Source organism: Triticum urartu, chromosome 7A (assembly GCF_056163025.1).
Source record: "Triticum urartu cultivar PI428250 chromosome 7A, HENAU_Tu73, whole genome shotgun sequence".
Taxonomy (NCBI): Eukaryota; Viridiplantae; Streptophyta; class Magnoliopsida; order Poales; family Poaceae; genus Triticum; species Triticum urartu.
Window position 1 is genome coordinate 409954221 of NC_141879.1, and position 144179 is coordinate 410098399.

At 45.9% G+C, this 144179-nt stretch overlaps 2 protein-coding genes and 1 pseudogene across 2 annotated transcripts; 1 reads left to right on the plus strand and 2 right to left on the minus strand.

Annotated features, from left to right (window-relative positions):
• Positions 1–54239: 54239 nt before the first annotated feature.
• On the minus strand, positions 54240–55494 carry LOC147959771 (uncharacterized). Its single transcript, XM_087532896.1, has 5 exons — positions 55132–55494; positions 54961–55035; positions 54817–54885; positions 54467–54703; positions 54240–54311 (listed from the first exon to the last, which is right to left on the minus strand). Exons 1-5 carry the CDS (start codon positions 55492–55494, stop codon positions 54240–54242), a joined length of 816 nt encoding a protein of 271 aa, XP_087389022.1.
• Positions 55495–72179: 16685 nt separating this feature from the next.
• On the plus strand, positions 72180–74212 carry LOC125522894 (phenolic glucoside malonyltransferase 2). The gene is made up of 2 exons (XM_048687938.2): positions 72180–73082; positions 73396–74212. The coding sequence occupies exons 1-2, from the start codon at positions 72402–72404 to the stop codon at positions 74077–74079; spliced, it is 1365 nt and encodes a 454-aa protein (XP_048543895.1). The 5' UTR covers positions 72180–72401; the 3' UTR covers positions 74080–74212.
• A 713-nt stretch (positions 74213–74925) lies between these two features.
• On the minus strand, positions 74926–87769 carry LOC147959772 (uncharacterized; annotated as a pseudogene).
• Positions 87770–144179: the final 56410 nt, after the last annotated feature.

Sequence of the window (144179 nt, forward strand, 5' to 3'; positions counted from 1 at the left end):
GTATATTCCTGCATTTACCCAAGCTGATTTTCCTTCCCTACCTAACCTGCCTACGGTTATCACCTGCTTGATGATCGCCTCCCACGGGGCCTCCTCACAGGCACGGCACTGGTGCATGGGTCTGTCCCTTCCACGTCGACAAATCTGAGCAATCGAGCTCTGGCTCGCGGCACGCCCCACGCACGTCACCTCACCAGGCCCTCAGTGCCTTCACTTCATCCAGACCAACCAGCAGCAGGCTGACGGCTGTAACGGCAAACCATGTTCTTCTTGTGCCTGTTCACAGGGACCACGCAGGGAGGATAGCAGGCGGCAAGGCGAGTCTCCTTTTCTCTCATGCAATTCACTTGCACGTTAAAAGGGGGTCCTGAGCATCACGACTCAGGAGCTCTTACTGGCTCTCCAGCCCTCACCCCCTGGCCTTGACCACGGCATCGCGACCTGGCATACCAGCGGCGGCTGAGCTCGCTCGAGGGCCGGGACCTGAGGACGCAGAGCACTAAGGAGAGCATGGGAGGAGGGAAACTTGTATGGGCCGGCCTGGCTATGCCGCACAAGTTGGCGCGCAGCCCCAGCGCAGCGTCAGGAATCGCCACGAAGTTCAGAAGATAAGTCTCGCCCTCGGATCAGCTAAATATCTGGTCCTTATGGACACTCACGCCTTGCCGCAATCCCGTTGCGGCCACATCAACTCCCTTTCTTCCCTTACCATGGCCGCTTGAGCGCTAAGGGGGACCTCCTAAGCATCGCGCCTCAGAGGCTCTTACTGGACCTCGGGCAACACACCTCCTGGCCTTGACCATGACACGTGACCTGGCATACTAGCGACGACTGTAGCCTGCCTGGGGACCGGGACCTGTCGGCGTAGAGCAATAAGCTATTGCGAGGAAAGAAAGAGGGGACCGAGCCTCAACGGGACCCGCGTTCATCAAATCTTCATAATAGGGAAGATAAGCACAAAAGACATTACAGACCCTTACATGCCCCCACGGGGCGCTTCATGATTCTTCGCAGGAAACAAAAGCTAAAACTAAGGAAGATCCTATCTACACCCCCCCCCCCCGTGGCAGACGCCATCATCAACAGTGGGCCACGGGAGGCCGGCGCCAACCCCATCCAGATCAGCGGCGGCGACGGCCGGACGTGGCAGCACCGCTCTGAGCGTGGCGAGAGCTCGGGGGCACGTAGCTGTCGTCGCTTGTCTCCGGAGTCTCGTAGAGCTCAGGAGAGTTGTTGGACTCCCAAGGGCTACTGCTGCTGGAGTGGTCGCAAGCGGAGCGCGCATCAGCCTCATGCTCCTCTCCGGAGCAGCACTCCAGACGGCGGCCCTCGGCATCAAAGACCTTGAAGAAGAGCATGGAGACGCCGTCGTACTAAAGGAGGATCGTGAGGGCGCCCCTCGCGCGGCAGACCCGCGCGATCTCGCCCCAGCCACGAGTCATGAAGATCTTGCCGGTGGGGACCGCTTCGATCTCCGCTCCAGTAGCTGGAGTGCCACAGTCGGCGTGCTGCAACCAGAGCTCGAGAGGCCCCCTCGGCGGCATCACATCGGAGAAGAACCGCGGGAAGCGGATCCAAGAGCTTGGGGGCATCGGCGCCCACAGCACCATCTCGCGCGAGGAGTCCGCGGCGTGGATTCCTGAAGCGACAGCGCGCGGCACTGGCGGCGCTGCTCGTCGCTCTGCCTTCCTGAGTCCTCGTCTTGGGCATACAGGTGTAGCGGATACCCTGGGGGAGGCCGCTCGCACCAAGGCCTCACCACTCACTGCACCGCCGCTTTGTCACGGCGGTGGATCGCCCTTTTCTTTGGTGGAAGTGGCTCCAGGTCATCTCGGTGGGCCTTCCCCTTTTCTTCGGTGGAGAACCTTCTGTATAGGTGCCATTGATGTTAGCAGCGGAGCAAGGAGGAAGAAGCAAGCGAGCAAGGAAGAGATGGGCAACGGGGGCTCAGCCCCCTCCCCATTTATAGCAAGAGAAGCCAACTGGCACCTCTCACGATCGCAGTTAATGATGGTTTCCCTTTCATGTCATAGGGACTCGTCAAATCGTGCAGTCGCCGAGGCAGCATGGGGAAGCAGAGATGCCCACGTCCAATCAACCGCCACACGTCAACCGAGGCCGCAGGCTTTTGGGGGTCCGCGGTGCTCCGTACTTGACCCTTGGCTTCGCCGCGAAGCCGAGCCAGAGTGCACCTTGGGCCCGGGGGCTACTGTCGGCGTTCTGGGAACGGGGGTCCCCAGACTTGCCTGCCTGCGGCCCGCGGCGTGGCTAAGCCAGCAGGCCGTATGACCCATCTTCATCAACAAGGCATCCAAGACCCTCGCGAGGGGCCAAGCCTCACGAGGCGGACGACACAAGCTTCTCTAGAGTGGCCTAATTAGGCAAGCTCACAAGGAGCAGAGATATCAAGCCGAGGCAAACCTCATGAGGCTCTCGTGACATGAGCCATGACAATCGACACCAGGCGGGCGCCAGCGCGCGCAGCGTCCTTATTTCCTCTTTGGTGCTAAGGAGGCCTGCGCAGGCGAAGAGTACCGAGGCATCAGGCAAAGGTTGCCATTTTGGTGCAACAAGACCAAGACCAGAAGGACGGCAAGACGGAGGTCATCGTGGAGCCCAAGTAAGCGTCACCACCAGAGCCTTTCGCAGGCGGAGACCGCCTTTGTCAGGATAGCTTGTACTAGCTGTCCCCCTTCAAATTTGCCCGCCGTTGTTGGCTCCCTTCCCGCTCAATATTTGGGAAGAGGACCAGGGCCTCTATAAATAGAGTTAGCCGCCACCATGGACGACCACGACAGGGAGACAGAGAGACAGAGAGATAGAGAGAAAGGGAGAGCCTGAAGATCATCCCCACACACACCAGTTAGCCAAGAACACCTCAACCTCAGGAGGCTGTTCTTCCCATTGTATTATTCATCATCAGCCCCAGAGGCAATCCACCACCACCACACTGGAGTAGGGTATTACACCACAACGGTGGCCCGAACCAGTATAAATCTTGTGTCTTTCTGTGTTGCGAGTTCGTCGAGTTCGTCCGCGAGATCTTAGCGAGCTAGGGCGTAGATCGGTGGGAGGAAAAGACTTCGTGTGCACCCCAATGTTCGAACCTTAAGGGTTTGCCGGAACCCAACATCCGACGGAAATAGGTCGGTGGAGCTGCGAGGGGCCCACGAGGGTGGGAGGCGCTCCCTCCTACCTTGTGGCTCCCTCGCTGCTTCCTTGATGTCCACTCCAAGTCTCTTGGATCAAGTTTGTTCCCAAAATATCCTTGTGAAGGTTTCATTCCGTTTGGATTTCGTTTGATATTCCTTTTCTGTGAAACACTAAAATAGGCAAAAAAACAACAACTTGCACTGGGCTTTCGGTTAATAGGTTAGTCCCATAAATAATATAAAAACGTATATTAAAGCCCGTTAAACATCCAAAACAGATAATATAATAGCATGGAACAATCAAAAATTACAGATACGTTGGAGACGTATCAAGGTTCCCAAGCTTAATTCCTGCTCATCCTCGACTAGGTAAATGATAAAAACAGAATTTTTGATGTGGAATGCTCCCTACCATAATTTTCAATGTAATTCTCTTTATTGTGGCATGAATATTCAGATCCGAAAGATTCAAGATAGAAGTTTAATATTGACATAAAAATAATAATACTTCAAGCAGACTAACAAAGCAATTATGTCCTCTGAGAATAACATGGCCAAAGAAAGCTATCCCTACAAAATCATATAGTCTGGCTATGCTCTATCTTTATCAGACAAAATATTTAAATCATGCACAACCCTGATGTCAAGCCAAGCAATTGTTTCATACTTCTGATGTTCTCAAACTTTTTCAATCTTCATGCAATACATGAGCGTGAGCCATGGATATAGCACTATAGGTGGAATACAATGGTGGTTGTGGAGAAGACAAAATGGAGAAGATAGTCTCACATCAACTAGGCGTATCAACGGGCTATGGAGATGCCCATCAATAGATATTAATGTGAGTGAGTAGGGATTGCCATGCAACGTATGCACTAGAGCTATAGATGTATGAAAGCTCAACAAAAGAAACTAAGTGTGTGTGCATCCAACATGCTTGCTCACGAAGACCTAGGGCATTTTGAGGAAGCCCATCATTGGAATATACAAGCCAAGTTCTATAATGAAAAATTCCCACTAGTATATTAATGTGATAACATAAGAGACTCTCTATCATGAAGATCATGGTGCTACTTTGAAGCACAAATGTGGAAAAAGGATAGTAGCATTGCCCCTTCTCTCTTTTTCTCTCATTTTTTTGGGCCTTTTCTTTTTATGGCCTCTTTTTTTTCCGTCCAGAGTCTCATATAGACCTGTGGGGGAATCATAGTCTCCATCATCCTTTCCTCACTAGGACAATGCTCTAATGATGATGATCATCACACTTTTATTTACTTACAACTCAAGAATTACAACTCGATACTTAGAACAAAATATGAATCTACGTGAATGCCTCCGGCGGTGTACCGAGATGTGCAATGAATCAAGAGTGACATGTATGGAAAATTATGAATGGTGGCTTTGTCACAAATATGATGTCAACTACATGAACATGGAAAGCAATATGACAATGATGGAGTGTGTCATAAAAAATGAAACGGTGGAAAGTTGCATGGCAATATATCTCGGAATGGCTACGGAAATGATATAATAGGTAGGTATGGTGGCTGTTTTGAGTAAGGTAAATGGTGGGTTCATGGTACCGGCGAAAGTTGCATGGTACTAGAGAGGCTAGCAATGGTGGAAGGGTGATAGTGCGTATAATCCATGGACTCAACATTAGTCATAAAGAACTCACATACTTATTGCAAAAATCTATTAGTTATCGAAACGAAGTATTACGCGCATGCTCCTAGGGGGATAGATTGGTAGGAAAAGACCACTGCTCTTCCCCAACCGCCACTCATAAGGAAGACAATCAAAAAATAAATCATGCTCCGACTTCATCACATAACGGTTCACCATACGTGCATGCTACAGGAATCACAAACTTTAACACAAGTATCTCTCAAATTCACAACTACTCAACTAGCATGACTCTAATATCACCATCTTCAATGCACTTTTTATGAAAGTTTTTTATCATACCCATCTTGAGTTCCTATCATATTAGGACTAATTTCATAACCAAAGAAAATTACCATGATTTTCTAAAAGACTCTAAAATAATATAAGTGAAGCATGAGAGATCAATAATTTCTACAAAATAAAACCACCATTGTGCTCTAAAAAGAAAATATAAGTGAAGCACTAGAGCAAAATTATCTAGCTCAAAGGATATAAGTGAAGCACATAGAGTATCCTAATAAATTCCAATTCATGTGTGTCTCTCCAAAAGGTGTGTACATCAAGGATGATTGTGGTAAACTAAAAAGCAAAGACTCAAATCATACAAGACGCTCCAAGCAAAACACATATCATGTGGTGACTAAAAATATAACCTCAAGTAAAGTTACCGATAGACGAAGACGAAAGAGGGGATGCCTTCCGGGACATCCCCAAGCTTAGGATTTTGGTTGTCCTTGGATTTTACCTTGGGGTGCCTTGGGAATCCCCAAGCTTAGGCTCTTGCCACTCCTTGTTCCAAAATCCATCAAATCTTTACCTAAAAACTTGAAAACTTCACAACACAAAACTCAACAGAAAATCTCATGAGCTCCGTTAGTATAAGAAAACAAATCACCACTTAAGGTACTGTATTAAACACATTCTTTATTTATATTGGTGTTAAACCTACTGTATTCCAACTTCTCTATGGTTCATATCCCCCGATGCTAGCCATAGATTCATCAAAATAAGCAAACAACGCACGAAAAACAGAAAAGTCTGTAGTAATATGTAGGTTTAGAATATTCTGTAACACCAAAAATTCTACCAAATTTGGAAGTACTAAATAATTTGTATATTGATCTACTGCAGTTGGAATTGGTATTTTATCTCTCCCTGGTTAAAAATGAAAATTATTCTCGTGAGTGCATACTTTCTGTTTTTTCAGCAAGATAAAACAACAATCATCCAAGAAGATCCTAAAGGCTTTACTGGGCACAAACACTAACTAAAACATAAAAAAACTCAATCATAACAGAGGATAGATGATTTATTTATTACTAAACAGGAACAAAAAGCAAGGAACAAAAATAAAATTGGGTTGCCTTCCAACAAGCACTATCGTTTAACGGCCCTAGCTAGGCATAAAATCAAGAATAGATCTAGGTATTACCATCTTTGGTGTTGGGAAAGAAAAGAGAAAATTTCTTATATATAGCATTTATCCTTCTATTTTGAGAAAGCACATGGCCATTAGTGGTGGAAGAAAGATTAAGCACACTACGGAAATTTGCATCTAAGCTAGCCTTCATCTCTTTGATAATTTCATTTTGATAAAAGCACAAAAGAGAGGTGAATTCAACCTTCTCACTCATGGGGTGGCCAAATATAGTTTTCATCTTTTCATAGGTATCTATGGCATCCCCCTCAAGAATACCTTCTTCGAAAATAGAATCCAAAACTTGCTTGAATGAAGAGGGTAAGCCAACATAAAAGCTTTTTAGTTATATCTCAATTTGATATTGGGGCACATAGCTAGCTCAGATCCTTAATAACCTATCCCAAGTGTCTTTCAAAGACTCATCATGCAAATAACCAAAGATTCCGGGATCATCTTCATCGAAATTATCCAAACTCTCATTGATAACCCCGGTAGGTCTTTCCATAGCATCATTATTTATGAGCTTAGAAAGGAAAGAGGGTCTATCCAAAGTGCTAGAACTCAGGAGAAAAGCCTTACCCCTTTTTGATTCGGCCATGGCGAAAGAAAGGCAAACGGGAAAAGGGTGAACGGAAAAGAGGCAAATAAAATGGCAAGGGTGAAGTGGGGGAGAGGAAAACGAGAGGCGAATGGCAAATAATGTAATGCGAGGGATAAGAGTTTTCGTATGTCTTGAATTGTGCGTAGATCTTCCCTGCAACGGCGCCAGAAATCCTTGTTGCTAGCTCTTGAGCATGCGTTGGTTTTCCCTTCAAGAGGAAAGGGTGATGCTGCAAAGTAGCATAAGTATTTCCCTCTGTTTTTGAGAACCAAGGTATCAATCCAGTAGGAGACTACACGCAAGTCGCCTTGTACCTACACAAACAAACAAGAACCTCGCAACCAAAGTGATAAAAGGGTTGTCAATCCCTTCACGGTCACTTACGAGAGTGAGATCTGATAGAGATAATAAGATAAATATTTTTGGTATTTTTGTGATATAGATTGGAAAATAAAGATTGCAAAATAAACAGCGACAGAAATGGCTAGTTGACAGGAAACTAATATGATGTACAGTAGACCCGGGGGCCATAGGTTTCACTAGTGGCTTCTCTCAAGATAGCAAGTATTACGGTGGGTAAACAAATTACTGCCGAGCAATTGATAGAAAAGCGCATAGTTATGATGATATCTAAGGCAATGATCATGAATATAGGCATCACGTCCGTGACAAGTAGACCGAAACAATTCTGCATCTACTACTATTACTCCACACATCGATCGCTATCTAGCATGCATCTAGAGTATTAAGTTCATACGAACGGAGTAACGCTTTAGGCAAGATGACATGATGTAGAGGGATAAACTCAAGCAATATGATATAAACCCCATCTTTTTATCCTCGATGGCAACAATACAATACGTGCCTTGCTGCCCCTGCTGTCACTGGGAAAGGACAACGCAAGATTGAACCCAAAGCTAAGCACTTCTCCCATTGCAAGAAAGATCAATCTAGTAGGCCAAACTAAACCGATAATTTGAAGAGACTTGCAAAGATATCAAATCATGCATATAAGAATTCGGAGAAGAATCAAATAATATTCATAGATAATCAAGTCATAAACCCACAATTCATTGCATCTCGGCAAACACACCGCAAAAAGAGTTACATCGAATATATCTCCAGGAAGATCGAGGAGAACTTTCTATTGAGATCCAAAGAGAGAGAAGAAGCCATCTAGCTAATAACTATGGACCCGAAGGTCTGTGGTAAACTACTCACACATCATCGGAGAGGCTATGGTGTTGATGTAGAAGACCTCTATGATCGAATCCCCCTCCGGCGGAGCGCTGGAAAAGGCCCCAAGATGGGATCTCATGGGTACAGAAGGTTGCAGCGGTGGAAAAGGTGTTTCATTGCTCTCCCCGAAGGTTTTTAAGGTATAAGAGTATATATATATAGGAGAAAGAAATAGGTCGGTGGAGCTGCAAGGGGCCCATGAGGGTGGGGTGCCCCCCTGGGGCGCGCCCTCCTGCCTCGTGGCTCCCTTGCTGCTTCCTTGATGTCCACTCCAAGTCTCCTGGATCACGTTTGTTCCAAAAAAGATCCCCACAAAGTTTTCATTCCGTTTGGAGTCCTTTTGATATACCTTTTCCGCAAAACACTGAAATAGGCAAAAAAAAACAGCAATTTGCACTGAGCTTTCGGTTAATAGGTTAGTCCCAAAAATAATATAAAAAGGTATATTAAAGTCCATTAAACATCCAAAACAGATAATATAATAGCATGGAACAATCAAAAATTATAGGTACATTGGAGACGTATCAAACCACTTCTCCTTAGGGAGATCAACATGAGTAGCAAAAGATTCACAGAAAGAAGCTACAATCTAAGACTCAAGTCCATATTTAGTTCTAAAATCAAGAAAAGCATCGGTATCCATAAAAGATTTGACACAATCAAACTTAAGGTTTATACCTGACTCTTTACCTTCATCGAGTTCCCAATCTTCAGAGTTTGGTTTAATTATTTCCAATAAATCCCATTTGAATTCAATATCCTTCTTCATATAGGAACCAGAACAAGAAGTATCGAGCATGGATCGATCATTATGAGAAAGCCGAGCATAATTTTTTTGAATAATAATTTCTATTAAGAGCTCATGATTGGGGCATGAATATAACATTGAATTAAGCCTCCCCCAAGAGTGAACAATACTTTCTCCGTCACAAGGGCAAAAATTATATATATAATTCCGATCATAATGAACCAGATGCATAGGATAAAACTTCTGATGAAATTCCAATTTCAATTGGTTGTAGTTCCATGATCCAATATCATCCAATAGCCTATACCAGGTCAATGCCTTTCCCTTCAAAGATAAAGGGAAGTCCTTCTTCTTGACAACATCCTTGGGCATACCTGCAAGCTTAAATAATCCACAAACTTCATCCACATAGACTAGGTGCATATCGAGGTGTAATGTTCCATCTCCTGCATAAGGATTAGCTAGCAGTTTCTCTATCATGCCCGAAGGAATTTCATAATAAATGTTTTCAGTAGGTGAAGTAGGTTGAGGAGCAACACTTTGCTCTTCCGGTCGAGGTGAAGATACCCCAAACAAGCCCCTCAAAGGATTATTTTCCATAGTAACAAGTGACAGTAAATTTCAGCACACCATATCAATGTTTCCTTACCAAATTCCACTTACCAAAGGCGCTTCACTCCCCGGCAACGGTGCCAGAAAAGAGTCTTGTTGACCCACAAGTATAGGGTATCTATCGTAGTCCTTTCGATAAGTAAGAGTGTCGAACCCGACAAGGACCAGAAGGAAATGACAAGTGGTTTTCACCAAGGTATTCTCTGCAAGCACTGAAATTATTGGTAACAGGTAGTTTTATGATAAGTCAAATCGTAACAGGTAACAAGTAATAAAAGTAAACAAGGTGCAGCAAGGTGGCCCAATCCTTTTTGTAGCAAAGGACAAGCCTGGACGGACTCTTGTATAATGCAAAGCGCTCCCGAGGACACATGGGTATTACTGTCAAGCTAGTTTTCATCATGCTCATATAATTCGTGTTCGTTACTTTGATAATTTGGTATGTTGGTGGACCGGTGCTTGGGTGCTGCCCTTCCTTGGACAAGCCTCCCACTTATGATTAACCCCTCTCGCAAGCATCCACAACTACGAAAGAAGAATTAAGGTAAACCTAACCATAGCATGAAACATATGGATCCAAATTAGCCCCTAACGAAGCAATGCATAAACTAGGGTTTAAGCTTATGTCACTCTAGCAACCCATCATCTACTTATTACTTCTCAGTGCCTTCCCATAGGCCAAAATAATGGTGAAGTGTCATGTAGTCGATGTTCACATAACACCACTAGAGTAGAGACAACATACATCTCATCAAAATATCAAACGAATACCAAATTCACATGATTACTTATAACAAGACTTCCCCATGTCCTCAGGAACTGTAGCGACCCGACCCGAATGGATCAAGTCTCTGTTCTTAAGTGTCATCCCCGGATCGGTATACTGACACACACAGTACTCGAGGATTTATAACAAAGGTAATCACATGTATAAAGTGATAACCCACAAATATAGGGGATCGCAACAGTTCTCGAGGGTAGTGTATTCAACCCAAATTTATTGATTCGACACAAGGGGAGACAAAGAATATTGTCAAGTATTAGCAGCTGAGTTGTCAATTCAATCACACCTGGAAACTTAATATCTGTAGCAAGGTATTTAGTAGCAAAGTAATATGATAGTAGCGGTAACAATGGCAAAAGTACTGGCAGCAGTTTTGTAGCAAGCATAATAGTGGCAACAGAAAAGTAACTAAGCAAAGATCAATATGTGAAAAGCTCGAAGGCAATGGATCAGTGATGGATGATTATGTCGGATGTGATTCCTGATGCAATAGTTATAACCTAGGGTGACACAGAACTAGCTCCAGTTCATCAATGTAATGTAGGCATGTATTCCGGATATAGTCATGCGTGCTTATGGAAAAGAACTTGCATGACATCTTTTGTCCTACCCTCCTGTGGCTGTAGGGTCTTATTGGAAACTAAGGGATATTAAGGCCTCCTTTTAATAGAGTACATGACCTAGAACTTCCAGAGGTGCTGGATGTTCCAGGCGTTCTGGATGGGTACCCCATCATGTGTCTCCAGGCACGCGGCGCCAGGCCTGGAGACATGGGCGACCTTGAACGGGCCCTCCCACATGGGTGAGAGCTTATGCAGCCCTTCCCTAGAGAGCACTCGCCTCAGGACGAGGTCACCCACCTCGAGCGTCCTAGAGCGGACGCTGCGACAGTGGTACCGCCACAGCGCCTGCTGGTATCTTGCCACCCATAGTGCAGCTTCGTGGTGGCGTTCCTCCCCCAGAACGAGGTCCATCCCCCGCGTGGCGTCCTGTTGCGTCTCATCAAACGTTAGGACCCGTGCGGAACGATGCTTGACCTCATGAGGGAGGACCTCTTCTGCTCCATAGACGAGGAAGAACAAGGTCTCGCCCGTGGGCTTGGTGCAGGTGGTGCGGATGGACCACATCATGGACTACAGCTCGTCGTGCCAGGCCCTGACGCAGGCTTCGAGCTTATTCTTGAAGTTCCTAGTCTTGAGGCCTCTCAGGAGCTCCGCGTTGGCGCATTCAGCCTAGCCATTGCTCCGGGGGTGCGCCACTGAAGCGTAGCAAATTTGCGTTCCAAGGTTAGTGTAGTATGTTTTGAAGAGATTACTGGTGAACTGCGAGCCATTATCGGTGATGATGCAGTTGGGGACTCCAAAACGGCTCACGAGGCCCTTGCTAAACTAGACCGCAGAACTAGTTGGGATGGTGCGGATAGCTTCCACCTCCGCCCACTTGGTGAACTTGTCGATGGCAACATAGAGGTATCGGTAGCCCCCGGGCGCTCGAGGGAATGGGCCCAGGATGTCCATTCCCCAGACTTCGAACGGCCACGAGAGTGGAATGGTCTGGAGGCCCTGAGCTAGCTGATGGATTTGATTGGCGTGGAATTGGCAGGCCTCGCAGGATCTCACCAGCTCAGCTGCGTCGTTGAGCGCCGTAGGCCAGTAGAATCCGCTACGGAATGCCTTGCCGACGAGGGTTCATGAGGACGCGTGGTGCCCGCAGTCCCCGCCATGTACGTCGTCTAGCAGCTCTTTCCCGTGTTCCCTAGATGTGCAATGCAATGAAACGTCATTTGGTCGCTTCCTGTATAACTCACCGTCGTAGATGCAGTATGTCGTGGCTTGCCAGGCCACACGCTCTGCGTCCTCCTCCTTTTCCGGCAGCGTCCCTTGCATCAGGTATTTCTTCAATTCCTTGGTCCAGCATCCCTCCTGGGGCTCGAGCACCAATAGTAGACGCGCTCCCAAAGACGGGCCACAGGCTGGGGCACCCCGTGGCAGGTGGCTGCGGGCGCTCCTCCCGAGGCTGCGCTGTCCTTGAAAGCGGTGGTGTCACCGATGGCTTGAAGAGCCGCTCCTCGAAGATGCCAGGCTATTGGGGCTGTCACTTGGATCCCTTCTAGCGATGTCGTCGGCTTGTCGGTTCCCTGGGGCACATGCTGCAACTCCAAGCCCAGGAACTGCTTCTCCATCTTACGCACTTCTGCAAGGTATGCCTCCATTTGTTTGTCCTTTGGCTCGTATGCCTTGTTGGAGAAGTTGACGAGGAGCTACGAGTCGCCCCTAATGGTGAGATGTTTCAACCCCAGTGTCGCCGCAGCCTTGAGGACAGCTATGAGGCCTTCGCACTCTGCAATGTTGTTGGATACCTTCTCGCCCTGCTGGAAGCAAAGCTGTATGGCATAGTAGAGCTTGTCCTGAGTGGGCGAGATGAGCACTGCTCCAGCCCCCGCGCCTTGGCGCGCGAATGCACCATTGAAATACATGACCCAACCATTGGGCGCCTCACTTCCAGGTGAGAGGGACCGGTCCTCGCCTATTTCAAGCGCCGGGGCGTCCATCCGTTCTGCCATGAAATCGGCGAGCGCGGCTCCCTTGACGACACTGGTGGTGCTAAACTCCAACTAGAATGCCTGCAGCTCGATGTTCCACTTGGCGACCATCCCGGCAGAGTTAGGGCTCCTGAGCACCCTCTCAAGTGGGTAGGCCGAGATGACCTTGATGGGGTGGCCTTGAAAGTAGTGCCGCAGCTTACGTGAGGCCACCAGGAGCACGAGTAGGAGCTTCTGAGGCATGGGGTACCGTGCTCTTGCATCCCGCCACACTGTGCTGACGAAGTATACCAGGTGCTCGACGAGGGCAGCTGCGCTGATGCGGCTTGCGCCTCCCGGGAGTTGGGGTGCCTCCTGAGGTGGTGGATCCCCCAATGCTTGATCGCTTATCGGGGCCTTTGCGGGTTCAGAGGCGTCGTCCTGCTGAGCTTGATCCTTTGATGTCGCTGCTGCAGCCCTTGCGGCGCCCTCCTGGTCTTGCGTCGTCTCTGCTGGGGACGTAGCTCGGCATGATGTGCCTTTGGCTTGGTGTTCTTCCCGAACCGCCACTAGAGCCGCGCTGGCGGAGTGGGGAGTGGCGGCAAGATAAAGCACTAGGGGCTCGAGAGGTCGTGGCACCGCCATCACTTGAGGGTTGGTCGGGTGTCTTTTGAGGTCTTGAAATGCTCGGTCGGCCTCCGGGGTCCCCTCGAATGGGCCCTTTTTCTTCATCATCTTGAAGAAGGGTAGGGCGCGCTCTCCCGGCTTGGAAATGAAGCATCCCAACGCAGTCACCCGTCCGGTAAGCTTCTGCATTTCCTTGAGGGTATGTGCTGGACTCATGTCTTCAGTGGCCTTGACCTTCTCTGGGTTGGCCTCGATCCCCCTGTGGGACACAAGGAAGGCTAGCAGCTTACCAGAAGTGACGCCAAACACGCACTTCTCCAGGTTGAGTCGCAAGTCCACCTGACGGAGGCTTTCAAAGGTCTCCTCCAGGTCTTGGATCAAGGTCCCCGCCTCCCGAGACTTCACCACGATGTTGTCGACGTAGGCTTCAGCGTTCTTCCTGAGCTACCGACCCAAGGCGATGTGCATGAGCCGCTGGAAGGTTGCGCCTGCGTTGCGCAGCCCGAAAGGCATGCAAGTGTACCAGTACACCCCACACGGGGTCAGGAAGGCTATCTTCTCCACATCTTCTACCGCCATCTTGATCTGGTGATATCCTGAGAACGCATCCGGGAAGCACAGCAAGTCACACTCGGCACTGGAGTCGACAATCTTGTCGATGCATGGAAGAGGGAACGGATCTTGAGGGCAGGCCTTGTTGAGGTTGGTGAAGTCAACGCACATTCTCTCCTTCCCGCCTTTTTTGGGCACGACAACGGGGTTTGCTAGCCACTCGGGGTACCGAACCTCGCGAATGACACCCACATCCTCCAATTTGCGGGTCTCTTGGACAATGAAAGCTTGCTTCTCCATGGACTGCCGCCTCTCCCTCTGCCTTACGAGGCATACATTGGGGCACACCTTCAGGTGGTGCTCTATCACCCCTCTTGGGACCCTTACCAGCTGATCGGCTCCCAAGCGAACACTTCCTTGTTTGCACGCAAGAACTTCACCAGCGCCTCCTCTTGATTAGGCTCGAGGTTGGCACCTATGGTAAAGGATGCCCCCGAGAACCCGTCCTCCTCGACTGGCACTTGCTTGGTTTCTGCCTTGTCTTGAGTGAAAAATTGATTCTTCTTGGTTGGTGCGGCTCCCTTGGCCTTGGAGGTATCCGCGTCGGCAGGCTGCGCTGTCGCGGCTGTCTTGAGGGCGAGCTTGAGCGTCATCAAGGCTTCCTTGGTGTACCCAACTACTGTGAGGACACCCTTGCTCCCGGGCATCTTCATGAGGTTGTAGGCCAGATGGGTCCGAACTAAGCCAGGGCCGGGTACCCGAGGATGGCGTTGTACGGGAGGCCGATGTGGGTGATGTCGAAGTCCATCAGCTTGGTGCGGTAGTTGTCGCACGTGCCGAAGGTCACGGGGAGGCAGATCCGCCCCAGGGAGTGGGCGGAGCCTCCACCAACCCCTAAGAAAGGCTTTCTAGGGAGGAGCCGCTCGAGCGGTACGTGAAGAAGGCTGAAGGCCTCGATGGAGAGCACGTTGAGGCCGGCGCCGCCGTCGATGAGCGTCTTGGTGACGGACACATTGCAGATGGTGGGCGTGCAAAGCATTGGGAGCACACCCGAGCCGACAGTGGAGACGGGATGATCCCCTGAGTCGAAGATGAGGTCGGCCTCGGGCGCGGCCCAGCCAGCGGAGCCCTCGGGCACTTGGAAGTGGCGCCGATCTGGCGAAAGAACGGCTTTACGTGACAATCCGAGGGTGGTGCTTGCGAGCCGACGAGGAGGGCTGCAACTGCGTGGTGCGCCGGCGCCGCGTAGCATGCAGCGAAGAGGCCACGCAACTCCTCCCAAGATGCCACCGTGGATCCGGGGAGGTTGAGCAGCAAGACGCGCGGTGCGCCAGTGAGGGCCATGGGAAGCCAGCTGGCCATGACCTTGTCGTCACCCCCGGCCTTAAGGACGACCTCCTCATACGCCAGGAGGAAAGCTGACGGGTCCGCCGTGTCGTCGTAGCACGGCGCCATCTCTGGCTTGAACTTGGGTGGCCCCTGCACCTACCGCAAGGCGGGAGAAAGGGCTCGGAGCCCCCAAGCGTCATTGTGGACACCCATAGATCCAGCCGGAAGGGCGGCGCCAACCATGGAGAATGGGCGTGAAGATGCTGGAGCGCGAATCGATGGAAGGAAAACTCCGGCGCACCCCTACCTAGCGTGCCAAATGTCGGATCTCGGGTTCCGGCAAAACCCTCAAGGTTCGAACACTGGGGTGCGTGAATATTTCCCCGTACCAACTCACACCCTCAACCTCGCCACGATCTCAAAGGCAAGCTCGACGAACTCGCAACATAAGAGACACAAGATTTATACTGGTTCCGGCCACCGTTGTGGTGTAATACCCTACTCCAGTGTGGTGTGGTGGATTGCCTCTCGAGGTGAGGATGAACAATGCAAGGGGAAGAACAACATCCTGAGGTGAGGTGTTCTTGTATTTGGTGGGTGTGAGGATGGGCTGGATCTAGTCCGAGATGAGATGGCTGAGGCTTAGTCCGCCTCCTACTGTGGTGTCTAGTCCTATTTATAGAGGCCCTGGTCCTCTCCCAAATATTGAGCGGGAAGGGAGCCAACAATGGGCAATTTGAAAGGGGACAACTAGTACAAGTTATCCTGACGAAAGCAGTCTTCGCCTGCCAAAGTCTCTGGTGGTGACGCCGCCTTGGGCTCCATGGTGACCTCTGTCTTGCCGTCCTGCTGGTCTTTGTCTCGTTGCACCGATATGGAAACCTTTGCTTGATGCCTCGGTACTCCTCGCCTGCCCTTGCCTCCTTAGCACCAAAGAGGAAACAAGGACACTGTGCGCACTGGCGCCGCTTGGCGCCCGCCTGGTCTCGATCGTCATGGCTCATGTCATTGGAACCTCGTGAGGTTTGCCTTGCCTTGATCTCTCTGCCCCTCGCGAGCCAGCCTGGTGAGGCCACTCCCGAGGAGGTCTTGTGTCGTCTGCCTCGCGAGGCTTGGCCCCTCGCGAGGATCTTGAATGCTTGTTGATGAAGATGGGTCGTACGAGCCCGCTTGCAGAGCCACGCCATGGGCCGCAGGCAGGCAAGTCTGGGCACCCCCGTTCCCAGAACGCCGACAAATGCTATGGTTAGGATTTATCCTTAATACTTTTCTCAAAGTTGCAGATGCTTGCGAGGGGGTTAATCACAAGTAGGAGGTTTGTTCAAGTAAGAACAACACCTAAGCACCGGTCCACCCACATATCAAATTATCAAAGTAGCAAAAACAAATTGAATCAACATGATGAAAGTGACTAAATGACATTCCCGTGTACCCTCAAGAACGCTTCGCCTATTATAAGAGATTTTTTTGGCCTGTCCTTTCCCTCAAAAGGATTGGGCTACCTTTCTGCACTTTTGCTATTATTATCGTTACTTGCTCGTTACAAATTATCTTGCTATCAAACTACTCTGTTACTTACAATTTCAGCACTTGCCGACATTACCTTATTGAAAACCACTTGTCATTTCCTTCTGCTCCTCGTTAGGTTTGAGACTCTTACTTATCGAAAAGACATACAATTGATCCCCTATACTTGTGGGTATCAAATATACCCCGAACAAGCCCCTCAAAGGATTATTTTTCATAGCGACAAGTGACAATAAATTTCAGCACGTAATATAAATGTTTCCTTACCAAATTTCACTCACCAAAGGCGCTTCACTCCCCGGCAACGGCGCTAGAAAAGAGTCTTGATGACCCACAAGTATAGGAGATCAATCGTAGTCCTTTAGATAAGCAAGAGTGTCGAACCCAATGAGGAGCAGAAGGAAATGAAAACAAGTTTTCTGCAAGCACTGACATTATCGGTAACAGATAGTTTGATGGCAACGTAATTCGTAATGAATAACAGGTAACAAGTGTAACAAAGGTGTAGCACGGTGGCCCATCCTTTTTATTGCAAAGGAGCCTGGACAAACTCTTATATAAAGCAAAACGCTCCCGAGGACACATGGAAATTATCGTCAAGTTAGTTCTCATCATGCTCATCTGATTCGTGCTCGCTACTTTGATAATTTGATATTTGGGAGGACTAGTTGTTGGGTGCTCTCCTTACTCTTGGAAAACCCTCCCACTTATGATTAACCCCTCTCTCAACCATCCGCAACTATGAAAGAATAATTAAGATAAATCTAACCATAGCATGAAATATGTGGATCCAAATCAGCCCCTTACGAAGCAATGCATAAACTAAGGTTTAAGCTTCTGTCACTCTAGCAACCCATCATCTACTTATTAATTCCCAATCCCTTCCCCTAGGCACAAATCATGGTGTAGTGTCATGTAGTCGAGGTTCACATGACACCCCTAGAGGAAAGACAACATACATCGCATGAAAATATCGAACGAATAGCAAATTCACATGACTACTTATGACAAGACTTCTCCCATGTCCTCAGGAACAAAAGTAACTACTCACAAAGCATGTTCATCTTCAAGATCAGAGGGGTAATAAATATCATTAAGGATCTGAACATATGATCTTCCGCCAAATAAACCAACTAGCATCAACTACGAAGAGTAATCAACACTACTAGCAACCCACGGCAAAGATTGAATACAAGAGATGAACTAGGATTTGAGAGGAGATGGTGCTGGTGAAGATGTTGATGAAGATTGGTCCTCCCATGATGAGAGGATCGTTTGTGATGATGATGGCTTCAATTTCCCCCTCCCAGTGGGAAGTTTCCCTGGCAGAATCGCTCCGCCGGAGCCCTAGATTGCTTCTACCCAGGTTCCGCCTTGAGACAGCGGCTCTTCGTCCTGTAAGCCATTTTATGATTTTTTTTTCTAGGTCAAAACCCTTCATATAGTAGAATATGGACACCGGGGGCTACCCAGGGGGCCCACAAGCTCAAGGGGCACGCCTTGGAGGGTAGGGCGCAACCCCCAGGCTTGTGGCCACCTGGTGGGTCCCCTTCTGATCTTTCTTTGCCCTATATTTTTATATATTCCAAAACAATTCTCCATAAAGTTTCAGGACATTTGGAGTTGTGCATAATTGGTATCTCAGATTTGCTCCTTTCTAGTCCAGAATTCCAGCTGTCGGCATTCTACCTCTTCATGTAAATCTTGTAAAATAAGAGAGAAAATGTATAAGAATTGTATCCTGAAGTGTAATAACAACCCATAATGCAATAAATATCAAGATGAAAGCATGATGCAAAATTGACATATTAGGACTACAACACAATCATGCCCAAAAAACATAAGAGAAATACAAAAAAACCACCTAGTGGTTGCCGACAAGCGGCCCTATGAGGACTACAGTCGACACGTTGTAGCCAAAATCATGTCCAGCATGAGGCCAAGTCGATCGCGGTCACGCTGCCTCAAGGGCGGGTGCCAATGCTGCAGAGAAGTAAGGAATTTGAAGGAGTCAGGCGTTTGCCTCAGAAAGACTCGCTCAATCACCATTTTATTACGTGTCGTCCGAAGAGTCCACCACATCATCGCAAAAATAAGCCAAAAAAAGGGGCGATGTCACGTACGGTGTGTATCCCTGGGTTGGAGGAACTCCGTGAGGTTCAGGGCCCCAGTGCCTCATGGACGAACGTCCATAGGACCCGCACCACCGTACAGGAGAATAGGATGTGGGTCCAAGTCTCTGATATCACGCATAAGGGACACAAGCCATCACCCGGGCCATGCCTCTTAAGTACCTTAGTCCCCGAAGGGATGCGGTCTCATAATAGTTGCCACACAAAAAATCCTAATCTTCAAGGGCAGAGGGGATTTCCACAAGGGGGAAGCCAGGGGTGGTTGGTGACTAACATAATGCCCGGTATGCCGTGTTCAACGGAAACTTAGTCATCGGTGAGATCCGCCACGACACAGTGTCCGGATAGTCCAGGAGCACCTGTGGTAGGGTTGCCCATAGTCTAGTCCATTCATCACTCTCTGCTTGCCCATAAGTATGACGGAACTGAATATTCCACTATCCAGATCGGAAGTTTGTGGAAACAATTAATAGCGGGTCCGCGTAGATCCAGAACAGGCCAGGGAAGCTAACTCTTAGTGGCTCTGTACCTAACCAGGGGTCCAGGTGAAATTAGGTCCCGTCCCCATTCCCTATCGAGAAGGAGATCCCTAGATGGATGTCGTCCTTGATCCTTTGGATGGAGCACCAGAATTGGGACCCTCCCGAGAGGGATCAGGCCAAAAGAGGCTCACCCCTAAGGTATTTTTACTTAAGGAGCTATAGCCACATGTCGTCCTCGCCTCATAGTATCCGCTGGACCCATCGCAACATGAGCGAAATGTTCATACGGGGGGACGCCATAGTGCCCAGGAGTTCCCGGTCCTTGGGCATACGAATGTACTCCCACTTGACCATGTGATACTTCTCGCGGCCACTGGCGGCCTGCCAGAAGAACCTATCGAGCTCCTTATCGAAAGAGCTATGAATGCACTCCGGTAGGATATACAACTCCATCATGTACATGGGGAGGCTCGCTAGGTTAGAGCTAATAAGGACCGATTTTCTAACCTTATAGGTACGCCGCCCACGCCAGGGCTCGGCCCAAGATGCCACTCGTCCCACCAGCGGGTCGAACGCATTCATGAGGATCTTCGAGTCGGCCATCGGCATTCCCAAGTATGTAATGGGGGAATGAGTCCAGTCTGTAGTTTAAGTTGTCTGCGATCTGTTATTATTCTCCCACTGGAAATCCCAGGACGATAACCTCACTCTTATCAAAGTTAATCTTCAGTCCTGATATAGCCTCAAAATAGAGTAGTAGGAACTTAAGATTCACGATGTCCAGGTCCGACCCCTCCACCATAATCATGGCGTCATTAGCATATTGTAAGTGACTGACCCCTCCACCAGGGATCAGGTGACCAACTACCCCCGAGAGGTGACCTGCCACCCTAGCTTTATCCAGGATGCCAACTAAAGCATCCACGACAAGGTTGAAGAGGAGTGGTGAGATCGGTTCCCCTTGCTTCACTCCCGCAGAGGATGTAAAGAATGGTCTCACCTCGCCAATAATATTAATCGTTGTATTAGCAGACCGAACCAACTGCATGGTCCAAGAGCACCATCTATCATCAAAGCCCTGCCGCTGAAGCACTAATCGCAAGATGGACCAATCTAGACGATCACAGGCCTTCTGGAAGTCCAACTTGAAGAAAACAACCTTATGTCCTCATGTCTTAACCTCATGGACAATATCATGAAGGACCAAGATCACGGAATGGATTCGTCGCCCCTTCAGAAATGTTGTTTGGAGAGGATGATCCAGCCACTCTGTGTTGTCTACTATGCAACTTTATTCTTGTAGACTCGTGTTGGGCCTCCAAGCGTAGAGTTTTGTAGGACAGTAGCAATTATCCCTCAAGTTAATGACCTAAGTTTTATCAATCCGTGGGAGGTGTAGCATGAAGATGGTCTCTCTCTAACAACGCCGCAACCAAATAAAAAAGAGTCTCTTGTGTCCCCAACACACCAAATACAATGGTAATTTGTATAGGTGCACTAGTTCGGTGAAGAGATGGTGATACAAGTGTAGTAATGATAGTAGATATTGATTTTTTTTATAGTGACAATAAAAAACAGCAAGGTAGCATGTAACAAAAGTGAGCACAAACGGTATTGCAATGCTTGAAAACAAGGCCTAGGGTCCGTACTTTCGCTAGTGCAATCTCTCGACAATGCTAATCTGATTGGATCATATAACCATCCCTCAAAGTGGGATGAAAAATCACTCCATAGTTCTTATCTAGCGGAGAACATAAGAAGAAGTTGTATGTAGCTATTCTTTCCGATCAATCTATCAAGAGTTCGTACTAAATAACACTGAGCTATTCTTTTCTATCGATCTATCAAGAGTTTGTACTAAAATAACACCAAAACAAATTCATAATTATAATACTCAATCCAACACAAAGAACCTCAAAGAGTGCCCCAAGATTTCTACCGGAGAAACAAAAGACGAGAACGTGCATCAACCCCTATGCATAGATTAACCCAATATCACCTCGGGAATCCGTGAGTTGAGTGCCAAAACATATCTCAAGTGAATCAATATAATACCCCATTGTCACCATGGGTATTCATATGCAAGAAATATATCAAGTGCTCTGAAATCCATAAAAGTATTCAATCCGATAAAACGAAATCTCAAAGGAAAAACTCAATTTACAACAAGATAGAGAGGGGAAAACACCATATGATCCGACTATATTAACAAAGCATGCGATATATCAAGATCGTGACATCTCAAGAACGCGCGCGCGAGAGAGAGAGAGATTAAACACATAGCTACTGGTACAAACCCTCAGCCCCAAGGATGCACTACTGCAGGATGGTCTAAACGCGACACTATGATCAGAGACCCTTTAATGAAACTATGTGCGATGCCATAATCGCAAACGGTGGTGTAAAAAACTGTCAAAAAGGTGCAAAATGTTTGCGATGACGGATGCATCAAACACGGTTTAGATTTTAGTTGCGTGTGCGATGCAGGGCATACGGTTCAGTTCAATTAACTGGTTGGGATGAGGAGGAACAAAAGAAACGGGCAGCAAAATGAAGGCGTGTATAGGATATAGTTCACTAGGATGAACTATGTGTGATTAGGCAACACAATGGAAATGGTTCAACTGAACAAGATGTGTGTGATACGTGGCAAATAGGTCTGTAATCAGAGATGTGTGCGAAGACCAATAATAACACAGATGATTGCTGCGAATAAGCTGTGTGATTTGCTCTGTCTATAGTAGAATAACATGTGTATATATATAACTGAAATAAACATCCAATTACATAAGTGACTGTACAAATCATTCTCACACACCTCAATAAACAATTGCATGCATTCTAAAGTAGGAGAAATGATCATCTAGTCATCTACTTCTTGTGACGCTCCCGCCACTGCTATGTGGCTCGATCCCTCGTCCGGGTCAGGAAGAAGACAGTTCCTCATGTCAACGATCCGCCTGTACATCTCGTAGCTTGTGTAGGCGTCCATGGTCGTGTACTTGACATGTTGTTCATCCAGTCTCTTATGCCACACACTGTGCTAGGCGTTCATGTCCTTATTGCTCTCATTCTTCATCTTCATGTAGTAGGGGTCGATGATGGCCGAGGCAAGGTCAACTAGGGAGTTCAGTTTGTTTTTCTCGCTGCCCCATACCTTGTAGTCACGCTGGATGTTGACAAGATTCAGGCATTTCAAGCCCGAAACCTTGAGCGCTTTTAGATCGTTGGTGGTATCCACCGCAGCGAAACTATAGTCGGAGGTGTTGATAAACCTGGAGAAACGCTCGCAAGGTGTTGTGGCCAGGTGGTAGTAGTAGATGAGGACGTCATGTCACACGCACAACTAGGCGACGGCAACCTTCTGATCGTGGCCGGCACGACCCATGGTGTACTCGAGGTCGAAGCCGACCACTTGGTACTTGTCCTCGGCAAGGAACTACTCCATACTTTGGATGGAGCTCTCCACCGAGACCGGATCGTTCGTGTACACCACCGAGAGAGCGATCCCCCTCACATGGGTGTCCACGACGTGTTGTGTGGTGAACTGCCCGCCATTGTCGTCGTTGGTCGCTGGGAGCGCCATTGGAGTCACGGGAAGCGCCATTGGAACCGTTGGATGTCCTCTCTGTATGTGTCCTCGTGGGTGTGCTTATTGTGTCATGTGAGACGAGAGATGAAGGTAAATGGCCATAGGAATAAAAGGGGGCCAGGCAGCATGGATTCTCGGCGCGTCCGCATGGCAGTTTTTGCAGTGGGTAACTCCATCGTCGTGCCGCGCCCGGCGCAAGCGCATGCACACGAACGTGTGGGATCGTGTGCTGGCCCCAAACACTGGCAGCGTGCATGGAGGGACGTGGGAAGAGCACCAGGAGGGACGCGAGACCAGAGCGCGTGCGGCGGGATGCGAGCAGAGCATGCTGCGGCCGCCTGAACCGCAAGCAACCACACGCATAGAGCACTTGAAGACGCAAGAAATGGTCGCCTACAAGCCGGCCGACAGTTGCGTCGCTGCGTAGAGAGCGTCCGTGTGCAACCACCTCCGTCTAGTCTATAGTCCCCTTCATATTATGTGTCATACTTTGCCCTCAAATTTAACCAAAAAAATGTTAATGCATGTTATAAAAATTATATAATTGGAAACTATGTTCAAATACGAATCCAACTATATAATCTTTGGCGACATGCATTCGTATTTTATGAGTTAAATCATACTTATAAACCAAGACGGGGGTATAGTAGGTAATTAAATGGCAAACGCTTTTTTATTAACCGTATGTGTACGTGGCCTTTCGTCCTCCTCTCGCAGGTCTTGTCGCCCCGCTGCCGCAGACGGCTTACAGCGCAGGCTTGCGCAGTGCGTGGGGGCGTTCTTTTGGCCAAACGATGGCGCCCATGAATCGTCGGTGAGCCCATTCCCACGCAACCTTACAGGTTCTCGCCCAAGCTTCCCTCCCAACTCAGTGAAATCCCCCAAAATCCCAATGCTTATTGGCCTGCTATAAAAGCCCTCATGGCCGACGAGTCCCGCGTCACATTTTCCCCTCCCTCCATGTAGCTTATCTCATCTGCTTCTCCCACAATTACCAATGGCACTGGTCTGTCGTTGTCGGTCAGCCACTCCGCTGTCATCAGAGGACAGCTCCAGTTGGGAGGCTACACCGCGAGGGCGGCGCAGTCCCCGGTGTAGTGTAGTGCGCGTGGCGTCCCTGTTGGGTGTGCGCGGAACACCCACTAGACGCTCTGCCGTCGGTGCCCGTCGGCAGCTGTTGCCGGTCACTGTTGCCGCCACACCACCGTCGAAAGCCAGGGCCATCACCCACTCCGCCGCCACCGCCAGAAGGCGGGGGGTGGCAGTCGTGGCCGCCACCCCACTGCCGGCCACCATGGCCATCACCCGCTCTGCCACCGCAGCCCGAAGGCGTGGCCGCCAGCCCACCATCGACCGCCAGGGTCATCACACACTTCGCCACCGCCGCCCAAAGGCGGGAGGCGGAGGTGGATGCCCACACGTGCATTAGCGACCTTGCGCGCTACACCGAGTTCCTGTGGCAGGAGGAGGATCGCCTCGTCGAGTACGCAAAGAGCCTTACCACCGCCGTGGCTGCGGCACACGCCGCCTTAGAGGCGAGGAATTAGGAGATCTACGAGGAGAACCACCGCTTCGAGAGGGGTCGTCTGGACCGGCAGAGGGCGTTCGAGGTGAGCGTCACTGAAGCAGCAACAGCGGGAGGCACCATATTGCGGTTGCCCAGCTCGTTGGTAGGCTCCTCCTCCTCCGCATCTTACTGAGCGCACTCGGCAGAGGAGAGGCAGTTGGAAGTAGTACAAAGCCCCTCCACAGTAGTTCAGTTCATCTAACTATAGATGTAGTGGAACTGTACAACGTACTTAAAATTAGCTTGTATATATAGTTCAACTCGCTATTTCAGTACATGGTTGGCAACAATTGGGGAAAAGTTTGGTTGGTTCAGCTGTCGAGTTGAACTATTTGTATAAATTAAGAACGACTGTTTAATCTATGAATGAAATATATGCTTAATTGCTGGATTTTAGTTGCAAAAATTAGATACTGCTAGTGATTTTTAGCTTAATATTTCGACAAATCGCAGTGTTACAAGGTTGACAAATGGCAATGTTACTAGACCAACAAATGTCAATCTTTCCATTTGACAAATGGTAACGTACCCAATATGACAGATGCAAATCGCACCAAATTGTTTGTAAGTGGTTGCACACGGGTCATCCAAAAGAACCATTTGCGTTGAATAGATGCACAAATCCTACTCTCACTTTGCATCATGTCATCCCGGGGTCGACGGGCGGGGGGGCGGGAGGACGGCAGCTAGCGGTGCTGAGAGGTAGCGTTCGACGGTGGCGTCCCATGCCGTTGAGGGGGGTGCGCACATGGAGAGGAAGGCAGGCGGCCATGGAAGTAAAAGGGCTCGCTTCCCGATGAGCCTCCTTAGCGTACAGGTTGCACACTTCCCGGTGAGCCTACGCATTCGAGGACAGCTTGCACGCCTCTTGGTAAGCCTGCGCACCGGACTGCGCTTGCATGCCTCCCATTCAGTCAAGGTCAAGTAGCTGTCCGCACGGCACCTCCTAAAGCCATTAAAACCAAGACATGTGGCGTCATGTGAATGGTTAATAGAACGCACATGGTTTGGATTATACAAACATTTGAGATATTACAGTGGCAGCTATTTTTCCAAAAATACCTTTGTTGGCTGTCATTATTCGAGTGCGCCTTCTCTCAAAATGGACATGAAAAATACCACAGCATGTCGGGTGCCATTCCATGATAGCATGCCAAGTTTCATGAATTTCAGACGATTTTTGGATTTACTAGAATTTAAAAATAAAGTATTTCAACATTTTGCCGGCAATCAACGGTGCCCTAGTGTTTGAAATTCATTCCCATTTGTTGCATGGGACCTAAGCATGCACCCAAGAACAAAGATTTGATTTTCAACCAATTTATATGCACTGGAGCATGTGCATGTAGTTCAAATTTGAATTATCCACATAAATGCATTGAAAACTCAGTTAATGCATAAAAATGTCCAAATGAACCCCGAAAAATCACAAAAATTGACACAACACTCCTGTTGTTCTATGTTGACACGAGAGAAAAAATTGGAAGCAATAAGAGGCAATGGATATCGTTTCGTCCCCAAAGGTGGGACATTCCCTACCGAAACCATCATGCTTGTTGTGAGAAGCTCTGGTTTGTGAGAAGCATATACCCAAACCTGCCCCAAATGGGACAAAAAAAATTACCACAACATGTTGATGCCGCTCCATGACAGCATGCCAAGTTTCATGAATTTCCGACGAGTTTTGGATTTACTAGAATTTTAAAAACCAAGCATCTCAATGTTTTGCCGGCAATCAACAGTGCCCTGGTGTTTGAAATTCATTCCCATTTCTTGAATGGGACCTAAGCATGCACCCAAGGACACAGATTTGATTTTTCAACGAATTTATATGCACTAGAGCATGTGCATGTAGTTCAAATTTGAATTATGCACATAAATGCATTGAAAACTCAGTTAATGCATAAAAATGTCCAAACGAACCCCGAAAAATCACAAAAATTGACACAACACTCTTGTTGCTCTATGTTGACAAGAGACAAAAAATTAAAGCAATAAGAGGCAATGGATATCGTTTCATCCCGAAAGGTGGGAAGTTCCCTACCGAAACCATCATGCTTGTTGTGAGAAGCTCTGGTTTGTGAGAAGCATATACCCAAACCTGCCCCAAATGGGACAAAAAATTTACCACAGCATGTTGATGCCGCTCCATGATAGCATGCCAAGTTTCATGAATTTTATACGAGGTTTGGGTTTACTAGAATTTAAAAACCATGCATCTCAATGTTTTGCCGACAATCAACGGTGCCCTAGTGTTTGAAATTCATTCCCATTTCTTGCATGGGACCTAAGCATGCACCCAAGGACACAGATTTGATTTTTCAACCAATTTATATGCACTGGAGCATGTGCATGTAGTTCAAATTTGAATTATGGACATAAATGCATTGAAAACTCAGTTAATGCATAAAAATGTCCAAACGAACCCCGGACAATCACAAAAATTGACACAACACTCCTGTTGTTCTATGTTGACAAGAGAAAAAAATTTGGAAGCAATAAGAGGCTATGGATATCGTTTCATCCCCAAAGGTGGGACGTTACCTATGGAAACCATCATGGTTGTTGTGAGAAGCATATACCCAAACCTGCCCCAAATGGGACAAAAAAATTACCATGGCATTTTGATGCCGCTCGATGATAGCATGCCAAGTTTCATGAATTTTAGACAATTTTTGGATTTACTAGAATTTAAAAACTAGGTATCTCAATGTTTGCAGCCGAGTGACGGTGGTAGGGTGTTTGACATTCATTCCCATTTCTTGCATTGGACCTAAGCGGGCGACCAAGGACACATATTTGAATTTTGAACTAATTTATATGCATTAGAGCATGTGCCTATAGTTCAAATTTGAATTATCCACATGAATGTAGAGAAATCTCAGTTAATGTATAAAAATGTCCAAGCGAAGCCCGAAAAATCCACAAAATTGACACAACACTCATGTTGTTCTATGTTGACACTAGGAAAAAAATTGAAATCAAGAAGAGCCAACGGAAATCATTTCGTCTAGAAAGGTGAAATGTTCCCTACCGAAACCATCACACTTGTTGTGAGAAGCTCTGGTTTATGAGAAGCTTATACCCAAACCTGCCCCCAATGGGACAAAAAATTTACCACAACATGTTGATGCCGCTCCATGATAGCATGCCAAGTTTCATGAATTTCAGATGAATTTTGGATTTACTAAAATTACAAAAGCAAGTACGTCGACGTTTGCTGGAGAGCCACGATGCCGTGGTGTTCGAATTTCATCCCCATTTCTTGCATGGGAGATAAGCATAAACCCATGCACACATATATGATTTTACAACCCATGTTGGTGCACCGGAGCATGTGCATGTAGTTTAATTTTGAATTGTGCACCTGAAATGGCTAGAAAACCAATTTAATGTATAAAATGTTCAAACAAACCCTGAATAATTCCAGTTCTTTTATGACACACATATAGTTGCATTTTTACTCCAGATAAAAGGTCTAGCAATTCAAACACCGTCCATTTCCACTGTGACCCCATTATGTAATTCAAATCAAGATGAAAAATCAAGTAGATCGCACACAGTTTATTATTACCAACCATGTGAGATGCAGCACAAAATATCCTGGAGCACCGTCGGTGTATTGTATGCCTATGGCTTACGCGAGAAGGTGCATCGGCTACAATCCACAGCCGGCGTCTCAAGCACACTAGCTCGCTTCCCAGATATCATTTCACTATTCAATCATTGTCGGTGAAAGATGGGCACGTGGACCCGCGTCGTGAGGGCAACTTCGGTGGCCCACTCCGGCGAGAGCGCGGCCGCAGCCGCCATGCTCATGCTAACAAGGTGCATGAGCGCGGCCACAATCTGCGACCGGGCGGCCATGGCAGCCCAAATGGCCGTTGTTGCTTCTTAGGTGGTGGCAGCAACATCTGGCTCAGGGATATCAACTGGCGAGAGCGGCATAGCAGCTGTCCGTTCCGCAGCAGTGGCCTTAGCCCTGATGGAGGCCACCCACGACCATGTCGAGGCTGCCCACGCCCAGCTCCCCGCGGTCACCGCACAAATTGAGCGAAGCTTCTCCGACAACGGTTGGCAACCCACGGTCGAAGAGCTGGCAATCGCCGAGAGCGTTCGAGAAGCCATCCGTTCCTCCGCCGCATACCTTGCGATGATGGAGCCTGTCCAAGCCCAGATCGCGTCCGCCCACGGCCAGCTCTTGGCAGCCTTTTCCAAAGAGATGGCAGACGCGCATGGTGAGATGCTTGCCAAGTATGGTGTGATGGATGCCATGGAGCCCCTTCCCAGGAGACTGTCGGGCGCGAGATAGACATGGAGGCGGCGGCGGAGATCGACAAGCACCGCCGTAGTAGTACTCTTTATTTTCTTTAATTAAGAACGCCGGTCTTTAATTTGTTAGAGTAATGTTTAGGTCAGCTAGCTCTGTTTAATTGTTGAACTTTCTCGATTAAGAAGTGTGGGTGTGATGTAGTCTCCTTCGTGTACCCAAATTATGCAATGACGTGGGTGACCACTATAACCATGGAAATTCGAACCAAATTTTTTGACATTCAAACTCATCACACACGGGTTAAGCTATCTGAATCATTTGTGATGTTCACATATCGTACACAGTTCTGAATAAGGGACCGTGTCTGATGACACTTTGCGCGCAAGTTTTTTCACTGAAGCGATTCCAAATTTCCGGCTTCCGCGGAAATATCTACCTCCCCGCACCCTACCCCTTACCAAAAGCCACATTTCCCCTGTTTTCGTCTTCCTTTCCAAGTTGAAACCTTCACTCCTTGCTTGAAGCGCCGCCTCCTCGTCGGTGACCCTCCTTCATGCTGCTCGGCCTCGTCTATCTAGACAGGTAATCCACACCCGACCCCGATCCACCTCCTCTGTCCACATCCCACATGCCTCGCCCGCCGGCGTGAGAGTGACACCTTCCAACCAAATCACCGGCCCCTCCACCAAATAAGCGCGGCCCTAAGCCATGGTGCACACACAGTATAGCCAGGATCTCAAGGAGCATTTGGTAGCGGAGAAGCAGATCATGGCCGCACGCGCGGATGAGGTCGCGATGGCTGCCATTCATGCCGACCCCCAGATCTTGGAGGAGCACCTTTCCTTTTGCTAGCTACGCCGGTTAAGCATGCTCAGTTTACCCATTGTGTGTGCTACTCCTGCCTTTCCTTCACAAATTCAAGTGAATTGTGCTATCTAATTTTACCATGCAATCTGTTGCTCTAGTGTATATGTTCTATATGTCGTGCAGTGTGGTGCTCACTTATTAACTGTTTTGTTAATTAGTTGTCGTCTTCAGTTAACTGTGTGGTTCAATTCTGCAAATGTGATGTTCAATTCTTCAGGCTACAATTTTGTATTGTCTTCCATGTGAGAAATAAATCGAATTTATCTTTACAAAATACATGAGAAACAAATACAATTACTATATTTCCAAGTTGTCAAGCATGCTTGGTTTGGTTATACATTGTGCAATGTGGTGCTCAGTTAACGTTTGGTTTTATTTGTGTTGTGGTCTTTAGTTAACTGTTTGGTTCAATTCTGTAGTGCGATGTTCAATAGTTGTGGGTGCATTCTATTATTGTATACCATGTGAGGAATAAGTTGAATTTGGCTATAGTAAATACTTAACCTGATGACTAACTACCTCATATGTGTTGCAGGAAAACAATGGGAAGCAGTGAGGTTTACAGTCGAGGTTAGCACGTGCATGGTCCCTTGTCTAATAGCACATTATTGTGCAATTGCAGGAACTATTTTAATATTTTGGTTTTTAACAATTTCGTCTTGCACATGTAGGTCCTGCTATCAGAGGTTTTGACCCACTGTTCGACCCTTTTTGCATATGGGGAAATGAGTTGTCCATGAATATGAATCAAAACAAGAAACTCAGAAAGATTGTGAGGATAAAGATATTAGCGACAAAAAACAACAAGATCTTTGTCTGCACAATGAAGAAGACATCAGTTCACTACAAGATGGTACTAACTATTATACCTTGCCTTTTTTATTCCTTTGCCCCATTTCGAATATAGAGAAGATATTTATGCACATCCTTGTTTTTAGGCTTTTCCAAAGCTGTTCACTAATGATTACCTCTCAACCCACCTCTATGGTCAGGAGGCGAGGTAGGTTTTCATACAACACCCACAATTCAATATTGAAATGTTCCTAGAGAGGGCGAAGGACGGACGGTCAATCATCCACAGGCACTGGCCTAAAGTTGCAAAGACCTTCAACATGAATGAAGGCTCAATATTCGCCTTCCGCTTCAGCAGTTTTCCAGATGAGATGCATCTGTCTATATACCGTCTATGATGCTAATTTCGAAAGGTTCTACACGTTGCATGTGAAACTTGGTGCTGGTGTAGTTGTGTAATGGGGTAGCTGAGTCCTGAAGCTATATCATGTTGTACTCTGATGTATTTCAATTATGAAATTTTGCTTCCTTAATAAGGAAATTAAATATATTATGTGCTTAATATGAATGTCAATTAGATTAATAAATGGATTATTAATAATAGGACAATTAGCCTGCTAATGGCGAATTAGCCTACTAATTGGGTTTTGCTATTGCAAACGGTTGTTGAAAAAATACCGTGGGCGATGACCTCAGGCAATGCACATAGTTTCTAGGAATAAAGCGTGTTGGATCAATGAACAATCACACACGACTTTCTCTTGAAAATAGTTTGCATTAGGCCACCTTGTGCAAACGTTTACCACATAAAAATTGTGTGTGGTGGACAACCTTTGCCACACAGTTTCTTCTACGGATCGTGTGTGATACATTCAATAACGCAAATGATTTAACGGGAAAAATTGTGTGTGATGTACCTGTGAACGGAAATGTTTTCCTTGGAGCGACTGTGTGGGATGTACATACGAACAAAACGTTCAGCAGGGACTGACTATGTGGGATGTACTTGCGACCGGAAACAATTTCGCTGTATAATTGTATTTTTTACCTCTATTGTACCTATTTCCGTATTTGAGCGCTTGTCAGTCACACACGACCTCATTTTGCCGAGCGTGTGTGCCAGGAGGGCATATCCTCGACGGTTTCTGGGCCGTGTGGGAAGGACCCCCCTATCGCCCACACTCACTAGGCGACGGTTCCAAATGTCATCGTGGAAAGGGGTTAAAAACCGTTTGTATAGGACCGACGCGTATCAGTGGTGGACTACTCCCTCATCAACATGTTGGCCGCCGGGATGATGAAGATAGCCACCGGTGATGATTTCCCCCTCTAGCAGGGTGACAGAACGGGGTCTAGATTAGTTTTTCATGGCTATAGAGGCTTGCGGTGGCAGAACATCTAATCTAGGGTTACCCACGGGGTTTTGGAATATTTGGGAATTTATAGGGCGAAGAGACGGTGCAGGAGGCCCCCTAGGTGGGCACAACCCACCAGGGCGCCCCTGGGCCTCCAAGCGTGCCCAGGTGGGTTGTGCCCCCCTCGGGGCACCCCTCTAGTACTTCTCTGCCCATCTTGGGTGTTCTGGTCCATAAAAATTCTCCAAAAATTTTCGCTGCGTTTGGACCCCGTTTGATATTGATTTCCCACGAAGTAAGAAACAAGCAAAAGATAGCAACTGGGACTAGGCACTATCTCAATAGGTTAGTCCCAAAAAATGATATAAATTTTCTATAAAATGACTATAAAACATCCAAGAATGATAATATAACAGCATGGAACAATAAAAAATTATAGATACGTCGGAGACGTATCAGCATCCCCAAGCTTAATTCTTGCTCGTCCTCGAGCAGATAAATGATAAAAACAGAATTTTTGATGTGGAATGTTGCCTAACATGTTCATCACGTATTCTTTTCTGTTCTAGCATGGACATTTGGACTTTTATATGGTTCAAAGCAATAGTCTAGTTTTGACATGAAGATTTTAATACCCAAGCATATGAACAAGCAACCATGTCTTTCAAAATATCAACACTAAAGCAAGTTATCCCTCCCCCATTATGCTCAATCATTGATCCATTCATGAAATGCACTCGCATATTAGCTACACCCAATGCTCAAGTACGATCATAGTGCCCCTTAGATGGTGCTTTATGAGAGAAAATGGAGACTAAAATAAAAATAAAAATTGCATAAAGTAAATAGAGAGGCCCTTTGTCGGTGTCAAAACCGGCGGATCTCGGGTAGTGGGTCCCGAACTGTGCGTCAAGGCCGGATGGTAACAGGAGACAAGGGACATGATGTTTTTTACCCAGGTTTGGGCCCTCTCGATGGAGGTAATACCCTACTCCTGCTTGATTAATATCGATGATATCGGTAGTACAAGAGTAGATCTACCACGAGATCAAGGAGGCTAAACCCTAGAAGCTAGCCTATGGTATGATTGTTGTGTATGGAGTTGATTGCCTACGGACTACAACCCTCTGGTTTATATAGACACCGGATAGGGTTAGGGTTACACAGAGTCGGTTACAATGGTAGGAGATCTTGAATATCCGCATCACCAAGCTTGCCTTCCACGCCAAGGAAAGTCCCATCCGGACACGAGACGAAGTCTTCAATCTTGTATGTTCATAGTCCAGGAGTCCGGCTAAAGGTATAGTACGGCTACCCGAACACCCCCTAATCCAGGACTCCCTCAGTAGCTCCCGAACCAGGCTTCAATGACGACGAGTCCGGTGCGCAGATTGTTCGGCATTGCAAGGCGGGTTCTTCTCCAAATCTTGTGTACCTATAGGAATAATGTCCGATTTTTGTAATGTAGTGTTCCTCGGCTTCCACCCCCAATAATGGCCGTCTTCCACGTGTTAAACGAATGCGAAAAGCTGGGGCATTTTTACATCCACACCCCTAGCCGTATAAACGAGCCGCCTATTTAACGGGATGGGGATTTAGGTCCAAACCACATCTTCTCCTTTCCGCGAGTTATCATCAGAGCGCTTCCAGCAAAGGTCCATTCCAACATGACCAGCCGTCGCAGCTCCTCCCCTCGCCCCTCCGGTCCCAAGCCCGGGGACTAGGAGAGTTGCACAATCCCGCATAGCGAGTTAGTGTCGCTTCAGGCCAAGGGATTTCTCCCTCAGGCATACATGGTCCCGGTCCGAGCCGGTCTCGCCACCTACAATGGCGGAAAACAAGCGGAGAGCACCCCCAATCCTTTTAAAGGAGAGCGGGTGTGCCTGGTGCCCCGTTCTCAAAAGGGTTCTATATACCAAGTGGGCAGAGCCGAAGTATGGCGCATCGCCGGGACCGGATACCTATCCGGAACCCCAAAGAAGGCGTCCGAGGACTGGCCTTCGGAATGGTTTTATATAGATGACGTCCCGCTACCGGACCCTATCCGGGTCGGTCTCCCTGAGTTCAACAGTGCTCCATTGAAGAAACGCTTGAGCTGGCGTCCGTGGAGCTCTCAGAGAGAAAGTGACAGAGACGTCCTTTACCTAATGGGCCGGATAAGACTGTTGGCTCATTCCGGACTAACCATGATTGGAGTCATGGCCGCATGCATTATGCGGGGGGTGCAGTCGCTTCAATATAGAGGCCACCCCATGTGGGATTTCAACGGGGAGGATGACGCCACACGTTATGGTCGTAAGGGGCCGGCCTCAGCCGCCGCCTTAGTAAAGATCTTATCCTCTTTGTACAAGGGAGAAAAGGAGGAATTCCTCCCCGTCAACCCGCGGGCCGGATTCAGTATGTATGATCCTGCAAGTTGGGTAAGTGAACAATTGCGCTTGCCCGTTTGTTTTATACTCCTGTAGTTAGAAAGGTAGTCTAACGACTTCGATGTAGGAACTGCGACAGGAGGTAAAGGATATAAGCAGCCGCCCTCCACAGCCCGAGGACCCAGAACGGTCCCTCAATCCGGACTCCGAAGAGGATCCGGACATATCGGTGGAGCTTATCGACGGAGTGTTCCATCAGCTAAGCAAGGACAATACCTTGGTAGCCATTACGGTGGATTACCCAGGGTTAATCCCGGCCTCCCAGGTGACAGAAACCAGAGTCTCATTCCCTTGAGAGATATTCCACTCTCACGTATTCCGGTGTTTCTGATGACAACCGTGTTTTGCAGGGGAGATTTCCGAGGCAGGAGGCCGAACCTCCGGCAGCTAGCCAACGAGGGGCCGCAGGATCCCGTGGGGCAAAAAGGAATGCAGTCCAGACTAAGATGCCGGCGCAAAGGTATAGCGCGCCCTCTGTTTCCCTGGTGTTATTCTGTTAGGGCATATTAATGTTCGTGCTATCTTCAGAACGAAGAGACCTCGCCGGACTACATCCGGAGAGGTTGCCAATCACGCCCCCACCAACCAGGCTCCAACGTCTGGCCAGGAAGCGGAGGCGAGCACAAGGCGCGCACCGGACGCTCCTCCGACAGAGGATGCAGACAGGCTGTCTGCCACAAATTCTAAAGTGGAGAGTGCCATGAACCACAGGCGTCGTCGGACAGTTCTACGCGGCGCTTGTTTCTCCCTAGAGGCTTTAGATGCCTTTAATTCGGGAGATGCGTACCTCCATGCCGCTCAAAATGGTTTAGCCAGAGCCACGGAGCAGTATGTAAAAGACATACGGGTAAGAAAATTTTGGTCAAATATAGGTATACCAGTAGCCCCCGAGACTTGAAACAGTTAGAACAACTGATTTAAGGATCATTTAATAAGCAGGTTCTTACAGAGAAGAATACCGTACTGTCCCAGGAGCTGGAAAAGTGCAAGGCCCAACTAGAGGCCGCACTAGCCGCAGCAGGGGAGCCCAAAGAGACCCCCCCAGGTAAGATACGCTTCGAAAGATTAGTATTGTGCGGTGTGGGTGCAAATCTGACAAATCATGTTGCAGATGGCGCCGGACTCGATCTGGAAAAGCAACAACTCTTACGCCGGCTAAAGGATGGTGAGAGTATGTTGACAAAGGTGAGGCGAGAGAAGAATGATCTTCGGGATGCCAACACCAGGCTGGACGTCGAACTTAAAGATGTTTGTGGCCAGTTGTCGGACTCCACGAGGGAGAATCAACGGCTTCGACGCGGCATATTCAGTAAGTGCTTGAACGAACATTGAAAAAAAAAGAGTTCGGCAAGGAAGTCGACTAACAGAGTAATGTTTGTAGGTATGCTCATAGGTCGTCCTGCAGAGGAAATGCCCGGTTCTACGGGTGACCTTCTTCCCGAACTCATGCAACTGCACGAGCGAATTCGGCAGGCGATGCGAGGTGTTGCCCAAGCCTTATGGCCTGCCCACTCCATGCCCGAGGGCCTTGGAGAGATTGCAGAGAAGCTGAAGGGAGCTCGGCGGCGCTTCAGGTTGTGGAAGATATCGGCCTGCCGACAAGGCGCTAGGGAAGCCTGGGCCATGGTGAAGACCCGTTTTACGAAGTCTGACCCAAACCACATGGCCGAGGTCGGACCAGTGGGGCCTGACGGGAAGGAGATCCCTGTGAGCTTAGTGTACGGCCAAGTAGAGTTGGCCGCGAAGTATTCCCAGCAGGACTGTAAATTAGACAGCCTGTTAGATGGTATAGAAGAGGAATACAATCAGTCAGAATGACTATATAATTTTGAATTGACATGTGTAATGCCTTCTAGCCGGATTGTAGATCGTTTGTCGTTGCCGACCTTTTCGCTTCAACCTCGGGACCTGACGGTCCGGAGTGTGTCCAAATACCATAGCGGTTATATAAGAATCTTGGTATGCCTGGAGACCAGGCGTAGGGTTCATTAATGCTTTATCAGACAAGTGCCCAACTAGTTATGTTATATTACATGGTTAGTAAGAAACATCTTCCAGAGAGAATAGTTCCGTTAGGGGTTCCTTTCGCTGGGAGGCATGCCCTAAAGTGCATGGTTAGTAAAAAGACGCAGAAAAAGCATCTGGGGGCGCATAAAATGAGTAAAAAGATCATCTTTTATCTCACCAACCGAATATTCCCTTAAGAACGCTAGCTTTCGGCTTCACCTAGTCTGAGGTACACATTCGGCTGACCCGGTAGTAACAATCGCAGAGGTGCTCCCTTTACCGCCTAGACGAACAATTGGGAACCTAGGGGTAAGCACAGGAGCCAGGCAACCCAGCTTGGCCAAAACTTAAGTCATATCGATGCATATAATGGTGAAGAAAAAGGTACATGCGGAAGTTTGACGCATGTGTTGGGCGTGAAGCCCGTATAAATAAGCTTCTGTTAAAGAAGCCCCCAGGTTTAATGAGCGCGAGTGGCGCATCACTAGATGAGCCTTTAAGGGCTATAAAATAAAAGAGGGGAAGGAGAGAAATGTAAGACAGAAAAATGCAAAAAATGGACAGAGGAAGGAGACGAACACAGAGTCCGGCGCTAGGCATAGAATCTTCGGAGACGGGTGGCGTTCCACGGGTTCGGCTCGAGTCGGTTATCCGACGCATCTCGCAGGCGGTACGCCCCGCCAGTCAGGACTTGGTCGATTATGAATGGACCTTCCCACTTGGGCTTGAGTTTGTCCTTTTTCTTATCCGGCAGGCGTAGAACTAGTTCGCCAACATTGTAATTTTTGGCCCGTACTTCTCTGCTTTGATATCTTCGGGCCTGCTGTTGATAAAATGCGGAATGGGCTTTTTCCACGTCACGCTCCTCCTCCAGGGCGTCCAAGTTGTCCTGCCGATCGAGCTCGGCTTCTCTTTCTTCGTACATGCGGACTCTAGGTGAGTCATGAATTATGTCGCAGGGCAGAACTGCCTCTGCGCCGTACACCATAAAAAATGGTGTGTATCCGGTGGTGCGATTTGGCGTGGTCCGCAGCCCCCATAGCACGGAGTTGAGCTCCTCTACCCAGTGCGTGTTAGATTCCTTGAGGGACCGCACCAGTCTGGGTTTAATGCCGCTCATGATAAGACCATTTGCACGTTCGACCTGGCCGTTGGTTTGTGGGTGATAGACGGAAGCATAATCGAGCTTGATGCCCATGTTTTTGCACCAGAGTTTTACCTCGTCGGTGGTAAAGTTTGTACCGTTATCGGTTATGATGCTGTGGGGGACGCCATAACGGTGTACAACCCCGGATATGAAGTCTATCACAGGTCCGGATTCGGCCGTTTTAACAGGCTTGGCTTCTATCCATTTGGTGAATTTATCCACCATGACCAGTAAGTATTTTTTCCTATCGGTCCCACCTTTAAGGGGTCCGACCATGTCAAGCCCCCAGACCGCAAAAGGCCAGGTGATGGGTATAGTTTGGAGTGTGGTGGGTGGCATATGGCTTTGGTTGGCAAAAAGTTGGCAACCAGCGCATCGTTGGACTAGGTCCTGAGCGTCTGCCCAGGCCGTCGGCCAATAAAAGCTTGTACGGAAAGCCTTGCTAACAAGGGACCGAGTAGCGGCGTGGTGACCACCGAGTCTGGCATGAATTTCAGCCAGAAGGTTCCGCCCTTCCTCTTCGGAGATGCACCTTTGAAGGACTCCGGTAGTGCTTTTCTTATAAAGCTCTCCCTCATGGACTCTATATGCTTTAGATCGCCGCACTATGCAGCGGGCCTCGTTTTGGTCCTCCGAGAGTTCCTGCCTAGTAAGATAGGCTAGGAATGGTTCTGTCCATGGGGCGATGACCGCCATTATTAGGTGGGCGGAAGGTGTAATTTCATTGGCAGAGCCTCCAATTGTGTCAGATTGTTCGGCGTCGAGTGGTGCGGCTGGGTTTGGGCTGTTATTTGCGGGTTCCCCCTCCCATGCTACGGATGGCTTGAACAATCTTTCCAAAAAGATGTTGGGGGGGACTGCATTGCGTTTTGCTCCGATGCGTGCCAGGACGTCCGCTGCTTGATTGTTTTCTCAGGCTATATGGTGAAACTCCAGCCCTTCGAACCGAGCTGACATTTTTAGGATGGCGTTGCGGTAAGCTGCCATTTTTGGGTCCTTGGCGTTGAAGTCTCCATTTATTTGGGATATCGCGAGGTTTGAATCCCCGTGTACCTCTAGGCGCTGGATACCCATGGATACTGCTATCCGGAGACCATGTAGGAGGGCCTCATATTCGGCTGCATTGTTGGAATCCATGTACATGATTTGGAGCACATATTGGACTGTGTCTCCTGTGGGGGACGTCAGGACGACGCCAGCCCCCAGTCCGGCCAACATTTTGGAGCCGTCGAAATGCATAATCCAGTTTGAATATGTGTCGTACTCTTTAGGGAGCTCGGCCTCCGTCCATTCTGTGACAAAGTCGGCCAAAACTTGCGATTTAATAGCTTGCCATGGCTTATAGGTTATATCGAACGGGAGAAGCTCGATGGCCCATTTTGCAATCCGGCCCGTTGCGTCGCGGTTGTTGATAATATCGTTGAGTGGTACTTTCGAGGCTACTGTTATGGAACACTCTTGAAAGTAGTGTCGTAGCTTCTGGGATGCCATGAATACCGCGTATGCAATCTTTTGATAATGCAGGTACCGTGATTCGCATGGAGTGTGGACAGTGGATACGTAGTAGACCGGCCTTTGAAGGGGGAATTTGTGTCCATCTGTTTCCCGCTCGACAACGAGCACTGCGCTGACAACTTGATGTGTTGCTGCAATGTACAATAACATTGGTTCGCCGGTGTTCGGCGCGGCCAGGACTGGGTTTGTTGCCAATATGGCTTTTATTTCATCAAGTCCGGCCGTGGCGGCCTCCGTCCACTCGAAGTGTTCGGTGCGCCGAAGGAGGCGATAGAGGGGTAGTGCCTTTTCTCCCAAGCGGGAGATGAAGCGGCTTAAAGCCGCCACGCATCCGGTTAATTTTTGTATTTGTTTGAGGTCCTTTGGGATATCCAATTGTGACAAAGCTCGGATCTTGGCTGGATTTGCTTCAATTCCTCTACCGGATACAATGAAGCCCAAGAGCTTTCCGGCTGGAACGCCGAAGACGCATTTTTCCGGGTTGAGCTTGATGTCATATTTTCGGAGGTTATCGAATGTAAGCCTCAAGTCGTCTACTAGAGATTCGACATGTCTTGATTTGACGACCACATCATCAACATACGCCTCCACTGTTTTGCCGATCTGATTTGCCAGACATATCTGGATCATGCGCTGATATGTTGCGCCGGCGTTTTTCAGCCCAAAGGGCATTGTGTTGAAGCAGAATGGGCCGTATGGTGTGATGAATGCTGTTGCGGCTTGGTCTGATTCTGCCATCTTGATTTGATGGTATCCGGAGTATGCGTCGAGGAAACACAACGAGTCGTGTCCTGTAGTGGCATCTATAATTTGATCGATACGGGGGAGGGGGAAGGGATCCTTTGGGCAAGCCTTGTTGAGGTCTTTAAAATCGACACACAGGCGCCAGGATTTGTCCTTCTTTGGTACCATCACCAAGTTTGCTAGCCAGTCCGGATGTTTTATGTCTCTAATGAATCCGGCCTCCAATAGCTTGGCTAGCTCCTCTCCCATAGCCTGTCTCTTGGGTTCAGAAAAACGCCGAAGGGTTTGTTTGACAGGTTTGAATCCTTTTAGGGTATTTAAGCTGTGTTCGGCCATCCTGCGTGGGATCCCTGGCATGTCTGAAGGGTGCCAGGCGAAAATGTCCCAGTTCTCTCGTAGGAACTCTTGCAGTGCGGTGTCTACATCAGGGTTCAGTCGTGCCCCAATGGAAGCTGTTTTATTGGGGTCCGTTGGATGGACCTGGAATTTGACTATTTCGTCAGCTGGCTTGAAGGATGTGGATTTGGATCTCTTATCGAGTATCACATCATGCCTATTAACCACGGAGCGCAGCGCAGTCAGTTCCTCGGCCGCTAAGGCTTCGGATAGTGCCTCAAGGGCCAATGCGGCCGTCTTGTTTTCGGCGCGGAGTGCTACGTCAGGATCACTAGCTAGAGTGATAATTCTGTTCGGCCCGGGCATCTTAAGCTTCATGTACCCGTAATGGGGTATTGCTTGGAAGATTGAGAATGCTTCCCGTCCCAGTAAAGCGTGATATCCTCTTTTGAACGGGGCCACCTGAAACGTGACTTCTTCAGACCTGTAATTATCCGGCGTGCCGAACACCACATCTAGTGCGATTTTTCCTGTGCAGCGCGCTTCCCGACTGGGATTGCGTCTCCCTCGCGGCAATCCTTTATCCTGTTCATAACCAGGAGGAATCTGGCCTAGTAATGATGTACTGTTTCCTCGGGCCTCTGCCTGATTTGGGAGAGATCGCTTATGTTCGGGTGGGAGGGTGCCGTTGAATCTGAAACCTCACCCAATCCAAGATTCGGAGGCCGAAGAGTTTCCGAACTCTAAAGTTCGGGTTCTTGGATGTTGTCCAACGAATCTAGCCCGTTGCCTGATCCTAAGCTCAGGTCTTGAGTTACATCCTCCTCTCCGCGGGTATCCGGCTTGGAGGAGTCGGGAATTCGGACGTAGCTAGTCCTTAAAATAGATGAAGGGTCGCCGCACTGCGCCTCTACCACGGCAACGTGGTGGGTGACTTGGGGAGAGTTAATTTCTCTTAGGTCGGGTTTAAGCCCAACCTGGTCGTAATCCGTAGCGACCCCTAGGGCGGGATGCGATCCAAGAGCTCGTTTATAGAAGAGAGCTCCATTGGATCTAGCTGCTCGACGAGCTCCGAGCTGACGTGTAGGTTGCTTTTGATGACCCGAGAGGTCACCCTCGGCGCAATAGCCGAACAGGCGGTCATGAGGAAACCACCTAGCCGGAGGGTTTGGCCGACAGCCAAGGCTCCCTTAGCAACGGCGCCATCTTTAAAGACGGGAGGAGGCATCCTTCCTGATTGTGACGGCACAGAGGAACTCTCAATGAAAGCACCAATGTCGGTGTCAAAACCGGCGGATCTCGGGTAGTGGGTCCCGAACTATGCGTCAAGGCCGGATGGTAATAGGAGACAAGGGACACGATGTTTTTTACCCAGGTTCGGGCCCTCTCAATGGAGGTAATACCCTACTCCTGCTTGATTAATATCGATGATATCGGTAGTACAAGAGTAGATCTACCACGAGATCAAGGAGGCTAAACCCTAGAAGCTAGCCTATGGTATGATTGTTGTGTATGGAGTTGATTGCCTATGGACTACAACCCTCCGGTTTATATAGACACCGGATAGGGTTAGGGTTACACAGAGTCGGTTACAATGGTAGGAGATCTTGAATATCCGCATCGCCAAGCTTGCCTTCCACGCCAAGGAAAGTCCCATCCGGACACGAGATGAAGTCTTCAATCTTGTATCTTCATAGTCCAGGAGTCTGGCTGAAGGTATAGTCCGGCTACCCGAACACCCCCTAATCCAGGACTCCCTCACCCTTCATAGAGGGGGGTAGGGAATTTTAGAGGTGCCAAAGCTCAAAGAGGAAATTGAGAGATGTTTTTTTTGGGTGGCATGCCTTTCCTGTCAACAAAAACGATCAAGTAGTTCTCAATACTTTCCATGCTAGATATATCATAGGCGGTTCCCAAATAGAAAATAAAGTTTATTCATTTTTCCACCATACTTTCACAATCCACGGCTAACCGAATCCACAGGTGTCGTCCATACCAACACTTTCCTAGGAATTTATTATTTGACAACATAAAGTAAATTCATTTTTCATTTCAGGACTGGGCATCCCTAATACCTATGTCGTACTCTCATGCAATGACAAGTGAATAAACACTCATCTTGAGAATAACACATCTAGCATGGAAAAATATCAGCCACCACCTACTGTTTCATGAGCGGTACGAGCACACAAAAAGGAAATTTATTTTGAAGATTAGAGATGACACATACAAATTTGCTTAGAATGACACGAAAATACCGCATATAGGTAGGTATAGTGGACTCATATGGAAAAACTGGTTTAAGGATTTTGGATGCACAAGTAGTATTCCTACTTAGTACAAGCGAACGCTAGCAAAAAGATTGAGAAGCATCCAACCAAGAAACTCATAAGCGAGCATTAAGCATAACTGACACCGATATTGACTTTCGTGCTTGCATAGGGAATCACAAACCTTAACACCAATATTCTTACTAAAGAACAATTACTATTAACATGAGTCACATATTATATCATCATATCGCAAAACTATTACAAAGAATCAAGTTTATTATGTCCAATGATCTTCATGAAAGTTTTTATTATATCCCTCTTGAATATCTATCACTTTGGGACTAGTTTCATATGATGCCATTTCTTTTGACAAGCTCAAATAAATTTAAGTGAAGAACATGAGCATAAAAAATTTCATCTCTCAAAGTAATCTAACTAAAGCATGAGAGTGAATGACAAACTACTCCAGAAAGATATAAGTGAAGATCAAACGAGTAGTTAAGTAAATGGGTAGCTATTTGAGGACTCTCTCTTATTTAAAAACTTTTAGATCTAAGTATTTTATTAAAAAAGCAAGCAAAACAAAACAAAATGACATTCGAAGAATAGCACAACTTATGTGAAGAAGCAAAAACTTAGTCTCAACCGATACTAATTAATAATTGTTGAAGAAGAAAGGTGGGATGCCTACTGGGGCATCCCCAGGCTTAGATGCTTGAGAATTCTTGAAATGTTGATTTAGGATGCCTTGGGCATCCCCAAGCTTGAGCTTTTTTGTCTCCTTAATTCCTCTCATATCATGGTTTTCCCTCAATCTCAAAAACTTCACCCATACAAAACTCAACAAGAACTCGTGAGATAAGTTAGTATAAATCAATGCACAACCTTATCATTCTCTACTGTAGAAAATTACTAAAATTATTATTTAACATTGCATACTAAATGCCACTGAATTTTTAATACTCCTATCCTCAAATAGAATCATTAAACAAGCAAACATATGCAAACCATGCAAACATAACAGCAATCTGTCTAAACAGGACAGTTTGTAAAGGATTCACGAGGAACCATACTTCCCTAACTCAAAACATTTATGAACAATTACCACATTGTAGAAACTTTATTACAGCTTATTGTGCAAAAAGTTTCAAAATTTTATCACATTCTGAATTTTCTGGAGAATTTTTGCAACAGCGATAAACTTTCTGTTTTCAAACAGCCACAGATAGACTTGTAAAATAAGCATGGCAGAGGCGATACTTGACATTTTTATTGAAATGAAAGACGCAAAACATTATTATAAATAACAGCAAGCAAACCCTAACAAAATAAAATGACTCTCTGAGCAAAACTCATATCATGCGACGAATGAAAATATAGCTCCAAGTATGGTTACCGATAATGTTGGAGACGAAAGAGGGGATGCCTTCCGAGGCATCCCCAAGCTTAGTTGCTTGGATCTTCCTTGAATATTACCTTGGGGGTGCCTTGGGCATCCCCAAGATTAGGGTCTTGTCACTCCTTATTCTCCTCATATCGATATCTCACCCAAAACTTGAAAACTTCAATGGCACAAAACTTAACGGAACTTCGTGAGATAGGTTAGTATGATAAAGAAAAATCGTTCACTTTGGTACTGTCAAATACAAGATTCATAATTGTTCTCACACAATTACTACAATACCTTATCATTTCCACAATTTATATTGAGCAATATAAGCCATAGAAACTAGGAAACAAGCAAACTATGCATTGAAAAAAGAATTTGTCAAAAACAGAACAGTCTGTAATAATCTGGAAAACAACCATACTTCTGCTACTCCAAAAATTCTGAAAATTAGGAAAACATAGGGAATTTGTATATGTAACTTTTAAAAAATTCAGATCAAAAAGTACCTTCCAGTGAATTTTCAAAATTCCTGGACTGAGCACAAAAGTTTCTGTTTTTGCACAGATTCAAGTCAACTATCATCCACACTATCCAAAAGGCTTTACTTGGCACTTTATTGAAACAAAAGCAGTAAAACATGATTACTATAGTACCATAATCATGTTAACACACAAAAACTGTAGGTAAAAGTGTTGGGTTGTCTCCCAACAAGCGCTTTTCTTTAATACCTTTTATCTAGGCATGATGATTTCAATGATGCTCGCATAAAAGATAAGAATTGAAACATGAAGAGAGCATCACGAAGAAAATGACTAGAACATTTAAGTCTAATCCACTTCCTATGCATTGATATTTTTGTGAGCAAACAACTTATGGGAACAAGAATCAACTAGCATAGGAAGGCAAAACAAGTGTAACTTCAAGATTTTCAACACATAGAGAGGAAACTTGATATTATTGAGATATGTAGAATCACATGTTCCTCTCCCATAATAATTTTCAGTGGCATCATGAATGAATTCAACAATATAACTATCACATAAAGCAATCTTTTCATGATCCACAGGCATAGAAATTTTCTTATGCTCCACATACGCAAATTTGTTCCCATCAATAGTGGTGGGAGAAAACTCAACAAAATAACTATCATGAGATTAAAAATTAAAAATCATGACGAGAAGTTTCATGATTATCATTATTCTTTATAGCAAACATGTCATCACCATAATCATCATAGATAGCAACTTTATTCTCATAATCAATTGAAATCTCTTCCAAAATAGTGGATTCATCACTAAATAAAGTCATGACCTCTCCAAATCCACTTTCATCATTGTGATAAGATTCAACACCCTCCAAACTAGTGGGATCATTACCTAGAGTTGACACTCTTCCAAACCCACATTCATCATTGTAATCAACATAAATAGGAGCATTCTACCATTATAACAAATTTGCACATCAAAACATGGGGGAATAAAAATATCATCTTAATCAAACATAGCATCCCCAAGCTTATGGCTTTGCATATCACTAGCATCATGGATGTTAAATGAATTCATACTAGCAACATTGCAATCATGCTCATCATTCATGGATTCTATGCCAAACATTTCATAGCATTCTTCTTCTAACAATTGAGCACAATTTTCCTTTCCATCATTTTCATGAAAGACATTATAAAGACAAATAATATGAGGCAACCTCAATTCCATTTTTTGTAATTTTCTTTTTATAAACCAAACTAGTGATAAAACAAGAAACTAAAAGATTCGATAGCAAGATCTAAAGATATACCTTCAAGCACTCACCTCCCCGACAACGGCGCCAGAAAAGATCTTGATGTCTACTACACAACTTTATTCTTGTAGACTCGTGTTGGGCCTCCAAGCGCAGAGTTTTGTAGGACAATAGCAATTTTCCCTCAAGTGGATGACCTAAGGTTTATCAATCCATGGGAGGTGTAGGATGAAGATGGTCTCTCTCAAACAACCCTGCAATGAAATAACAAAGAGTCTCTTCTGTCCCCAACACACCAAATACAATGGTAATTTCTATAGGTGCACTAGTTCGGCGAAGAGATGGTGATACAAGTGTAGTAATGATAGTAGATATTGATTTTGTGATAGTGACAATGAAAAACAGCAAGGTAGCATGTAACAAAAGTGAGCACAAACGGTATTGCAATGCTTGAAAACAAGGCCTAGGGTCCATACTTTCGCTAGTGCAATCTCTCGACAATGCTAATCTAATTGCATCATATAACCATCCCTCAAAGTGAGATGAAGAATCGCTCCAAAGTTCTTATCTAGCGGAGAACATAAGAAGAAGTTGTTTGTAGCTATTCTTTCCAATTGATCTATCCAATAGTTCGTACTAAAATAACACCAAGTTATTCTTTTCGATCGATCTATCAAGAGTTTGTCCTAAAATAACACTGATCTATTCTTTCCAATCGATCTATCAAGAGTTCGTACTAAAATAACACCAAAACAAATTGAGCATTATAATACTCAATCCAATAGAAAGAACCTCAAAGAGTGCCCCAAGATTTCTACCAGAGAAACAAAAGACGAGAACGTGCATCAACCCATATGCATAGATTACCCCAATGTCACCTCAGGAATCCGCGTGTTAAGTGACAAAACATATCTCAAGTGAATCAATATAATACCCCATTGTCACCATGAGTATTCATATGCAAGACATATATCAAGTGCTTTAAAATCCATAAAAGTATTAAATCCTATAAAATGAAATTTCAAAGGGAAAACACCATATGATCCGACTATATTAACAAAGCCCATGATACATCAAGATTGTGACATCTCAAGAACACAAGAGAGAGAGAGTTTAAACACATAGCTACTAGTACAAACCCTCATCCCCGAGGGTGGACTACTCCCTCATCATCATCGTGGCCGCCGGGATGATGAAGATGGCCACCGGTGATGATTTCCCCCTCCGGCAGGGTGCCGGAACGGGGTCTAGATTGGTTTTTCGTGGCTACAAAGGCTTGCGGCGGTGGAACTTCTAATCTAAGGTTACCCTCGGGGTTTTTGGAATATTTGGGAATTTATAGGGTGAAGAGGCGGTGTGGGAGGCCACCGAGGTGGGCACAACCCACCAGGGCGCGCCTGGGCCTCCAGGGCACCCAGGTGAGTTGTGCCCCCCTCGGGGCACCCCTCTGGTACTTCTGTAACCCATTGATACGTCCATTTTGCATCATGCTTTTATATCGATATTTATTGCATTATGGGCTATTATTACACATTATGTCACAATACTTATGCCTATTCTCTCTTATTTTACAAGGTTTACATAAAGAGGGAGAATGCCGGCAGCTGGAATTCTAGGCTGGAAAAGGAGCAAATATTAGAGACCTATTCTTCACATCTCCAAAAGTCCTGCAACTTCGTGGAAGTTATTTCCAGAATATATGAAAAATACTGAGCGCAAGAAGTACCAGAGGGGGGCCACCCACCAGCCACGAGGGTGGAGGGCGCGCCCTACCCCCTGGGTGCGCCCCCTACCTCATGGGCCCCCTGGTGGCCCTCCGATGCCCATCTTCTGCTATATGGAGTCTTTCGTCGAGGAAAAAATCATAAGCAAACTTTCGGGACGAGACTTCGCCACCACAAGGCGGAACCTTGGCAGAACCAATCTAGGGCTCCGGCGGAGCTGTTCTGCCGGGGACACTTCCCTCCGGGAGGGGGAAATCATCACCATCGTCATCACCAACGACCCTCTCATCAGGAGGGGTTCAATCTCCATCAACATCTTCACCAGCACCATCTCATCTCAAACCCTAGTTCATCTCTTGTATCCAATCTTTGTATCCAAACCTCAGATTGGTACCTGTGGGTTGCTAGTAGTGTTGATTACTCCTTGTAGTTGATGCTAGTTGGTTTACTTGGTGGAAGATCATATGTTCAGATCCATTATGTATATTAATACCCCTCTGATTATGAACATGAATATGCTTTGTGAGTAGTTACGTTTGTTCCTGAGGACATGGGAGAAGTCTTGCTATTAGTAGTCATGTGAATTTGGTACTCGTTTGATATTTTGATGAGATGTATGTTGTCATCCCTCTAGTGGTGTCATGTGAACATCGACTACATGAAACTTCACCATTGATTGGGCCCAGAGGGAGGCATTGGGAAGTAATAAGTAGATGATGGGTTGCTAGAGTGACAGAAGCTTAAACCCTAGTTTATGCGTTGCTTCGTAAGGGGCTGATTTGGATCCATATGTTTCATGCTATGGTTAGGTTTACCTTAATACTTCTGTTGTAGTTGCAGATGCTTGCAATGGGGGTTAATCATAAGTGGCATGCTTATCCAAGTAAGGACAGCACCCAAGCACCAGTCCACCCACATATAAAATTATCAAAGTGCCGAACGCGAATCATATGAACGTGATGAAAACTAGCTTGACGATAATTCCCATGTGTCCTCGGGAGCGCTTTCCTTCATATAAGAGTTTGTCCAGGCTTTTCCTTTGCTAAAAAAAGGATTGGGTCATCTTTCTACATCTTATTTACTATTACTTGCTACTCGTTACCAATTACCTTATCACAAAACTATCTGTTACCGATAATTTCAGTACTTGTAGAGAATACCTTACTGAAACTGCTTATCATTTCCTTCTGCTCCTTGTTGGGTACGACACTCTTACTTATCGAAAGGACTACTATAGATCCCCTATACTTGTGGGTCATCAAGACTCTTTTATAGCGCCGTTGCCGGGGAGTGAAGCGCCTTTGGTAGGTTCAATTTGGTATGGAAAAATTTATATACTGTGCTGAAATTTAGTGTGACTTGTTACTATGGAAAGTAATCCTTTGAGGGGCTTGTTCAGGGTATCTTCACCCCGACCGGTAGAGCAAATAGTTTCTCCTCAACCTACTGGACCTACTGAAAATGAAAATGTTTACTTCGAAATTCCTTCGGGTATGATAGAGAAACTTCTAGCTAATCCTTTTGTAGGAGATGGAACATTACATCCCGACTTACACTTAATCTATGTGGATGAAGTTTGTGGTTATTTAAGCTTGCATGTATGCCCGATGATGTTATCAAGAAGAAGGTTTTCGCTTTATCTTTAAAGGGAGATGCATTGAGATGGTATAGGCTATGTGATGATATGGGATCATGGTACTAAAGCGATTGAAATTGGAATTTCACCAGAAGTTTTATCCTATGCATCTTGTTCATCGTGATCGTAATTATATATATATGGATATATTTTTTGGCCTCACGAAGGAGAAAGCATCGCTCAAGCTTGGGGGGGGGCTTAAGTCAATGTTATATTCATGCCCCAATCATGAGCTCTCAAGAGAAATGATTATTCAAAAATTTTATGCTCGGCTTTCTGACAACAATCGCTCCATGCTCGATACTTCTTGTACTGGTTCCTTTACGATGAAGACTATTGAATTCAAATGGAATTTATTGGAGAGAATTAAACACAACTCTGAAGATTGGGATCTCGATGAAGGTAAGGAGTCAGGTATAACACCTAAGTTTGATTGTGTTAAATCTTTTATGAATACCGATGTTTTCCGTAAATTTAGCACTAAATATGGACTTGACTCTGAGATAGTAGCTTCTTTCCATGAATCCTTTGCTACTCATGTTGATCTCCCTAAGGAGAAGTGGTTCAAATATAATCCTCCCATTGAAACGAAAGTAGTTGCACCTATTAAAGTTAAAGAAAAAGTTATCACTTATGATGATCCTATTGTTCCCACTGCTTATGTTGAGAAACCACCTTTCCGTGTTAGAATAAATGATCATGCTAAAGCTTCAACTGTGGTTCGTAAAAGTAATATTAGAACTTATACACCTCCTGAGCAAGTTAAAGTTGAACCTAATATTGCTACTATTAAATATCTCTTCGCTGATAATATTGATGGGCATGTTATTTATTTCTGTGATGAGACTGCTAGAATGTCTAAACCTGGTGCTAAAGATAAACATAGACATGTGGTAGGCATGCATGTTATTTCTGTTAAAATAGGAGATCATTGTTATCATGGCTTGTGTGATATGGGTGCTAGTGCTAGTGAAATACCTATTTCCTTATACAAAGAAATTATGCATGATATTGTACCAGCTGAGATAGAAGATATCGATGTTACCATTAAGCTTGCTAATAGAGATACTATTTCACCAATTGGGATTGTTAGAGACGTTGAAGTCTTGTGTGGGAAGGCTAAATATCCTGTTGATTTCCTTGTTCTTGGTTCCCCTCCAGATAGCTTTTGTCCCATTATATTTGGCAGACCCTTCTTGAATACTGTTAATGCTAAGATAGATTGCAAGAAGGATGTTGTTACTACTGGTTTGGGTGATATGTCTCATGAGTTTAATTTTTCTAAATTTCATAGACAACCCCGTGATGAAGAATTGCCTAGCAAAGAGGAAATTATTGGTCTTGCTTCTATTGTTGTGCCTCCTGATCATCCTTTAGAACAATATTTGCTAGACCATGAGAATGATATGTTTATGAACGAAAGAAGGGAAATAGATGAAGTATTCTTTAAATAGGGACCTATTCTGAAACACAATTTGCCTGTTGAAATCCTAGGGGATCCTCCTCCACCCAAGGGTGATCCCGTGTTTGAGCTTAAACCATTACCTGATTCTCTTAAATATGCTTATCTTAATGAAAAGAAGATATATACTGTTATTATTAGTGCTAACCTTTCAGAGCATGAAGAAGAAAAATTATTGAAAACTCTAAAGAAGCACCGTGCTGCTATTGGATATACTCTTGATGTTCTTAAGGGCATTAGTCCCACTCTATGTCAACACAAAATAAATTTGGAGAAAGACGCCAAACCAGTTATTGATCACCAACGACGGCTGAATCCCAAGATGAAAGAAGTGGTAAGAAAGGAAATATTAAAGCTCCTTGAGGCAGGTACAATCTATCCCATTGCTGATAGTCAGCGGGCAAGTCTTGTCCGTTGTGTCCCTAGGAAGGGAGGTATTACTGTTGTTCCTAAAGATAAAGATGAATTGATTCCGTAAATAATTATTATAGGTTATAGGATAGTAATTGATTTCCGCAAATTAAATAAGGCTACTAAAAAAGATCATTACCCCTTACCTTTCATTGATCAAATGCTAGAAAGATTATCCAAACACACACATTTTTGCTTTCTAGATGGTTACTGTGGTTTCTCTCAAATACCTGTGTCAGCTGATGATCAAGCAAAGACCATTACTTGCCCTTTCGGTATTTTTGCTTATAGACGTATGCCTTTTGGTTTATTTAATGCACCTGCTACCTTTCAAAGATGCATGATGGCTATATTTTCTGACTTTTGTGAAAAGATATGTGAGGTTTTCATGGACGATTTCTCCGTTTATGGATCCTCTTTTAATGATTGCTTGAGCAACCTTGATCGAGTTTTGCAGAGATATGAAGAAACTAATCTTGTTCTGAATTGGGAGAAATGCCACTTTATGGTTAATGAAGGTATTGTCTTGGGGCATAAAATTTCTGAAAGAGGCATTGAAGTTGATAAATCTAAAGTTGATGCTATTGAAAAGATGCCATGTCCCAAGGACATTAAAGGTATAAGAAGCTTCCTCAGTCACACCGATTTTTATAGGAGGTTCATTAAGGACCTCTCAAAAATTTCTCGGCCTCTGACTAACCTATTACAAAAAGATATTCCTTTTGTCTTTGATGATGATTGTGTAGAAGCATTTGAAATACTTAAGTAAGCATTAATTTCTGCACCTATTGTTCAGCCACCTGATTGGAATTTACCCTTTAAAATTATGTGTGATGCTAGTGATTATGTTGTAGGTGTTGTTCTCGGACAAAGAGTTGATAAGAAATTGAATGTTATACAGTATGCTAGTAAAACTCTAGAGAATGCCCAGAGTAATTATGCTACCACTGAAAAGGAATTCTTAGCAGTTGTATTTGCTTGTGATAAGTTCAGACCTTATATTGTTGATTCTAAAGTAACTATTCACACTGATCATGCTACTATTAAATACCTTATGGAAAAGAAAGATGCTAAACCTAGACTTATTAGATGGGTTCTCCTACTACAAGAATTTGACTTGCATATTATTGATAGAAAGGGAGCTGAGAACCCCGTTGCAGACAACTTGTCTAGGTTATAAAATGTTCTTGATGACCCACTACCTATTGATGATAGCTTTCCTGATGAACAATTAAATGTCATAAATGCTTCTCGGACTGCTCCATGGTATGTTGATTATGCTAATTATATTGTTGCTAAATTTATACCACCTAGTTTCACATACCAGCAAAAGAAAAGGTTCTTGTATGATTTAAGGCATTACTTTTGGGATGACCCACATCTTTATAAAGAAGGAGTAGATGGTGTTATTAGACACTGTGTACCTGAGCATGAACAGGAATAGATCCTATGCAAGTGTCACTCTGAAGCTTATGGAGGACACCATGCTGGAGATAGAACTGCACATAAGGTATTGCAATCCGGTTTTTATTGGCCTACTCTCTTCAAGCCTGCCCGTAAGTTTGTCTTGTCTTGTGATAAATGTCAAAGAATCAGTAATATTAGTAGACATTAAGAAATTCCTATGAATTATTCACTTGTTATTGAACCATTTGATGTTTGGGGCTTTGATTATATGGAACCATTTCCTTCCTCTAATGGGTATACACATATTTTAGTTGTTGTTGATTACGTTACTAAGTGGGTAGAAGCTATTCCAACTGGTAGTGCTGATCATAACACCTCTATTAAGATGCTTAAAGAAGTTATTTTACCGAGGTTTGGAGTCCCTAGATATTTAATGACTGATGGTGGTTCACACTTTATTCATGGTGCCTTTCGTAAAATGCTTGCTAAGTATGATGTTAATCATAGAATTGCATCTCCTTATCACCCACAGTCTAGGGGTCAAGTAGAATTAGGTAATAGAGAGCTCAAATTAACTTTGCAAAAGACTGTTAATAGATCTAGAAAGAATTGCTCCAAGAAACTTGATGATGCATTATGGGCTTATAGAACTACATATAAAAATCCTATGGGTATGTCTTTGTATAAAATGGTTTATGGTAAAGCATGTCACTTACCTCTTGAATTAGAACATAAGGCATATTGGGCTATTAAAGAGCTCAACTATGACTTCAAACTTGCTGGTGAGAAGAGGCTTTTTGACATTAGCTCACTTGATGAATGGAGAACCCGGGCTTATGAAACTGCCAAGTTGTTTAAAGAAAAAGTTAAAAGATGGCATGATAAAAGGATACAAAGCGTGAGTTTAATGTAGGTGATTATGTATTGTTATACAACTCTCGTTTAAGATTTTTTGCAGAAAACTTCTCTCTAAATGGGAAGGTCCTTACGTTTTTTTGACTCGGAACTGTAGGGAAAAGCCCCCACAGCATATTAAAACTTTATAAAAGAGAGTGCAAGTACAAGTGCAAAGGGGGATTACAAGAGGTAATCAAGCTATTCTAAGGGAAGAAGGAGAAGAAACAAGTTAAAATTACAGGCCTCAAGGTGGCAGAAATGAGATCCATCTAAGGAGATCATCCTTATAGGCAGATTTCACCCTATATTGCATTAAGGTAATATCATGGATGAATGCACTTCTCCATTTATTGAATCCAGCTCTCTCATGCCTGAAGACCTTAGCATTCCTGACAATCCAGATATTCCAGCATGCTATAAAGACAACTTCAGTGAAGAAGGGTTTCCTGAAGCTCCTGCTAGCATTGATAACCAACTCAGCCATAGAGTCACCAGATGACCAATCAATTTGCAAGTAGTTCCAAGTAAAGAACACAATTTACTCCATCCTCCAAATGCCAATGTCTCCTTTCCACCATGTCCTTGGTGTTTAACCTATCCATAATAAGCATCCAAGCAAATACTTTTATTTTCATTGTACATGAGGACTTCCAGATCCAAGCTGTCAAATGGTTGAAGGACTCTAACACAAAAGTATGTGAGTAAAACAAATTTGGTGAGTATCCCTTGGCAGTGCCACTCCAAAACCAAATATCCTTGGACCCAGGTTCTCTATTGTGGCCATCCAACAAAGACTGAAGAGTGTTCAGGTCATCAAAAGCCTGGCTGGACAAAGGAAGGTGGAAGTGCTGGAACATGTCCTGAGAGTCCAAAAACTCTTTAACAGTGATCCAGGGGTCCTTAACATAAGAAAAGAGCCTGGGAAATCTGGATTGGAGACTAGAAACCTGTTCATCAAGCTGCCACTTGTCTGACCACATGAGGGCAGTGTCTCCTTCATGTATCTGAACCCAAGCACACTCCCTAAAGTTTTGCATGACCTTGCATATATCCTTCCACCAGAAAGAGCCACAATCAGAAGTTCCTTGGGGTACTCTGCCATGATAGTAGGAATCCCAAATTAAAGACACCCATGGGAGATCCTTTTTATTAAGGAAGTTATTTGCATGTTTGAGCAGAAGTGCCACATTCTGAACACCCAGATTAAGAATACCAAGGCCTCCCTTGTTTTTTGGTCTGCAAATAAGGTCCCAAGCAGCAAGTGAGGGGGTAGACTCACCCCTATTCTTCCTCCAGAGGCATTGTCTCTGTATTCTCTCCAATTTCTTTAGAATTCCAGTAGGAACAGCCAAGCTGCAAAGGAAGAAAATGGGCATAGAAGACAAGGCAGAGTTCAGAAACTGTAATCTTTCCCCCTGATTTAAAAAAGAGGAGCTAGCTGTCATTCTCCTCTCCATGCAGTCCACCAAAGGCATAAAATCCACCATTTTGGGCCTTGTAGTTCCTACTGGCAACCCAAGGTAGGTAAATGGCATTTTCCCAATCTGGCATCCAAAAGCAGCAGCTAATTCTGTCATGACAGCAGTGTCCACATTGATGGGAATAATAAAAGATTTGTGGTAATTCACATCAAGACCAGTTGACATAGAGAAAACCTTAAGCATGTCTTTCAGAGCTATAAGTTGGTCCTTGTCAGCAGGCAAGATAATCAAAGTGTCATCAGCATACTGAATCACAGGGTAATCCTGGTCATGACAAGGTATAGGAAGATGAAGAATGCCCCTTCTGAGCATGTCATTGATTACAGTCTGCAGTAGGTCAGCAGCTAGGACAAAAAGGAGGGGAGAGACTGGATCACCCTGTCTGACACCCTTTTTACATATGAACTTCCTACCAGGAACTCCATTAAGCAGAACAGATGAGGTACCTGTGGACAAAAGCTGCTTCATCCAAAGAATCCACTTCTCATTGAAGCCCAATATCTCAATATTTGCATAATTGCCTCATGCTCAAGGGAATCAAAAGCCTTCTCAAAATCCAATTTAAGAATCACTATTGGTCTCTTGGACTGGTGACACTGGTGTAAATACTCAAAAGTCCACCCAATACAGTCTTGAATTGTTCTGCTTTTTATGAACCCATACTGGTTCTTGTGAACACACTGCATAATCACCTGTTGAAACCTATTGGCTGCCATCTTGGATAGGAACTTAAGACCCATTCTTGTTAAAGAGATAGGCCTAAAATCACCCACCTCTTTAGGTGAAGGCTTCTTAGGCACCAGAGTGATATATGAATCATTGATATTTTCCAGATGAGCAGTGCCATCAAAGAAAGCCTGGGCCAGTTCATAAAAATCTTGAGAAATAATGTGCGAGCACCTTTTGAAGAAGAGACCATTAAAACCATCTGGGCCTGGAGCTTTATCAACTAGCATATGCTTGACAATCTTGTCCATTTCCTCCTTCTCAAAAGGCTTAGTGAGAATATCTAAACCCTCCACTGGTTCAATGAGGGAAGAAAGATCAAAACCCATGGTAATTCCCCTAGAAGAACCCATTCTGTTTTTTAAAACAATTCCACATAATGCCCTCCATTTGTGAGTGATCATTCACCACAGAACCATCAGGTAATTTTAAGCTATCTAAACCCTCAATTGGTTCAATGAGGGAAGAAAGATCAAAACCCATGGTAATTCCCCTGGAAGGTCCTTACGTTATCGAGGAGGTCTATCATTCCAGTGCCATAAAAATCAACAACTTCGAAGGCACAAATCCAAAGGTGGTGAACGGTCAAAGAATCAAACATTTTATCTCGGGTAATCCCATAAATGTTGAAACCAATATTATTGAAACCGTAACCCGGAGGAACACATAAGGGACACTTTCCAGAACATTTCAGATTCCGAAAAGGAATAGGTATGTGGTATGGTAAGTAAACCGACTCCAAAACAGTTCTAATGGCAATTTTCTCTATTTTGGAATATTTAAGAAAATAGGAAAATAAGGAGCAGACCGGAAAGGACACGAGGCTTCCACGAGGGTGGAGGGCACGCCCCCTCCCTCGTGGGCACCTCGTGCGCCTTCCGGACTCCGTTTTCTTGCACGATACTTCTTTTGGTCGGTAAAAAATCATTATACAATCTCCCGAAGGTTTTGACCACCGTATCACGCAAATATCCTCTGTCTTTGTTTCTAGCTATTCCTGCTGCAGATTAGAGCAATATGTCGTCCCAGGATTCGGAAGGACAAAGCTATGTGGCTGATTACCTCGCAGCTCCTAAGGTCTATGGGGACGTGGAGCATTGTGGTTGGACTAGGGAAGAAAAAGAGGACTATGAACCCAAGGGAAAAGAGGAGACGAGCTCAGATGAAGATGAAGTCCCATTACCTCAACCTGGGACATGCATGTGGAGTTCAAAAAGTCAAGCCTCCCTGATAGAGCAAAGAAACCTAAGATCGAGTTTATCCCTTTTCGCCTCTTGCAGGAAAACAAACAGGAATTATGCAAGAAGATATTAAGCCTTGAGCAGGAGATCGATGATCTAAGGGATCAAAATTTTGTCCTCAAGCGCAAATTAAGGAAGAAGCCTATGCCATCAAAAAAAAACCCACGCCTTCTTCATCAACAAAGGACACATAATCACACGGGTATGGGCACTCCCCTAGGCAACTGCCAAGCTTGGGGGAGTGCCCCGGTATCGTATCACCATCACTTTTATCTTTACCATTTTTCTTAGTTCGATCCTTTTGATAATATCTTGATCTAGTAGAATAAAGTTTTAGTATGATCTAGTTGTGAGTTTTGCTTTATGATCCCTCTATGTAATCGAGTCCATGAGCTATATAATAAAGATTAGTGTTGAGTCAAGGGCTTGATTATTTTGCTATGATCTTGAGGGAATTAAATAAAATAAAAAAGAAGAAATAAAAAGAAATAAAGAGATCATATGGATCTTATGGAGAGTAATGAGCTCACATATAAGGAGTATGATGAATAAAAGTTGTTGAGAGTTTACAAACATAGTTTTGGTCATTGTTGCAATTAATAGGAAGTAATAATGAAAGAGAGGTTCACATATAAATATACTATCTTGGACATCTTTTATGATTGTGAGCACTCATTAAAGTATGACATGCTAAGAGTTGATGTTGGACAAGGAAGACAACATAATGGGTTATATTTTCTTACATCTGAGATGAATTATATTGTCATGGATCATCCAACATGTTGAGCTTGTCTTTCCCTCTCATGCTAGCCAATTTCTTTGCACCAAGTAGAGATACTACTTGTACTTCCAAATATCCCTAAACCCAGTTTTGTCGTGAGAGTCCACCATATCTACCTATATACTAAACCCTGTTTTGCCCCAAGTAGGTCTCTAATATATGTTGTTGTTATAAGAATGATCATGATGCCCTCATGTCTATATTTTATTTTTATCGGCACCTCTATCTCTAAACATGTGGACATATTTTTCGACTTCGGCTTTTGCTTGAGGACAAGCGAGGTCTAAGCTTGGGGGAGTTGATACATCCATTTTGCATCATGCTTTTATATCGATATTTATTGCATTATGGTCTGTTATTACACATTATGTCACAATACTAATGCCTATTCTCTCTTATTTTACAAGGTTTACATAAAGAGGGAGAATGCCGGCAGCTCGAATTCTGGGCTAGAAAAGGAGCAAATATTAGAGACCTATTCTGCACAGCTCCAAAAGTCCTGAAATTTCATGGAAGTTATTTCCAAAATATATAAAAAATACTGAGTGCAAGAAGTACCAGAGGGGGGCCACCCACCAGCCATGAGGGTGGGGGAGCGCCCTACCCCCCTGGGCGCGCCACCTGCCTCGTGGGCCCCCTGGTGGCCCTCCAATGCCCATCTTCTGCTATATGGAGTCTTAAGTCGAGGAAAAAATCATAAGCAAGCTTTCGGGATGAGACTCCGCCGCCACGAGGCGGAACCTTGGCGGAACCAATCTAGGACTCCGGCGGAGCTGTTCTGCCGAGGACACTTACCTCCAGGAGGGGGAAACCATCACCATCATCATCACCAACGATCCTCTCATCGGGAGGGGTCAATCTCCATCAACATCTTCACCAGCACCATCTCATCTCAAAACCTAGTTCATCTCTTGTATCCAATCTTTGTATCCAAACCTCAGATTGGTACCTGTGGGTTGCTAGTAGTGTTGATTACTCCTTGTAGTTGATGCTAGTTGGTTTACTTGGTGGAAGATCATATGTTTAGATCCATTATGCATATTAATACCCCTCTGATTATGAACATGAATATGCTTTGTGAGTAGTTACGTTTGTTCCTGAGGACATGGGAGAAGTCTTGCTATTAGTAGTCATCTGAATTTGGTATTTGTTCAATATTTTGATGAGACGTATGTTGTCATCCCTCTAGTGGTGTCATGTGAACATCGACTACATGACACTTCGCCATTGTTTGGGCCTAGAGGGAGGCATTAGGAAGTAATAAGTAGATGATGGGTTGCTAGAGTGACAGAAGCTTAAACCCTAGTTTATGCGTTGCTTCCTAAGGGGCTGATTTGGATCCATATGTTTCATGCTATGGTTAGGTTTACCTTAATACTTCTATTGTAGTTGCGGATTCTTGCAATGGGGGTTAATCATAAGTGGCATGCTTATCCAAGTAAGGACAGCACCCAAGCACCGGTCCACCCACATATAAAATTATCAAAATGCCGAACGCGAATCATATGAACGTGATGAAAACTAGCTTGACGATAATTCTCATGTTTCCTCGGGTGCGCTTTCCTTCATATAAGAGTTTGTCCAGGCTCATCCTTTGCTACAAAAAGGATTGGGCCATCTTGCTGCACCTTATTTACTTTTATTACTTGCTACTCGCTACCAATTACCTTATCACAAAACTATCTGTTACCGATAATTTCAGTGCTTGCAGAGAATACCTTACTAAAAACTGCCTATCATTTCCTTCTGCTCCTCGTTGGGTTCGACACTCTTACTTATTGAAAGGACTATGATAGATCCCCTATACTTGTGGGTCATCACCCATCCTGGGTGTTCTGGTCCATAAAAATTCTCCAAAAAGTTTCACTGCGTTTGGACTCCGTTTGATATTGATTTCCTGTGAAGTAAAAACAAGCAAAAAACAGCAACTGGCACTAGGCACTATGTCAATAGGTTAGTCCCAAAAAATGATATAAAGTTGCAATAAAATGATTGTAAAACATCCAAGAATGATAATATAACAATGTAGAACAATCAAAATTATAGATACATTGGAGACGTATCACTCCGCTATAGGGGCTAGTCATGTCGCGCAGACTTTGGAGAAGATGTGTTCAAGTACATTAATCATCATGCTAGGTCTTAACTGTCTAATGTCCGTAGCCCGAACTACCCTTCGGGGATCAGGGTAATGACGCCAAAATTTATTTGAGACATGTCGGAAGTCCCAATATAGAATTCATGGAACATCGGCATGATCACATGTTTCAGGACATTCCAGAATTTCTGAAGAAGGCCACCAGCAAGCCATTTGGCCCTGATGCTGACCCCACCTTCATAGAGGCAATAGCCCTGCGAACCTCTTCAGGCGAGAATGCAAGAGTTTTACTTCCGCATTCTCAATGTCAGAGACCCTATCCGTGAGCGGCCAGAAGTTCTCCACCAAATAAACCCCACCATGGGGTTTCGCCGTAAAGATCCCCTTAAAGTAGGAGTGAATGTGAGATCTAATATCGTTCGGGTGTTCCAGGAAGGTGTCTTCCTCCCAGAGACATGGGATAGATCACTTCCGGCGTCGCCCATTGGCAATCGCCTGGAAGTATGTTGTATTGGCATCACCTTGGAGGAGCCACTTCTATCCCCCATGGCCTTGCGAGAACAATCCCTCTCCCTTGACGACTCCATCAATGAGGACTGAAGGGAGTACCGCCTAAGCCAATCATCAGTTAATAGGCCAACCACATCAGCAACCACATCCAGTGCCTTAGTCTGGTCCATCAGAGCCCCTTTGCGGGCCCTAAGGCCAGCTCCTAGAAATTATTTCTGCTACTTGTGATCTGCGTTGGGATTTCCCCCTAAGAGAATGGGTGAAGCAATATACTAGCTGATAAGTATTTCCCTTGGTGAGAACCAAGGTTATCGAACCAATAGGAGAACCACACAAATCCTAGTCAAACAACACCTGCACACACAAGAGCAAATACATGCAGCCAACACGGGAGAGGGTTGTCAATCCCCTTGAACTTGTTACTTACAAGGATTAAATCTGGTAATGGTAGATATATAAATTGCAAAGTAAAATAAAAGTAAATAAATTGTAGTAAGGTATTTTTGTCTTAGTACGATGATAGAAGTAGGCCCGGGGGCCATAGTTTTCACTAGAGGCTTCTATCTCCAAACATAGCATATGGTGGGTAGACAAATTACTGTTGGAAAATTGATAGAAAAGTACATAGTTATGATGTTATTTATGGCAATGATCATATATGTAGGTATCACGTCCATGACAAGTAGACCAACTCCTGCCTGCATCTACTCCTATTACTCCACCAATCAACCAACTCCTGCATGCATCTATGGTATTAAGTTAATGACAAATAGAGTAACGCTTTAAGCAAGATGAAATGATTTAGATAGAATAAAACCAAGCAATATGATTAAAATCCGCCGTTTTCCATAATGAAAACAATACAAATACGTGCCTTGCTACCCCAACTATCACTGTGTGTAGACACCGCAAGATTGAACCCATTACAAAGCACCTCTCCCACTGAAGATAAATCAATCTAGTTGGCCAAATCAAACAGATAGATCAGAGAGAAATACAAAGCTATAAAAATCATGCATAATAAAGTTTAGAAAAGACTCAATTACTTTGAATGAATAATCTGAGCATAAACCCACAATTCAACGGATCCCAAAAACACACCGCAAAAGAAGATTACATCGAATAGAAATCCATGGAGATCATGGAGAACATGGTATTGAAGATTAAAAAGAAAAAAGAAGATATCTAGCTAATAGCTATTGATACGTCTCCAACATATCTATAATTTTTGATTGCTCCATGCTATATTATCTACTATTTTGGACTATATTGGGCTTTATTTTCCACTTTTATATTATTTTTGGGACTAACCTATTAACCGGAGGCCCAACCCAGAATTGTTGTTTTTTGCCTATTTCAGTGTTTCGAAGAAACAGAATATCAAACGGAGTCCAAACGGAATAAAATCTTCGGGAATGTGATTTTCTCACCGAACATGTTCTAGGAGACTTGGGCCCTGCCCAAGGAACAAAAGAGGCAGTCACGAGGGTGGGGGCTCCCCCCCCCAAGGGCGCGCCCCCCTGCCTCGTGGGCCCCTCGTTGCTCCTCCGGCGTACTTCTTCCTCCTATATATACACACGTACCCCCAAACGATCAGAAGAAGAGCCAAAAACATAATTCCACCATCGCAACGTTCTGTATCCACGAGATCCCATCTTGGGGCCTGTTCCGGAGCTCCGCCGGAAGAGGGCCGTCATCACGGAGGGCTTCTACATCATCCTAGCCTCTCCGATGAAGTGTGAGTAGTTTACCTCAGACCTTCGGGTCCATAGTTAGTAGCTAGATGGCTTCTTCTCTCGTTGAATCTCAATACAAAGTTCTCCCCCTCTCTTGTGGAGATCTATTCGATGTAATCTTTTTGCGGTGTGTTTGTTGAGACCGATGAATTGTGGGTTTATGATCAAGTCTATCTATGAATAATATTTGAATCTTCTCTGAATTCTTTTATGTATGATTGGTTATCTTTGAAAGTCTCTTCGAATTATCCGTTTGGTTTGGCCAACTAGATTGGTAGTTCTTGCCATGGGAGAAGTGCTTAGCTTTGGGTTCGATCTTGCGGTGTCCTTACCCAGTGACAGAAGGGGCGGCAAGGCCCGTATTGTATCGTTGCCATCGAGGATAACAAGATGGGGTTTATTTCATATTGCATGAATTTATCTCTCTACATCATGTCATCTTGCTTAAGGCGTTACTCTGTTTTTAACTTAATACTCTAGATGCATGCTGGATAGCGGTCGATGAGTGGAGTAATAGTAGTAGATGCAGAATCGTTTTGATCTACTTGTCACGGACGTGATGCCTATATACATGATCATGCCTAGATATTCTCATAACTATGCTCAATTCTGTCAATTGCTCAACAGTAATTTGTCCACCCACCGTAGAATACTTATGCTCTTGAGAGAAGCCACTAGTGAAACCTATGGCCCCCGGGTCTATTCTCATCATATCAATCTCCATCGCTTTAATCTTGCTTTGCTTTTTACTTTGCTTTTACTTTTTAGTTTGCATCTTTATACCAAAAATACCAAAAATAGTATATCTATCATATCTCACTCTCGTAAGTGACCGTGAAGGTATTGACAACCCCTAATCGCGTTGGTTGCGAGTAGCTATCGCTTTGTGCATGTACGAGGGACTTGAGCGTGGGCTCCTACTGGATTGATACCTTGGTTCTCAAAAACTGAGGGAAATACTTACGCTACTCTGCTGCATCATCCCTTCCTCTTCAGGGAAAACCAACGCAAGCTCAAGACATAGCAAGAAGGATTTCTGGCGCCGTTGCCGGGGAGTCTACGCAAAAAGTCAACATACCAAGTACCCATCACAATCCCTATCTCTCGCATTACATTATTTGCCATTTGCCTCTCGTTTTCCTCGCCCCCCAATTCACCCTTGCCATTTTATTCACCCTCTCTCTCTATCCTCCCTCTCTATTTGCCTCTTTTTGCTCGTTTGCCTCTTGTTTGCTCGTGTGCTAGTTTGCTCGCTTGTCGTTATGTCTGAAATTGGGGAAGTTATCACCAATATGGGCGATAAAAATATCATGGAAAATTCTGATGCTCCTGCTAAAGAACCTACCATCTTTCATACAAAAAAATTCCGTGTTGCTAGTGGTAATATTATTGGAAAAGGAGTTATTCAAGATTTCTTTACTTGTGCCGGTGCTTTAACTTCTATGGGTAGTTCTATCCTTCACAGAACTAGTAGTCTTGTGGACGCTATTGCCATGCTTGTAGTTGAACTTGAAAGACAATTCATGCACATGCATCCTTCCATACAAAGGATTTTTCTGGAATTTTCTAATATTGAGCATTCCTCTGTTAAGCGTGCCGCTACTATCTTTTTAGCTCATGAGTTTAGATTCATAATAAGAGAAGCCAAAAAAATCTTTGCGCATTATAGGGTGGATGCTTGCCATCCTCCCATAGAAACTATCCTCTTTGATCAAGAAGAAATAATGCGTTTTCAATCTCTAGATTATGTTGCTTTCAATGAAAATCTTAGAAGAAGGGTCCCTACCAATGTTTTAGTTGATAGAATTTCTGAACTTAATGAAGATTTGGCTATTCGAAATAATGATCTAGGATATTCTATTGAATATAGTCTTACAAAGTTCTGTCAAAAGAATGCTTATAATGATGAATTGGTTGTGCATTACGAAGGACCAAAGGAGGAACCTATACCTCCCAAGGTTGATCTTGGGGACTTTTGTCCCGTTAAATTTAGTCCTTTTGATTACTTTTGCTTGCCTCAAAGAAATCTTGCTGCCGAACGTAGAGAATATGAAATGAGTTTTAATAATCTATCTTACTATTATGGCAATACCTAGATCTATCCTCGCTTTTATGCCTAGCTAGGGGCGTTAAACGATAGCGCTTGTTGGGAGGCAACCCAATTTTATTTTTATTCCTTGATTTTAGCTCCTGTTTAGTAATAAATAAATTGGCCTCTGTTTTGGTTGTGTTTTTTGTGTTTAATTAGTGTTTGTGCCAAGTAGAACCGTTGGGGAGACTTGGGGAAAGTCTTGTTGAACTTGCTGTAAAAAACAGAAACTTTAGCGCTCACGAGAACTGCTTTCATTTTTATTTTAAGAGTGCTATTTAGTTAATTCTTTTTGAAGATGATTAATAGATAAATTCCTCACGTACAGAAATTTATTTTAGAATTTTTGGGGTTCCAGATCTTGCGCTAGCTACAGATTACTACAGACTGTTCTGTTTTTGACAGATTCTATTTTTCGTGTGTTGTTTGCTTATTTTGATGAATCTATGGCTAGTAAAATAGTTTATAATCCATAGATAAGTTGGAATACAGTAGGTTTAACACAAATATAAATAAATAATGAGTTCATTACAGTACCTTGAAGTGGTCTTTTGTTTTCTTTCACTAACAGAGCTCACGAGTCTTCTATTTTGAGTTTTGTGTTGTGAAGTTTTCAAGTTTTGGGTGAATTCTTTTGATGGATCATGGAACAAGGAGTGGCAAGAGCCTAAGCTTGGGGATGCCCATGGCACCCCCAAGATAATCCAAGGAGACCAAAAAGTCAAAGCTTGGGGATGCCCCGGAAGGCATCCCCTCTTTCGCCCACTTCCATCGGTAATTTACTTGGAGCTATATTTTTGTTCACCAACATGATATGTGTTCTGCTTGGAGCGTCTTTTATTATTTGTGTCTTTGTGTCTTAGTATGCCACAATCATCCTTTCTGTACACACCTTTTGAGAGAGTCATACATGAATTAAAATTTGATAGAATACTCTATGTGCTTCACTTATAACTTTTGAGCTAGATAATTTTGCTCTAGGTGCTTCACTTATATCTTTTGAGCGTTATAATTTTGCTCTATGTGCTTCACTTATATCTTTTGAGCTAAGTAGTTTTACTCTGTGTGCTTTACTTATATCTTTTGAGTGTTATAATTTTGCTCTATGTGCTTCACTTAGATCTTTTAGAGCACGGTGGTGGATTTGTTTTAAAGAAACTATTGATCTCTCATGCTTCACTTAAATTATTTTGAGAGTCTCTTAATAGCATGGTAATTTGCTTAATAATAATATGCTTGGTATTCAAGATTTGTGAAACTTTCTTTTGAGTGTGTTGAATACTAAGAAAAGATTGAAGCATGATAATTGTTTTGAGATATGGAGGTGATAATATTAAAGTCATGCTAGTTGAGTAGTTGTGAATTTAAAGAATACTTGTGTTAAGGTTTGTGATTCCCGTAGCATGCACGTATGGTGAACCGTTATGTGACAAAGTCAGAGCATGATTTGTTTATTGATTGTCTTCCTTATGAGTGGTGGTCGGGGACGAGCGATGGTCTTTTCCTACCAATCTATCCCCCTAGGAGCATGCGCGTAATACTTTGCTTTGATAACTTCTATATTTTTGCAATAAGTATATGAGTTCTTTATGACTAATGTTGAGTCCATGGATTATACGCACTCTCACCCTTCCACCTTTGCTAGCCTCTCTAATACCGCCCACCTTTCGCCGGTATCATACACCTACCATATACCTTCCTCAAAACAGCCACCATACCTACCTATTATGACATTTCCATAGCCATTCCGAGATATATTGCCATGAAACTTTCCACCATCTAGTTCATCATGACACATTCATCATTGTCATATTTCTTAGCATGATCATGTAGTTGACATAGTATTTGTGGCAAAGCCACCGTTCATAATTTCTTCATACTTGTCACTCTTGATTCATTGCATATCCCGGTACACCGCCGGAGGCATCCATATAGAGTCATACTTTGTTTTAGAATCGAGTTGTAATCATTGAGTTGTAAATAAATAAAAGTGTGATGATCATCATTCAATAGAGCATTATCCCAACAAAAAAAGAGAGAAAGGCCAAAGAAAAAAAAGAAGGCCCAAAAAAAGAAAATAAATAAAAAGGGGCAATGCTACTATCTTTTTTTCCACACTTGTGCTTCAAAGTAGCACCATGATATAGCGAGTCTCATATATTGTGCTTCAAAGTAGCACCATGTTCTTCATATAGAGAGTCTCATATGTTGTCACTTTCATATACTAGTGGGAATTTTATATTATAGAACTTGGCTTGTATATTCCAATGATGGGCTTCCTCAAAAATTTCCCTAGGTCTTCGTGAGCAAGCAAGTTGGATGCACACCCACTAGTTTCTTTTGTTGAGCTTTCATACATTTATAGCTCTAGTGCATCCGTTGCATGGCAATCCCTACTCACTCACATTGATATCTATTGATGGGCATCTCCATAGCCCGTTGATACGCCTAGTTGATGTGAGACTATCTTCCCCTTCCTTTTGTCTTCTTCACAACCACCATTCTATTCCACCTATAGTGTTATATCCATGGCTCACGCTCATGTATTGCGTGAAGATTGAAAAGGTTTTGAAAAAGTTAGAGTATGAAACAATTGCTTGGCTTGTCATCGGAGTTGTGCATGATTTGAATACTTTGTGTGGTGAAGATGGAGCATAGCCAGACTATATGATTTTGTAGGGATAACTTTCTTTGGCCATGTTATTTTGAGAAGACATAATTGCTTTGTTAGTATGCTTGAAGTATTATTATTTTTTATGTCAATATATACTTTTGTCTTGAATCTTTCAAATCTGAATATTCATACCACAATTAATAAGATTTGCATTGAAATTATGCCAAGTAGCACTCCGCATCAAAAATTCTCTTTTTATCATTTACATACTCGAGGACGAGCAGGAATTAAGCTTGGGGATGCCTGATACGTCTCCAACGTATCTATAATTTTTGATTGCTCCATGCTATATTATCTACTGTTTTGGACTATATTGGGCTTTATTTTCCACTTTTATATTATTTTTGGGACTAACCTATTAACCAGAGGCCCAACCCAGAATTGCTGTTTTTTGCCTATTTCAGTGTTTCGAAGAAACGGAATATCAAACGGAGTCCAAATGGAATAAAATCTTCGGGAACGTGATTTTCTCACCGAACGTGATCCAGGAGAATTGGACCCTGCTCCAAGGAACAAAAGAGGCAGTCACGAGGGTGGGGGGGCGCGCCCCTGCCTCGTGGGCCCCTCATTGCTCCTCCGGCGTACTTCTTCCTCCTATATATACACACGTACCCCCAAACGATCAGAAGAAGAGCCAAAAACCTAATTCCACCGCCGCAACTTTCTGTATCCACGAGATGCCATCTTGGGGCCTGTTCCGGAGCTCCGCCGGAAGAGGGCCATCATCATGAAGGGCTTCTACATCATCCTAGCCTCTCCGATGAAGTGTGAGTAGTTTACCTCAGACCTTCAGGTCCATAGTTAGTAGCTAGATGGCTTCTTCTCTCTCTTTGAATCTCAATACAAAGTTCTCCCCCTCTCTTGTGGAGATCTATTCGATGTAATCTTCTTTTTGCGGTGTGTTTGTTGAGACCGATGAATTGTGGGTTTATGATCAAGTCTATCTATGAATAATATTTGAATCTTCTCTGAATTCTTTTATGTATGATTGGTTATCTTTGAAAGTCTCTTCGAATTATTCGTTTGGTTTGGCCAACTAGATTGGTAGTTCTTGCCATGGGAGAAGTGCTTAGCTTTGGATTCGATCTTGCGGTGTCCTTACCCAGTGACAGAAGGGGCGGCAAGGCACATATTGTATCGTTGCCATCGAGGATAACAAGATGGGGTTTATTTCACATTGCATGAATTTATCTCTCTACATCATGTCATCTTGCTTAAGGCGTTACTCTGTTTTTAACTTAATACTCTAGATGCATGCTGGATAGCGGTCGATGAGTGGAGTAATAGTAGTAGATGCAAAATCGTTTCGATCTACTTGTCACGGACGTGATGCCTATATACATGATCATGCCTAGATATTCTCATAACTATGCTCAATTCTGTCAATTGCTCAACAGTAATTTGTCCACCCACCATAGAATACTTATGCTCTTGAGAGAAGCCACTAGTGAAACCTATGGCCCCCGGGTCTATTCTTATCATATCAATCTCCATCACTTTAATCTTGCTTTGCTTTTTCCTTTGCTTTTACTTTTTACTTTGCATCTTTATACCAAAAATACCAAAAATAGTATATCTATCATATCTCACTCTCGTAAGTGACCGTGAAGGTATTGACAACCCCTAATCGCGTTGGTTGCGAGTAGCTATCGCTTTGTGCATGTACGAGGGACTTGAGCATGGGCTCCTACTGGATTGATACCTTGGTTCTCAAAAACTAAGGGAAATACTTACGCTACTCTGCTGCATCATCCCTTCCTCTTCGGGGAAAACCAACGCAAGCTCAAGACGTAGCAGCTATGCACTCGTCGATCTGTGGTGAACTACTCACAAATCATCGGAAGGGCGGAAAGGGTGATGTAGAAGTCTTCCGTGATCGATCTGGCAGAGTATCGGAAAAGGCCTCCATATGGGATCGCAGAAGAACAGAAGGTTGCGGCGGTGGAAAGATTGTTTTGGGTGGCTCTCTAGGGTTTTCCCAACATTTGAGAATTTATAGAAGTGGAATTAGGTCAGACGGAGCCACATGGAGCCCACAAGGCATCAAGGCATTCCTACCCCCTAAGGCGCACCCTGTTGCCCTGTCATCTCCCCGTTTCGCATCTAGTCTCCTCCCAAAGCTTCAAGGGTCACTTATGTCTAGAAAAAATCATCAAAAGTTTCATAGCGGCTGGACCTTGTTTGGTACAGATTTTCTGGAAAACCAAAAACAAGCAGAAAACAACAACAGGCACTAGGCAATAGGTTAATAGGTTAGTTCCCAAAAATGATATAAAGTGCATAAAAAGAATCTAATATTAGTAATATAATAACATAAAACAATAAAAAATTATAGATAAGTTGGAGACGTATCAGGCGCCCCACCACTCATAAACTGGCCGGTGCGTGATTTTAGAGCAATGGTGCCAGATATCCATAGCAGAGAAGGTCCATGGCGGATTGGCCAAAGCTTATACCCATCGGCGTCAGACCATCTCAAAAAAACCCGGTTGTAGCAGCCATGATGGTTCAAAGTGGAAGCGCCTCGACCACGGTGGAGACCCTTCCCTGGACGAAAACAACAGGGGGACGTGGTCGGAGCCAATCCGAGTGACCACCCTAGGCGATCACATTGGGAACATAATCTTCCGCTAGGTAGACACCAAGACCCTATCCAGCATGCTCCAGGTAGGGTCCACCTGTTTACTAGTCCACGTGAATCTAGCCCTACACGGGCTATCTCAGGTAGAGCCATATCAGTGATGTAGTTGTTGAACAGGCACATACGCACCCAGTCGACACTAGGGGAGCTTTTGTCAGCCTCTTGTTGAATAAGGTTGAAATCGTGGGCCACTAAAACCAGAGTAGTGCATCGCTCCACCTTAGACTTTAGCTCGGCCAAGAAGTCCGTTGACCGCCCATGGTCAACCGGGCCATAGACGATGATCACCTCCCAACTGAGGTCCACACGTCGGTCAGTGATGGGCATACTAGGAAAGAATCCCCCCTCAGTCCATAGCCTCAATCGAGAAGAAGTCCACCCTGACCCCTAGCAGGATTCCCAGAGAGGTCGGCCGCAAGTAGCCAGCCACGCGAACGGGTGTCAAAACAGCCCTTGAAGTTCCTGGATTGAAAAGTCCTGCCAGATGTAGTCGATCAACTAGCGCCTCCGGCCCAAGTTGTCAAAGCGCCTAATGTTTCAATATAGGAGCTTCACACGGGATCCGCGGTTGTACTAATAGGCCCCTCTGGTGAGGCCAAACTAGCCCAACCGCCATTTACTGGACAGGGTAGCTGCTTTATCGGGCGGCTGTGGCGCCCCCTATTAATGGGGGCATCAGCAGCCATGTCTTCCCCAGAGGGGAGTCCGACACTAGCCCCACACACCACCATATGCTGCTTAGTGGGGTGGAGGCGCAGAGGTGGCCTTCCCCTTAGACCCTTCCTACTGGAGGATAAAATCTCTAGTACCTAAAAGAAACATAATGTTCCCTCTCTCGTCTTACGTCAATTTTTCGTCCAACCCCTTCGTTCATCCCTCCCCACCCCTCCACTGGTTTTCCACCCAATCCCCAATTTCTAGTTCACATGATTTCTATTTTACCGGCCATATCACAGTAGTCTTTTGATCAATCTTTGATAACCTAATAAATATTCTTTGGTAACCCAATAAATTCTGATCAATCTCCTATAATCAAGGGCCAATCTACCTCACATAGCCGACCTCCCAATCATTCGTTGGAAAATAAATCACAGTCAATAGTTATGGAAAATATCTCTTTCCCTGACAGTACTCCCGCAATCTGTCTCACGTCACGCGTAAATATCTCTCTCCAGCGAAATTATCTGTCTCCCGATTTTCTAGCATCTCTTCCTCTCTCAACCTATGGAACCTCTCTCTCCCAGCTGACCCTCTCTCCAAGAAAAACAACATGATCCAAAAAATCGCAGGTGGTGCCCTCTCTCTTCCAATGCATGGATGATTCAAGCAAAAGAGTAGGAGGTGCTACGCAAAAATCAATATGCATGACATCCTTCTTTGGGGATGCCAATAGAATAAGAGATCATGTACGCCCTTGCAATTCCCATCATGCGGGCCAGCAAATCAACTTGCTCTCGTTGGACCAGGTTCCAGCTTGCGTTTTCGTTTTTCTAATCTCTCCACCGAAGGATTAGCTAGGAGAACATATCATGTACGGGTAATTTCTTTTATTTCCAAAACTTCATGCTTAACTTCGAAACAGGGGCTAATTGATTCCACAAAGTGACATGAGAAAAGAAACCTGGTGGACTGGTGGACATGAGAGACGGCTTGCATGCCACAACACGATAGTAACCTGGTGGACTGATGGACATCTCTGGACCCATAAAGGGACATGAGAAAAGAAATATGGACAGTCATCGCTTTGGTAGCATGGACACTCTGGAGGCGTAGGAACGACATTGTTTTCAATGGTGCGGCACCGTCGGCGGACGTGATGCTGAAAAATATTGAAACAAAGGAACAAAACTGGTGGACAGCGGCTCTGTTGAGGAAAGATAACTCCTTACCGATGAGGGTGGATAGGTTGGCTAGTGGCGAGTAGAACCTATAGGATTCGTGGGGTGGCTCCTTAGCAGTGGTTGAGTTGTAAAAATCTTCGCTGTGGGCATTTTCTATCTATGATCTTGATACGTCATTCCTGACGTATCCTTGAAAAAGAGCTAATTGATTCTACTTGATAGGAAATGTCAGATTATTTCCAGCATCACTTGCCTACCACCGTGCATGCACACCATCTACAAGCACCCGCACATTTGTTGCAGCAAGCCGTCTTGCGCACAATACACAACTTTCTATTTTTGTTATGGATGCAGCTACTAGCTGGCAAGGCATGAGGTGTGGCAGTACTACGGTAAGTCCACGACGGGTGAAAACACATCAATTTATTCTTTGTATACGAGTCTAACTCCTTTTTTGTGTGTGATGAACGTGAGTCTTGGTCTTAGCTTGCTCGATTTGTTTGTTTCTTCAAAGGCAGGGAATCCATGTTTTGTTAGCTAAGGAAGTAAATTTTTCTCTTTCTTAATCATGAGTTTCAGGCTATTCTAAGTTAATTTAGTACATAGAATGTGCGCTCTATATAAAAGGTCCACACGGTCTTGTATTAGATAGACACAAATGGGTTTTTGGTACTTCTTGTAAAAGAACTGCTCAATCTATTTCTAAAACCATTTTATTATATAGCATGTTGAGTTTAATTGATATTATGGCGATGTCATCACTGGCAGCACCGACAGCAAAAATGATGGCCAACTCATGAAGCGAAGAAGAACAACAACAATGACTTTTTTTTCGGGGTAACAACAACAGTAATTTGTCAGTTAGAAAATGTATATAGTATTTATGTCCTATAAAAATATATGTTATACATATCATTAGAATTTATATGACCCGTTGCAACGCACAAGCAATTACCTAGTCTATCGAAAACATTACATGAGGCGAAATGTTGGACTATTCTCTGTCGGGTCTGCATGACTGTGATCCCTGACGGAAGCACCGTATCAGTAACCCATCTCCGGCGTTGTTGGGTCTTTTCGAGAAGCGCACACACACACATTTGTCCGCCGCAGGGCAGGGTTCAGCCACGCTAGCTGTCGTTTTTATCCTCCAAAATGAAAATGAATAAAAAAAAGGTTGTCCCTTTGGAGCAAACCTTGTACTACTCTCCGGCGATGAACCAGCTGGTAGCTTCCAAAGTAAATAAGCAATGAGCAGAGCTGAATGAGTGGTTATGTCAGGATGTCTCCAGGTATAAAAAGGAGAGTGTGTACGTACACCAGAAACCAGAAGAGCATCTCACTTCAGTTCTGCTCTGGTATCGTGCGTGCGCGCTTCTTTCTGCGCAGCGAGACGTACATCCATCAAGGCAGCATACATATATATCGGACCGTATTATTAGTTTTGTTCTGATCGTAGGCCCAGCAGCTTCCATCTTCCTTCCTTCCTGCGCAAGAAGACGTCCACCACCGCTGCCGCGATTTAAGCTGGACGCAGTTGGAAGTGGAACCCCATAAGCGCCCATCCATCGGTCATCTCACACCACCCTAGCTCTCCGGCGAACGACCGATAAGTACCCGTCGGGATGGGCGAGGCAAGCTCCGACGCCGCCGCCAAGGCTGCGGCCGTGCGGGCTGTCGCAGTCTCCCGGGTGGCGCCGTCGGTGCAGCGCGGGGAGCACGTGAAACTTTCCTTCTTCGATTCGCCGTGGGTCGTGCTGCCGCCGATCCAGCGGGTGTTCCTGTACGAGCTTGGGGAAGCGGACGGCTTCCCGGCGGTGGTGGAGCGGCTCAAGCGCGCTCTCGCGGACACCCTGGCGCACTACCTGCCCCTGGCGGGGATGCTCAAGTACGCGGTGGAGACCGGGGACGCCTTCGTGGACTGCACCGACGCCGGGGTCGCCTTCCTGGAGGCCGAGGGCGATATGGACGTGCGGCGTCTAGCCGGCGACGAGGCGCACGACATCGTGGCATTCCTGAGCCTGGTGCCGGAGCTGGATGCCCGGGTGCTCCCGGCGCCCGTGCTGTCAGTGCAGGCCACTCGTCTAAGCGGCGGCCTGGCGGTGGGCCTGTCCGTGCACCACGTAGTCGCGGACGGACGCGCCGTTTGGCGATTCATGGAAGCCTGGTCCTCCGCTTCCCGCGAGGGCTCCCCGGTCACCAAGGTCCTCGGCCCGCCGCACTACGCCCGGGAGGTCATCCAGCACCCCAACGGCGACGAGCTCGCCCGCGACATGCTAAAGACCGTCGCGCCCAATCTCCCTGTGGTAAATTCATCTTTTTTCCCCTTTTTTCCACGTTCGTGAATCTATGTAGGAGTACTTGTAGCTCCGTGTACGTTGGTAGCTTTGTCAACTTTTGCTTGCTACGTCAACTAAACTGTAGTTGGTTCGTCGGTTGCACCATGCTAACCGTATGCCTGCCACCTCCAAGATAGATGACACACGGAACAATTTTCAGTTCCATGGCCGTGCATAGTCGTGGGCAAGGAAGCAATGCCTGCCATGAATGAGCTTATTCATCGTGAATTCGTCACCATGGCGCCTTGTGATTTACCCGTATTTGATTTACCACTCGCAGGTGAGGGGGCAGTACGACTTCAGCCAGCGGTTCCTGCGGGCGCGCCGGACGTTCTACCTCGGGGCCGACGACATCCGGTCGCTCAGGCGGCGGATCGACGACCTCGCCTCGGCCGAGTCTGCTGCCGGTGGCGACGCGCCCAAGCCGAAACCGGTGTCGACGTTCGTGGCGCTGGCGGCACTGAGCTGGACGGCGTTCGTTCGTTCCAAGGGGCTCGGCGCAGGGGACGACACGTACCTCATGTTCCTCGCCGACCTGCGCTCCCGCCTCGACCCGCCTGTCAGTGAGGCTTACCTGGGCAACTGCGTGCGCGCGTGCCTGGCCAGCTGCGCCGACGCGGCGGACCTCCTCGGCCAGTCCGGCATCCTCCGCGCGGCGCGGGCCGTGCAGGCGGCTGTGGCGGAGATGGAGGCGGCGCCGCTGTCCGGGACGGACAAGGGGTGGATGCAGATGCTGATGCGGCTGCCGTTTCAGCGGATGACCAACGTGGCGGCGAGCCCTCGGTTCCGGGCCTACGAGGCGGCCGACTTCGGGTTTGGGAAGCCCGCGCGCGTGGAGCTGGTCTCCATGAACCACGACGGTGAGATGGTGCTGGTCGGTGGCCGGCGCGACGGCGAGGTGCAAGCCTCCGTGTCCATTGACCCGGCGCACATGGAGGCATTCAAGGCCTGCATCCTCGGCTAGACAACCTCAAAAAATTAGCTAGTAGCCACGTCCGTACGCCGTCCAACTTGCATAGATCCAATAAATACAACAAGTAGCATGAGTCATGCACCAATTCTGTTTCCATTCCTGTAATGATCAGTCGTTTATCGTCGTTTCGACTATTTGGATTCTAGTTCACCGGATGAATTGTCACAAGAAAGTAACCCATTCATTTCCTTGATCTGCAATAGTATGAGTAGAGCTGATCTCGGCTTCTAATTTTATCAATGCTGGTTTACTAGTCCTGTCTAATTTTGGGTCATATTTAGGATGTGTAAAACTGATAGTGTTTCTTTCTCAAATGAGGTACAGAACACAAGAGGGAGTACATATAGAGGTGCCGCATGACCTGCAGCTAGATCATGGGTGGATCGTGCATGTATCCGTGAGTAAACCAACTCTGACCGAGTCCTCTGTCTAACACCCCCCGCAGTGTCAACGGCGGCCTCGGCGACGTTGAGGCTGGAGCGAATGTCGATGAAGGGTGTCGCCAGCAAGCCTTTGGTGAAGATGTCGGCGAATTGAGCGCTGGTGGGAACATGAAGAACGCGAACCTCACCTAATGCTACTTTCTGCCTAACAAAGTGGGTGTCTATCTCTATATGCTTAGTGCGACGATGCTGTACAGGATTACATGATAAGTACACAGCAGATATGTTGTCACAATAGACAATTGTCGCGCGATGAAGAGGGCGGTGAAGCTCGTGAAGAAGCTGACGGAGCCACACAGTTTCGGCGACAGTATGAGCCACCGAGCGGTACTCAGCCTCCGCAGACGACCTGGAAACAGTGAGCTGCCGTTTCGACGACCATGAAATCAAGTTATCACCCAAGTACACACAGTATCCCGAAGTGGATCGACGAGTGTCCAGACATCCTGCCCAGTCTGCATCACAGTACGGTGTGAGAGTAGTTGGAGAAGAAACAGTGATACAAAGACCGTGGTCGAGGGTTCCTTTGAGGTAGCGTAGAACACGTTTGACATGACTCATGTGCGGGAGACGAGGGTCGTGCATATACAAGCAGGCTTGTTGGACGGCATAGGTGATTTCCGGGCGAGTGAGGGTAAGGTATTGGAGTGCGCCGGTGAGGCTGCGGAAGAGTGTGGCGTCCGAGAGTGAGAGCTGCTCGCCATAAGATGAGAGTTTGGGTCCCGTTTCAGCAGGTGTTCTGCAGGTGTGACAGTCTGTCATGCCGGCCTTGGAAAGGAGATCAAGAATGTACTGGCGCTGAGATAGAAAGAGATCCGAGGAGGAGCGAGAGACGGCAATGCCAAGGAAGTGGTGGAGGTGACCAAGATCAGTCATGCAGAATTATGTACGTAAGGAAGAGATTATGTGGGTCAGAAAAGAGTAAGAAGAGGCAGTGAGAACAATATTGTCGACGTAAAGGAGAAGGTAGGCAATGTGCTCTGATGAGTGAAAGATGAATAAAGAGGAATCTGAGCGAGAAGGAGAGAAGCCGAGACGTTGGATAAAGGAAGCAAAACGCTGAAACCAGGCTCGGGGCACTTGTTTGAGGCCATAGAGAGACTTCTGAAGGTGGCACACATGATCGGGAAGAGTGGGGTGAGCAAAGCCAAGAGGTTGACGGCAGTAGACAGTTTCGGAGAGAGAACCATGGAGGAAGGCGTTTTTCACATCTAACTGGTGGATGGGCCACGAAGACGAGACCGCTAAGCTCAAGACCACGTGGATGGTACTAGGTTTGACGACAGGAGAGAACGTCTCGTCATAGTCTATTCCAGGCTGCTGAGAATCGCCACGGCAGACCCAACGAGCCTTGTAGCGAGAAAGGGTGCCGTTGGAGTTGAACTTATGGCGAAAAACCCACTTGCCAGATACAACATTGGCGCCGGGAGGACATGGAACGAGAGACCAGGTGTTGTTGAGGAGGAGAGCGTCATACTCGTCTTTCATGGCACGGAACCAGTGCGGATCGAGAAGGGCAGCCTTGTAGGAACGTGGGATAGGAGAAATGGGCTCAGAAATGGCGGTAAGGTTGAGTCGATCGGTGGGAAGATGAAAACCAGCCTTGCCGCGCGTGCGCATGTTGTGTGCATTTTGAGGGATCGGGACGGGGACGGCAGTGCGGGGTAGTGGCCGTAAGGGAGGAGGTGGTGTGGGCGGAGTAGTAGCAGAAGGCGAAGATGGCGAGAGAGAAGGAGAAAGAGGTTGCATGGGAGATGCATGCGAATCATCGGAATACGAGCGTAGAGGAGTAGTGGCGGGCCCGGGCGAATCTGCATGGATGCTTGCGGTGGGGCCAGGAGCAGCTTGGTTGGTGGGCGGGCGATCCGAGAGATCCGGAGCGGCCCGTGTGTCTGGGGCGGGACCAGGAGCAATGGGGCCGGTGGGTGTTTGATCCGAGGAATCTGGAGCAGCGTGGTTGGCTGGTGCGGAACGGGAGGTGGGGGTTGGTGGGGAGACATGCAGAGGTGGGGCGGGATTGGTGGGAGCGGTGGGTAGTGGAGGAGCGGGGCCCAGGTCAACAGGGCCATGCAGCCCATGCACGTCGATCGCAGGAACGCGCGGAGCGGGTACGTGAGTACCGGAAATGGGGGCGAACTGATTAGGCTCGGTGCGGTGAGCGAAAGGAAATTGTGTTTCATCGAAAGTGACATGGCGCGAAAGGATAATGTGGCTAGTGGGGAGGTGAAGGCAATGATAGCCTTTGTGAGAATTAGAGTACCCGAGAAAAATGCAGGGAAAAGACCGCGGGGAGAGCTTGTTAGAAGAGGTGGCGGCCATATGTTTGGGTAACATAGACATTCAAAAGTTTTGAGATCGTGATAGGCGGGAGGGGCTAGGAAGAGGGATTCGTAGGGAGAGAAACGAGGGCTCATCTTGGTGGGACGGATGTTCAGAAGAAAAGTAGCGTGGCGCAACGCCTCGACCCAATACGAGGATGGCATGGAAGACTGAATAAGAAGAGTGCGGAGGATGTCGTTGATTGTACGAAGAGAGCACTTGGCCTTGCTGTTCTGGGGAGAGGTGTAGGGGCAGGAGAACTAGAGAAGAATGCCATGAGTAAGGAAGAAAGAGCGATTGCGAGAGTTATCAAACTCCCGGCCATTGTCACATTGCAAAAATCATATGGGAAGAGAGAAATCGGTAGAGACATAGCGCTTGTCGGCGTTCTGGGAATGGGGGTCCCTAGACTTGCCTGCCTGCGGCCTGCGGCGTGGCTCAAAGGGGGGCCCAGCACGGCCCATCTTCACCAACACAAACCCAAGACCCTCGCGAGGGGCCAAGCCTCGCAGGGCGGACGACGCGGAGCTTCCTCAGGCACAGCCTCGTCAGGCTGGCTCACGAGGAGGCGGAGAGATCAAGGCGGGGTACCTCACGAGGTGCCCATGACGCAAGCCATGATAACTCAGGGCGCCAGGCGGGTGCCAGCCTGCGCAGTGTCCTCCTTTCCTCTTTGGTGCAAAGGGGGCAAGCGCAGCCGCGGAGTGCCGACGCATCAGGCAAAGGTTGCCGTTTCGGTGCAACGAGACCACGACCAGGAGGACTACGAGGCGGAGGTCACCGTGGAGCCCAAGACGGCGTCATCACCAGAGCTTTGCGCAGGCGAAGACTACTTTTGTCAGGATAGCTGATACTTGCTGTCCCCCTTCAAATTAGCCCGCCATTGTTGGCTCCCTTCCCGCTCAATATTTGGGGAGAGGACCAGGGCCTCTATAAATAGGACCAGCCACCCACATAGAGGGGGACGGAGAGGACGACCAAGAGGAGGAAGGAAGAGGCTCGTTAGAAGGGTCGGTCAGAGGAGAGCAGAGAGAGAGAGAGAGAGAGAGAGAAAGGTGACTGAACTCCTCCGAGCAGTTCATCGCCCCCAGCCAAGAACAGACCCTCGCGAGGCTGTTCTTCCTTGTATTGTTTATCATCATCAGCCCAAGAGGCAATCCACACGCCACACACTGGAGTAGGGTATTACACCACAATGGTGGCCCGAACCAGTATAAACCCTGTGTCTCTTGTGTTGTCCTTTTCTTAGTTTAGATCCAAGCATGGCGGAGGGGTGCAGGTAGGTAGGAGGCGAAATCTCCGCGCGCACCCCAATGTTCGAACCTCAAGGGTCTTCCGGAACCCGAAATCCGACATTTGGCGCGCCAGGTAGGGGTGCGCCGAAATTCGTCTTCCACCACTCCGTGCCTCGTTGCATCATCATCACCATGCCCGGCGACCAGGAGGGCAACCCAGACCCATGGGCGGCATGGCCCGCTCGCGCAGAGCCGCTCGCCTCAGGTGACCCCATGCCCCAGGCAGCTCGCGGTCCGCAGGGCGCTGCGGGCCACGGGCAACGCGGACAGGCTTCGACAGCTCTCACACCGCGGCAGACGCGGTTGGCAGCAAGGGCCTCCAATCACGCCGCGACCACGACACCATACACCCGCCGGGAGCAAGCGAACTCGAGGGCCGCGCTCACGGTGGCTCGAGAGCTGTTGCAGTGCAGACTGCTGGAGGGAGGCCGCGACGTGCTGCTGGAGCGGGTGGCAGAGCTCCTGGGCTTCGCCGCCTCGGGGGCTCACCCCTTCTGCACCCAGCTCCCATCTCCAACCCAGGGCGGCCCGCGCGGGGGCCCCGCGCGCGCCCGCGGGCTCCAAGGCTACACCAACACCAGCGAGGCTGTCGGCACCGGACCGGCGGCGGTGCAGCCCTCACTCCTGGTCCGCGAAGAAGAAGGGCTCGACGCGACCCGCGGCCCCAGTGGACAGCCGGGCTGCCACCCCACGATAGGCGCATCAGGCATGACCGCGTGGCGTGCAGAACACTACGGCGTGGCCTTTGGGGTGGCGGCGCCAGAGGAATACGTGCCCCTCATGATGGATCAAGGACACTCACACGAGGGCGAGCCAGACTCGCTCCTCAGCCCGAGCCGGGGGGACGAGGCGCCAGAAGCTGAGCCCTTCCAGGAGTCTTGGGACGGTCCCACTGGGCACGCTGGAAGCGGCGATTATCGGGTACCGCTAATTCTTCAGCAGGCATACGCTAACCATGGATCGTAGGAGGTGCAGGTTGCCGCAGCGGGCAGCTGCCCCCACAGCCTCCTACCCCTCGAGAGGAGGACGCAGGGGGCTGCAGGAGAGGGGCAGGGATTCGACATCACCACCGCGACGTTCGGAGCAAGGTGTTCTCAGGAGGTAGGCCCTCCGCTGGGGAGGTGCCCCAGGGCCTGCCCCCGGCGGAGGACCCGTGGTCGTCGGGGGAACCGCTGGCGACCGCTTTACCCCATCGGCGGCGTCCTGGTTTCCGGTCGTCGTTGATGGCACTAGAGTGTGGCACAAGGCGGGGCCCTCATCTGGCGATATGAAGCAAGGCCAGTACCTGTGAAGAAGGCCCAGTGCCTGTGAAGCTCGCCGCCCCGTGACACTCTCAGGTAATAATGAGTGGGGCTGTACACGCCCCGGAGTCTCAGGGGTGCCGGCCTCAGGCCCTGGGGCTCCCTCCCACGCCCAGTGGCAGCACTTAGCTCCGCGCTGATGAGAAGACGTCCAAGACTAGACTAGGTGCCGGACGCGGCCTTTTGTTTGCTTTCGTTGCTCTTCCCCTTGGTTGTCGCTTTTCTCCGCTGGATTCAAGTTGGATTCGAATTTGAGATTTGCGTGTGTTCGGGGAGGGGTGCTTAGTCTCGTCCGAGCAATTTCTCACGTTTTGGTTACCACTTCGCCTCAGCCGCCTGCCCTCACGAGCCCCTCGCGAGCTGGGTCAGGCCTAGCTTGCGCGCAGCCCAGACTGCCGTCGCCGCGTCCTCTCAGGAGGGTGTTTTACTGCAGATCCTACGGATTCAATCAGGGGACACTCAGGACACCACAACCCCCGCGGGCTGCCTCAGGGCCAGCGCAGAACAAAGGTAAACTAGCCGACCAGCGCGTCGCTTGAGCCAGCCACTTGGCGTGGGCGCACGGGCGATGTGGCTTCTACTGATACGATAAACACAAGTTTTACATGAGGGGCCCTCCTCCAAAATGCTCTCATAGTCATCAAGCCAAAACCTGAGTTCTACTCATGCAGGGTAAGGAAGCAGGAACGATGTACAGTCAGTCGGACGAATCCCCCAATGCGTCCTCAGGAGCACCACCTGGGCCGTTGCTGGCGCCGCTGAACTCGCCATCGCTGTCCGCGTCGCCGCCGGCGGCGTCAGGGCCGCCCATCGCGCCGCCCTCGTCTGCCGCCACGATCGCATCATCGTTGTCTGAGGCAAAGGCCCTGATAAGAGCGTCCACATTGTCCTCCACCCAGTGCGCCAGGTCGCCTCGGACAGCCTGGGGGACTGGGGCGATGGCGGCATCAAAATCAAAATGGGGATCCATGTTCCGGAGGTGACTGAAGACGCGGGAAAAGGCGCGCCTGAGCAGGGCGCGGCTCCTCTCCTCCACCAACCTGTCAGCCCTGGTCGACCGTGCCTCCAGCTGCGTCACCACATCAGTGAAGAACTGGAGATTGCCCGCGTAGTTGATTGCGTGCGGCCTACCGACGGCCTCCTCGCAGATGTTGCCCAAGGCCGCGTTGGCTCTCTCCCGGAGAGTGGTGAGCATGGGGCCGTGCTCATGCTCCAAGATCCGCCGCTGACGTATCTCGTCCGCATTCTGACGCGCGACGGCCTCAGCCTCCTCCACCCGCTGGTGAAGAAGGAGCACCTCAGCCTGGGAGGTGGTTAACTCACCTCGCGCCACCTCAAGGGCGGCCCGGGAAGCATCGGCCCGCCGCACCGCCTCCTCCAGCTTGGCCCTCAAAGCGGCAGTCCTGCCTCCAGCTTCGGCCCGGATTAACCCCAGCTTCTCTTCGAACTCGTGCTCGAGGTTCAAATGTGCCATCGCCACTCGACGTCCGACCTCCTCCAGGACGCGGGCTTCCTGTGCAGCAACATCATCCTCCGCCTGCGTCACCAAGCGCTCCCTCGTCTCCAGACGCTCGTACTCACGGGTACGTTCGGCGGCTTCCAGTGTCAGCGCCTCCTCACGCCTCTGGAGCTCTGCTGAGTCACCAGAGGCCATCTTCATCGACGCGAGGGCTGCCTCGCGCAGCTCCACCTGCTCCTCCAGCGAGTGGCACCAGGCCAGAAGCTCCCGAGCCCGCTCCTCCGCAGCCGTTCGCCGCCGGTCAGCCTCCCGAGTCTCCTCAGCGGCCCGAGACCGGGCCTCCCGAGAGGCCACCAACGATGCCTTGGCCTCTGCTTCATCAAGATCACGCTCGCGACGCGCAAGGGTGATGACGCCCTCCAGCTCGCGCCTCTCTGCAGTCAGGCGCAGGCCCTCGGCCTCAAGGCGCGCGTCTTCATCAGCAAGCTCCTCACCAAGCAGGCTCACTGCGTCAGTCGCCCTTTGAAGGAATCCTTGGCGGAGAGCGCGACGCTCCCGAGCGCGCTCGAGCACGTCTTCCACACCATCATCCGCCCCAAGCAAGCGCCGGGGGCTGCGAGTCAGCACTCCCCCTCCGGGCTGGGGGCTGGCACCCTCGCGACGGCCGGGCACGCCGCGTTAGAAGCCCGGCCTGGGGCCAGCCCGTCCTCAGGAGAAGAGCGCAGGAAGCGCCTCAGCCAATCGCAATTCATGACCAGGCGAGAGGCCCATGGCAGGCTGGCTATGCCACGAGAAGGCCCGCGAGGGAGGATCACGAGGTGCGCGGGGCCGCAGTGCTCCTTGGGATGGTTCGCCTCTTTGATCGCCCTCACCACAAGGGCTCCGCTGCTCGGGGCGCTCGAGGACGGTGGAGGGGGCGAAGCCAAGGGGGACGGCTCCTCAGCCGTCACCGCAAGCTCGGCTGGAAGGGGCCTGCGGAGCAAGGGTCAGTACAAGTAACAGAAGGATCGGGAGCCGGGAAAGGAAAAGGCTTACTCATCGGTGGAGAAGTACTTCCTGCGCTTCAGCAGGCGACAGGGGTAATCATCGCCTAGGGCCTCCCTTCTCTTCCGGAGAGCCTCGAAGTTCATGCGGAAGCAGCCTAATGTTGGAAATATGCCCTAGAGGCAATAATAAAAGCATTATTATTATATTTCCTTGTTCATGATAATTGTCTTTATTCATGCTATAATTGTATTATCCGGAAATCATAATACATGTGTGAATAACAGACACCAACATGTCCCTAGTAAGCCTCTAGTTGACTAGCTCGTTGATCAACAGATAGTCATGGTTTCCTGACTATGGACATTAGATGTCATTGATAACGAGATCACATCATTAGGAGAATGATGTGATGGACGAGACCCAATCCTAAACATAGCACAAGATCGTATAGTTCGTTTGCTAGAGTTTTCCAATGTCAAAGTATCTTTTCCTTAGACCATGAGATCATGTAACTCCCGGATACCGTAGGAGTGCTTTGGGTATACCAAACATCACAACGTAACTGGGTGACTATAAAGGTAGACTACGGGTATCTCCGAAAGTGTCTGTTGGGTTGACATGGATCAAGACTGGGATTTGTCACTCTGTATGACGGAGAGGTATTACTGGGCCCACTCGGTAATGCATCATCATAATGAGCTCAAAGTGACCAAGTGTCTGGTCACGGGATCATGCATTACGGTACGAGTAAAGTGACTTGCCGGTAACGAGATTGAACGAGGTATTGGGATACCGACGATCGAATCTCGGGCAAGTAACATATCGATTGACAAAGGGAATTGCATACGGGGTTGATTGAATCCTCGACATCGTGGTTCATCCGATGAGATCATCGTGGAGCATGTGGGAGCCAACATGGGTATCCAGATCCCGCTGTTGGTTATTGACCGGAGAGTCGTCTCGGTCATGTCTGCTTGTCTCCCGAACCCGTAGGGTCTACACACTTAAGGTTCGGTGACGCTAGGGTTGTGAAGATATGTATATGCAGTAACCCGAATGTTGTTCGGAGTCCCGGATGAGATCCCGGACGTCACGAGGAGTTCCGGAATGGTCCGCAGGTAAAGAATTATATATAGGAAGTGCTGTTTTGGCCATCGGGACAAGTTTCGGGGTTATCGGTATTGTACCGGGACCACCGGAGGGGTCCCGCGGGCCCACCGGGTGGAGCCACCTGTCCCGGAGGCCACATGGGCTGTAGGGGGTGCGCCTTGGCCTAGATGGGCCAAGGGCACCAGCCCCAAAGGCCCATGCGCCTAGGGTTCCACTTAAAGGAAGAGTCCAAGTGGTGGAAGGCACCTCTAGGTGCCTTGGGGCGGAGGGAAACCTCCCCATGGCAGCCGCACCTAGGAGATTGGATCTCCTAGGCTGCGCACCACCCCCCCTTGGCCCTCCTATATATAGTGGGGGAGAGGAGGGACTTGATACACCAGCCCCTGGCGCCTCCCTCTCTCCCCGTTACGTCTCTCTTTCGTAGTATAGGCGAAGCCCTGCTACTGTGACGCCCTGCATCCACCACCACGCCGTCGTGCTGCTGGATCTTCATCAACCTCTCCTTCCCCCTTGCTGGATCAAGAAGGAGGAGACGTCTCCCGTCCCATACGTGTGTTGAACGCGGAGGTGCCGTCCGTTCGGCGCTTGGTCATCGGTGATTTGGATCACGTCGTGTACGACGACATCATCATCGTTCTTTGAACGCTTCCGCACGCGATCTACAAAGGTATGTAGATGCATCCGATGGCTCGTTGCTAGTTGAACTCCTAGATGGATCTTGGTGAAACGAGTAGGAAATTTTTGTTTTCTGCAACGTTCCCCAACACCTAAGAGTTGGGCGCATGGATCAACCTTCGACGAAGATGGAGCGGCAAGGCGATCTGCGGCAGAGGCGCCTGCCCGATGTTCGCTGCCAATCGCCTCCCCAAGAGGCGCAACTGGAGCCTCAGGGGCCCCAGTCGTAGGCATTGAGAGCAGCTGCTCGCCACCCTCAGCCTCAGCGGCACGGGCCCCGAGAGCTGCTCCTCATGAGCCTCGCCCGGTGCTGTCACCGCGCCAGGAGCCCCCTCGGCCTCTAGCGCCTCGTGCCTCCCTGCTCCGCCACTCGAGGATGAGTCGCCTTGGCCGACTGGTGGGGCAGTCACCACCACTGGGTTCTCGCGAGGCCCCTGAAGGCTGGCGGGGCGCGGCCTCCACTCATCAAAGACAGGCATCTACTTCACAAAGTCGCCCCTGCTCTGGCAGAGGTACAACAAGGCCCCTCCCTGCCGGACGCTACCGGGGTTGGGGTCCCCAGCCAGGGTCAGGAGCGCCATCCTCAGCACCTCAGGAGTCAGGTCCTCTTCCTGGAGCCTCATATGATCCTCGCGCCCACGGAAGGCCCACATCCAGCGAGAGTGGCGTTGAAGAGGAGCAACGCGGCATAGCAGGAACTCCTTCACCACCTTGGGCGCTGTCACGCCAAGCGACCTCAGGAGCGCGAAGCGGCGCCAGACGAAGACGAGCTGGGGGCTCTCAAGCGTCTCCTGGCCCCAGCCCGAATTGGGGACGGCAGGCGAGGTTGGCTCCAATAGCAGGGGGCTGGGCACCCCTGCGTCCACATACAGCCACCGCTCGCGGAACTCGACTGCGGGCAGGGGGAGCTTGAAGTCAATCCCAGAGGCCGCCGTCTCAGGCGCGGCAATGAAGCTCACACAAGCCCAGCATTGGGTAGGGTCAACAAGATGCAATGAGAAGAAGTGACGCAGCAGGGCAACCGAAGGAGGGATGCCCACCATAGCTTCGCAAACAAAGGCGAAGACCGAAAGGAGGGTGATGGATTCAGGACCCAGATGCATCACGTGGATCTGATAGTGGGAAAGCACGGCGTTGAAGAAATCAGAAAAGGGGGGGAACCAGACCCGCCCACAGGGCGTCGGCAAGATACGGGACCTCGGTGGCTGTCCTGTTGATGGAGAAGTGGGACGCGGGTCAGGCCGTCGTCCTCCCGCATTCATTGAAGATGGTGGCCAGAGCCAAGCTGACCTTGCCCAAGCCCTCAGCGGGGGCCGCCGGTGGCGGCGGGCAAGGCGGAGACACGGGTTTCTTCCCTCTCCCCTTCTTCGTCGAAGCCATGGCGCTGGGAAGGGGGGGGAGGCTCGAGATTGAGTTGAAAACAGAAACCGGAGTTCGAGCGGAGGAAGGACAGAGGGCACTCGAGCGATAAAAGGGGAATGACTGTGTATGACTACGGGTCTGCCTAGCACGGTGCAAGATAAGGAGGGCGTGGGGGAACAGTGCCGCCCACGTCCAATCAACCGCCACGCGGTGCCCAAGGCCGCAGGCTGTTAGGGCCTGCGGCGCTTCGCTCTTGCCCTTCCGCCTCCCTGCACGGCCAAGTCCGGGCGCGCCTTGGGCCCGGGGGCTACTGTCGGCGTTCTGGGAACGGGGGTCCCCAGACTTGCCTGCCTGCGGCGTGGCTCAAAGGGGGGCCCAGCACGGCCCATCTTCACCAACACAAACCCAAGACCCTCGCGAGGGGCCAAGCCTCGCGGGGCGGACGACGCGGAGCTTCCTCAGGCACGGCCTCGTTAGGCTGGCTCATGAGGAGGCGGAGAGATCAAAGCGGGGTACCTCACGAGGTGCCCATGACGCAGGCCATGACAACTCAGGGCGCCAGGCGGGTGCCAGCCCGCGCAGCGTCCTCCTTTCCTCTTTGGTGCAAAGGGGGCAAGCGCAGCCGCGGAGTACCGAGGCATCAGGCAAAGGTTGCCGTTTCGGTGCAACGAGACCAAGACCAGGAGGACTACGAGACGGAGGTCACCGTGGAGCCCAAGACGGCGTCATCACCAGAGCTTTGCGCAGGCGAAGACTACTTTTGTCAGGATAGCTGATACTTGCTGTCCCCCTTCAAATTAGCCCGCCATTGTTGGCTCCCTTCCCGCTCAATATTTGGGGAGAGGACCAGGGCCTCTATAAATAGGACCAGCCACCCACATAGAGGGGGACGGAGAGGACGACCATGAGGAGGAAGGAAGAGGCTCGTTAGAAGGGTCGGTCAGAGGAGAGCAGAGAGAGAGAGAGAGAGAAAGGTGACTGCCAAGAACAGACCCTCGCGAGGCTGTTCTTCCTTGTATTGTTCATCATCATCAGCCCAAGAGGCAATCCACACACCACACAACTGAGTAGGGTATTACACCACAACGGTGGCCCGAACCAATATAAACCCTGTGTCTCTTGTGTTGTCCTTTCCTTAGTTTAGATCCAAGCATGGCGGAGGGGTGCAGGTAGGTAGGAGGCGAAATCTCCGCGTGCACCCCAGTGTTCGAACCTCAAGGGTCTGCCGGAATCCGAAATCCGACAGCGCTGAAAATTGATGAACAAAGCATGCACATCAGATTTTGCACGAAGAGGAAAGGTCCAAACAAAGTGCGAGCAATCATCTAAGAGTACAAGATAGTACTTAAATCCAGAGACACTAGGGGTAGGCGACGTCCACAAGTCGCAATGTAATAACTCAAAAGGAAAAGTGCTATGGGAAGTAGACGTGCCAAAAGGCAGGCGAACATCCTTGCCCATCTAACATGCATGACACAAAGAGGAGTCGTGACTGTCACGCTCATGCGGGAGCTGAAATTCTTGAAGGAGTGTGGTCGTCGTGCTGCGCTGAGGATGGCCGAGGCGACGATGCCACAAGGTGACGGAGGCGAGCATCGCATGCGACGAGGGAGAGGAGGCATCGTGGATCGTGTACAAGTCACCAGAGCTATTGGACCGTGTGATCTCCATCTTGGTTTGAAGGTCCTTCACAGATAACCCAAAAGGATTAAATTCAACAGAGACTTGATTATCGATGGTGAAACGACAAACATAAATGAGGTTCTTGATAAGAGCAGGCGCAACAAGAATGTCACGAAGTAAAAGAGGAGAGCGGGAAGAAGAAAGAGCAGCAGTGCCTAGGCATGTGACAGGAGTTGAAGAACCATCTCCTAAGGTAATGGAAGGAAATAAAACAGAAGGGTGAAGAGAGGACATCGTACTAGCAGATGCGGACATGTGTAAGGAAGCCCCCGAATCAAAAATCCATTCGTTACCTACGTCTTGAGTGGTAAGCGAGTTCATGGCAGCGATGAAGGCGGCCTGATCCCAGGCCGGAGCGGTAGCAGCCGTAGTTGGAGCAGCAGTCTACGACGGCGGAGCAGTAGTGGATGCAGAGGACGATGCTGCGTGATCCCAGCCAGGAGGAGGAGCGCCGTAGGGGTACATGGAGTAGGCCGTTGGAGCAGCGGCGGCTTGGTACAGGGGCGCATAGGCGGCGTAAGCCGCCGGAGGAGGGCGCGAGCCGAGGAGGCCGGGCGCGCCGACGGCGGGGCGAAGTCCGGGCGCCCAAGCACCACTGTAGGCCGGGGGGGCACCGTACGGGGAGGGCGCCGACCAGGGCATCGGCCAGGTCTGCACCAAACCCGTCCAGGGATCATGTGAAGGGCGCCATGTGGAGGGATCCGAGTTGGAGGGCGCCGCCGGAGGAGCGGGAGCTGATGGAGGAGGACTCGGCGTCGGCGTGGAAGAAGAAGACGCGCCGCTGTTCCTGGGTGGCCGGTACACCGGATTCTTGCCCTTGTAGTTCGGGCTAGGGCGCCAGCCCGGCGGCGGCTGAGCTGGAGGCAGCGCTGTCGGAGCCGGAGCGGGACGAGCCGTGGTGTGGAAGAGGCGCGTAGTGCTGGCTTTGCGCTGCTGGTTGTGCTCCTCCATCTGCAGCATCGAACGGGCCTCCGCCAGCATTGGCAGCGGGCGGAGGAGGGGGATGAGCGTCGCCTGCTGAGCGAAGCGTTCGTCGAGGCCGCCCATCAACGCGTGAAGGAGGGAGCGATCGGCGACAACTTCGCCAAGCTCGCGCAGCTCGTCGCCGATGGCCTTGATGCGCTGACAGAACACGCCGACGGACGATCTCCCTGCGTGATGGTGCGCAACTCCGTGTTGAGAGCGGAGACGCGGGAGTCACGGTTGTCCTGGAACAGCCGGTGAAGCTCGAGCCAAACATCGCGAGCAGTTGCGCCGTCGGTGACGACAAGGTTGAAGAGCTCCGTGGAGATGCGGGTGTAGAGCCATTAGATGATGGCAAGGCCGTCCTTCTTCCAGCACGGGTCATGAGGGGCCGGCGGGACGTCGCCGGAGATGTGGTGTAGAAGGGAGCAGCGGCCGAGGTGGATCTCGAGTAGATGACGCCAGTGATAGTAGTTATGGCTGTGGAGATCAAGGACGATGGGGATGAACGGGGTGATATCTGTAATGGTGTCACTAAAGGAGAGGGAAGGCGGAGGAAGCTGGCCGCCGGGGAGAGGTAGCAGTGGCTGGCTGCCAGGGAGAGGAGGGGGGAGAGGTGGCTGACCGCCGGGGAGGAGAGTAGTTTGGTGGCCGCCGGAGGTGATGGGATTGGGGGGTTGCCCCTCTGGTTGCGTCATGGGGAGAGTGGATCGAAGGAGTTGTCTGATACCATGTAAAACTGATAGTGTTTCTTTCTCAAATGAGGTACATAACATAGGAGGGAGTACATATAGAGGTGCTGCATGACTTGCAGCTAGATCGTGGGTGGATCGTGCATGTAGCCGTGAGTAAACCAACTCTGACCGAGTCCTCTGTCTAACAGGATGCACCAATTCTGTTTCCATTCCTGTAATGATCCGTCATTTCTTTTTATCTTTTGCGGGTCATGATCCATCGTTTGTCCTCGTTTCGACTATTCCGATCTTTGTTGACGGATGAATTGTGAGAAGAAAGTGTTGGAAGCGGTCTCCTACGGCACGATCAGTTTAGCTAGTGCATAGGAGTTGTTACCGCATGTACAGCTGAGGTAGTTGGCTAGGCCGGCACTTGTGCAAACCCTGTCCATGTATATTACTCTACCAAAGGATCAATCCATTCAGTCATTCCTTTGGGGTGGCCGGTAGCCTCACGGGATACGGTGACCAGGCTGCGCCGGTGAGGCATGGCAGGGCTGACCGGCACATCAGCCCAAGCCGTGGAGGCGCTTGGGGCTGTGAAGGTGGCATTCGTCCGGTGCACACGCTGGTGGACGAAGATTCGTGGAGCAGATCCGAGTAAAAACCTGCTTTCGGCTATTGCTAAAGCTGACGATGGCGGCGCTTCCTGTGACATCTCTTGAAGACATCGTTGAGGAGATGCTCCATACTCCCTCCGCTATCTCCAAGGGAAACCCTAGATCATACGATCGGATGACGGCGGCGCTCTTGTGTCATTCCCTCCTTGGGGCGTCATCCTTGGATGTGTGCATTGGCTTGAGGGACCAGTGGACGATTTCAGCGGTTGAGCAGAGCTTCATGTGACGCATCGACGTCGTGGAGTCTCGGTAGCATGGTGCTGCAAGGTCTCGGCGACAGATGTGTAATGATGGACGCGCGTAGGGAGGAGGCGTAGTCTGGTGCTATGGGGGTGTCGAAGGCAGGCCCGGCAAGGTCAATGCGCCAGTACCTTCTCTGAAGATGGATCGGTGGAAGGCGGCGACGACTTCTGTGAGTGTGTCGGACCTGTGTGTGCCCCAGACCCGGGCAATGGCTTGTTTGGGGCCTCCGGCTTTAGATGTTAGGCTTTGGTGTGAGGTACGTTTGGTATTCGGCTTGGACTTACGGCACCGCTTTATCAAGCGGATATGAGTTGTGACATATGGTGGCTTCAGACTTACTATTGTATTACTTTGTAAGGTCTTTTCGAATAATTAATAAAATGGATGCATGCATCGCCCAGATGCAGAGACCGGAGATCATCCTCCTTTCCAAAAAAATTTCCTCACCTCTAGTTCTACATGGTATCAATTTTCTATACAACCGTCCCCGTATTCTCACTTCCACTCCTCCGATGGACATCTGCTTCGACGTTTCCATCGGCGGCTCCGATCCCTTCGCCGTCGATCTCCTCAATCTTAACGTCCACTCCCAAATCCCCGTCACCCTCAAGCTCTCGCCACCCAACTTCACTCTTTGGTTGACGTTCTTCGATGCCCTGTTCAACTCCTATGGCCTTGCTGGCCATCTGGACGACTACATCAACGCCCGACAACATCTCTCTGACGTCACCAGGACCCAACTCGACTAGTGCATCGTGTGTTTGGTATAAGACACAATCTCGGAGGACATCGTCAAAACCATCCGCATTGACTGCCCCAACACCTACGTCCTCTTCAAGGTGATCCACACTCTCTTCCAAGGCAACCGACATCAACAGGGCGTCCAGGTGCTCGAGGAGTCTCATGGGCTCTTCCAAGGGCACTCCTCCGTCCAGGAGTACTGCACATGAATCAAGACCCTCGTCGACACTCTCATCGATTGCTGGATCCCGAAGTCCGATCGGGCCACCATCTCCAACAGATTTACCGGCTCAGCCGCAAGTTTGACCACGCCGTCGCCAACCTCACGTACGATGAGACGCGTCTGTCGTCCTTCATCCAGGCCCGCTCATATCTCCCGCATGAGGAGAACCTCCTCGCCCTTCTCGCGGCGCATGACTCGGCCACGACGCTCTATGTCGGCTGTGCACCCCAGGCTCTGGCGTCCCCTGCTCCCGCACCCACGCCACCGGCACCCCAGCAGCCGGCCTCCTCGAGTGGCAACCGTGGCCACAAACACCGCAATGGCCCCAACAACGGCGCGCCACCAGGTCCTACCAGTGCACTGTCGTCCCGTGTCAGCGCCCTTACTGCCCTTCAACCCGTGGATGGGTACCTTCCTGGCTTGGCTTGTGCAGCCGCCACCCACGAGTGCTGGCGTCCTTGGCGCGTTGCTACTTCTTGAGCTTGTGTTGGTTTTTCCCTTGAAGAGGAAATGGTGATGCAGCAAAGTAGAGATAAGTATTTCCCTCAGTTAAGAACCAAGGTATCAATCTAGTAGGAGGTATATGCAAGTCTCCAATGATTGCACCTACACAAACAAACAAATACTTGCACCCAACGCGATAAAGGGGTTGTCAATCCGTTCACGGTTACTTGCAAGGACGAGATCTGATAGAGATAGGTTTAAAAGATAAATAAAAGTGCAAAAGTAAATAAATTGTAGCAAGGTATTTTTGGGTTTTTGGTTTTATAGATATGAAAATAATATGATAAAAATAGACCCGGGGCCATAGTTTTCACTAGAGGCTTCTGATAACCCACAAGTATAGAGGATCGCAACAGTTTTCGAGGGTAGAGTATTCAACCCAAATTTGTAGATTCGACACAAGGGGAGCCAAAGAATCCAATGATTTCACCTACACAAACAAACAAATACTTGCACCCAGCGCGATAAAGGGGTTGTCAATCCGTTCACGGTTACTTGCAAGGACGAGATCTGATAGAGATAGGTTTAAAAGATAAATAAAAGTGCAAAAGTAAATAAATTGCAGCAAGGTATTTTTGGGTTTTTGGTTTTATAGACATGAAAATAATATGATAAAAATAGACCCGGGGCCATAGTTTTCACTAGAGGCTTCTGATAACCCACAAGTATAGAGGATCGCAACAGTTTTCGAGGGTAGAGTATTCAACCCAAATTTGTAGATTCGACACATGGGGAGCCAAAGAATATTTGCAAGTATTAGCAGATGAGTTGTCAATTCAACCACACCTAGAGATTAATTATCTGCAGCAAAGTGATCAGTAGCACAGTAATATGATAGCTTTGATAATAGTAACAACAGCAATAGTAACAGTAACAGTGATAGCAGTGATTTTGTAGCAAGTGCAACAGTAACGATAGCAGTAGTATCTTAGCAAGAACAATATAAGATAAATTCATAGGCATTGGATCGGTGATTTGTTGGATGATATTCATCATGTGACAGTCATAACCTAGGGCGATACAACACTAGCTCTAGTTCATAAATATAATGTAGGCATGTATTCTGTAAATAGTCATACATGCTTATGGAAAGAACTTGCATGACGTCTTTTGTCCTACCCTCCCATGGCAGCGGGGTCCAATTGGAAACTAAGGGATATTAAGGCCTCCTTTTAATAGAGAACCAGAACAAAGCACTAACACACGGTGAATACATGAACTCTTCAAACTACGATCATCACCGGGAGTGGTCCCGACTATTGTCACTCCGGCGTGGCCGGATCATAACACGTAGTAGGTGACTATAACTCACAAGATCGGATCTAGAACATGGATATAATTATGATAGCATAAACGGTTCAGATCAAAGTAACAAGCATTAAGCATGGCAAACTCATAGCAACATCAATCTCAGAACATAGTGGATAGTAGGGATCAAGCCCTAACAAAACTAACTAGATTAGATGATGAATCTCATCCAACTCCTCACCGACCGGCGAGCCTACGAAGGAATTACTCACTCCCGGTGGGGAGCATCATGGAATTGGCGATGGTGAAGGGTTGGTGATGACGAAGAACGAAGATCCTCCTCTCCGGAGCACCAAACGGACTCCAGATCTGGCCTCCCAATGAAGAATAGGAGGTGACGGCGGCTCCATCTCATGGATCGTGATAATTCTTTCTCTTTGATTTTTTTCTGGAAATATGTGATTTTATAACATCGGTTTCACGGTCTGCGGGACCACCAGGTGGGGACAACCCACTTGGGGGGGGGCGTGCCATGGTGGGTTATGCCCCCCTCAGGTGAATCTTGGCTCCAGAAATTCTCTTTTATTGTATAAAGAATCCTCGCAAAGTTTCGTTCCATTCCGAGATTTTTATTTCTGCACAAAAACAACACCATGGTAGTTCTGCTGAAAACAACGCCAGTCCGGGGTTAGTTTCATTCAAATCATGCAAATTAGAGTCCAAAACAAGAGGAAAAGTGTTAGGAATAGTAGATACGTTGGAGACGTATCAACTCCCCCAAGCTGAAACCTTTTCTCGTCCTCAAGCAATTTAGCTGATAAACTGATAGTGAAAAAGAAAAACTTTTACGAACTCTTTTGCTCCTGTTTGCATAAATAAGCTTAAACAACACCAAGGTTTTCAGCCAACATTATAACTAACCATGATGACAATAACTCTTAAAAATTATATTAACTCATATCAATGACATAATCAGCTAGCGAGCAATAATAAGATATCTCAAATAGTAACACGTTGTCAAAACAACCATAATATAATATGACAATACTGGTATATTGCTAGCCCTTTCTGAGACCGCAAAACACAAATGCAGAGCACCTCCAAAGTTCAAGCAACGACTAAACATTGTAATTCATGGTAGAAAATATCCAGTCATGATGTACCCAACATTAGCTACACACAATGCATAACCATGAAAACAGTGCTCTCAGGTTCTGGCGCTTATTTTAGAAGGTGATGGCACAACATAAAAGTAAATAGATAGTCCCTTCCCAGAGGGAAGCAGTGATTTCCATAGGTGCCAGAGCTCAAGTTTTTAAAACAGAGGTAAATGATATTTTGAGACATGCACCCTTCTTGTTTACTTCACGACCATCAGTTATCAATATCTTCCATGCTAAGCACGCTAGTGGCGGTTCCCAAGCGATAAAGTAAAGGTTTACTCCCCCTCCACCAACAATCACACTCCATGGCTTGTCCGAAACAACGGGTGCCGTCCATACCAACAGTAGTCCCGGGGGAGTTTTGTTTAATTATTTACATTTTTTAGTCCGGGACTGGGAATCCCTATTATCGCTCTTTTCTCGTGCAGTGGCAAGTGAATAAACACTCAACCTGGGAATAACCCGCTTAGCATGGAAGATACCGACCACCTCCTGTCGTTCCATGAACGATCCAGGCACACAAAAAGGATATTTATTTGAAGTTTTTAGAGGTGGCACATGCAAATTTACTTTGGATGGCAGGGTAATACCACATATAGGTAGATATGGTGGACTCATCTAGAATAACTTGGGTTCAAGGTTTTTGATCTACAAGCAGAATTCCCACTTAGTACAGGCGAACGCTAGCAATTAGGTTGAGAAGCGGCCAACTAGAGAGCAACAACGGTCATGAACATGCATTATGCATAAGTAACATTGGACACTAGCATGAGTAGGATATGAACACCATGAACATAAATATCATAGAGGATATGTTGGTCTTGATTCAACTACATGCATGAACATGTGCCAAGTCAAGCCACTCGAACATTCAGAAGAGGATACCATATCATCATACTACATCACAATCATTTTAACGCAATGTTGATATCCAAGATAAATCATTATCTACTCCTAGCTACTTATGCATGGCATGAGAAACTATAATTTGTAATTGTCATTGCAAACATGTTTAATCATAATGGGCTGAAGCATGGATACTAGGTTAAACATATTTACAAAGATAGAACTCTCTGCCATGACCAGTTCATCGAATATCGTCATTATTGCCTTTCACTTGCACGACCAAACGATGTGAAAATAATAATAGTGCAAGAGTGCCATGGACTAAGTTGGAGTCTACAAACATTTTATTCAACAGGAGAAGACAAGGTAATATGGGCTCTTCGTTGGATCAATAATTATGCATATCAGAGCCACTCAACATTTTCATCGTGGTATTCTCCTCGGTATTACTAGGATAAAAAGAAAAGAAACTCAGAAAAACACACTGAAATATTTTTGGAGTTTTGGGGTTTCTTGAACAAGCAAATAAAAGGGAAAAGTAAAAATGAGAAAACTACTTACACGGGAAAGCTCCCAACAAGCAAAAGAAGAACAAGGAAATCTTTTTTTGGGGGTTTGCTTTTTAGTATTACAATTAAGCATGCATAGAAAGTAAACTAACTACAACTAATTTTTTGGGTTTTTGTAAGGTTTTTCAAACACACAAGAAGAAAGCGAGAAAATAAATTTAACATGGATGATACAATGAAAAAGTGTGGACACCGACAACTGGAATGTGTGAACATGAATATAAAGTCAGTGGAAACACGTACTCCCCCAAGCTTAGGCTTTTGGCCTAACTTGGTAGTCGATTAGAAGTTTGGATAGTAGTCGGGGTGCTGAGGAGCGGGCATCCACGGATCCCACTGTTGAGGCTCCTCCTCTGTTGCAGCCTGGTTGTTCCGGTAGGCGACGATGTCCTCGGGCATAATCATGTATCCGCCCTGGCAAAAGGATAAAACAAAGTAGGCGTAGGCAGTGGAATAATATCACTAGTGTTCTCACTAAACACCAGGTTATAAGGAATAGGAATGTTAGGATAATTGCGTCCAATAAACTAGTGGTGTTCCATGGCTGCGCGATCTAGGTAAACCTTGGGCAATGGATATTCATGAAGGCGTATCTCAATGTTAAAGTGAGTCGTCAAGCGAGTAGCGTAAATACCACCATGTATTTTTCCCTTGGACTTATTAAGGTGAAGGCGACGAGCCACGATACCTCCTAGGCTATAAGTGTTGTCGCCTTGAAGTGCGCGATGCAAGACAACAAAGTCTGGTGCGCTGAGCGCACCTAACTTTTCTCTAGCAAGCAAACACTTAGCAATAAATAAAGCAAAATAATGCAAGGCGGCAAAGTGTATGTCCCTTGGACTTATTAAGGTGAAGGCGACGAGCCACGATACCTCCTAGGCTATAAGTGTTGTCGCCTTGAAGTGCATGATGCAAGACAACAAAGTCTGGTGCGCTGAGCGCACCTACTTTTTCTCTAGCAAGCAAACACTTAGCAATAAATAAATCAAAATAATGCAAGGCGGCAAAGTGTATGCTAGTGGCAGTGACACCCGACACCCCTCTCTCATCTCCCACTGTAAGCGTGCGGTAAAAGTCATCAAACTCCGTGGGTCTAGGCTCGGCTAAACTCCCATCAGAAGGGATGCCTATGTCACAAAATTTAGTAAGTGGTATCTGACAGGTTTCAACATATAAATTAAAATGCATCTCAGGAGGATTATTCCTAGGAAGGAAATTAAAACTTTGAACAAAGGTGTTTGTGAGGATATGATACTATTCACATTCAGCTGCGAAGAAGTCGGTGAGGCCGGCATTAGCAGCATATTGTGTAAACTCTTGCAGGATTCTAGCCCCTTCCATGAACGGGGTATGCGGCCATTCGCACGGCCGTACTTCCGTCAATCGCTGGGTATGGAGATCACTTTCAAACGACTCCCTAATAACTCCCTTGGAGCTCTTCTTGGGAGCAAACTTCCTAAAGATATTCATCTTTTTCCTATGAACAAAATTCTGAAATTTTTAGTCCACAAAAATTTTCTCAACAAAACTTTACAAGATTGATAACAACTACTCATAGGGATACATAGAGGCCATAGCAAGCATTCAAACCACTTCGAACTCTAAGAATTCAACATGCAAGCTCATCTGTAGCAGCACCAAGAGTAGCTAATTATGCAAAATATAAACAACTAAAACAAAAACTAATTGGACAAACAGAGGAGTCACATACCAAGCAACAATCCCCCAAAATAGTTTCAGAAACAGAGCTCTGAGCAAAGAGATCAAAATCCGCGGGTTTGAGAGCAAGAACATAGGAGAGTGAGCAATGGTGATTTTTTTTCTGGATGTAGGTGATCATGTGGTATGAAGAGATAAGTGAGAGGACCCATGTGGGGACCACAACCCACCAGGGCGCGCCTGGGGTCTTGGCGCGCCCAGGTGGGTTATGCCCACCTGGTGCACCTCCCTCTGATGTTATTTGCACCAAAATTCTTAAATATTCAGAAAAAATTCGTATTAAGTTTTCAGAGCATTCTGAGAACTTTTATTTTTGGGTCATTTTTTATTGTACGGGAAATTCAGAAAACAGAAAAACATGGCATTTTATTTTATTTAACTAATAAAAAAAGAAAACAAAAGGTAGGGATAGAAGGTAGTGCTTACTAATTCATCAACTTCATACCTCTAAAAAATGATCCATTAATAAGGCTGATCAAGTCTTATTAACAACCACTTTCGATTAGCATGAAACCAAAGAGTTTTCGTAAATCACTAAGTTACCTCAACGGGGATATGAATGTCCCGAACAATAAGCATTTCATATTTCCTTTTGGCAGTAGGTAAAGGTAGTTGAAAACTTCCAATAGTGATTGTCAGAGATTTTTCAATAACATCAATACCATTCACTTGGAATTGTTTCTTCAGAAAGTGCATCGTATGCTCATTACCATTGGTATGGAAAGTGACCTTGCTTTTATTGCAATCAATAACAGCCCCTGCAGTATTCAAGAAGGGTCTACCAAGGATAATCAACATGTTGTCCTCCTCAGGCATTTCAAGTATAACAAAGTCAGTCAAAATAGTAACATTAGCAACAACAACGGGCACTTCCTCACAAATACCAATAGGTATGGTGGTAGATTTGCTAGCCATTTGCAAAGATATTTCAGTAGGTGTGAGTTTATTCAAATCAAGTCTTTTATATAAAGAGAAAGGCATAACACTAACACCAGCTCCCAAATCACATAAAGCAGTTTTCACATAATTCTTTTTGATGGAGCAAGGTATAGTTGGTATCCCCGGATCTCCGAGTTTTTTAGGTACTCCATCTTTGAAAGTATAATTAGAAAGCATAGTGGATATTTCAGCTTCCGGTATTTTTCTTTTATTGGTGATGATTTCTTTCATATACTTTGCATAAGTAGGCATTTAAGAATATCAGTCAAGCGAGTACACAAGAAGACTGGCCTTAGAATTTTAGCAAAGCGTTCAAATTCTTCATCAGCTTTCTTTTTAGTTGACTTAGGTGGAAAGGGCATAGGTTTTTCAACCCACGGTTCTCTTTCCTTGCCGTGTTTTCTAGCAATAAAGTCTCTTTTATCATATCTTTTATTTTGAGGTTGTGGGTTATCAAGATCAACTGCAGGTTCTATCTCAACATCATTATCTGGTTCTTCATTATTTGGTTCACTATCTTCATGAACCTCATCATTAAATTTTGCATTATCAGAAGGTGAGTGTTCACTACCAGGTTGAGTTTCAGCATCAGAGATAGAGACTTCATTATCAAGAGGTTTTTCTATTTCAGGTTCACTAGAGGCATGCAAAGTCCTATCATTTATCTTCTTATTTTTCTTTTTAGGAGGACTACATGCATCAGTGTTAGCTCTTTGAGAGTCTTGTTCAATTCTTTTTGGGTGTCCCTCGGGATAAAGTGGTTCCTGAGTCATTTTACCTCCTCTAGTTGCTACTCTAACAACAAAGTCATGTATATTATTATTCATTTCATCTAGCAACTCTCTTTGAGATTTAGCAACTTGTTCTAACTGGGTTTGAACCATAGAAGCATGTTTTCCCACACCTCTAACATCATTTGAGATTCTAAATAACAAGTCACTCATGCGAGCAATCATATCAGAATTGTATTTCAACCGTTTCATAACATTGTCATTGAAGTGATCTTGCTTTCTAATGTAGTTTTCAAACTCATAAAGGCATTGTCTAGGGTGCATAATGTGAGGATTATCATTATCATTAAATTTCATTAGAGAATTTACCTCTACGACCTTAGGTGGTGGTGGTGTATCAAGCCCATGTATTTCTTCAATAGGAGGTAAATTTTTGACATCCTCAGCTTTAATACCTTTTTCCTTCATGGATTTCTTTGCCTCTTGCATATCTACAGGACTGAGATATAATATATCCCTCTTCTTCGGAGTGGGTTTAAGCCGTGGTTCATGGAGAGTCCAATCATCATAATTTTTCAATATGTTATTTAATAAATTTTCAGCATGCCCAATAGTTCGTTCCCTGAAAACACAACCAGCACAACTATCTAGGAAATCCCTAGAAGCATCGGTTAGTCCATTATAGAAGATATGAAGTATTTCATTTTTCTTAAGAGGATGATCAGGCAAAGCATTAAGCAATTGGCAAAGCCTCCCACAAGCTTGTGGGAGACTCTCTTCTTCAATTTGCACAAAGTTAAATATTTCCTTCAAGGAAGCTTGTTTCTTTTGAGCAGGGACATATTTTTCAGAGAAGTAATAAATCATATCCTGGGGACTACACACACAACCAGGAGCAAGAGTATTGTACTAAGCTTTAGCATCACCCTTTAATGAGAACGGAAATAATTTGAGAATATAGTAATAGCGAGTTTTCTCATCATGAGTGAAAAGGTGGCTATGTCATTCAACTTAGTAAGATGTGACACAACAGTTTCAGTTTCATAACCATGGAAAGGATCAGATTCAACCAAAGTAATTAACTCTGGGTCGACAGAGAATTCATAATCCTTATCATCAATAAAGATAGCTAAAGTAGCAAACTTAGGATCATATTGCATTCTAGCATGCAGAAATTTTTCTTTATACTTGCATAATAATTTCTCTAGATCATCTCTATCCTTACAAGCAAGAATGTCTCTAGTTGTCTCTTCATTCATAACATAGCCTTCCGGTACCTTAGGCAATTCATATCTAGAAGGGCTAGTTCTAGTAGGTGTTTCAAGATTTTCAGTTTGAATCTCATCATCAGTTTCAACAACATCATGTCTTCTTACTCTAGCAATTTGTTTAATTATAACAAAAGGTGAATCTAAAGCAGAAATGGATGCCAGTTCCTTACCCCCCCTCGTCTTAGAGGGAAAAATCTTGGTCTTAGCATCCTTCAGATTCTTCATAGTGATAAATTGATAATAATATCAAGTGACTCAACAAATATTGCTATGCTCTCCGGCAACGGCGCCAGAAAAAGGTCTTGATAACCCACAAGTATAGGGGATCACAACAGTTTTCGAGGGTAGAGTATTCAACCCAAATTTATAGATTCGACACAAGGGGAGCCAAAGAATATTTGCAAGTATTAGCAGCTGAGTTGTCAATTCAACCACACCTGGAGATCAATTATCTGCAGCAAAGTGATTAGTAGCACAGTAATATGATAATTTTGATAATAGTAACAACATCAATAGTAACAGTAATAGTGATAACAGTGATTTTGTAGCAAGTGTAACAACAACGATAGCAGTAGTAACTTAGCAAGAACAATATAAGATAAATTCGTAGGCATTGGATCGGTGATTTGTTGGATGATATTCATCATGTGACAGTTATAACCTAGGGCGATACAACACTAGCTCCAGTTGATAAATATAATGTAGGCATGTATTCCGTAAATAGTCATACATGCTTACGGAAAGAACTTGCATGACATCTTTTATCCTACCCTCTCATGGCAGCGAGGTCCAATAGGGAACCGGAACAAAGTATTAACACACGGTGAATACACGAACTCCTCAAACTACTATCATCACTTGGAGTGGTCCTGACTATTGTCACTCCGAGGTTGCCGGATCATAACACATAGCAGATGACTATAACTTGCAAGATCGGATCTAGAACATGGATATAATGGTGATAACATAAACGGTTCAGATCTGAAATCATGGAACCCGGGCCCAAAGTGACAAGCATTAAGTATGGCAAAGTCACAACAACATCAATATCATAACATAGTGGATACTAGGGATCAAGCCCTAACAAAAATAACTAGATTACATGATGAATCTCATCCAAGTCCTCACCGACCAGCGAGCCAACGATGGAATTACTCACTTCCGGTGAGGAGCATCATGGAATTAGCGATGGAGAAGGGTTGGTGATGACAAAGAACGAAGATCCCCCTCCCCGGAGCCCCAAACGGACTCCAGATCTAGCCTCCCGATGAAGAACAGGAGGTGACGGCGGCTCCATCTCATGGATCGCGATAATTCTTTCTCTCTGATTTTTTTCTAGAAATATGTGATTTTATAGCATCGGTATCAGGGTGTGCGGGCCCACCAGGTTGGGACAACCCACCTAGGCACGCCTGGGGGGGGGGCAAGCGCACCCTGGTGGGTTGTGCCCACACAGGTTCCCCCCTCAGGTGACTCTTGGCTCCAGAAATTCTCTTTTATTGTATAATTTTTTTTCACAAAGTTTCGTTCCATTCCGAGAACTCTTATTTTTGCACAAAAACAACACCATGATAGTTCTACTAAAAACAACGTCAGTCTGGGGTTAGTTTCATTCAAATCATGCAAATTAGAGTCCAAAACAAGAGGAAAAGTGTTAGGAAAAGTAGATAAGTAGGATACGTATCAACTTCTATCTTGAAGAAAGTATACGGTGGGTAAACAAATTACTGTTGAGCAATTGATAGAAAAGCGCATAATTATGACGATATCTAAGGCAATGATCATGAATATAGGCATCACGTCCATGACAAGTAGACCGACTCATGTCTGCATCTACTACTATTACTCCACACATCGGCCACTATCCAACATGCATCTAGTGTATTAAGTTAACAAGAACAGAGTAACGCCTTAAGCAAGATGACATGATATAGAGGGCTAGATCCAATCAATATTGTAAAAACCCCATATTATTCTTAATGGCAACAATCAGGTACGTTCCTCACTACCCCTTCTGTCACTGGGTGAGGACACCGCAAGATTGAACCCAAAACAAAGCACCTCTCCCATTGCAAGATAGATCAATCTAGTTGGCCAAACCAAATCAATAGATCAGAGAGAAATACAAAGCTATCTTAATCATGCATAAGAGTTTAGAGAAGACTCAAATAATATTGATAGATAATCTGATCATAAATCCACAATTCATCGGATCTCAACAAACGCACCACAAAAGAAGATTACATCGAATAGAACTCCAAGAACATTGAGGAGAACATTGTATTAAAGATCAAAGAGAGAGAATAAGTCATCTAGCTACTAGATATGGACCCGTAGGTCTATGGTAAACTACTAACACATCATTGGAAGGGCAGCAAGGTTGGTGTAGAGGCCCTCTATGATCGAATCCCCCTCTGGCAGAGTACCGGAAAAGGCCCCAAGATGGGATCTCATGAGAATAGAAGCTTGCGGCAGCGGAAAAGTATTTTTTTTGTGCCCTATGATATACGGGGAATATTTGGGTATTTATGGAGCTGGAATTAGGGCTAGAGGGGTCCCAGGGGGGCCACAAGCTCATAGGGCGCCCCACCCCCTAGGGCGCCCCTGGTGAGCTTGTGGCTCACCCGTGGGTCTTCTGGCCTCCTCCCGAAGCTTCGTGGGCGTCTACTTGTCCAAGAAAAATCGTCAAAAAGTTCCGTTCCGTTTGGACTCCGTTTGGTATTGATTTTCTGTAGAAGACAAAAACAAGGAGAAAACAACAAGTGGCACTGGGCACTAGGTTAATAGGTTAGTCCCAAAAATGATATAAAATAGCATAATAATGCATATAAAACATCCAAGATGGATAATATAATAGCATGACAGAAAAAATTATAGATACATTGGAGACGTATCAAGCATCCGGAAGCTTAATTCCTGCTCGTCCTCCAGTAGGTAAATGATAAAAACAGAATTTTTTATGTGGAATGCAACCTAACATGTTAATCAAGTAATCTTTATTTATTGTGGCATGAATATTGACATAAAAACAATAATACTTCAAGCATACTAAATAAAGACACCATGTCTTCTCAAAATATCATGGGTAAAGAAAGTTATCCCTACGAAATCATATAATCTTGTCATGCTCTATCTTCATCACACAAAGTATTTATCATGCACAACCCCGATGACAAGCCAAGCAATTATTTTATACTTTTAATGTTCTCAAACCTTTCCAAGTCTCACGCAATACATGAGGATTTAGCACTATAGATGGAATAGTATATGATGGTGGAGGTTGTGTGGAGAAGACAAAAAGGAGAAAGTCTCACATGGATGAGGCTAATCAATGGGCTATGGAGATGCTGATCAATTGATGTCAATGCAACAAGTAGGGATTGCCATGCAACAAATATACTAGAGCTATAAGTGTATGAAAGCTCAAAGGAAAACCAAGTGGGTGTGCATCCAACTTGCTCGCTCACGACGACCTAGGGCAATTTGAGGAAGTCCATAATTGGAATATACAAGCCAACACTGGTACAACGAAGTGCTATACAAACAGTTTTTAACCCCTTACCACGAATGCATTCTGAACCGTCACCGAGTGAGTGTGTGCGATAGGGGGGTCCTACCCACACGACCCAGAAATCGTCGGGGATAGGCCCTCCTGGCACACATGCTCGGAAAAATGAGGTCATGTGCGACGTGTGAGTGATGAAATACGATTATACATACAATTGTGCTGAAAAATACAATTATACATGCCAAATCGTTTCCAGTCATAAGTACATCCCACACAGTCAGTCTCGGCTAAATGTTTCCATTCGTACGTACATTCCACACAGTCAATCCAAGGAATACGTTTCCATTAGTATGTACATCCCAGACAGTCAATCCAAGAAGTACGTTTCCGTTCATATATACACCCTACACAATCACTCCAAGGAAAATGTTTTCATTCTTATGTACATTACACACAATTTTCCCCATTAAATCGTTTGTGATAGCGTTGTCATTGCAGACGATATTAACAATTTTATCGTTTGCATTATTGAATGCATCACAGATGGTGCGTAGAAGGAACTATGTGGCATAGGCTGTCCATCACACAAACTTTTTATGTGGTAAATGTTTGCGCAAGGTGGCATAACGCAAACAGTTTTCAAGAGGAAATAGTGCGTGATTGTTCATTGATCCAACACGGTTTATTCCTAGAAACTGTGTGCATTGCCTAAGGTCATCGCCCATAGTGTTTTCTCAATAACTGTTTGCAATAGAAAAACCCAATTAGGGGGCTAATTGGCCATTAGCAGACTAATTGTCCTATTATTATTAATCCATTTGTTAACCTAATGGACATTTCATATTAAGTACAAAATATATTTCAATTTCGTATTAAGGAAGCAGGATTTCATAGTTGAAATACAACAGAGTACACCATCATATAGCTTTAGCACTCAACTACCCCATTACACAACTGTACCAGCATCAAGTTTAACATGCAACATCTATACCTTTTGAAATTAGCATCATAGATGATACATACACAGATGAATCTCATCTGGAAAACTGTTGAAGCAGAAGGCAAATATTGAGCCTTCATTGATGTTGAAGGTCTTTGCAACTTTAGGACAGTGCCTGTGGATGATTGACCGTCCATCCTTCATCCTCTTTAGGAACACTTCAATATTGAACCATGGGTGTTGTATGAATACCTTCCTTGCCTCCTGACCATACAGGTGGTTTGAGAGGTAATCATCAGTGAACTGCTTTGGAAAGGCTTGAAAACAAGGATGTGCATAAATATCTTCTCTAGATTGGAAATGGGTCAAAGGAATAAAAAAGCCAAGGTATAATAGTTAGTACCATCCTGTAGTGAACTGATGTCTTCTTCATTGTGCAGACAAAGATCTTGTTGTTTTTTGTCGCTAATTTCTTTATCCTAACAATCTTTCTGAGTTTCCGACTTGACTGATATTGATGGACAACTCATTTCCCCATATGCAAAAAGGGTCAAACAGTGGGTCAAAACCTCTGACAGCAGGACCTACATGTGCAAGACCAAATTGTTAAAAACCCAAATATTAGAATGCATGGTTCCTTCAATTGCAAAATAATGTGCTATTAGACAAAGGACCATGCATGTGCAAACCTCGATTGTAAACCTCAGTGCTTCCCATTGTTTCCCTGCAGCACATATAAGGTAGTTAGTTATCAGGTTAAGTGAGGATTCACATGTTATCAGTAAAATATGTTGATGAGAAATAGGCACATTGCAGATTCATTGGATTAATTTGAGCCACATAGAAAACACATTTATCCAAACCAAGCATCATTAAGAACTAGGAAATATAGCAATTGTATGTGTTTCTCATGTATTAAGTGAAGCTAAATTCGATTTATTCCTCACACATTGGTACGCGTCGGTGCTATACAAATGGTTTTTCACCCCTTTCCGCGACGGCATTTGGAACCGTTGCCTAGTAAGTGACGGCGAAAGGGGGTCCTTCCCACACAACCCAGAAACCATCGGGGATATGCCCTCCTGGCATACATGCTTGGCAAAAATGAGTTCATGTGCGACCGGCGAGCGCTCAAATACGGAAATACATACAGTAGAGCTAAAAAATACAATTATACAGGCGAAAATGTTTCCGATCGCAAGTACATCCCACACAGGAAGTCCCCGCTAAATGTTTCCGTTCATATGTACATCCCACACAGTCGCTCCAAGAAAAACGTTTTCGTTCACAGGTACATCACACACAATTTTTCCTGTTAAATTGTTTGTGATAGCATTGCCATTGCAGACGATATTAACAATTTTATTGTTTGCATTATTGAATGCGTCACACACGGTCCATAGAAGAAACTGTGTGGCAAAGGCTGTCCATCACACACAGTTTCAACGTGGTAAACGTTTGCGCAAGGTGGCCTAACGCAAACAGTTTTCAAGAGAAAGTCGTGTGTGATTGTTCATTGATCCAACACGGTTTATTCCTTGAAACTGTGTGCATTGCTTGAGGTCATCGCCCACGTTATTTTTTTTGATAACCATTTGCAATAGCAAAACCCAATTAGCAGGCTAATTTCCCTATTATTAATAATCCATTTATTAATCTAATTGACATTCATATTAAGCACATAATATATTTCATTTCCATATTAAGGAAGCGGAATGTCATAATTGAAATACATCAGAGTACAACATGATATAGCTTCAACACTCAACTACCCCATTACACAACTGCACCAACACCAAGTTTCACATGCAACATGTAGAACCTTTCGAAATTAGCATCATAGACGGTATATAGACAGATGCATCTCATCTGGAAAACTGCTGAAGTGGAAGGCGAATATTGATCATTCATGTTGAAGGTCTTCGCAACTTTAGGCCAGTGCCTGTGGATGATTGACCATCTGTCCTCCGTCCTCTTCAGAAACACTTCAATATTGAACCGTGGGTGTTGTATGAAACCTTCCTCGCCTCCTGACCATAGAGGTGGTTTGAGAGGTAATCATCAGTGAACTGCTTTGGAAAGGCCTGAAAACAAGGATGTGCATAAATATCTTCTCTATATTGGAAATGGGGCAAAGGAATAAAAAAGGCAAGGTATAATAGTTAGTACCATTTTGTAGTGAACTGATGTCTTGTTCATTGTGCAGACAAAGATCTTGTTGTTTTTTGTCGCTAATTTTATTATCCTAACAATCTTTCTGAGTTTCTTGACTTGATTGATATTCATGGACAACTCATTTCCCCATATGTAAAAAGGGTCGAACAGTGGGTCAAAACCTCTGACAGCAGGACCTACATGTGCAAGACCAAATTGTTAAAAACCTAAATATTAGAATGGTCCCCGCAATTGCACCATAATGTGCTATTAGACAACGGACCATGCACGTGCAGTTAACTAAACACCACAATAAATGAACCAAACGTTAACTGAACACCATATTGCACAATATAACATACTCCTAATAGAAGATCAGATAGTTAACCAAACCAAGCATGCTTAACAACTTGGAAATATAGCAATTGTATTTGTTTCTCATGTATTTAGTATAGCCAAATTCAATTTATTTCTCACATGGTATACAATAACAGAATGCACCCACATCAATTCAACATCGCATTGTAGTATTGAACCAAATAGTTAACTAAACACCAAAACAAATGAACCAAATGTTAACTGAGCACCACATTTTACAATATAACACACTCCTAACAGAAGATCAGACAGTTAACCAAACCAAGCATGCGAGACAACTTGGAAAATTGCACCCCGAAGAACTGAACATCACATTTACAGAATTGAACCAAACAGTTAACTGAACACCACATTGCACGACATATAGAACATATACTCTAGAGAAGAAGATTGCATGGTAAAAGTAGATAGCACAATTCACTAGAATTTGTTAAGGAAAGGAAGTAGCTAGCAAACTGAACATGGCTCCTTATAGTGAGCTAATAAGACAAGCTACTCCTCATTGTCGGAGATATCGATGATGATTGGCTCCTTGGATATGGAAGAGGGCGAGGCCTCCGCTTGGTGGGTGCCCTTGTCATAGTTGTGAGTTGCCTGAGCCGCTCCGGGCACCAACCTGTTGGCTCTCGCGATGAGGTAAGCACGTGCACGCTGAGAAAACACCTCATAGTCTTCGTCGAAGGCACCGACAGTGGCCTCGAGAAAATGCCATGAACTGTCATTTAAAGCAGCCAACCGTGTCGCGGCGTCGGCGCGCGAGGCGCAAGGTAGTCAGAGTCGGGATTCGGAGTCGGATTCGTTTTCCTCAGACAGAATCGAGTCGTAAGATTGAGTCATGCAATCGAGGATTCTACAAGATTTAGTCAATTAAGATATTTTGTATGCACACAAGAAATTTATATGGGTTCTATAGAGTTTTAAAACTAAATATGGAGCAAAGAACATACAAATCAAGGCTAGTTGTATTCCACTTCATTTTATGCCTAACCAACCATCTAGATCGCATGTATGTAACATATAAGAGAGCGAAATATATAGAACATTTAAACCTTCAATGCACGAAATTTACTTATGTGCTTTTTAGAGTGCGCGAATAGTTGATCACTTGTCTATCTGACCTACAGTGCTAAACCTTGAAGGGTCTTGCTCTCCTTCTCCGATCAATCTTGAAGCATCCTCCTTTTCACGCCAATTCCATTTGTCGACAAGCCTGTTCCTCAATTTTGATCTAGAGTTTCTAAGAGCTAGATCAAAGGTGTCTACGGTGAGCATTTGGACTTGGGAGGGGAATAAAGGTCCATGAGGTATATGAAAAGGGGTTTGGATGATGGCATACTATTTTTCTACAACTAAACAAATGGCTTAGATAAGTTAGTTGAATCAGATGTAGTCCATAGCATAGTCGGGATTGTACAGTTTTGTACAGGATTTTATGATTTGGATCGCGACTCAACATGGATTCTACCTTATCCGGATTCATAGTGGGATTTGGATCGACATGCTTCCGTAGGTTCATGAAGTCGTAGGATTCTAGCAGTCGAATCAGGATTCTGACTACCTTGGCGAGGCGTTAACGGTGGCCTCAACGGCGAGGTGCTCCTCCAAGATCTGGGGGTTGGCACAAATGGCAGCCATCGCGACCTTATCCGCACGTACGACCGCGATTTTCTTCTCCACTGCCAAATGCTCCTTGAGATCCTGGCTATACTGCATACACCATGGCTTAGGGCAGCCCTTATTTGGTGGAGGGGTCGGTGATTTGGGTGAAAGGCGTCGCGCTTGCGCCGGCGGTCGGGGCATGTGGGATGTGGAAGGAGGAGGATGGGGGTCGGGTGTGGATTACCTTCCTGGATAGGCGAGGCCGAGCAACACGAAGGAGGGTCGCCGGCGAGGAGGCGGCGCTACAAGCAAGGAGTGAAGATTTTAACTTGGAAAGGAAGGCAGAAATAGGGGAAATGTGGCTTTTGGTAAGGGGGAGGGGCGGGGAGGTAGATATTTTTGCAGAAGCCAGAAATTTGGAATCGCTTCAGCGAAAAAACTGGCGCGCAAAGTGTCATCAGACACGGTCCCTTATTCAGTACTGTGTACGATATGTGAACATCACAAACGATTCAGATAGCTTAACCCGTGTGTGTTGAGTTTGAACGTCAAAAATTTTGGTTCGAATTTCCCTGGTTATAGTGGTCATCCACATCATTGCATAATTTGGATACACAAAGGAGACTACAGCACACCCACACTTCTTAATCGAGCAAGTTCAGCAATTAAACAGGGCTAGCTGACCTAATCAATACTCTAACAAATTAAAGGCCGACTGTCGGTGTCAAAACCGGCGGATCTCGGGTAGGGGGTCCCGAACTGTGTGTCTAGGCGGATGGTAACAGGAGGCAGGGGACACGATGTTTTACCCAGGTTCAGGCCCTCTTGATGGAGGTAATACCCTACGTCCTGCTAGATTGTTCTTGATAATATGAGTAGTACAAGAGTTGATCTACCACAAGATCGAAGAGGCTAAACCCTAGAAGCTAGCCTATGGTATGATTGTTGTTCTTCGTCCTACGGACTAAACCCTCCGGTTTATATAGACACCGGAGGGGGCTAGGGTTACACAGAAGGAGATCTATATATCCGTATTGCCAAGCTTGCCTTCCACGCCAAGGAGAGTCCCATCCGGACACGGGAGGAAGTCTTCAATCTTGTATCTTCATAGTCCAACAGTCTAGACAAAGGATATAATTCGGCTGTCCGGATACCCCCTAATCCAGGACTCCCTTAGTAGCCCCTGAACCAGGCTTCAATGACGATGAGTCCGGCACGCAGATTGTCTTCGACATTGCAAGGCGGGTTCATCCTCCGAATACTTCATAGAAGATTTTGAATACGAGGATCGTGTCCGGCTCTGCAAAACAAGTTCCACATACCACCATAGAGAGAATAATATTTCCACAAATCTAATCTGCTGACGTACCCCGTAGTGTGACATCACACCACAGCCAGGTCTTTATTCGAATCGTTTTTCATAACCTATCTTAGCGTGTTTCGCGAGGCGGTTTCCTTGGCACGTCTTGTCGAAGCAGAGATCATGTCCCCTTATTACGGGATTCCCATCAATACGGACATGGGTAACCCAACCGTGCCATCAATTACGGTGCTTGGGGGATAAGCGAGTTTTACCAGGCTGGTGGGGGCGCATAGTTTCGTCCGCCCTTATAAAGGGATAAGGTTTCACCTTTTTCTACCCACGCCTTCTTCCTCCTTGCTCATCCATTCTCGCGCACTCGAGCTCCAGCGCCCAAGTCCACATCCTTCTCCTCAACTCTCTCCAAACATGTCCGGAGCAGGAGGCAAGTGGATGGTCTCCTCCGTCACGGAGGGACACATCAAAAAACTACGTGGGGCTGGATACTTAGCCGCGGATATCGCGCACCAGCTGCCAGACGCTGGGCAGATCGTCCCTACCCCGGAACCTTATGAAAGGGTGGTTTTCCTCCCCACTTCGTCCGCGGACTGGGGTTTCCCCTCCATCCATTCGTCCGTGGCCTTATGTTCTATTATGGGTTGGACTTTCATGATCTGGCCCCGAATTTCATCCTCAACATCTCGGCGTTCATCGTCGTGTGCGAGGCTTTCCTCCGCATCTGGCCCCACTTCGTCCTGTGGCTGAAGACCTTCAATGTCAAGCCGAAGGTAGTAGGCGGCCAACAAGCGGAATGCGGCGGAGCCATGGTGGGCAAAATGCCCAACGTTACATGGCTCGAGGGCTCCTTCGTTGAGACCATAAAGGGGTGGCAATCGGGGTGGTTCTACATCACCGAGCCGCGCGACACCAACTGGGTGGCGGCCCCGGAGTTTCGATCCGGAGTCCTGATACGTCTCCAACGTATCTATAATTTTTGATTGCTCCATGCTATATTATCTACTGTTTTGGGCAATATTGGGCTTTATTATCCACTTTTATATTACTTTTGGGACTAACCTATTAACCGGAGGCCCAGCCCAGATTTGCTGTTTTATGCCTATTTCAGTGTTTCAAAGAAAAGGAATATCAGACGGAGTCGAAATGGAACGAAATCAACTAGAGAAGTTATTTTTGGAAGGAAACACATCTGATGGACTTGGACCCCACGTCAGGGGAGACACAAGGTGCTCACGAGGGCCGGGGCGCCCCCCCTAGGGCGCGCCCCCCTGTCTCGTGGAACCCCCGTAGCTCCTCCGACGTCCTCCCTACACCCATACACACCCACATGACCTAAAACTTCCAGAACGCACAATAGATCGGGTGTTCCGCTGCTAAAAGCCTCTGTAGCCACCGAAAACCAATCTAGACCCATTCCGGCACCCTTCCGGAGGGGGGAATCCTTCTCCGGTGGCCATCTTCATCATCCCGGTGCTCTCCATGACGAGGAGGGAGTAGTTCTCCCTCGGGGCTGAGGGTATGTACCAGTAGCTATGTGTTTGACTCTCTCTCTCTCTCTCGTGTTCTTGATTTGGCACGATCTTGATGTATCGCGAGCTTTGCTATTATAGTTGGATCTTATGTTTCCCTCCCCCTCTTCTCTCTTGTAATGGATTGAGTTTCCCCTTTGAAGTAATCTTATAGGATTGAGTCTTTAAAGATTTGAGAACACTTGATGTATGTCTTGCCGTGGATATCTGTGGTGACAATGGGATATCACGTGATTCACTTGATGTATGTTTTGGTGGTCAACTTACGGGTTCCGCCCATGAACCTATGCATAGGGGTTGGCACACGTTTTCGTCGTGATTCTCCGGTAGAAACTTTGGGGCACTCTTTGAGGTCCTTTGTGTTGGTTGAATAGATGAATCTGAGATTGTGTGATGCATATCGTATAATCATACCCACGGATACTTGAGGTGACATTGGAGTATCTAGGTGACATTAGGGTTTTGGTTGATTTGTGTCTTAAGGTGTTATTCTAGTACGAACTCTAGGGCTGTTTGTGACACTTATAGGAATATCCCAACGGATTGATTGGAAAGAATAACTTTGAGGTGGTTTCGTACCCTACCATAATCTCTTCGTTCGTTCTCCGCTATTAGTGACTTTGGAGTGACTCTTTGTTGCATGTTGAGGGATAGTTATGTGATCCAATTATGTTATTATTGTTGAGAGGACTTGCACTAGTGAAAGTATGAACCCTAGGCCTTGTTTCCTAGCATTGCAATACCGTTTACGCTCATTTTTATCATTAGTTACCTTGCTGTTTTTATAATTTCATATTAAAAATACCTTTATCTACTATCCATATACCACTTGTATCACCATCTCTTCGCCGAACTAGTGCACCTATATAATTTACCATTGTATTGGGTGTGTTGGGGACACAAGAGACTCTTTGTTATTTGGTTGCAGGGTTGCTTGAGAGAGACCATCTTCATCCTACGCCTCCTACGGATTGATAAACCTTAGGTCATCCACTTGAGGGAAATTTTCTACTGTCCTACAAACCTTTGCACTTGGAGGCCCAACAACGTCTACAAGAAGAAGGTTGTGTAGTAGACATCAAGCTCTTTTCTGGCGCCGTTGCCGGGGAGGTGAGTGCTTGAAGGCATATCTTTAGATCTTGCAATCGAGTCTTTTAGTTTCTTGTTTTTATCACTAGTTTAGTTTATAAAAGAAAACTATAAAAATATGGAATTGAGTTTGTCTCATACGCTTCACCTTTTTAATATCTTTCGTGAGTATGATGGAAAGGATAATTGTGCTCAAGTGCTAGAAGATGAAATCTATAAAATGTTTGGCACTAAATATTTGAATGATGAGCATGATTGCAATATTGTTAATATGAATTCCTTGAATATCCATGATGCTAATGATATGCAAAGCCACAAGCTTGGGGAAGCTATGTTTGATGAAGATGATATTTTTTGTCCCCCAAGTTTTGATGAGCAAATTTATTATGATGAAAGCATGCCTCCTATCTATGATGATTGTTGTGATGACACATATGCTTTAAAGAATAATGATAACCATGAAACTTGTCATCTTGATCTTAATTTTCAATCACATGATAGTTATTTTGTTGAGTTTGCTCTCACTATTATTCATGAGAAGAATTTTGCTTATGTGGAGAGTAGTAAATTTTGCATGCTTGTAGATCATGAAAAGAATGCTTTAGGTTCTGGTTATATTGTTGAATTCATTCATGATGCTACTGAAAATTATTATGAGGGAGGAATATATGCTTGTAGGAATTGCAATAATATCAAGTTTCCTCTCTATGTGCTTAAAATTTCGAAGTTATGCTTGTTTTACCTTCCTATGCAAGTTGATTATTGCTCCCATAAGTTGTTTGATCACAAAATCCCTATGAATAGGAAGTATGTTAGACTTAAATGTGCTATTCATATTCTTCATGATGCTCTTTTTATGTTAGAATTCTTATCTTTTATGTGAGCATCATTGAAATCATCATGCCTAGCTAGGGGCATTAAATGATAGCGCTTGTTGGGAGGCAACCCAACTTTATTTTTATTCCTTGCTTTTTGTTCCTGTTTAGTAATAAAAAATTCATCTAGCCTCTTTGTAGATGTTATTTTAGTTGTTTAATTAGTGTTTGTGCCAAGTAGAACCTTTGGGAAGACTTGGGGAAAGTCTTGTTGATCATGCTGTCAAAAACAGAAACTTAAGCGCTCACGAGAATTGCTGCCATTTTTATTTGGAGAGTGCTATTTAGTTAATTATTTTTGCATATAATTAATAAAATTCCTAAGGTCCATAAATTTATTTGAGAATTTTATGAGTTCCAGAAGTATACGTTTGATCCAGATTATTACAGACTGTTCTGTTTTTGACAGATTCTGTTTTTGATGTGTTGTTTACTTATTTTGATGAACCTATGGCTAGTAAAATAGTTTATAAACCATAGAGAAGTTGTATACAGTAGGTTTAACACAAATATAAATAAAGAATGAGTTCATTATAGTACTTTCAAGTGGTGTTTTGTTTTCTTTCGCTAACGGAGCTTACGAGTTTTCTGTTAAGTTTTGTGTTGTGAAGTTTTCAAGTTTTGGGTAAGGATTCGATGGACTATGGAATAAGGAGTGGCAAGAGCCTAAGCTTGGGGATGCCCAAGGCACCCCAAGGTAATATTCAAGGACAACCAAGAGCCTAAGGTTGGGGATGCCCCGGAAGGCATCCCCTCTTTCGTCTTCGTTCATCGGTAACTTTACTTGGAGCTATATTTTTATTCGCCACATGATATGTGTTTTGCTTGGAGCGTCAATTTATTTCATTAGGATTTGCTTGCTGTTTGAATAAAATACCAAGATCTGAAATTATTCAATGTTATAGAGTCTTCACATAGTTGCTTAATTATTCGACTACTCATTGATCTTCACTTATATCTTTCGGAGTAGGTTGTTGTTGCTCTAGTGCTTCACTTATATCTTTTAGAGCATGGTGGTAGTTTTATTTTGAAGAAATAGATGAACCCTCATGTTTCACTTAGATTATTTTGAGAGTCTTAAATAGCATGGTAGTTTGCTTAAAATCCTAATATGCTAGGTATTCAAGAATAATAAAATTCTCTTATGAGTTTGCTGAATACTACGAGAAGTTTGATACTTGATAATTGTTTTGAGATATGAAGATGGTAATATTAGAGTCATGCTAGTTGAGTAGTTGTGAATTTGAGAAATACTTGTGTTGAAGTTTGTGATTCCCATAGCATGCACGTATGGTGAACCGTTATGTGACGAAGTCGGAGCATGATTTATTTATTGATTGTCTTCCTTATGAGTGGCGGCCGGGGACGAGCGATGGTCTTTTCCTACCAATCTATCCCCCTAGGAGCATGCGTGTAGTACTTTGTTTCGATAACTAATAGATTTTTGCAATAACTATGTGAGTTCTTTATGACTAATGTTGAGTCCATGGATTATACGCACTCTCACCCTTTCACCATTGCTAGCCTCTCTAGTACTGCGCAACTTTCGCCGGTACCATAAACCCACCATTTACCTTCCTCAAAACAGCCACCATACCTACCTATTATGGCATTTCCATAGCCATTCCGAGATATATTGCCATGCAACTTTCCACCGTTCCGTTATTATGACACGTTTCATCATTGTCATAATACTTAGCATGATCATGTAGTTGACATAGTATTTGTGGCAAAGCCACCGTTCATAATTCTTTCATACATGTCACTCATGCATCATCGCACATCCCGGTACACCGCTGGAGGCATTCATATAGAGTCATATCTTGTTCTAAGTATCGAGTTGTAATTCTTGAGTTGTAAATAAATAGAAGTGTGATGATCATCATTCAATAGAGCATTGTCCCAAAAAAGGGGAAAGGCCAAATAAAAAAAGGAGAAAGGCCAAATAAAAAAATAAAAAATAAAAAAGGGGCAATGCAACTATCCTTTTTCCACACTTGTGCTTCAAAGTAGCACCATGATATAGTGAGTCTCATATATTGTGCTTCAAAGTAGCACCATGTTCTTCATATAGAGAGTCTCATATGTTGTCACTTTCATATACTAGTGGGAATTTTACGTTATAGAACTTGGCTTGTATATTCCAATGATGGGCTTCCTCAAAAAATTGCCCTAGGTCTTCGTGAGCAAGCAAGTTGGATGCACACCCACTAGTTTCTTTTGTTGAGCACTCATACATTTATAGCTCTAATGCATCCGTTGCATGGCAATCCCTACTCACTCACATTGATATCTATTGATGGGCATCTCCATAGCCCGTTGATACGCCTAGTCGATGTGAGACTATCCTCTCCCTTTTTGTCTTCTCCACAACCACCATTCTATTCCACCTATAGTGCTATGTCCATGGCTCACGCTCATTTATTGCGTGAAGATTGAAAAAGTTTGAGAACATCAAAAGTATGAAACAATTGCTTGGCTTGTCATCGGGGTTGTGCATGATTTAAGTACTTTGTGTGGTAAAGATGGAGCATAGCCAGACTATATGATTTTGTAGGGATAACTTTCTTTGGCCATGTTATTTTGAGAAGACATAATTGCTTTGTTAGTATGCTTGACGTATTATTATTTTTATGTCAATATGAACTTTTGTCTTGAATCTTATGGATCTGAATATTCATGCCACAATTAAGAAGAATCACAATGAAATTATGCCGAGTAGCACTCCGCATAAAAAATTCTTTTTTATCATTTACCTACTCGAGGACGAGCAGGAATTAAGCTTGGGGATGCTTGATACGTGTCCAACGTATCTATAATTTTTGATTGCTCCATGCTATATTATCTACTATTTTGGGCAATATTGGGCTTTATTATCCACTTTTATATTACTTTTGGGACTAACCTATTAACCGGAGGCCCAGCCCAGATTTGCTGTTTTATGCCTATTTCAGTGTTTTGAAGAAAAGGAATATCAGACGGAGTCGAAACGGAACGAAATCAACTGGAGAAGTTATTTTTGGAAGGAAACACACCTGATGGACTTGGACCCCACGTCATGGGAGACACGAGGTGCTCACGAGGGTGGGGGGCACGCCCCCCTAGGGCGCGCCCCCCTGTCTCGTGGGACCGCCGTGGCTCCTCCGACGTCCTCCCTACACCCATATATACCCACGTGACCTAAAACTTCCAGAACGCACAATAGATCAGGAGTTCCGCCGCCAGAAGCCTCCGTAGCCACCGAAAACCAATCTAGACCCGTTCCGGCACCCTACCGGAGGGGGGAATCCCTCTTCGGTGGCCATCTTCATCATCCCGGTGCTCTCCATGACGAGGAGGGATTAGTTCTCCCTCGGGGCTGAGGGTATGTACCAGTAGCTGTGTGTTTGATCTCTCTCTCTCTCATGTTCTTGATTTGGCACGATCTTGATGTATCGCGAGCTTTGCTATTATAGTTGCATCTTATGTTTCTCCTCCCCCTCTTCTCTCTTGTAATGGATTGAGTTTCCCCTTTGAAGTAATCTTATCGGATTGAGTCTTTAAAGATTTGAGAACACTTGATGTATGTCTTGCCATGGATATCTGTGGTGACAATGGGATATCACGTGATTCACTTGATGTATGTTTTGGTGATCAAGTTGCGGGTTCCTCCCATGAACCTATGCATAGGGGTTGGCACACGTTTTCGTCGTGATTCTCCGGTAGAAACTTTGGGGCACTCTTTGAGGTCCTTTGTGTTGGTTGAATAGATGAATCTGAGATTGTGTGATGCATATCGTATAATCATACCCACGGATACTTGAGGTGACATTGGAGTATCTAGGTGACATTAGGGTTTTGGTTGATTTGTGTCTTAAGGTGTTATTCTAGTACGAACTCTAGGGTTGTTTGTGACACTTATAGGAATAGCCCAACGGATTGATTGGAAAGAATAACTTTGAGGTGGTTTCGTACCCTACCATAATCTCTTCGTTCGTTCTCCGCTATTAGTGACTTTGGAGTGACTCTTTGTTGCATGTTGAGGGATAGTTATGTGATCCAATTATGTTATTATTGTTGAGAGGACTTGCACTAGTGAAAGTATGAACCCTAGGCCTTGTTTCCTAGCATTGCAATACCGTTTACGCTCATTTTTATCATTAGTTACCTTGCTGTTTTTATAATTTCAGATTACAAATACCTTTATCTACTATCCATATACCACTTGTATCACCATCTCTTCGCCAAACTAGTGCACCTATACAATTTACCATTGTATTGGGTGTGTTGGGGACACAAGAGACTCTTTGTTATTTGGTTGCAGGGTTGCTTGAGAGAGACCAAATAGCAAAGAGTCTCTTGTGTCCCCAACACACCCAATACAATGGTAAATTGTATAGGTGCACTAGTTCGGCGAAGAGATGGTGATGCAAGTGCAATATGGATGGTAGATATAGGTTTTTGTAATCTGAAAATATAAAAACAACAAGGTAACTAATGATAAAAGTGAGCGAAAACGTTATTGCAATGCGTTGAAACAAGGCCTAGCACTACAAAAAAACACAAATCCATGACATTTTGGGCTGAACGAATTTTTTTTCTGTCATACTTATGACACTTCTATGACGATAATTGTGACAAAACCCGGTATCATCATAGATGTGTTGGGTCCTACTTCTTTGACAAAAAATCATGACAGAAAATGGGCTTTTCATAATGGGTGGGCCAGAGACGCAGTTGCATGACATTCTTTGGGCCGTCCATGATGGAAAAAACCATGGTAGAAGCGAGGGCGCGGAAAATATCGGGGAGTTCCCGGTTACGGTGGGTGGTCGGGGGCCGAGCGATGCGCGTTTCTCTCGTACACGTACACGCGTGGGTGCGAGGCGTTGGGCTCTAACTCAACCCGAACGAGGCGTTGGGCTCTAACTGAACCCGAGCGATTGCACTGCAGGCTACGCGTTACACTAAAATCGAGCGATCTATCGATCCCTTGCCGTTAACTGAAGCCGAGTGATTCCTTCGCTACTGCTGCTAAGTGAAGCCGATTGATGCTGCCTCTGGATGAACAGTGAGCATTGTTGGGGGGTTAGGATGAATAGTTCCCAGTGGGGGTTTGGATGAACAGGACCCCGTGGTAGTACATGCCGTTGCTGCTGGATGAACAATACCCCAATCGATCGAGCCGGTGGATGAACTGGACCCCGTGGAGGGCTGGATGAACAGGACCCCGTGGAGGGCTGGTTGAACAATAGCCGGTGGAGGGCTGGATGAATAGTAGCCCATGGAGGGGTGGTTGAATAGGACCCCGTGGAGAGGGCTGGTTGAACAGTAGCCGGTGGAGGGGTGGTTGAACAGGACCCCCGTGGAGAGGGCTGGTTGAACAGTAGCTGGTGGAGGAGCGTGCGGTGGAGGCTGGATGAACAGGAGCCCGTGGATGAACAGTAGTAGGTGGAGGCTAGAGGGGGTCGATGGTGGATGAACAGTAGCCCGTGGAGGCTGGAAGAGGTCGGCAGTGGAGATAAAAAGTATCCCGTGGAGTCCTGTTTTGCGGTACGCCACACCCCTCCCGATGAACAGGACCCCCGTTTCGACCATAGCGCTCCAACACAAGTCTGTTTCCTCCGTTTTGCGGTACGCCACACCCCTCCCAATCAACAGGACCCCGTTTCGACCGTATGAGGTCCGTTTCCTCCATTTTGCGGTACGCTAGACCCCTCCCGATGAACAGGATCCCGTTTCCGCCGTGGCCGGTCGAACACAAGGTCGTTTCCTCCGTTCTGCGGTACGCCAGGCCTCGTTTCCATCGTCTATTCGGTCCAAGCCGGTTGGCTCCTGATGAACACGACAACGCATTCTATTCCAACCCAGCCGGTTGGATCCCCATGAACACGACGACGACGCAGTTTCTCCGTTCCGACCCAGCCTTGTACATGAGCCCTGGCCGTATGTATGTGTGAGTAGGCGTTCGAGATCCCGCCAGTATGTACGTATGTGGCCGTATTTACTTTCTTGCACCCTGGCCGCTGTACGTACGTGTAGATGCTATGTCCGCGCCTCTACTATCACACGTGCGCGCCTCTAAATCGACCAGTATGTACATACATGTTCGCGGCCAGAATGACAATGCTACGTACGCTTCGACCGGGTGGGTCCCGACTGTCAGGCACTTCCTTGCATGCGAAGATGTAGCTGGTGGGTCCCAGCAGTCAGGGGGTGAGTCAGTTTTTGCCCGTAACATGGATGCACTTCCTTGCGTGCGAAGATGTAGCTGGTGGGTCCCAGCAGTCAGGGCGAAACATTTTTTTGAAGAAATACGATGGCCCGTCCGGTGGGTCCCTGATGTCAGGTGGAGGAATCATTATTTTCCGCGTAATAAGGAGGCACTTCCTTGCTGCGGCCGTGGACCCAGCGGTCAACCTCTTCACGTACAGTACTCTTCTGATGGAAGTCGTTCCTTGACCACATTGACCACGCCGCACCGAGAGCACTAGGGCGGTGGACGACGGCGAGGCCTAGGAAGGGGACGACGTGGAGCCGGGGAAGAGGCGAAAGTGGATGCCCACGCGGAGAGGAGTACAAGGGTTCACTGGTTCAGCTGCGGTGTGAGGCTTCCATCGCCACATGGCCTGGCCAGCGGTGGGAGTAGTAGGGGCGGTGAGGCTTTCGCGGCAGGACAGCCGGCCACGAGAGGCAGGAGCAGGTGGTCTCGCTGGGGCTGGTTTGGGCGGCCAGTGCAAGAAGAGAAGCGATTGAAGAAGTAGCAGGACCGTTCGATTCAAATCCAACGGTCACTGCTGCTAGAATCATTTGTTGACTAAGTTGACAAGCCCTGCGTACGTGTCAACTTAGTAGGCCCACAGGTCAGCCTTCCAACCGGTGCACCCCAGATGTCAGTGGGAGGAATCTTTTTTTTTCACATAATAAGGAGGCAGTTGATTGTGTGCGGCCAGGCCAGCGGAGGGAGTGGGGTGGGCCAGTGAAGCCTGAGCGGCATCACAGCGGGCCACAAGAGGTGGGAGCAGGCAGTCCCACCGGCGCTAGTTTAGGTGGCTGGACCAGGAAGATCAGATATTGAAGAAGCACGTCGGCCGTTGGATGGACATCCAACAGTCATTGCTGCTAGAATCGTGTGTTGACTGACAAAGCCTTGCGTAAACAATTCAGCCTCGAAATCTGTCGCGTGTACAACCCATTTGCTATTATTTTTATAATTTTTACTCATTTTCTAATTCATATGGAATTTATTGCAGCCCATTTGCCATTTTTAGAATTGCTGCCCATTTTCTGGTCAGTACGAGGGTAAAAAAATTGAACTAAATATGTGCGAAATTTTGAAAATTCACAAATTTTTGCTGGGGAACAAAATATTCTTAATCCAAAAAATAGTAGCCATACTAAAACAAATTTAAAAATAAATTAGTACTCTGTCATGTTAAATCCAATGAAATATAAAATATTAGTGAAGAATAAAAACAAAAAAGAAACTAATTTCCCATTTGCTCTATTTTTTTGGAATTTTCAACCCCTTTGATATTACTTTTAACAGACACTAACCATATTATTTGTCCAGGCCAGAATGCATCCCTCCTCATCTTGAAAGATTTTCAGCCCAGTAAGTCAGAGAAAGCAAATAGGCCTAACTTGGGTATTCTTCAAAAAGAAATACTGGGCTACCTATTTTCCCAAAGAAAAAACTGCTGGGCTGGTCATGTTGTTAGACGGGCCGCAGAGGCCGCACAACCCAGTTTATAGCCTGCTCCTCTGAATTACTACTCAAAAAAGTTGTGCAATTCTATCGATAATTGACTATACGTTGAAAATGATGTGGGTCCCAGATATCAGCAGGGTGGATTAGAGTAAAAAAATGAGGGGTGCATCTGAGTAGTAAAACAGGCGCTTGCTTGTGTTCGGGAGTGCACCTGGTGGGTCCGTACTATCATACTAACAACTACAGTCCTCTCCCGATTCACTATGTTGACAGGGTCGGACGGCGGTGCCGTGGCGAGCACACCTAGGCGGAGGATAAAGTGCTGTCGCCAATATGCTGGGCTGGGTTGGACATTCTTATTGAAAAATAAAAATGGACCGGAACTATTTACGAGACTACGATTTGCTTGGGTCCGTTGGTTGCAGGAAGAAAATGGTGGGAGAAAGAAGACTGGTCGCTATCTTCACCTAAGAATAATATCGACTGAATGTAACGGCACTATCATAGGAAATAATATCCTCCTATTAAATCATGAATTTAAAGAACTGGTGCATGAGCATTTAGCTTTATTTATTTACTTATTTATGTTTAGGGGAACATTAGCATGTACCTGGGCCGGATTCATGTGAGAGCCTCCCTTCCAGTTAATTATGGGCTCCTCTATTGGGCCTTCATCTATGGGCTACATGTTATCAACAAGTGGAAAATGCGTTCTGTACCAAAAATAGTATGCTCTATGTACGGTACGGGGCACTAAAGGATCGGACCGTGCAACGACTTCAAAAACATTGTGTTTGTCATTCTAACAACACATTTATTCAACCAACAGACGAAATACACTACTGATTGTACATTGAAAACAGCAGCAGCAGCAACCAGGGCTAGGGTGCAATAGAAGCAGTAAGCAGGCCAGAAGAGTAAAGATGCAGCTCTCTCTTCCAAACCAAACATCAGCCATCATTACAAAAGGGCTACCAAAAAAGAACAACTATATGCATCAAACTAAATAAAGATCCTACTACACCAAGTGTACGCATCTAACTAACTGGCTCAGTTAGACATTGGCTGACGGCTTGAACCAGATGGGTGTCTGATGGGGGAAACTCCAGCCAACAGGTCGAAGTTTGATACTTGTGACCCTCTCTCCTACTTTGGGCTGCAGAGCATGGTGGCACATATCAGGGTATGGTGCATGCAGAGATGCACGGTACGCTGGGTACACACAGTTTTTCCTGATGAACGAAACCGCGCTACCATCATGATCCTTGCCGTCGGTTATCTCCTGGTTAAACGGATAATTCAGTCTGAGAAATAGAGAGCGTGTACCAAGGCTACTTACCAGCCTCCAGTCAGAAATTCTAGAAGGCCCAGAGAAGCTGGGATCCTACTCAAAGACCTTGCAGTGACTGTGATTGTATTACGCGAAACAACACGTCCGGTACGTGCGAACGATCATCAATCGTTCGCCATCGTCTGGTCGAGCCAGGAACCACCTGTAGATGCCATGCCGCTTTTCTTTGAAAGGTCCTGGCATTAGGAAGAGGGACACCAGGCGGCTTACAACATCATATCAAGTTGGAGTCAAATAAAAAAGGCTCTTAATGAAGTTAATCTTAAGAACAACATGTTATGAGCATGAATATTTTTCAGTAAATGTTGACAGTAATATAAGCAAGCCATCATGATATCATAGCAAAGTAACATACTGCTGTAACAGCCGTTTGTAGCGATGACTGGAGTAGGCCAGTAATACGTCCATCCATAGAAGGAGTCGCAGCGTAAATGAAGCCCTTGTGTTCAATGGCATCAGAGAACCATGGAGGATGTATGATCATGCGATGGACGTGCAGATTTATCCACTTACCGCAGTGACCTGCCAGATAGGCGAGACCGTGGTTGACGAACGCAATTAACCCGAAGTCTTTATAATTCGCAGATCTTGTGGGCACTTGGTAGATTACAACCTTGAGAAAATCAAACATGGTATCATGTTGGCTACTATAAGATTCCGACTATTCTGGGCTGCAGAGCCAAAGCAGTGCAGTGTTAATCGAAGGAAGGGGGATCAATCACCGGGTGTAGACCTCCACGAGCATCCAGCTGCTGTGACTGTCGACGAGCACCATCCAAGACGTGTTCATGCCGACCCTGTACATACCGTTATTGTAGTTGAGCATGACTGGGATCGGATCGCAGTCAAGGTGGTTGATGCTCGCCACCCTATGATCGTTATGCTACGTGACACGCCGTTTCTGAAGATCGGGCGGCATCAGCAAGCAAGGAGCAGGCTTAAAAAGCTCCGGCCTGAGGGCTTTGAGTAGACGGTACATCCTCGACGAGCACGCAGCGAGCGGCATGGTACTGAGATTGTCCACACGCGAAACAATGAGCTCGATTACCTCTGTGGGGAGCGAATTCCAACCACTCTTTTGGTGGACACCACTCGGTTCTGCCATTGTTAGTGCTTGGGTTTCGGATGAGGGGGGCGCCTTACGGGGATGGAAGATTGGACGAGATTAGTGCAGACAAAGATGGAGAAGCGAATATGTGCCGTGGGAAGTGGACAGGTGATGATGACTACAACATGCCGCTTGACTTACGAGACACATACCAGCAAAGTAGGGTCATATCGATGTCAGACAACTTGCTTGAGTGATCACAGTACTGGTACTCCCTACAGTACCTACTACTATGCCCTAACTTGCTTGAGTAGAGTAGTAGTGGAGTGCCCGAGCGTGGAATGACTATGAACCGCCATCGGTGCTAACTCCAATCCCCAGCAAATGTTCACTGGGAGACATGGCAGTTGCAAACGCCCACGACACAGTTACAATATGTGTGTAAGGGTGGCAGTTTTGTCAAATACTATGGCTTAAAAACAGGCCACTATCGGATGGAAATCTGATGGTTACGTGGGATTTGCCAGGATTGAGCTCGTGGCGAACAATCGCGAGATATCATTACTAAAAAAGGTTAAAACACCCGGGGCTATAACTTGCACCGTCTGACCACTAACAATGATAATAACATAGTTGTAAAATGGTCAAAGACCGTATCTACGTGGCGTTTGGAATTATATGCAGAAAAATTAGCAAGATGCCCGTGCATTGCACGGAACATCAAGGTGCATTATTTACAAAACACCTGTTGTGATTGACCCATGCAGGAGTAATCCCATGTGTAAAAACTAATGATATCTTGAGAATTTTATCAGAAAATGGTATGTCGACCATTTCATCGAAAAAATGATATCTCGAGAAAGATGATAGATAAGGTGAGGAGGAGTCGGGCGTGGTGGTGACTGGTGGTCGGACTGGGCGGAGGCATGTGGATGGACGGCGCCGGCAGCGGCCACCATGCCAGATTGTTCTAGAGACTTCCTTTTTTAATTGCTCATAAATGAGGTTGTGGGAGATAAGGATGAATGAGGCAAGGCCTTATCTGTAAATGTGGAGAGAGGTGTGGGTATCTTTTGTAAAATTGTCATTCTTTGCTTTCCATCTGTCAGATATAGATCGGACAGTCTATATTATAAGATGGCAGGCACATCATCATCACCAACTAGGTTTTTTTCTCTACTCCTACTCCTATAAAAGACTCAGTTGGTGATGATGGTGTGTGTGCCATCCGCCATTTCTGACCATTAGATCTGCATCTAATGACTGTGATATAAGTTGTGGCCTTTTGCAACAATTCCCACTTCTCTGCTCCAGTTTACACAAAACCCCTTAGTATCTTGAAACCAACCACATTCCTCCCTTACTTCATCAAAACATCCCAAATAATATATTTGGAGTGAAACATAAGATATTTTTAGTGATATGTATATCAAAACTAAACTGTTTTCTTTCAAATTTGTGAATATGTATTATTCTACTTTGGATCCGTTGCAACGGACAGGCTCATTGTTATACAGGTTTATCTCTTGCATTGTAGAGACTAGGGAGGAGCACCATCTACTGCTTCGTGGGCTACTCCTGCGCTCCATTCGACGCCCACAACGTCCCCTACAGCGACTCCCTCATGCGCTCCATTCGGCGGGCACTGTTGAAATTTGGGGAGCGCAATCTCGCGACTGCTGGCAGCGACGACTTCACCGACGATGACTTCTTCCCCTACCTCGGCAACCTCTTCCTGAACAACATGGGTGACAACCTCAATGCCAACGGTGCTGCTCCTGTTGCATCGTATGTGTTTCTGTCCTTCCTGTTCGAAATCCTGGTAGAATTCATGTTCCTACTCTGTATCCTAGATTCGATCTGTTCATCTACTATGACAGTCCACATTATTAGTTTAATCTCTGTTATAGCCTCATGATTTATTTTGTGCTTATTCAGACTAAATCTCATAGTAACTTGCTCATATATTCAACTGGCGCATCGTCCCCTACAGCCACACTCGTTTCATGGACGGCCTGCTCGATGCCTCCAAGGAGCCCTTCCTCTACTGCTATGAGTGCCCGATGCCGTTTTGGGGCTTGCCGGCGGACCTCGTGCATCACCTCACGCAAGCATCCATCTATCACTACAGGCCCGCGGCGAAGAACATCAAGTACGAGACGTGCTACCCGTTCACCGTGCCGGAGTCACTGGAGGATCACCGCCGCCTACTAGTCTCGGAGGAAGACGGCAGCGTCTTCCTCTTGATCGTTGGCACCCGCGAGGCCCGCGCAGGCCGCCGCCCCATCTCTGTAGTGTGTGTTAGTGGCGACGCCGCTGATGCTGACACTGACACGATGCCGATTTATGGGTGCGTGCTCACTATTACTACCCCTTGGAGGTACGTGGGCAGCGACACTGGCTACATCAAGCTGACTAGGACTATGCCGAGCTAGGACCTTCCCGCCGATGTGGACATGCAAGACGCATGGCATGATTTGACGCCCAACAATGTGCACAGGGACTCCAAGGAGGTTCACCTGGACATATGCATTACCAAGTTAAATGTTGATCATTAGTCTTCGCTCAATGTAATCTGTTGTCTAAGCATGTGGAGACTTCCATGCATGATCTTGCTCTATTGGAGTATCGCACATGAATAAAAGTGTATCCATTTATTGTTTAGTCTAGAATATTCCATGTATGAAATTTTTACTACAGTACTGGTGAATGACTTATGATGAACCATTTCTTACATCTCCTTTGCCCCCTTCCAAGTCATCCTGATTTAATCCCTCCATCTAGGTGTATAAGGGCATGGTTAATACTTAGGGACAATTGCATTTTTACCCCTAGTTGGTTCCTACCCACGGGTTTTGCCCTTACTTTTCGAGCTTGCTCAGTTTTGCCCTTACTTTTTCCGTCGTGGTCCCTCGAATGCCGTTTGACCGTCTGACCAAAAATTTGAAAAATTCATAACTAATTCATATGAACTTAGAAAAATAGAAATAAGATATCAAAATGTTCACAAAAACATTACCGTTATGTGCATATCATTTGCATTCAGGACAAAAGCACCCTTTAAACTACCTGAGGTAATTAATGTTATTAACATTATTAAAAATAAAAAGGTATATACCATAGTTTTTCCATGAATAAAAATTACATGCAAATGTAGGTGATGTTCTCTGAACATTCAGATATCTTATTTGCATTTTTCTAAGTTTGTATCATCTTGTTATGAATGTTCTAACGACTTTGACCATTATTTGTAAACTTCATAACAAATTGATACGAACTCTGAAAATGCAAATAAGATATCAGGATGTTCAGAAAACATCACCTGCATTTGCATGTAATTTTTATTGATGAAAAAATATTGTTTATACTTTTTTTATTTTTAATAATGTTAATAACATTAATTACCTCAGGTAGTTTAAATGGTGCTTTTGTCCTGAATGCAAATGATATGCACATAAAGGAAATGTTTATCTGAACATTTTGATATCTCATTTGCATTTTTCTGAGTTCATATGAATTAGTTATGAATTTTCAAAGTTTTGGTCAAATGGTCAAAGGGCATTCGAGGGACCTCGACGGAAAAAGTAAGGGCAAAACTAAGCAAGCTCGAAAAGTAAGGGCAAAACCTGTGGGAAGGAACCAACTAGGGGCAAAAATGCAATTGTCCCTAATACTTAATAGTATAGCCAACTACTGACTATAAGAAAGTGCCATCTCATCTGTAGGTAACATGTATAACAATCGATACTCAAAAACTAATTCTTAAAGATCATTTCTTGCAAGGCACAATAAGTGTTATTTCTTCACAAGTTTTGGATGCAGGTTGAATAGTTGAACGTTTTATTTGCAAAAGATAGTTTTTTATCTATTTCACCCAGATGTTTGTGAGCTCTAGAGATGAAATAATATCCGAAGAAACCTATCGATACCTGTTACACATGAGATTACCCCCACACCCTTTGTCAAAATAAACAACTCCCCAATCAATGCATTTCCCTGTTTCGTGCAATGCACGGGCACCTTACTATAGAATAGTACAACCAAAAATTGAACTAACATTATATATAGTACAATAAATGCTGATACATGTCACCTAAAATTATATCATTGAAAACTATGTTCAAATATGAATCCAACAATATATTTTTTGTTGACATGCACTAACATTTTGTGAGTTAAATCTTCAGTCAAATTCAATGGGGGACTAATAAACCACGACCGATGTAGTACTAGTGTAGAGGGCGGCGCTGCACGTGAGTCTCACCCCGCTCGTGGCACGGCAGTAAAGCCGTCATATCACAAAACCCAACCACTCCCAGTAAGAAGTGGCCTGGTAAAATAAACGGACAAGCAACCATCACATCCCTCCGTCTTTTTTGCATTTCATCTCTCTGCATTTACTTTCTCCAGTTCATCTCGCACACTCGATCCCTAGCTACTACTCCTAGTATCCCTAGCTACTACTCCTAGGGCCAGTTTTTTTGGCAGCATAAAAAATAAGTCGTATCTTCCCTGGATTTTCCCATAAGACTAGCCTCACTCATTTATTTGGTTCTCTAAACTACTACTAGTACCTCCATCCTGGTTTATTCGTCTCCATTGTAATTTGTGCTAAATTTTTAGCAAAGATTTAACTGATAAAATGTTAGTGCATGTGACATGCACTAACATTTCATTAGTTAAATTTATGATCAAAATTTACAATGGGGACCAATAAACTAGGACAGAGGTAGTAGTTATGGGATTACTAATCTAGAATCCTAGAAGAACTGGCCCCTGGTACTCCTACTAGTAGTAGTACTCAAGTTGGAATTCCAATTGCACGGCACAACTTGTTAGGCAAAAAATTTGATACAGGGTGTAGGAAGCGGTTTGGGAATTTGCATGCCTTTCCGACCAGTGAGATACTCCGTACAAAGTACGACAGAGAAAGAACCACGGAGAAGGAAGCTAAAAGTAAACAATCAAACAAGCATTTTTGCATTTGTTTTGCATTGAATCGTTTCACGAGCTTAACTAGTGATGTTTTTCTACTTTTACAAAAAATGCATCGTAATGTCAAACGTGCATTTGCACGTACATAAGTAATAGTAGTACTACCTCCACCTAGGTGTGTAAGTCTTCCCTCCTTCTTGGTCACGGTGCACAACCAAAGATGACTTATTCACCTGGACGGAGGGAGTAGCATAGTCTGCAAGCATATATAGAGAGAGACATGTAGTGCGATAGTATATAGGAGTAGTAAAGTTTGTGCTATATGCACGTACTTACAAAATGCGTATGGATACACAAGGATTCCAAACTTTCCCTTTTACATACTTAATTAAGGACGCTAATAATTCCTGAACGTTCGGGATTTATCATTTGCGTCCCAAAACTAATGAGATCGCCTTACGAAACTAAATTATACTCCTACTAAAAGCCACGACGCTCGCATGAGAGCTTGTGGCACGCCACGAGTGCCCTGGTGTGCGGTCATTTCCAAGCGCGCCAACACAACACCTCTTCCTTAGCCTCGCAACTCATGAGGTGCTAATTGGCGGCCTGCCGGCGAGCGAGCGCGATCTCACCGGTGTGGTGATCCGACGCCAACAGGTACTCCTCCTCACTAGACGCGTGCACTCGGTCCACGTACCACCAAGCGTAGATGAGGTGCTTGGGCCCGACTACACTCAGGGCTTTGGAACGGGCGTCCTCTGCCACCCTCATGGCCCTTGCACGAGCCTTCTGCCAAAGAGCCAATTGCCTGACTCTCTCAGATGCAACATAGGCCTGCCAGACAGCTTGTCCCGCGGCGCGCTTCTCTTCCCCGACCTTCTTCTCCGCCTCTATTTTGGTGCGCTCTACCAGAGGCAAAGCCTCCCACAAGGCGACATCCATTTCTTTCCAAAGCTCCTCAAGGCTGGGGGGGCTCAGCCGGCGGCGCGGCGTTCTCCTCGTGGCGGGGAGCCGACGCGTTCTCCGACGCGCGTGCTGGCAAGATTGGGAACACCGACGCGTCCACCTTGACACATCGCAGCAAGGAGAGGAACGCTGACGCGTCCTCCTCGTCTAGTGGCAGCGAGGAACGGAACGACGATGCATGACCATCCGCGCGGTACAGCGACGGGCGCCTAGGGATTGGGAGGGGCAATGCCATTGTGGTCGACGTGAGAGGGAGGGGGAGGAGATAGCGATGAACGTGAGCGTTCTTCCGTATACCGTGGGAGGCGCAATATTTATAGCAATCAATGGGACACCTACTTAAGATATGGAATGAGCTGCACTGACTTAACTGCAGGTCCAGTTGCGTCACTGACATGTGGGCTAGACCCCTGTTGGGCCCATATGTCAGTGACCCAATGCACCTGCAGTTAAGTAATTGAAGCAGTGTCCCATAAGATATGGTGTGTGATTAACGTAACAACTACGTGGGCATATTTGTTGGAGTAAATTATGAGGGAGGGAAGTGGTGGAAATATTGCTGGTCACAACGGATTGGATGAGCGCGGGGGGAGGATAGTCATGCATGCATATTTTTTCCATACGGGGTGGAGTGGTGGGACCGCCAGAGGGAGAAGGAGAGTGAAGCAGGCATATTGTTTTCACACATGGAGAGGAAAAGATTTGGAGACGAACGGGCTTCCTGCAGGTATGGGGAACAGTGCATAATAAGTCATCTTGCATGCCGGGCTAGGTATAGTCTCAAGTCATTAAAAACATACACGCCCCATACATGTTCATATTTCAAGGTGCACTAAATTATTGCATGCGATGATTAAGGCTGGCCATAATGGTGGTATCTTAGCTGGTATCATGCACACGGGAATTGCAAACATGCTGATGTGGCAAAGAATTAAAGAAGAGAGGGGGGTTAGAGTAAAACTAGTGTTCATGCGTGCATGCAATGCGATAATGCATTGGTAAACACATTTTTTGTGAAGAACGACAACATTAGTTGAGTACTTTTGCATACTACAAAAACTATTCCACCGCCTCTATCTTGGTAAGAGTAGGTGAAAATTTTGAATCGAGCCCTTTAAAGTAGAAGGGAGGTAGTAGTACTCTAATAGCTAACCTTGTTGTGATGACTAGATAGGACATGGCACGCACCTAGACGCAGGAACTAGTCTGCATTGTGCATTTAAGTTTTGTCGGAAGTCAATGTACCTCTACTTTGACCAAACATATAGAAAAATGTATCAACATTCACAATGTCAAATCAATATTTTTATACTCATTATGAAACATAGTTCTTATACTCATTATAATCAGTATTGTAGATATTGATATTTTTAGTATAAATTTGGTCGAACACTTTGCAAACACTTGACAGAAGGAAAAAGGACCAGAGGGAGTATGATGCATGCAGACTAGGGAAAAAATTGCTCATTTGTAGCCAGTCGAAGTCTCAAAGGGCGCGACCGCGCGAGGGAGGCGAAGGTCATGGGAGGCGTGATGGTTGACGGAATTAAGTGAAGTTACATCCACGTGCCGGCATGGAGTGCGAACAGGCAGAAGCTATACCGTCAGGCCTACGATATTGGTCTAGTAGACATGACATCGGGTGGGTCCCGCATAGTACTCGAGAACTCTTTGGGGGCTTGCGGCTGTTTATCCACCGGGCAAACCAACAACCCCACGCCATCTGCATGCCCTACTTGTCCCCGTCTTCTACTACTACCTTACAACAATTCGCTCCCAGTCGTCCCGTCCTTTCACATTACACTGGTTCAACTTCTCCTAACCCTCCTCCAAAATCCATGGCCTCCCAAATCTCCATGGTCGCCATTGTGTACCAGGTTAGAGCCATCACCGGCAATGAGTTCATCATCATATACACACATGGATCCGCGATGGTGAAAGCATGCCTTGCTCACTTCCTATGCATGTTCAACAAGTCAAAGGATGAGTGGGTCGCTAGGCTATATGTTGAGTACATCACAGTCCTGGAAAGAGAGAAGATTCTAAAGGAGGCAGAGAAGAAGAAGCCCGTCGTGATCCAGGTTTGCATACATAACATGTGCTTGGTCTACCACATATGCCATGCCGACGTTGAGTGCTAGGATTTTAAGAACTTCCTCAAGGATGAAAGAGTGAAATACGTTACTGTAGACATTAGGAACAACAGAATGTCCTGGGTCGGATAGGCCTCGTTGTAGGCTAGCCCTTTGATCTCTAGAAGGCAAGCCTGGTGTCCTCCTCTAAGACTTCAATGCTGACCCTGGCAGCAGCCATGATTGATCTTACGTATGCTAAACTGAAGAAACCTCACCATGAGTTTCATCATGCATGGGAGTCAAAGACATTAGATGAAGATCACATCCTGTACACAACAATGGATGCCTACCTTTGTTTAAATATCTACAAGGGTTGGATGAAGAAGCAGAGCCCGGTGTCTGGTTCAAGCAAAGAAGCATCAGCGAAGAGGAAGAGGAAGAGGGACGAGGACGAAGTCAAGGACGTGCACTCGGAATCGGACTCCGAGTAAGGTGGCAGTGTCGTCGCTCGTGCTAGTTCTACTGCAGTGTTAAGCGGACTAGTTGCTTAGTTTTATTTCAGGGATGTGTTGTGCTAAGCCCCCAGCAGAACTATGTTTATGTTCTTTCTCGTTATTTGAACTTTATGTTCTTTCTCGTTATTTGAACTTTATGTTCTTTCTCATTATTTGACTCTTTAGTACATACAGTAGTACTAGTACTATGTTTCACCACTGTTCTTCTTGCAGTTGGTACTACTGCTCGTATCTTCGTGTTCCTACTGTACTTAATACGTTCGTACTAGTAGTATAATTTGGGTCAGTCGATTTGTGAAAGAAGTTCGACAAAGTGAATGAAGAAGACGACAGAGAAGCTACCCGAATATCTATATTAGGGTGGCAGGTGCCCATGATCTATCTTATGAGTGTTGGGTGTGATATGCAGTTCACTGGAAAAAATGGATCGTGCCCAGGGTTAAACGAATGGTGGGGGTGGGGGAGCATGGCGGTGGCAGGCGGTTCACGGGAGGGCGGGGCGGCGGCAGGAGGTTAGGCATGTGGCGGGCTGAGAAGATGAACATTGCATTAGTTTCGGAGGTTGAAGAAGCCCTTCTAGCCATCCATGTTGCATCCAACGGCTCACAAGAGTCGACTAACCCAAATTGCTCCTTCAGATTGCAGGATCCATGTGGCATTCAAGGTCTCGAAGGTAGATTCCGCGTCTGCACCCGATTTGCAGGCTCGGTGCGGGCGCGACCGGCTTCCGCCGCGACAACCACCATGCGTGCCTCCTCCGCGCGGGCGGAGACGACAATGACACGCTAGTTCCTTCTCGCCGGCATGCGTGTTGGTCCAATTTCCGGCCCGGTGTGTCTTTCAACCTGTTGACAGCCCATAAATGAGTTGGGCCATTTGTAGCCGGACCTTAGTTTTGGCCTTTTAGCGACCCATTTAAGTGTTGGGCCAATTCCCGGCCCGGTGTGTCTTTCAGCCTGTTGACGGCCCATAAATGATTTGGGCCATTTGTAGTCAGACTTGAGTTTTGGCCTTTTAATGGACCATGCTCTTCATGGTCCAATACCATCCCGATTTCTCTTTCGGCCTGCTAAAGGCCCACAACACAGTTGGGTCATTTACAGTACAACCTGACTTTCGGCCTCTTAGCGGCCCATGCTCTTCATGGTCCAGTACGAGCCCGCTGTCTCTTTCGGCCTGCTAAACGCTCACAGAATAGTTGGGCCATATGTAGCCCGACCTTAGTAACGGCCGGTTAACGAGCCGTGAAATCAAATGGGCCCACCTGTTGCCCGCATTGATGTTGGCCTGTTAATGACCCGGGAGGTCAGAGGGCTGACCATTAACTTTCGGCCTGGTAACGGCCCATTAACTTAAGGGGCCCACTAAAGTTCATACATGTCTTTAGTCCCAATTAGATAATTTGAGCCCATTACGACGAGTAATTATGCACTGGACCAAAGACGATCAAGCAAAGGTATGGCATAAAGGGAAAAACGTTGCGCATCCAGCATATATTACAGGAAATTACATCCACTAGGCAATCAAAGATTGATGCCAGTGCAAATAAATGAACAGAACCTAACGATCTATAACGTTACAATCTGCAACATCAACGCGGATGACACCCATAAGCATGTGGACAAGTTCTTGCTGCTTTGCTGCACTGTCTCTGAAAACATTGTCAGTTGTTGTTGCACACGAATGTGCAACTCTGATTCCTTCACCATTTCCATCATTGCTTCAGCCATTAATTGGTTCACAAACATACATTTTTCCATTGCATTCGAGATAGAGGAAACTGAACAGATTCATATGGCGATTTTGGCAGGCTTGTATTATTGATAGTAGAGAGTGTCTCGACCACTGCATCATAACATAAATTAGGAGGGGAACAAAACAGATTAATCATGAGTTATTGCCATATTACCTGGCCTAGATTTATTGGAAATAAACAATGGGGTTGCCTTGCTGTTTTCAGAGTTTGTCATCTTATCTTCAGCAGCCTGCACCAAATTAACACACTAGCATTGCTATCACTACAACAAAAACCACCTTTTAGCAACGCATGTCCAGCATCGAAATAACACAATGTGTTGTTTGGCTGAACATCCCACCATCCCCACTTAGCACCAACCACTCTGTACCCACCTCCGTCTCTTTTGACGCTAACCTCTCGCGCATGAGGTGTTCCCCTCTTCTTCATTTATCCTAAGCGAGACACACCAAAGGCCAACAAAAATTCGAGACACAACAAGCAGCTAGGGTTCCCACCACGGCCGCCGTCCCTTCGTCATCGGTTCTTTGACGAACCTCCACCAACTCCTCCTCCCTCGCCACTTTCCCCGTGCGTTCTGGACACACACGGTGTTGCCACCCATCCTCCTCGTGTTCGGGAAGGCGTCATCGTGGCCGTTCCTCTGCTCGGCTGCAGATGCAGATGTCGTTGTTGTTCTTACGCAAAGCTAGGGACCACGCAAGCACGACGCACCCATCCTCATCGACTATAGCAGGTCTTATTCTGTCTCTCGTGCATCTGCAATTCTGTATTAGTATCACTAAAAGGTAAAGTAATATTCACTGCTGACTCCACCCATCCTTGTATTTCCTTGCCGGCGGCATCTTACAAGCTACAACATCAATGGATCACATCCTCACTCAAACTTTTCCCTGCCCACGCAGCAGCACATGCTAATTTCAAACCTACTAAGATTTCCTATTTCAGTCGCATAACTGAAGTGAACCATTTAACAGATACTTAAGTTTCTCAGTGAAATAAATGCAGGATCTTCTGCTCAAACATTGAACGAAGAGAAAAGATGGTTTCTACAGAGAGATAACAAGTTGATGATTGTGTCAAGAAGATCACTGAATGGAGAAATATGGTATTTTTCTTAGCGTGCACCCATGCTCTCTCTCTCTCTCTCTCTTGGCAAGTATTGTGCTCACATGTTTCTGAAGCATTCAGGTTTTACTCAGGAAGTGACAATAATTTCATGGTTATCAACCAAAAGGATATTGATCCTCCACCCCTCCATCTCCAAGCAAGAGCATGGGTAACCAATTCTGACTTGTCACTACATGATGGTTCTGCACTTACATTCAACCTTGATTTGTTTTGGGGTTCCATTTTAGTTAAGAGAGTGTGTCATGATGTCCCCAGCTGAACATGGAACATGAAAGTTGGCTGACATTATACATAATAGTACTCTATAAGCCACAAAATAACTAGTTAAGTTTGAGGCAAAAGCAATGTAGAAATACAAGTTCAGCAACCTTTTTTGGCGGGCTTGTACTTGAAGGGCTAATGCCTATACATAAGGTATGTAACTATATACAAAGACCATGTCAAAAAAACTATAAACTAAGACCTAAGCATGACAATTGATCTTCCAAGTGATGCATGTACATGTCTCTGTGGCCGACAACCATTTGCTTATGTCCAGAACATGCAAGTAACATATATGTTTTGCTGCCAACAAAGAGAGTTACTAATGTCGGCAATAGTTAGTGGCTCGGTACATATGAATTTATTTTACAACAGTCATATTCCAATGCTAACCAAGCTTCTTCCTTGCTATTAGTAGAAATACAGATTCAACAATAAAAGTTGTACTCCACCATACGCTCCTATCCAAAGTTCTAATTATTTCAGCAGCAGCTCTAGTTCAGTTCAGACCAACAGCAAAAACTAGTCGGATTCTAAAACCAGTGCAGCTACGTACTAGCAATAACATTCATAATCAATCCTTCCTCACAAGTACTAGAATAGGAGTTATGTTTATTTTTTAAGATTGGTTGAGCCAGTCCTCCACACAAGTTCAAACAAGACTTGGTGCTCAAGTATAATTCCGTGCGCCTAGTAGCGGGCTAGCTTCCAAAGTAAATCTAGGCACACAAGTTCAAATAGGACTTCATGCTCAAGTGTAATCTCATGCACCTAGTACCAGATTTAGTCCTGAACTGATTTTGAGCTGAGCTCCTCCTGTAGAGGCTCATCCGACTTGTAATACTCTAAGCACCCGAATACCCGAATAATATGGCTGGAACAAGGAAGAAATCTAGGATGTTACATTTAGGGACTAAAATGGGTGGTCTGGGGGGGGTTTATTTTTATGCCATTGCAATGTACATGGTATATTTGCTAGTATATGTAAAAGAAGAAAAACCCAAATTTTGTATACGCCATCTCTCTTATCATTTTATTGCAATTCTTCTAGGAATATAGTACAATCTCCATGTAGTTAATTCCAGAAGAATGTTTGCATCCCCTTGTTCAGAAAGAATGTTTGATTCATCACTTGTCTGTATGTGTTAATTCAGGTAGAATATTGCATCTTGTTTTTCTCAATAGCTATTTCTTGTTAAACATTAGATGTTAATTTTGTTGCTGTCAGGTCCGTGGACCCAACTGATTTTCACGGAATCTCCGCTTGTAGTTTGAGTCCTGATCTCTGCTCGGTGTGGTGGTGCAAGATCATACGGAAACCAGAGTTCCTATGGTAGGCTCAATCTGGTAGGTTCATATTTCCCATCTGGTAATGAATTATTCTTTGACTTTCTCTCTTGTATACTGATTAGAACATGCTCTTGTCTATATTAATTAGATCATGGATTCCTTCCGGGTCGAGTTAGGGGCTAAGAGTAGGTGTGATGACGAGCAGAAGTGGATAAGATAGCATGACAAGCATAAGTGGATTAGATAGTTCATAGCACTCTTTCCCCTTTCTATTTCTTATTTCATTATGCATGTCTTGTTTTTACGAATGAGTGGATAATTCCCACTGTCCAAAAGTTGATGATGCTTTTTTTTCGTGTCGTTGATTCTACAGGCTCTGAGATTTTTTCATGGATCGAGATACTATAATGTGTGCCTTTGTAATTCCTAGGTCTTGTTTTTACGAAGTCTTGCATGATGTAGATTATTTGGAGATTTTCAAATTGTTGGCACTAGGTACACCATAGCAAGCATGACTAATGAATCATCCCAAGCATGAGTAGTAAAATGTCGTTAGTTAACAAAGTAAGCATGAATCGGTGTTTTGATATGCAGTTTCTTATCTGAAGGAGTCATAGATATTCAGAACATGTGCATTGCAATTAACTGAAACAGAATATCATCAGTTTACAAAGTAAGGAAGAAGACTCAAAGTCTCTGTGCTTGTACTTCATAGCATGGCGATGACCTTATCGAATGTGTGTATTATTGTTATTTCTTTGTTGGGTGATCGTACTGACATTGCAAATATCTGCAGTTTCCATTTCTACATTACGATCCTTTTTAATAGACTGGAAATTAAATATAGATAATGATAATTCATATTAGTTTCGAGCTGATGTAAGATGCAAAACAAATTGTACTCGATACAGGCTGCATAATCGGTAATGTTGTTTAATAAATTTCATTTCAAAGATGTTCTTATATTCAGTTTATTAACCAGATCTATATATAAATCTTAATTTTTGGCAAATCACATTTGTATGGTGCTCCTTTACATTTTACTTCTCTATTTACCTGATTTCCTTACTATAACTAACTAATCTCTTATTTTGTAGATGACCCAGATAAATTGACGATGCATGGATCACATGTTGAGCGCAAGGTTAAGAATGGAGCTACTACAAGATAGTTAGAATGTCATTCTTAGGATCAATTTTTCAAACATTATAGTTGATTGCAAGGTCAAGAATCGGGCTATTACTAGATAGTTTCATCTCTTGTAATCTTTGGACAATGTTCTTTGTAATGCAAAATGCTTGATTTAATATATGAGATCTTTCTGTTTATTATATTGCTTCTCCTATGCACTATCACTGGTACCTAATAATTATGGATCACAATATATAAAAAATAATTAATTGTTTAGGCTATTTAGCGAAGCTTCTAGTTGTTGCAATGATCTAGAGTCGCCACCAACGCATATGAAACGTTGTTGGGCTCTAGGTCAATATGTTGCTACATAACAATGCTTCTACACGCCGTTTACCAACGCATGCATATATGTTGTTGTAGATCCTTCCAACGCCACCAACGACAACGCATATTAATCCGTTGGTGTAGACCATTGCAACGCATATATGAAGATACCACAACGCATTGATGTGTTGCTGGAGGGGGGTTCTTGTTGTAGTGTATCATTGGCCAGATCAGATAATAGGAAAGCAACATTGACACAACGAACGTTTGGGCAACCAGACCACACCATCCTACACCAAATTAACACAATATGGCACATCTATCTTCAGCCAGGTAAGGTAATATGAAAGCAACATTGACACAATGAATGAATGGGCAACCAGAGCAGCACTACAATTCAGTAATGTGCATGATATGAGATAGTACACTCATGCAACTCAGTATGCAAAACTACCAGGAAGTTTTCCTTATAAAAATCAACATTGTCGCCTTTAACATTTTGCTACAACTGAATTTAGACCAGATAAAGGTTGGATTCACACCGATCAACAAAATACATGCTGATGTAAAAATATAGTGATATACAGCAGGTACTTACATCAGCATTGGAGCACAAAAATTCCCGCAAGATACTTTCCTCGAATACGATTCCAATGGAGGGAATCTTCTATCGTTTAACCTTATTTTCTAAAAGAGAGATGGGTAAGAAACATGTAGAAAATATGATCATAATGCTATCAAATTTCATGATGCGAGGATATGCACACGCTTCTTAGAATGGAGTTGACATATTTTTGTTGGAAGCGGACTAGTTCTTTGGCCACTGGAATCTGCTTATTATCAGTGGGAGTTGGGTTTCTCTGTGCTGGAGCAGTACCTATGAAAACCGGAGTTGGTTTATTATCTCCTAGCGTTTGGATCTTTTGCAAAGACCTGGTTTGTAACCCTTCAGATTCTAACATAGCCATCTTCCCCTTGCATGCCTTATATAGAAGAATGGTGCTTCAATTATAAAACATGCTACAGCAGAGATGGAATAGGTACTGAAGAATAGAAAGGCATGACATATTGAGATGTATTCCCTCCATCCGAAAATAAATGGATGGGTCTAAGCGTATTTCAGTTCTAGATACATCTAGTTTTATCCATTTCTGCGACATGTAATCCGAACGGAGGGAGTATGATGTAAGAGCTAGGGATACGACAGGACAATAGTGTAAAAAAGCACTACTTGAATGTAAAACTGTATCCTAGCGGAATACATTACAGAAAAACACTAAGGCAACATATGCGTGTATGATTGGAAACTAAGATGGCATTGCAAGAGACCACTAGAACATCACTTCAATGTAAAAAAAAAAGAACATGGTATGGTCGACAGATGAAGTACATACTGATGAATAACAATGCATAAGATATTGAGAAACATGATGTCCAAACTAAGCAGATGGCATTGCGATAGAGTAAAATGACAGTACTTGAATTTGAAAATATGTTATCATTAATGGAATAGGTACTGAAAAACAGGAAAGCATGCCATATTTACATGCATGATCAGCAGGCGAAGCACAAGGCATTGCAACAGAGTAGATGCACTCCAGGACATTATATGCATGTTGTACCCATATCAAGGGCCAAGTTAGAGCAAGTACCTTATGGGGTGAACAGGATTCATCATCTTTCTGTAAGTCTTGTGAAGAACTGCCTTTACATGTTCCATCATATTGTGTATCATTGACGTCAAGTTTGTTGGCCGTTACATTGCTCCGTGAGGTTCTTGTGGATAAATCAATGTGTGCAATTATATCTGACATGCATGGAAGACAAACAGTAGTTAGATTTATGTAATGAGTGCCTGTCAGAGACATCATAAATAGTAGGACTGGGGTTAACTAGCAGCAATAGGTCTCAAAAACTAAAGGGAGAACACAGATGAAAGATGCAGAATATGTATCGTTTGTACTCGAGATTAACTAGATGGCACACAAAAGTATGAAGGAACAACATAGGTTATACTAGAAGTGGTATAATACTATAATCACCAGCCTATGGGATAGCATTGGCAGATGGATGATAACTATGGAACAACGTGACCTAAAGAACAAGTCTTTTAGCTGAACTATGGAACATCGTTAACTCCTAAACAAGACCCGTAAGAGATCAACATGAATATATAGTGAAATGTGATAATCTATTTTCAATGCTTAGATGAATATCAAAGCCATAAATGTTGCACACAAGTAAGATGAGGGTACAACCTATCTAGCCGCCATCCATAGGAGTGAGCATCATGGTCTGACTTGTCGATGGCCCTGCAGTTGTTGTGGCTGTCCATGTCGGGCAAGTGCATTCGATGCAGGGAACTGTTGAGTGGGGACTATAGCTCCCTTCTGGTGCATGCTTGCCTTGTTGGAGCAGCTGCGGTGATTCAGAAGATGGTGTGGCTAAAGATGCAGAAAACGCATAATGTTAAGAATGATACATCTCTCTGATTTGAAGAAATACCCTAAGAGATCAACAACAAGGTACGAGAATGGTCACATGTCTCTTGACTAACTTGGGGTCACATGATTTTATTTTATTTTGGTACTGTCCGATCTAGGCCGGATGGCTTGATGGTCGTCTTGTGCCTCCCGGCTGACACTGTCCGGAATCTTCCCCGAAGAGCCAGCAACCACCGGCCGAGTAGCCTGCCTCCGTCGTCCGTGGCCCCGACCAAAACCCTGCTCCCCGCCCCACCGCACTGCCATGGTTGCGCCGCCCCCGGGCCAATCCACCAAGACTTGCTGTCATCCACATCCAGCGGCGGCAGTACCTTCAACCCATGAAACTCTAAGATATCCATCTAAGTGCTTCTTCCACGACGAACTTGCGCCCCCGCACCATTACGTTAGACATCAGCCAACCGACAGCCTAAGAGCTCCGCCGGCTCGAGAGGTGCTGCTTCCCATTGGGAATCGATTGGCCCAGAATGAAAATTCAGACAACTGGCGCCTAAATAAAGTGATTTGAGATGAGGGTGCGACCTATCTGGCGGCCCGGTGAAGTAGACAGCTCTGGCTGCCTACTCGGTGAGGCCGGCGCGGTTGCGGTGGCTACCGGTGGCAGGGAAGTAGACATGTCCCGATGGACGATGGCCACGGGGAAGCAGCGCCGGGGCTCTGGACGGGTCCAAAGTTGGAGCCTATCCGGTGCCGTGAACAACGGCGGGGGTGAGTTGACTCTGGTACAGTTCACGCGGCCATCGTCGAGGCAGCTCCGGCAGCACGAACTAAGAGGCACATGGCCTAGTGCACGACGGCAAATGGACAGTGTCTCCGGGATTAGAGAGGAGGGCGGATGTTAATTTGGTGCGCTGGGGGGTGCCATGGAGGAGGGACTGAGGTTTCGCGGCTCGGGAAAAGGGAGCTTCCGGGGAGAAGGTGATTTGGTGCCCACGAGGTATGAATGGGCAATTGGGAGGGGGAACCATGTCTTACAGACGCATTTGTCTGAAATGTGTGTGTGGGGGGGGGGAGTTACAGTTCTACCCATGCCTTTAGGCTTCTCGGCTTGGGTCTGTGTACTGAGGGTCAGGGATAGTAGAGTAACTTTGCTTCTCCCAAATAGTGGGCGCGAGCGATTTCGAGTGAGGGGGCGTGTTTTGAAATATACTGGGCGCGAGCGATTTCGGGCAAGGAGGGCGTGTTTTGAAATATAGTGGGCGCGAGCGATTTCGGGTGAGGAGGGCGTGTTTTTAAATATAGTCGGCGCGAGCGATTTCGGGCAAGGAGAGCATGTTTTGAAATAATGGGCACGAGCTATTTCGGGCGAGGAGAGGGTGTTTTTCCGACCATGGTTTATGAATTATTCGACACATGTCATTTCGGCCGAGGAGAAGGCGCGCTTGGATGAAGTTACGAACCTACCCTCGATGTACAACGAGCCAATTGATGCATGTCCCACATAGGCCGGTAATTTCACGTCTCCCATTTATTTGCTCGGGCGAATTCCACCGAGAAGAGGGTGTTTAACGGTTTGTTCAAATTTTTGGAGAATGAGCATCCACGTCTACCTTACCAAGTCGAGTCGACTCAAATTTTGAAATATTAGCTTGCCACTTCTTTTTTATATGGAGAGATTATGCTCGGGAGTAATGTGTTTTTACATGCTTGTTGCTGGCGATTTACTATATGACAAATAGTTGACCCACTCAAAAACGGGAATCAAACCCAAAATGAAATATCTCGATTCAATGAAATAATTCGTTCACCAGGTCGAAATAGTGAACTAAATCCAAAATTAAACACCTCAATCAAGTAGCATGTTGTACAATATTATAATACTCCATGCACATGTTGAGAGTCAAATTAATGAACTTGTTTGATATACGCATATCTCCGTTCATGTGTGGATTGCAGACCACATGTTCTCCAATTTAAATATTTGAATGCAAGTTTATATCAAAACATGGTTTATATCAGTCTTTGATGCATAAAACGTGACCTCCCCCTCCCCCGGACTCCTGCTCTCTCTCTCCCTTTCTCTCTCTCTATTTGTCTCTCTCTCTCTCGCCGACAATCTTCAATTATGTCGCATGCATCCAACACACAAACTTGTTGGTCCCTCTCCCTCTCTCTCCATCTCTCTCTCTCTCTCTCTCTTTGTGTGTGTGTGGGGTCTTTCTAGTTCGCATGCATATATACTCCATCTATAGGTCTCTCTCACACACTATGTATGATTCTCTAGTCCAAGCTAAATATCTTGGGTGCACTCATTGTACGCACAAAAATTCCTTGGCTCGTTGCCCGTAACTCTCTCATGCACCACTCTGTCGTCTCGGAGCTCTTCCCTCTCTCTCTCAAACTCTCCATCTACCTAGGTCACACATAAACATGCATATCTCACTCGCACTCGATAGACCCATCTAAAACTTTATCTCTCTCCCTCCTTCTCTCTCCATCTCACACGCACACACACACAATCTCATGCCTAGCCAGGTATGATGGTCTCTCACTCGAATGTAGGCACACACAGCCCCCCTATATGTATATGACTAGCTAATCTTAGTCTGCATCACAAACATGTGCATGGTGTATCTCGATTTCTCTCGGGGTATCTTTCTATCTGGCATGCACCTCCCTCGATCTCCCACCCATATAAGTCCCCTCACGATCTCGAGGGGATCTCTCTATCACAAACACACCCTCTCTCCCTCCCCATGCATCCATGTTCTCCATGTGTCCCTCTCGACCTTTGTTCCTTGTTGGCCAAACCTCTATTGGACATGTGCTATAGGGGTGTCTCTCTCCGTTGCAAACAATCACACACTAGCTATCTTCGTGTATCTCCTCACCTCGGTTTTCTATCTCGGAGATGCACGCGTGATATGTTGCATAAGAAACGAAAAACACACACTCTCTCTAATTGAACATTTGTTGTCCCTTTCTCTTTCACACACATACTCTTTTTGCACACTCACTCATTGTCCTTCACACGCACTTGATCTATCTTGACTTAGGCACTCTCTTCGGTCCATAGCATATAGATTTATTGAAAAGTCAAATATCACAAAGTTTGACCATGTACGTGGAGAATAACAGTTACATCTAGAACAGCAAACATATACCATTAGATTCATCATGAGATGTAGTTTCATATGATGTATCTTTGGTATTGTAGATATAAATAACATTTGCGTAAACTTGATCAATGTTTCCAAACTTGGACTTCTAAAAAAATTACATGCACTGCATTATCGAGCGGATGGAATATCTCTTTCCCCCTCTCAGCTATCTGACGCACAACTCAGCCTTATTGGTGCTCCTCGATCTCTCTCCGCCCTACATATAGACCCATACAACACTCTCCGCCCTTGTTCTCTCTCTATGTGACACGCACCCCCCTAAGTACCATAATCCCTCACTCCATCATTGGCGCACACACTCCCCCCTAAGTATGATTATCTCTCAGTAGCCATCAGGAACACATGTATTGTCTCCTTCCATCCATACGTCTATCTCAATATCTCTTGGGGTATCTTCTATCGCGCACACACCTTGTCACTCGATCTCCCACTCATGTAGTCCCATCACGATCTCCAGGGGATCTCTCTATCACAAACATACACTCTCTCCTCTCCATGTCTGCATTTTCTCTGTACGTCTCTCTCGACCTCTCTCCCTTGCTTGTCAGACCCCTGTTGGCCACGTGCTAGGGGTCTTCTCTCTCGGTTGCAAACAACCACACACTATCTCCTCACCTTGCTTCCGTTGCCAAAGATGCATGTGTGATATGTTTGCATAAGACACAAACGCCTTTTCTCTACTTTTATCGTGTATTGTCCATGTCTCTTTCACACATGCACACACACTTTTTTCACTCACTCTTTCTATTTCAGACACACACTCTCGCTCACTCACTCTAGTTAGGGACTCTCTCACATCCATAAGCATATGGATGTTTTGAAAAGTCAAACCTCAGAAAAGTTTGACTAGGTATATGTGGAGAAAAACATTTACATCTGGAATGATCATTAGATTCATCACAACATGTACTTACTTCATACTATCATTTATCTTTGATATTGTAGATATAAGTAATTTCTTTATAAACTTGGTCAAAGTTTCAAAAGTTTGACTTAAAAAAATGTTGGCACTACATTATAAAAAAAGAGGGAGTAGCTCTTTCTCTCTCTCTCTGCTACTCCCTCCGTTCCAAAGTAGATGACTCAACTTTAGTATAAAGTTACTACAAAGTTGAGTCATCTATTTTGGAACGGAGGGAGTATCTCTCATGGGCCTCCCCTCTCACTCGAACTCTATATACCGACGGATTATACGCTCACCATGTCAGCGTATAGCTCCTTATATTGTTTAGTTGACCGGTCAACCAGTTCACATGCTGCCTTGTCAGCTCATGTTCTCTATCTTCGTGTGCTGGCCCATGTGGCAGTCGGTGAAAATAAGTAAACTAGAGGCCCATCTGACATGCGGTGAAGTAAACAAAGTTGAAACCACTTGGCGGGGTAGCACCCCGCATGCTAGTAAATTGAGGGCGCATTGAGGACACACTTCTTCCGCATGAAGTACGCAC

What these genes read in the sequence shown, in the direction of transcription:
- LOC147959771 (XM_087532896.1), bottom strand. Translation starts at nt 55,494, where the DNA reads ATGGGTTTTGATCTTTCTTCCCTCATTGAACCAGTGGAGGGTTTAGAT. An exon ending in TTGATTCCCTTGAGCATGAG is followed by an intron (nt 54,886 to 54,960) that starts GCAATTATGCAA and finishes TTTTGTCCACAG; the next exon opens with GTACCTCATCTGTTCTGCTT. An exon ending in TAAAAAGGGTGTCAGACAGG is followed by an intron (nt 54,704 to 54,816) that starts GTGATCCAGTCT and finishes TGTCATGACCAG; the next exon opens with GATTACCCTGTGATTCAGTA.
- LOC125522894 (XM_048687938.2), top strand. Translation starts at nt 72,402, where the DNA reads ATGGGCGAGGCAAGCTCCGACGCCGCCGCCAAGGCTGCGGCCGTGCGG. An exon ending in TCGCGCCCAATCTCCCTGTG is followed by an intron (nt 73,083 to 73,395) that starts GTAAATTCATCT and finishes TACCACTCGCAG; the next exon opens with GTGAGGGGGCAGTACGACTT.